Below are 144,179 nucleotides of genomic sequence, written 5' to 3'. Positions count from 1 at the left end.
AAACGTGAAGCAAATGAATTTCAAGTGCCTTTCAGGGAATATTTCCAAAATGGAACTGGTGAAAGACAGGTGGCAGAAGTTTGATCGTGATCTTGAGATACATTCCATGCGGAATTCAGATAGAGAAAAGGAACTAGGTGACCTTGAGCGGTCAAATAGTTCAGCAGAAAGTGCATTGAAGAAACCTGTAAAAGAATGTGTTGCAGTTCCATGCTTCTTCACTGATGCAGAGAGGAGGTCTATAATGGATACCACCCAGATCGCTGGGTTCAACTGTGTTGTTGCCTTTGACCCATATGATGATGGAAGGAAAGTTGATAAAGTACAGACATTTCTTGGAACAAAGCTAAGTGAAGCAGAGGTTCTCAAAGTGTTGTGGAAATCATTTGTTGATTGCAGAGAGAGGCGTCTTAAGAATGTTGAAGACTTTAAGACTAGCAAAATTGAGTTGCCTATGGATCACGGTCCTCCATGGTGGATTGGACAGACGGTTATGAGGGACAAGCTGTCTGACATTTATGAGAAATCTGTCAATGAAGATGACAGAAACGAGAAGGAGAAAAATGATGCCAAAAATGCAGTTGAAGAATGTGTATATGAGATGAGAGACAAACTGTGTGGCATTTATGAGAAATCTGTCAATGAAGATGACAGAAACAGTTTCATCCGGAAGCTTGAGGATACTAGGAGGCTTATCAGTAAGAGTCAAGAGAAGTGCCTGACACATGCGTGCCTGGAAAACTGTGTCCCAACCCTAGGGTTGAAACAAGAGGGGGGGGGGGTATGTGACAGGAAGTCAGGTAAATCTGTGAATGTAGTCACAGACAGGAGCTACACTTCCACCTGGGTTAGACAAGTCACCAATTACTATAGGGTGCCGGCTGCAGAGGTAGCCAGAACTGTCTAAGGAAGTTGAAAGGCCTTGAGCTGTTTGGAATGAGGAAGTTAAGGCCTCTATAATTTGTCCAAAGGAAGTCTATGGATTGCTGCCTCCTGTCGCCATGTGGGCTGGGAGAGGAGGACAGACGGATGTGTGCCTCCCGACGCTGAGGAAGCCTGGGAGAAGGACTGCTGCCTCCTGTCGCCGTGTGGGCTGGGAGAGGAGGACAGACAGACGTGTGCCCCCAAAAGCTGTGTGAGCATGGGGAAGACCTCCTAAAGCGATGTGAAGCTGAGGAGGGTAACAAGTGTGAACACTACTTGAAGTGAGGTCTTGGATCATTTCTAGGGGAAAAGAAACCCATGGACATTTCCTGTGTGAAGGGGAAATTAACCAGTTGTGAAGACTTCTCAAGGTAAATAAACAAACTATTTCTATATGAAGAGGAAAAGGGACATGTTCCATATGGAGAGAAAAACAAAGGGACAGCTTAAATGAACATGTGCTGTGGTGGAGAGATAAAACATGGACTATTGAGAGTCTGCTGTATGACCAGCCAAGCCTGCCCAACAGTAGGTTGGGGACAGACTTCATTAGATAGGTTCCAGTGTGTGAGAAGGTAGCCGCCCACAGTGGCAAGGATTTATTTTGTTTTATTTTATTTTGGCTGTTTTGAGGCTTGCAATTGTGTGAAGTAAATTGCATGAATAAATCAGTGTTGTTTGCAACCACTGCTCGGCTATCTCTCTGTGAAAACGCACCCCCAAAGGGGTCATCCACGCCTACCACCGAGCTAATCCCTCACAATACACACATATAGGTTTGAAAGGAGCGGAACCCCATCCCTGCAAATAATTTCATTAGCGCATGGATGGGGTTCCGCTCCTTTCACACCTATATGTGTGTATGTGTATATATATATGTGTGTGTGTGTGTGTGTGTAAATATACCCCTACACAGAAGTTAAGATGTCATGCCTGCCTCCAAAGACGTCCACAAAAAAGCCCAATAAACGCCTGCAACAAAAACGCCCAGGTGTGAAAGGAGCAGAACCCCATCCCTGCTCTACCAAAAATTTATAAGAAAAATTATCTTTTTCTTTTTGCGGTCACCCTGATATGGATGAGTTTGAGCACCCTGGCATAGCAGTCAGAGTCAGTTCACCCTAAACTACATTACGGTCACCCTGACACTTAACACTTTCCCTACAGAAACTAGATTTTTGAATCTAACTATAGTGGTATATAGTACCCTAACTACACTAGATATCCCTTTCCTCACACTAATAATTGCTAAATGACACTTTTGCAGCAGGAGTAACAGAACTGCTTCCACTCTCTTCCACGTCCCTGTATTACAATGCTAGAGATTTGGCGGGGCTATGTTATATACTGGGGGGGCGTATTCACTACTGATTGGCCTCTGGACCCCCTAGTCACTCCAATCACATTCCTAGCATCCTCCTGCCCCCTCAATTGGCTTTTACTCACGTTTCTGGTCCAATCACGGGCTTTTAAAGCCCAGTTCCTGTCCCATTGCATTTTGGGCGGTTCTGGTTGCTGAATTCAGAAACTTTTAACGCAAAAAGTTCGGAATTCGGCCGAATTTCGAACAGTCAATGTTGAGGTCGAACCGATGGTCGACCCGAACCATTCGATCATCCCTAATAAAGATGTCTGCATGAAGTATTCCTTTTTTGTGTGTGCACAAGGTGGGCATCTGCCTGCTCACCAATCTTAAAAATACGGAAGCTTAAAGGATTGTAAAGGATCTACTGACACTGAATGCCCGCATGGCAACCCAAATGCTCGGCGACACAGCGATGCAGATACCCACACAGCCAATGGGTGAAGCTGGCTGGTGGAGGGGGTCACCACCCTGTCCCAAATCATTTGGTGGAGGGGGAATTATGGTGTGGGGTTGTTTTTCAGGGATTGAGCTTTGCCCCTTAGTTCCAGTGCAGGGAACTCTTAAGGCATCAGCATACCAAAACATTTTGGACAATTTCAGGCTCCCAACATGCTCCCAACTTTGTGGAAACAGTTTGGGGATGGCCCCTTCCTATTTTAACATCACCAGTTCACAAACAAGGTCTATAAAGACATGGATGTGCAAGTTTGGGGTGAAGGAACTTGACTGACCTCAACCCAGTAGAACAACTTTTTGAATGAATTAAAGCAGAGACTACGAGCTAGGACATCTTGTCCAACATCAGTGCCTGACCTCACAAATGCACTTCTGGAAGAATGGTCGAACATTCCCATAGACACACTCTTAAAACTTGTGGACAGCCTAACCAAAAGAGTTGAAGCTGTTATAGTTGCAGAGGGTGGGCCAACTCAATTTTGAACCCTACAGACTAAGATAGGGATGCCATTAAAGTTCATGTGTGTGTAAAGACAGGTGTCCCAATACTTTTCGTAATATAGTGTATCACCAAAAGAAAGCTCTATTTGTGCTAAAAAAAATATAAAGCTCATTTCGGCAGTGTTGCACAACCGCACAATTTCCAGTTAAATTAGCACAGAACTGAATAGCTAAAAATGTCCTGGTCATGAAGGGGGTAAAGCCTTCTGGTGGTCAAGTGGTTAACATTTATTGACAGCAGAAGCAATACTGCTGGCTATGCATGACGTTCAGCTCTTGCCAAACAGGTACATGTTTTGGGGGTTCATCCAAACTCCTGGACAGCCAAAGTTCCATCTGAACCTTGAGCTCATCCGTAGTGTCCACAGCAACCTCCGCAATCCTTAATGATACAACGATAGATATGTCATATCCAGAGCCATCTTTAATATTGATTGGACGCTAGGCAAACATTTTCTTGGGTCCTCCAAAATCCACTTGTCAACAATTTTCGCCCAGTGCAGGCTCAAGGGGAAGCTGCCTTGGGCCCCACAACAAAGACTGGGCCCAGGGCAGCTGCCCCTTTTGCCCTGTGTTAAAGACATCCCTGGTCTTATTGTTATATGTACACAGATATTCTGTGTTTGAATCGCCTTCCATCCCCAGGCCCAGTAGAAACTGCATGGTCTGCTATAGCTAATGTTAGGCCAATACAAAAACATCCATCATTTTAAACTTTAAAGCTGCAAAAAACAATAAAACAGCAATTAATACAGTTCTGTGCTCATTGAAAACCATGAAAAGTATTTTAAAATGCTGGTAGTGTAAGCGCCCATGACTGACTTGTTGGCATTCATTCCTTGTGACCCCCTGTACCACACTTTCTGAACGAAGTAAGGGCAGCATTAGGAGACAATCAGGAGAGCTTGTAATGCTTGAGCTGGTGAGAAGCATGGTCACAGGAGAAGAGAGCAGAAGGGTGAGTTCATTACCTTGCTGTTGCTCCTTTATCATCTAGACCAGGTATCTTCAAACCACGGCCCTCCAGCTGTTGGAGAACTACACATCCCATGAGGCATTGTAAAACTCTGACATTCACAGGCATGACTAGGGCATGATGGAAATTGTAGTTCCTGATCAACTGGAGGGCCATAGTTTGAAGCCCCTAATCTAGACACAGGCAAGGCCTGTGCACCAGCACACCGCCTATCACTATCCAATGAGGCAAGCTGCAGGCTGGTGGTGGGTGGACAGGATCCCCACCATAGCTGTAGTGTGCAGAGTGACCAAAGTTATAGTTAACACAATGTGCCTATTGTAAGGGGTTGGCTCGGTAGCGGGTGTGGGTGACCCCTTGGGTGGGTTCATTACACAGAGAGACAGCCGAGGAGTGGTTGAAAACAACGGTCTATGGTTTATTCTACCAATTTGCTGGAAACAAGTGCAAGCATCCAAACAGCATAATTCAAGCAAACATAAAATAAACCCTGGCCACTTGGGGCGTCTACCTTCACAACACAGGAACCTACTTATGGTGTCTGTCCCAACCTACTGCTGGGCAGACACTGCTGGTCATACAGCAGAAAATCAATAGTCCATTTGTTTTCTTTTCACACAGAAAAAGTCAACACCACCTCACCTTCAGAAGTCTTTCTCAGATCACTGCTCTCCTTAACGCACAAAGCCTCAGGATGCACAAAACCAAAAGGAATTCCCCTTGAGTGGGACTTTATAGGTTAACACACAAGGAAGAATATGTAAAAAATATGAAAACTTTATTAAATTTATACAAATTGGATAAAAACAGTTAGGCAAGCTGCATGATACATCACATGTAACAGTAGAACTTAGACCACACGACCCCCGGGTTGTGACCCGACGCGTTTCGGAGTATGAAACTGAACTCCTTCTTCAGGGGTGCCCTTGGAGGGTGGTATAGTTCACTGTGTGTGATAAGTATGGCTCGCTCTCTTGCCGGACATGCAGGACTTTCCAAGCTCCAGTGTTTCCTTGGGGAAAAAATAGACCGCTGATGTTGTAGATCTGCTGTTACTTGGGGTTTCAGCTGCTCCCACCTAGCCTCCACTGAGACTAGTTAGCGCGCAAATTCTGACACCTTGTATCCAAGAATCTGTCCAAGATCTCAACACCCTCTAGGACAACCAGATGGCACCCCTGATGGACAACATTGGTATGCTGACCATTTGTTTTTAACTTCCAGGCAGGCAATTCATACTTATCACCACAGTGAACTATACCACCCTCCAAGGGCACCCCTGAAGAAGGAGTTCAGTTTCATACTCCGAAACGCATCGGGTCACAACCCGGGGGTTGTATGGTCTAAGTTCTACTGTTACATGTGATGTATCATGCAGCTTGCCTAACTGTTTTTATCCAATTTGTATAAATGTAATAAAGTTTTCATATTTTTTACATATTCTTCCTTGTGTGTTAACTCAGTGCCTATAAAGTCCCACCCAATGGGAATTCCTTTTGGTTTTGTACTTAATTTTTGGGATGTGGCACTCTTGGGATTATGCAACATGAGCAACCATTTTGACTAAAGCCTCAGGATGCAGCAATCAGTAGTCATCCTCTGGATAACTTATAGAGGCCTTAATTGCTTCATTCTGAATAGCTGAAGCTTTCCAATGTCCTTAAACCTTTCTGGCTACCTTCGCAGCCGACACCTGATAGTAATTGGTGAATTGTCTAAACAAGGCAGAAATGTATCTCCCGTCTGTGACAACACCCACAGATTTACCTGACTTCCTGTCACACTATGCATGTCATAACAAGTGTAGTTTTAATGTGCTCTCCATTATCTATAACTTTGTGAAGGACAGCTGGTTAGGTGGTAACAAAGTTTTGTAATGGTGGGCACAGACTGTGAGTTTGAGCAGAGGAAGGTGAATCCGAACAGTGAATATCAGTAAGTAAAAGTTTGTGTTTACCAATGTCCTTTTACCATGTATATCCATTAATGAGCTGCCCATGGATGAAGGTGTGACCGCCTATGAGGCCCATTCTTGTATATGAGTTTGACTTGCCTGGTTTAGAGCGTTACTGATGGTCCCTTTCTGCATTTTTTCTACAGACAGACCTGGAAACTGCCCAGTCCGGAAAAACCCTTGCAGGACACTTTTAGGTCCTCAGTGCACAATGGATTGGCACTGTCCCCGGAACCAGAAGTGCTGCCCTCAATGCGGGTTGAAGTGCGTCAGCTCAGTTCCATCAGGTACACCAGCCAAGATATATTAATGAGCCTCCACACTTTATAGAACAATGTTTGCTATGTTTGCTAAAGGTTGCTGAGGACCAATCTTACCATTCACCTGTTCAGGTTTATTATCACTAAACATTTTCTCAAGATTTTGCTGCAGATAGACAACTAACACTCACTGTTCTTTCTAAGACCTCTTCCTACCATCACTCCACCAACAGTGAATGAGGGAAAGTCCTTCAATGCCATGTTATTGTTTTCATACCCAATTCACCAGAACCAGATACTAGGAATGAATACCTTTTATGTATAATGTGTAGATTGTCACGATCATCCCCCCTCTGTCTTCTTTTCACAGACAGACCTGGAGTCTGCCCAGCCTGGAACCGACATTGCAATATAGTTAAAGGTGAATGCAGGGGTGATAGGGACTGTCCCCGGGACAAGAAGTGCTGCTATCAATGCGGACGGAAGTGAATTACCCCGATCATATAAGGTACATCAGCCCACAGCTCACAGAAAGCATCCACACTCTTTAGAACAATTATTTCTGAAGGTCTGTAACACAGAAGAACCAATGTTGCCGTTCACTTGTAGGCAGGTGCAGTCTATTTTCTCTACTGTAGGTGGCGCTGGGCCACCGTGGCATTGTGGCTGGAGGAGAAGTCATGGGGAACATAGTTCCTCTATGTTTTCCTGGGTCACTGGGGAAGCTATCTGGTTGGATGCTGCTGCCTCAAGTAACTCTGGCAGCCATCTTGGGTCAGGCAGAGTCTATTTAAATATATATATACCCAAATTAACACAGCGCTAGCAAAAAAATAGTGCACAGTGTATCCCCAAGAAATAACAAATAAGCATGTAAATAATCAATCAAACATTTTAAAAGTGTCCAAATAGGTGCTCAATAGATATTCAATAAAAACATAATTCAAAAAATGTCCAAAATGGGTGATCAATCAATGAAGTGCAAGGTGCTCCAGTGCAAACATAGAAAGATTCGTGCTCCAGGTGACTGTGACCCCTCCAGGTACCCCACTCACCAGAACGAATGGACCCTAAAAAGGGTCAAGAAAGCCTGTATGCAAATGGATGTAATAATGCACCAGAACTTCTCCTTGATGATATCAGACTATTACAGATGATTCTTGACAAAGGTGGTCCGGGATTCCTCCACAAGGCCAGTATCATAAACAAGAGACCAGGAATAGTGAAGTACGTTTGGTAAACTGTATTATTAGAAACCAAAAAAACATACTCACAAACATAGGATAGTGATTGCAAAGTAAATCAGTAGGAGCTTCCGGGAACGCCGCTATTGGCGTGCGTTCCACGGCTAGCCAGGAAGTTAACCGGAAGTGACGATTCCAAAGTGCCGTACCGGAAATACGTTGATGCTTTTCGCCCTCCCACTGAGCGTTATCATATCCTCGGTCACTGGGGAAGCAATTTGGTTGGATGCTGCTGTCTCAAGTAACTCTGGCAGCCATCTTGGGTCAGGCAGAGTCTATTTAAGGCCCTGGCTCCTCAGCTTGGCATGCATTTCACACAAGGGTAGTGTGGGGATAGGTCAACTGTCTAAAAGGGACAGTGATTTTCGGCAGGTAGAGGTTCTGCAATGGTAAGTGGTAAGAATCTGATACAGAGACTGATGTGACTGGCTCAGTGTTCTCTGTACAGCGCTGCAGTATATGTCAGAGCTATATAAATGTATAATAATAGTGTGTGACTGTTAGTGGGACATTAGAGTGTAAGCTCCTCTGGTACAGAGACTGAAGTGACTGGCTCAGTGATCTCTGTACAGCACTGTGGTATATGTCAGAGCTATATAAATGTATAATAATAGTGTGTGACTGTGGGGGGACATTAGAGTGTAAGCTCCTCTTGTACAGAGACTGATGTGACTGGCTTAGTGTTCTCTGTACAGTACCATAGTACATGTCAGAGCTATAGAAGGTCAATTTAGAGTTAAATATGTATACTCTACCCCCTCCTCCCCCAATCCCCCCCAGTAAATGTCCCTGCCTTTCTCTAGTCTCCTATGTAGATCTGTATCTCTGATGGGTGTTGCGGATTCTCCCCTCTATGAAGCAGTAATTCCCATTTCATTGTCTCTCTACAGAGGTCGCAGCAGACGGGGACGCAATGTGAGAATAAGATGATCGATAAGAGATGACAATGGTGTTAATCCTTGTTTGTCCATAGAAGATCTCTCCCTGCAGATAATCCTTTAAAAATAAAGAATCATTTATCTCTGCACGATGCCTAGTCATGTCTTCCTTGTTAACCACTTGCCGACTGCCGTATTACTATTTATGGCGGCAGTCAGCCCCTCACAGGCAAAGTGACGTAGGGGTACGTCACTAGCCTGTGAGGCTCTAGGGGGCTCCCGCCCCCGCTCGCTCCCTAACTTCCCCGCGCGTGTGAGCGGCAGACTCGATGTCCACAGGTCACTCGCGATCGTCCGTTACAGAGGGAGAAAGGCAGGCGGCTGATGTAAACAAAGCCGCCTGTCATTCTCCCCTGTGTAAGTGCAGAGATCATACGGTCCTGTTATGTAGGATCGTATATCTCTGTAGCTACACAAACAGCCACATCCCATAACAGTTAGAAGCACGCCCCTAGGGACACACTTAACCCCTCCTTCTCCAATAAAGTTAACCCCTTCCCTGCCAGTGTCATTTTTACAGTAACAGTGCATATGTATAGCACTGATTACTGTAGTAATGTCACTGGTACCCCCAAAAGTGTCAAAAATGTCAGTCAGGGGTCCGATCTGTCCGCCGCAAATGTCGCAGTACTGCAAGAAAAATCGCAGATCGCCGCCATTACTCGTTAAAAAAAAAAAAAAACAATAAAAATGACAAAAATCTTTCCCGTAGTTAGTAAACGCAATAACTTTTGCGCAAACCAATCAAAACACGTTTATTGCTATTTTTTTTACCAAACATATGTAGCAGAAAACAAATTGGCCTAAAATGTTAAAAAAATTTGATTTTTACATTCTTTTGGGGGGGAATTTCAGATAAAAAAAATGTGAAAAATGTGTTATTTTTGCAAAATTGTCGTGCTTTTTTGTTTATAGCGCATGATCAAAAAATCGCACAGTTGATCAAATACCACCAAAAGAAAGCTCTGTTTGTGGGAAAAAAGGACGTCAATTTCATTTGAGTACAGCGTCGCACAACCGCGCAATTGTCCGTTAAAGTCACGCAGTGCCAAATCGCAAAATAGGGCCTGGTCAGGACGGGGGTAAAATCTTCCGGGGCTTAAGGGGTTTTAAAGGGGAACCCCTACTTATACAAATATTCTAAACTCCCGCTTTGTGTTGTGTACATTGAGCTTTTAATTCTACATCAATCAGTGCAGCCCCCCACAGTTAGTAAGCGCCCCCTAGGGACACACTTAACCCTTTGATCACCCCTGATGTTAACTCTTTCCCTGCCAGTTTCATTAGTGCAGTGACAGTGCATTTTTTTTAGCACTGATTACTGTATTAGTGTCACTGGTCCCCAAAAAGTGCCAATTAGATGTCAAATTTGTCCGCTGCGATGTCGCAGTCCTGCTAAAAATCGCTGATTTACTACTAATGAAAAAAAAAAAATTGCATAATTTGTAGACGCTAAAACTTTTGTGCAAACCAATCACCATACGCTTATTGGGATTTTTTTTACCAAAAATATGTAGCAGAATACATATTGGCCTAAAATTATGAAAAAATTTAATTTTTACATTTTTTTTATTGGCTGTGTTTTATAGCAGAAAGTAAAAAATATAGTTTTTTTTTTTCAGAATTGTCGCTATTTTTTTGTTTATAGAGCAAAAAATAAAAAGCGGAGAGGTGATCAAATACCACCAAAAGAAGCTCTATTTGTGGGAAAAAAAGAACATCATCTTTATTTGGGTACAGCATCGCAAAACCACTCAATTGTCAGTTAAAGTAACGCAGTGCCATATCGCAAAAAATGGCCTGGTCATTAAGGGGGTAAATCCTTCCAGCCCAGAAGCGGTTAATAAAATAGGGAGACAAAAGCAAATAATTAAGGCAAGAGTTGTCCCCCAACTGTAATGTTTTTTTTTCCTCGTTTTTCTTTTGCTAGCTTAGTATTGGTTTTGTAAAGGAAAGATGGACTTTTCAGGTATCAGAACACAAAATAGTGTGTGTTATGGCCTATGGGATATAGCGGTTTGGTTGCAATGTATAATTCATGTGACTGTGTCAAGTTGTTTTTTCAATAACTAAGGTGCTGCCTTTTTTTTGCCCCCATACCTGCCCCTTGGGGTGTTTTTGCCTATTTCGGTGGCCGCATCCCCCGTTGTGGTTGTGATCCCGTTGACGGTCTGGTGAGCTTGTTATGGAAATTATTTATGAATTTGCACTTGTGTACACAGTGGTATAATATAGAATATGTGTTTCTTGAATCCAAGTGGTGTTTGCGCTCTTCACATAGGGAGGGGTAAATGGTTGGGCCCAAGTAATAATTCAGGCTGGACATTGGCTGTTCGCCCGTTTGGTGAACACCCGAATTATCGGGGCGTTCGACCATTTGTTCAGTCCGCCGAGTGCCCCACAATGCACTGCACGCCGCACAGTGCATTGGAAGTTCCGATTGGCTGAAGCAATAAAGGATTTGCCAAATCAGGGCACAGAACACTGTCAGAGCCACGATTGGAGAAATTATGACTGTGCCCAATCATGGCTCATTGCTCATAGACCCACCCCCCACTATAAAAGGTTCCTTCCCAGAGCAGCCAGTGTGATATTGGCATGGAGAGAGATAGAACAGGGATCTGTGCAGTGCTACTAGAGAGTTGGTGTGCTATTCTGATTATATTGTCAGTGTAGAGTGTAAGTGTAGTGTGAATATAGTGATAGTGCAGTATGAGTGTAGTGTAAGGTGACCAGATTTTTAAAATTACATATTTTTCTTATTTGCAAATGGCACAGGACTGCATAATACACAGAGCGCTGGGCACAGGACTGCATAATACACAGAGCGCTGGGTACAGGACTGCATAATACAGAGCACTGGGTACAGGACTGCATAATACACAGAGTGCTGGGTACAGGACTGCATAATACACAGAACACTGGGTACAGGACTGCATAATACACAAAGCGCTGGGTACAGGACTGCATAATACACAGAGCACTTGGTACAGGGCTGCATAATACACAGAGCGCTGGGTACAGGACTGCATAATACACAGAGCACTGGGTACAGGACTGCATAATACACAAAGCGCTGGGTACAGGACTGCATAATACACAGAGCACTTGGTACAGGGCTGCATAATACACAGAGCGCTGGGTACAGGACTGCATAATACACAGAGCACTGGGTACAGGACTGCATAATACACAAAGCGCTGGGTACAGGACTGCATAATACACAGAGCACTTGGTACAGGGCTGCATAATACACAGAGCGCTGGGTACAGGACTGCATAATACACAGAGCACTGGGTACAGGACTGCATAATACACAAAGCGCTGGGTACAGGACTGCATAATACACAGAGCACTTGGTACAGAGCTGCATAATACACAGATCGCTGGGTACAGGACTGCATAATACTCAGAGAGCTGGGTACGGGACTTCATAATACACAGAACGCTGGGCACAGGACTATATAATACACAGAGGGCTGGGCACAGGACTACATAATACACTGAGCGCTGTGCACAGGACTGCATAATACACAGTGCGCTGGGCAAAGGACTACATGATACACAGAGCACTGGGCACAGGACTACACAATACACAGAGCGCTGGGCACAGGACTACACAATACACAGAGCGCTGGGCACAGGACTACATAATACACAGAGCACTGGACACAGGACTACATAATATCCAGGAGGGTGTTAGGCATAGAGTGCAGGGTTCAGAGGTTTGCTATGCACAGAGGACACTTCTGCCTCCACATCCATAGTTCACCTCTGCACCCTTCTCTCACAGATTATCTCTGCAGCCACCTCTTAGCCCTTCCCCCACAACAGCTAAACTCTCCATCTCTCCATGCAGCTGCATCAGCTCTGACCCCTGCTCCCCCACTGCCCTCACCTGTGTACAAACAGACCACCCCCCCCCATCTGCTCACCTCAAGTTCTCAGCCCTCCACACAGTGTTCAGTGGAGGGGAGCTCTGCTTCCCCTCCACTGAACAGCAGCAGGAGTGGCAGCGAGATCGTCCAGCAGGGGGCGACTGCATCTGAGCCACCAGGCTGTTATCAGCCAACATGGGATGCCCTGTCTACATTAATCCAGCCCTAAATCCGGGGACAAAACCTGGGACAGACTTGGACCGGGGACAGTGTTCTCATTTTGGGGACTCTCCCCGGAAACCGGGGACGTCTGGTCACCCTAGTGTAGTGCGACCATTCATATTTACTTTTGTGTCAGTTTAGTGTTTTGGGGCAGGTTTACTGCAGTATATTAAGGTGTGCCTTTGTAGAGCATAAGGGGTCTTTTACTAAAGTATATTGAAGTGCATTAGTGCACTTTTACTGCAGTATATTGAAGTGCATTAGTGCACTTTTTTTGCAGTATATTGAAGTGCATTAGTGCATTTTTACTACAATATACTGAAATGCATTAGTGCATATTTACTGTAGTATATTGAAGTGCGTTAGTGCACTTTTACTGCAGTATATTGTAGTGCATTAGTGCACTTTTTACTGCAGTATATTGAAGTATGTTATCTCATGTTTACTGCAGTATATTGAAGTGCGTTAGTGCACATTTCCTGCAGTATATTGAAGTGCATTAGTGCACTTTTACTGCAGTATATTGAAGTATGTTATCTCATGTTTACTGCAGTATATTGAAGTGCATTAGTGCACATTTCCTGCAGTATATTGAAGTGCATTAGTGCACTTTTACTGCAGTATATTGAAGTATGTTATCTCATGTTTACTGCAGTGTATTGAAGTGCATTAGTGCATGTTTACTGCAGTTTAATTGAAGTGTGTTAGTTTACATTTAGTGCAGTAATTTGAAGTGTGTTAGTGCACGTTTCTTGCAATATGTTGGAGTGCATTAGTGCACTTTTATGTCAATAAACTCACCGGCCACTTTATTAGGTACACCTTATTAGTACTGGGTTGGACCCCCTTTTGCCTTCAGAACTGCTTTAACTCTTCATGACTAGTGATGGGCCGAACACCCCCCTGTGCGGTTCGCACCAGAACATCTCGAACAGGGAAAATGTTCTAGCGAACATGCAAACTCTATTAAAGTCTATGGGACATGAACATGAAAAAGCAAAAGTCCTAATTTTAAAGGCTTATATGCAAGTTATTGCCATAAAAAGCATATGGGGTCTGGGTACTGCCCTGGGGGACATGTATCAATGCAAAAGTTTTTTTTTTTTTTTAAAAGAGCAGTGATTTTAATAATGCTTAAAGTAAAACAATAAAAATGAAAAATTCCTTTAAATATCGTGCCTGGGGGATCCCCTAAGTCTGCCTGTAAAGTGGCACATTTGTACAATGTATGGAGCCTTCTGCAGAAATACTGACATTTCTAAAGGAGAAAATGTAATTTAAGCTTTCTCACGGCTGCCACAAGGGGACGACAGCTCCCTGTGATACAGATTCTAAAAAAAATGAAAAAAAAAACGTCAAAATTAAAAAAAAACAAAATTGGGGGGGACCCCACGTCATTCTTTTTTTTTTTCGATTTGGCGTGGGGTTCCCCTTAAAATCTATACCGGACCATAAGGGCATTTTTTTCATAAATTATTTTTTTAAATTCAGCTCTCAACAGGGAAGCCTTTACAACCTATTGTATCAGGACCTGGACTTGAAAGTGGGACCTCTGTTGTGTCTGGCAATGTCTCAGCTTGATGAGCCACCTGGAATGCTGGACAGTTCCCTGGACAAATCCTTTAACGATCCTGCCATGAATCTTAATTGCCTTGAACCTTGAACCCTTTGCTCCACTGCTATAGCAACTGGTCTTCAAGCCTGACCCCTGTCCGTGACATATTGACTGTGTGCTTGGCGGGTAAACATCCCCCTAAGTGCCCAGAAAATTCAGATGTTAGGTGAGCATCTGAATGGGCGATTTTTAGGCCAAACTTATGCTCGGCCCAAACCATTCACCCATCCCTAGTGTTGCCTGAACACTGTAACCCCTCACAGTTACTCTTGCTGGGTGCAGGAATGGGCCCTGCTATTAAAAATTAGAACCAAAAATTGAAATTAAATGTAGTTGTCATACAGATGCAGAAAAATTGGGCATTGGGTGTTGGTGGTGCCTGAACACTGTAACCCCTCACAGTTATTCTTGCTGGGCGCAGGAACAGGCCTTGCTTTTCAAAATTAGAAACCAAAATTGAAATGACATGCTCTTGTCATACAAGTGCAGAACAAATGGGCCTTGGGTGTTGGTGTTGAGTAAAACAAAAACATTGTTAGAAGCTAGCATAATCAAGATTCAGGAATAGGATAGGCAGAGTAGGCAGTCTTTAAGGCATCCCAGATCCCTAGCAAATTCAATCAGTTACATAAGCATCAGGGGCTTGATAGCTGCTGTTGATCCAGGACTGATTAATGTTGATAAATGTCAGCCGGTCAACAGAGTCTGTGGACAGACGCACTCTTTTATCGGTCACCAAACCTCCAGCAGCATTGAATATCACTTCTGAAAGCACGCTGGAAGCAGGACAGGCCCTTAGCTTGATTGCATGTTAAGCAAGTTCTGGTCACTGGGCCATCCCCAAGACCCAGTAAACCAGTGGATGCTCAGTTGGAAAGGTCTCCAAGTCTGCTCTTGCCCCTAGATAATCCTGCTCCATTTGCTGCAGACGCTGCCGATGATTGCCTAAAACAAACAGCCCTTGGTGCTGAGGACTAAAGAATTGTTTAAAGGCATCAGTGAGCCGGACGCCTTCTCCACCGCTCATCTTTTGACTGAACGAAGCCTCAGAAAAATGTCCTCAAGATGTTTTATTCTCTGTTCCCTCTGGGAAGGTAGGATGAGCTCTGCAACTTTACTCTTGTAATGTAGATCAAGAAGGGTTGCCAATCAGTAATGATCCCTCTCCCTGATACCAGGAATCCTCAGGCCCTTTTGCAGGCTTTACAGCATCAGGGAACCCATGCAGTGAAAGTTTGAGGAGGCATGAGATTCTTAATCCTCTAGGTAACTAAGGATGACTTTGTCAGAAGCAACCTCTCCCTAGCCACTAGTAATGGGCCAAACACCCCCCTGTTTGGTTCCTACCAGAACATCTCGAACAGGGAAAAAGTTCTAGCGAATATGCAAACTCTATTAAAATCTATGGGACACAAACATGAAAAATCAAACGCCCTCATTTTAAAGGCTTATATGCAAGTTTTTACCACAAAAAGTGTATGGGGACCTAGGTACTGCCCTGGGGGACATGTATCAATGCAAAAAAATGTTTTTAAAACAATCCTTTTTACAGGAGCAGTGATTTTAATAATGCCTGAAGTGAAGCAATAAAAATGAAAAATTCCTTTAAATATCGTGCCTGGGGGTCCCCCTAATGTGCTTGTAAAGTGGCGCATTTGTACGATGTATGTAGCCTGTTGCAGCGATACTGACATTTCTAAAGGAAAAAATTTAATTTAAACTTGCTCGTGGCTGTAATGTATTGTCAGCTCCCAGGAATACAGATAAAAAAATTTAAAAAACGGCATGGGGTCCCCCCCAGTCCATATCAGACCCTTAGGGTCTGGTACAGATTTTAAGGGGAACGTCACGCCAAAATGTAAAAAAAAACGGCGTGACCCATATCCTAGCAAGCAGCCTGGCTGGCCAGGATGGGGGGAGGAAGAACGAGTACCCCCCCTCCTGAACCATACCAGTCCCCTTGCCCACAACATGGGGAGAGTGCTTTGGGGTGCCCCCCAAAGCACCTTGTCCCCATGTTGATGGGAACAAGGGCCTCTCCCTGACAATCCTGGACTGTGGTTGTGGGGGTCTGTGGGTGGCGGGCTTATTGGAATCAGTGGGCCCCTTTAACAAGGGGGCCCCCAGGCCCCGCCCCCATTTGAATGGGCATCAGGTACATCATACCCCTACCTGTTCTCTTATAAAGTGTACAAAAAAATAAGCACTCTTCTTCAGAGGCCTCCCAGCGAATGAGGCGCTTGAGCCATGACAGCTCTTTTTTAAGAAAGGGGCGGGGACACCCGGTTACATCACCCGGTGGCACTTCCCCCTTCGGACGTCACATGATGTACAATGTATCCAATACCCATTCACATGGTGGGGGGCCGGGATCTGGGGACCCCCGTGTTATTTATTTTTTTTTTTATTAAAGGACTTGTCAAAAACTGGCTTTTTTGTTGATTTTTTTTGTACCCTTTTTTGGTGAATGGGTAGAGGTATGATGTACCTGATACCCATTCACATGGGGGAGCGGGATCTGGGGGCCCCCTTGTTACCCCCCACCCACAGACCCCAACAACCACAGCCCAGGGTTGTCCGGAAGAGGCTTTTTTCCCCGTCAACATGGGGACAAGGTGCTTGGTGCTTTGGGGGGCACCCCAAAGCATCCTCCCCATGTTGAGGGCAAGCTGCCTGGTATGGTTCCCCATCCTGGCCAGCCAGGCTACTTGCTAGGATAAGGGCCTGGTATGGATTCTGAGGGGGACCCCACACCGTTTTTTTTTTTTTTTCAATTTTGGCGTGGTTCCCCTTAAAATCCGTACCATACCCAGAGGGCCTAGTAAGGACTGGGGGGGGGACCCCACGCCGTTTTTTTAAATTTTTTTATCTGTATTGCCGGGAACTGTCAATACATTAAAGCTGCGAGCAAGTTTAAATGCCATTTTTTCCTTTAGAAATGTCAGTATTGCTGTAGCAGGCGACATACATCGTACAAATGCACCACTTTACAGGCACATTAAGGGGACCTCCCAGGCATGATATTTAAAGGGATTTTTCATTTTTATTGTTTCACTTTAAGCATTATTAAAATCACTTCTTCTGTAAAAACAATTGTTTTAAGAGAAAAAAATAGTATTGATACATGTCCCACAGGGCAGTAACCGGATCTCCATACACTTTTTATGGCAATAACTTGCATATAAGCCTTTAAAATGAGGACTTGATTTTTCATGTTTGTGTCCCATAGACTTTAATAGAGTTCGCATGTTCGCATGTTTTCTCTGCTCGAGATGCTCTTATGTAGATCGAACAGGGGGGTGTGCGACCCATTACTATTCACTACATTGACTGCACTAAACTAACTCAACTCACTATCCACTAACTACCTGCCTAAACTCTATTATCATACACTATACACGGCCGCTATGTAAGCAGCAGCCTTATGTAGTGTTGGTCGGGGACTTAGCCCCTGAGCCATGATTGACTAAAGGCACCCTGCCTTTGGCCAATCATGGCTCTGATAGGACACTGTGCTGTGATTGGCCAAAGCATACAGGTCATGTGCATGCTTTGCCCAATCATCAGTAATTTAATCACTGCACCAGTTCAGTGCATTATGGGGCACTCATCGGTGGGCGAACTTCCCGCTGAGCGCCCCATTTGTTCGTTGTTTAGGGAACACACAAACAGCTGATGTTCAAGTTCGATCATAAGTTCAGCTGGAACATCAAGCCCATCCCTACCAGCCACGTACAACTGGGGAATGAAAACCATCCCTTTAAGACTGCTGTATTTTATCCTCCTCCTCTTCCTCCTGTGTGCTTTGGGCCCCACAGGAATGTTATCTGCATAAAGGGGGTCTTGTGAGGAAACAAAGTCCTCCCGCTGTTCTGCCTCAAATGCCCTGTCCATGCTTCCACAAAGCGTGTGCACCAGCAGGAAGACTAGAGGGACAGTGTCACTGTTGCATGCATCGTCGGGGCTCACCATCCTTGTTGCCTCCTCAAATGGTGACAGGACAGTGCATGCATCCTTTATCAGCAGCCACTGGCAAGGGGAAAAGAAGCCAAGCTCCCCTGAGCCTATCCTTGTGCCATACTCACACAGGTACTCATTGATGACCCTCTGCTGCATGTGCAGCCACTGCAGCATTGCCAATGTTGAGTTCCACCTGGTGGGCATGTCACAAATGGGGCAGTTGGTGGGCAGGTTGAATTCCCGTTGAATGTCAGATAGCCGAGCACTGGCATTGTATGACCACCGGAAATGGCCACAGACTTTTTGGCCTGGATCTTGTAAGCCTGGGTACCTGTTCAAGAGATGCTGCACCACCAGATTCAGGACATGTGCCAAGCATGGAACATGTGTCAAGTAACCCTGTCAGAGGTCGGAGAGAAGGCTGGTTCCATTTTCGCATACAACCATTCCTGGCTCAAGCTGCCATGGCGTCAACCACCTCTGAGCCTGCCCCTGCAGAGCTGACAGAATCTCTGGCCTGCTGTGGCTATTGTCCCCTAGACAGACCAACTGAAGCACTGCATGACATATTTTAACCTGACTGCTTGTGTAGCCCCTTGAATGCTTAAAGAGCACTGCTGGTTCAGAGGATAATTCAGCAGAAGAGGCCATAGAGGAAGAAGAAGAGAAGGAAGTGGAGCAGACAGATGTGGCAGAATCACCACCCATGTTTTGGAGGTGTGGTGGCGGAACAAGCTCTAGCACTGAACCCTGTCCTGCATCCTTCCCAGCTGCCAGCAGAGTTACTCAGTGCGCTGTGAAAGAAATATATCGTCCCTGACCATGCCTGCTGTGAAACTTCCTGCTGACCACTCTGTCCAACGAGGCCACAACATTGCCTTCTACATGATGGTAGAGAGCTGGAATGGCCTTACGTGAAAATAAATTTCTTTTTGGAAACTTCCACTTGGGTACAGCACATTCCGCAAATTCACGAAAGGGGGCAGAGTCTACCAGATGAAAAGGCAGCAGTTGTAGTGCTAGCAATTTGGCCAAACTAGCATTTAGACACTGAGCATGTGGATGGCTGGGACAGTATTTTTTTTACGGTTCAGAAACTGGGGTAGCAAAATATGCCTGCTGGTGAAATCAACAGGTGATGTACTGCTAGCAGATTGGGTGAAAGTACCTGTGGCAGCCATTGCTAAACCATCATCCTTCTCAGTGCAGGTTTTTGAGAGGACTTGAGGTATAGTAGGGGTAGAGATTCAAGATGAGTAGCAAGGAGAAGTCTGCATTTTATTATGCTGTGGGTCTTTCAGGTACTGTTGCCAGTGAACTGCATGGCAGGTCGTCATATGTCTTGTCAAGCATGTGGTTCCCAAGCGGCTGGTGTTCTGGCCACACTTGATCCGCTTCAGACAGACAGAGATTGCAAACAGCAACGCTACGGTCTGCTGCACATGTGTTGAAAAAAGCCCACACCGATGAACTTTTGGAAGACAGCGGGGAGTTAGCAGCGCCTTGCACCTGTGGAGCTCTGTGGTGTGATGCAATAGGGTGGCTGCCTTTAAGCAAGCCCCTGGAAGACATCCTGCCTCTTGGAGTTGTTCTGCCTCCTCCTCCTCCTCCTCCTCCTCACGTTCCTCCTCTATTCTCTCAGGCACCCAAGTACAGTCAGTGACCTCATCATCCCCTCCCTCCTCATTACTGGAGCAAACTTGGCAGTATGTTGAGCTGGGGGAACATGACTGCTAGTTTCTTGTCCATCATTGTCACCCCCTCTCTCTAGGCTCAGGTTATTCCCTTGCTCCACCTGGAAACCAACATCGGAGCATTCATTTGCTGCGCATCCTCCAGCATCATGTAACCCACACTATGATCGAATAATTCAGGTGACTCCTCTGTTCATGATGATGAAGCTACGGAAGGAGTAGCTGTGGACAAGGAGCCTGTGTAATAGGTAACTAGTATGAGCCTGGGTGACAGAGGATGAGGACGGCTAAGTTATCCACTCCACCAACTCTTCTGCATGTTGTTGCTCAATAGCACGGCCAGCACTGGAAAAAAAGGACAAGCATGCATCGCCTGCAGAGCATGCACCATGTCCGCCACCACCACTTTTCACTGTGGACACAGAGGCTGCTTTCCCTCTTTTAGTGGCCTGTGAGCATCTGCCTCTCTTTGTTGAACTTTCAGACATGATGGGGATTTTTTTTTTTGGGGGGGGGGGGTTATAACTTTTTATTATAGAATGTGGGATTGAAATATGATGCTTGAGTGCTTGGTGCACTATAAACCGTTTTATTATTCTTTTTTATTTTTTTTTGGGGGGGGGGGGGATTCTTTAACTTTTTATTATAGAGTGTGGGAAGGGAATGTCATGCTTGGGTGCAATACTTTTGTACTTGGTGCACTATAAACCATTATTATAGTTTTGTTTTGCAGAAGGCGGGACAGCAATTATGCCCTAAATACTTTTTGTGCTGCTGTGCCACGAAGAAAATTCTAAATAATTATACCTACTGCTGACGCAGAAGGAATAGCCCCTACGACACAAAAGGGGGGTCGGCAATTATGCCCTAAATAAAATTAGTGCTGCTGCGCTACATATAAACAAATTACTGCTGGTGTAGAAGTAATATCACCTGCGATGCAGAAGGGGGGACAGCAATTATGCCCTAAATATTATTCGTGTGGCTGTGCCACGAAGAAGATTCAAAATAATTATACCCACTGCTGACGCAGAAGGAATAGTACCTACGACACAAAAGGGGGGTCGGCAATTATGCCCTAAATAAAATGAGTGCTGCTGCGCTACATATAAAACAATTACTGCTGGTGTAGAAGTAATAGCACCTGCGACGCAGAAGGGGGACAGCAATTATGCCCTAAATATTATTAGTCCTGCTGTGCATTGAAAAAATTCAAGAAAAAAAAAAACAAAACACTGCTGACGCAGAAGGAAAAGCACATACGACACAAAAGGGGGGGAAGCAATTATGCTGCGCCACAAAAAAATCACTGATGCAGAAGTAATAGCACCTGTGACACAGAAGGAGGAGTACTAATATTGCAGCAACAGAACCTGATGCTGCAAAAAAAAATATCAATGAGAAAAAAAAAGGGGTCAGTGGGGTGACACAGACGTGTTGTACACACCAACACTTCAGCGGCCCCACTAGACTGCACTAAATTGACTGCACTACACTGTGTTACACAAGAATCAGCAAAGCACTACACTGCACTGAGTGCATTAAACATCAAAGCACAATCCACTAACTACGTGCCTAATCTCTACTCCTACTACACTATATATATATATATATATATATATATATATATATATATATATATATATATATATATATATATAGTGTGGGGCGTGGACTTAGCGCCCGAGCCGTGATTGGCTAAAGGCACCCTGCCTTTGACCAATCATGGCTCTGACAGGACATTGTTGTTGTAAACACAGCTGACCGTTCTTCTCCCTGGAATGATCACAGAGTGCCTGTGATCCTTCTATATAGGATGACATGTCTCTGTGATCATTTCACAAGCCACGTCCCCCCTTCCGAAGCTGAAGTGGTTAAACACTACTAGGCAGAATAATCTACTCCATTCCATGTAAAAAAAAAAAAAGAAATCCCAAATGATAATTTGTTACAATTTAATCATTCGATTCATTACAATTTCTGAAATAACATTTTTTTTCCAATAGTTAAACCACTTCTGAACCGGAAGGATTTACCCCCTAAATGACCAGGCCATTTTTTGTATTCAAATAAAATTGATGTCCTTTTTTTCCCTACAAACAGAGCTTTCTCTTGGTGGTATTTGATCACCTCTGCGGTTTTTATTTTTTGCGTTATAAACAAGAAAAGAGCGACAATTCTGAAAAAAAAAACAATATTTTTTACTTTCTGCTATATAACATTCCCAATAAAAAAAAATTTAAAAATGAAATTTTTTCATCATTTTAGGCCAATTTGTTTTCTGCTACATATTTTTGGTTAAAAAAATTCCCAATAAGCGTATTTTTATTGGTTTGCGCAAAAGTTATCGCATCTGCAAACTAGGGGAAAGATTTACAGTATGTCATGTTTTATTTATTTTTTTACTAATAATGGCATTGATCAGCCATTTTTAGTGGGACTGCGACATTGTGGCGGACAGATCGAACCCCTAACTGACATTTTTGACACTTGGGGGGGGGCCAGTGACATTACTACAGTAATGTCCCTTCTAGTGTAATGCCCCCTCTAGTGGTCCAGTTAAGTGAGGAAAAGGTACGGTGTTTCGTGGGACAGAGCCGACCTTTTTAGAAGAGGCTTCCTTCTGGGATGACAGCCATGCAGACCAATTTGATGCAGTGTGCGGCGTATGGTCTGAGCACTGACAGGCTGACCCCCCACCCCATTCAACCTCTGCAGCAATGCTGGCAGCACTCATACGTCTATTTCCCAAAGACAACCTCTGGATATGACGCTGAGAATGTGCACTCAACCCCTTTGGTCAACCATGGCGAGGCCTGTTCTGAATGGAACCTGTCCTATTAAACCGCTGTATGGTCTTCACCACAGTGCTGCAGCTCAGTTTCAGGGTCTTGGCAATCTTTTTATAGACTAGGCCATCTTTATGTAGAGCAACAATTTTTTTTTTTTCAGATCCTCAGAGAGTTCTTTGCCATGAGGTGCCATATTGAACTTCCAGTGACCAGTAAGAGAGAGTGAGAGCGATAACACCAAATTTAACACACCTGTCCCCATTCACACCTGAGACCTTGTAACACTAATGAGTCACATGACACTGGGGAGGGAAAATGGCTAATTGGGCCTAATTTGGACATTTTCACTTAGGGTGTGTGTCTTACCTACAGTCAATCATGGTGGTGGGAGTGTCATGGTCTGGGGCTGCATGAGTGCTGCCGGCACTTGGGAGCTACAGTTCATTGGAGGATCCATGAATACCAACATGTACTGTGACATACTGAAGCAGAGCATGATCCCCTCCCATCGGAGACTGCGCCACAGGGCAATATTCCAACATGATAACGACCCCAAACACACCTCCAAGATGACCACTGCCTTGCTAAAGAAGCTGAGGGTAAAGGCGATGGACTGGCCAAGCATGTCTCCAGACCTAAACCCTATTGAGCATCTGTGGGGCATCCTCCAATGGAAGGTTGAGGAGCTCAAGGTCTCTAACATCCACCAGCTCCGTGATGTCATCATGGAGGAGTGGAGGAGGACTCCAGTGACAACCTGTGAAGCTCTGGTGAACTCCATATCCTACAGGGTTAAGGCAGTGAGGGAAAATAATGGTTTAGCTACACAAAATATTGACACTTTGTACCCAATTAGGACATTTGCACTTAGGGGTGTACTCACTTTTGTTGCCAGTGCTTTAGACATGAATGGCTTTGTGTTGAGTTATTTTGAGGGGACAGCAAATGAGCATAATACAGCTGATGCACTGTGGAAACACCACATCCCATTGAAGGCGGAGTCAAGTCCAACACGTGGTTAAGTGACAATGAAGCAAAGGACCTGAACAAAATCATGTAGAATGTGTGCTACATATATACTCAAGTTACAAAAATGTATCTACGTCCTATAATCTCAATTGTGGAGCAGAACATGGGGTTGAGGCACTTGAGACTTTCATGAAAAATGTTTTTTAAATTATACAAAATGTATTATAACAATTACAATTAAAAAGTTCCCTGTTGTATAAAGGGAATAAATCTAGACATAAAAGGAAAGTCCAAGATAGGGCAAAGCAACACAAAAAGATCACACTTTCATTATTAAGACATTGGATTCTGAGTATCCTCCAAACAGGGGGTCCCCCAATCAATAAGCTACCAATTTCTTGACAAACTCTACATGTTTCGTGGGGAAACTGCTTCTTCAGGAGTGATATTGATACAGAGGTGTGATCTGAAACATGAAAAAATGAGCATACTAATATATGAAACATGACAATACATGACATGTACCATAAGAATGTCAAGAAATTAACACAAAACTAAAGCTAATTCCCAAATCCATTGTCCCCATCCCTAATTAACCGGTTGCCGACTGCCGCAAGTACATATACTGCGGTGGTAAGCCCCGTGCAGGCAAAGTGACGTAGGGGTACGTCACTCGCCTGCGAGCCAATAGAGGGCGAGCGCGCGCCGCCGGAGGCGTGCTCCCACCCCCGCTCGCTCACTATGATTCCCGCGCGTGTGACCGGCGGACATCGGGTCACTCGCAATCGTCAGTTACAGAGGGAGAAAGGCAGGCGGCTAATGTAAACACAGCCACCTGTCATTCTCCCTTGTGTAACAGCAGAGATCATACGGTCCTGCTATGTAGGACCGTAGATCTCTGCTGTTACATGAAAAGCCACATCCCTGCACAGTAAGAAGCACGCCCCTAGGGACACACTTAACCCCTCCTTCTCTAATAAAGTTAACCCCTTCCCTGCCAGTGTAATTTTTACAGTAACAGTGCATATGTATAGCACTGATTACTGTAGTAATGTCACTGGTACCCTCAAAAGTGTCACAAATGTCAGTCAAGGGTCCGATCTGTCCGCCGCAATGTTGCAGTCCCGCAAAAAAATCGCAGATCGCCGCCATTACTCGTTAAAAAAAAAAAACAATAAAAATGACAAAAATCTTTCCCTTAGTTAGTAAACGCAATAACTTTTGTGCAAATCAATCAAAATACGCTTATTGCGATTTTTTTTTACCAAACATATGTGGCAGAAAACAAATTGGCCTAAAATGTTAAAAAATTTAGATTTTTTATTTTTTTGGGGGAATTTCATATAAAAAAATGTGAAAAATATTGTTATTTTTGCAAAATTGTCGCTCTTTTTTTGTTTATGGCGCATGATCATAAAATCGCACAGGTGATCAAATACCACCAAAAGAAAGCTCTATTTGTGGGAAAAAAAGTATGTCAAATTCGTTTAGGTACAGCGTTGCACGACCGCGCAATTGTCCGTTAAAGTCACGCAGTGCCGAATGGCAAAATACCGCCTGGTCAGGAAGGGGGTAAAATCTTCCGGGGCTTAATAAGTGGGGCCATGTCCACCATAGGCCAAAAACAGAATCAAAGTCAGGAAGACAACAATCAGGCAGTGAGGTACAGAGTCACTAGGCAGAAGTGTCGTTGATAGCCCAGGCCAAGGTCGGTAGCAAACATGAGCAGGGTAGTCCAAGAGCAAGGTCAGAGAGGAAACCAAGTAAATACCGGAATCAAGAATAGAAATCAAGATTGGAACAATGAAACAAGGCCAGATAGCAAAACAAATGAAGAGTTCAGTTTAAAATAGGCTGCTTGGTGGCAGCCGATGTTCACGCCACTGCACGGGGGATGCATGCTCATACATTTGAGCAACGATAAATGTGCAGTATGTCTTCTATGCTTATTGAAATATGCATGCCTATGCCTGTGTGGACACGTGCATTACCCAGACAGCATGTCTTAGCTTAATGGCTGGCACCATGTTCCTGACACTAAATGACAGTCAGTCTCACTTTGCTAGCAGTAATAAGTCAACAAGTCCCTCCAGTGAGCCCAGCTTCCCACAATCCTTCACGGTGTTGCATCAGAGTCTCTCTGGTACGTTGTGTCCTACAGGCTCCTTCTGGTGGATGGAATTGGAATGGCACTTGCTAGATCAGTATAGAGGTCCTGTGTGGACACCTAAAGCAGAATTAGCTTGTTGTCTCTGTATCTGTTCCCTCCTTGCCAGCTAAACACTGGGCTACATGTAGCGCCCTCCTAGATAGGTGCTAGGATTAGTTAGATTTAGAGCTGGCTCACTGTGTTTAGTGGAGCTGGGTCTGTTTTTGGAAGGTAAATTTAGCTTGTCTCAAAGTAACCAGTTTGACTGTAATTATTATGTTAGGTAACTTTAGTTCTGCTGACTGTAGCCAGTGCAGCTGATTAATTAGGTCAGTTCAGTGTTCTTAGCTGCTGCCAGTCTGATAGCTCCCTCTGCTTTCCAGAAAGCTGTGATAATTCTCTGCAACATAGGTGTAAAGCCATGCAGATGACAGCATGAATATTTATGCATAACTCCCAGTCTACTGAACAGAACCCCCACATTCAACCCATCCCCAGATAGCCTGGATCTGAGCGCTCAACATACCCAAACAGCGCTCAGATGCCACAAACACAGTCAAATTGCCATGGGGTTTATGTTTAGCATGGGCTGATGAGAGGGTCCATAGTCACCTTGCAGGAGGCAAGCAACCAGACTTCTCCAATGCCCAGTGGCGAGATTGGTCTCGTCACATGCAGGTCTGGCCAATCCAAGGGATCAGGGTCCTGAAGGCATGCTGGGAGTCTGTATAAATTATCTGAGCACACTGAGCTTGAGGTATTTTCCTGCAGAGGATCAGTCCAGCCTGGAGGGACTGGCCTTCAGGGCAACACTGTCATGTGCTTACTGTTTATAAGGCCTTCCCTGTTCCAACATGACTGCGCACCAGTGCAAAAATCAAGGTCCATAAAGACATGGATGAGCGAATTTGGGGTGGAGGAACTTGACTGGCCTGCACAGAGTCTTGACTTCAATCCAATAAAACACCTTTGGGATGAATTAGAGCAGAGACTACGAGCCAGGCCTTCTTGTCCAAGATCAGTGCCTGACCTCACAAATGCTCTTCTGGAAGAATGGTCAAACATTCCCATAGACACACTCCTAAACCTTGTGGACGGCCTTCCCAGAAGAGCTGAAGCTGTTATAGCTGCAAAGTGTGGGCCAACTCAGTATTGAACCCTACGGACTAAGACTGGGATGCCATTAAATTTCATGTGTGTGTAAGGGCAGGCGTCCCAATACTTTTGGTAATATAGTGTGCATAAACTGTACACAGTGCTTTGTTGTACACAGTTGACCTGCGAAGGAGGAATAACACATTGGACTTGATTTACTAAAGGCAAATAGTCTGTGCACTATAAGTGCACTTCAAGTGCATGACTAGGGTACCTCAGACTACCATATAACCCCTTATAAGCTCCACCCCTCCTTTTACCCCATTAAGACACAAGACACAAGGTGGAGTTAAATGGCCTTCCGGCCTTTTATTAACATAAATAATAAATAACAATAAAATAACAGTAACATAAACCAAAGCTAGATGTCCCCAGCCACAGAACACCAACTCGGGGACAATACCACTTATCCCACAGATCTTACAGGTCTAACACTACCTGGTCCCTCTCATTGGACCACACCCAACTAGAGGAGACCATACCAACGATGATTCCCCACTTGTATCACACCAACAGATTTTTAACCCCATCCAAGGGGTCCCGACACCCATCTCCTTACCTACCCCTCCAACCGACTTACCCTATCTCAGGGAGGGAGGGCGGAACATTCAGCTGATGGCACCCCACTCCGACTGTTACTGTACCACCCCTTCCTACAGTCTTTTCTTCTATGCTCCTCCCCATCACCCCATCTACTCAACCAATCACATTGGTAAGACTCCCACCTCTCTCTCTTGTACATTAACTCTATGCTGCCTGGTTCCCCTTCCACCCTGTCATGCCAGCCCTACGCTTAATTTGTTCCTCCGAGCTTCAGGCCTTCCTTTGCTGTAGATCTAAGAAGAACATGCATGGAAAAAAAATTGGAAAAAAAAAAAACGCATTTTTGCTGCACATGATTGGATGATAGAAATCAGCAGAGCTTCCCCTCATTTCAGAGATTCCCCTAAGATCTAACATAACTGCACTTGCAGTGCACAGCATATTTGCCTTTAGGGAATCAACCTCCCTCTTATAACTGCTGTTTGTTGGTTACAAAAAGAAAATCACTTAACCACTTGCCGACTGGTCACGTTGACCGTACTGCGGCAAAGTGGCTAGATTCCGTCCTACGTCGCTGGACTCCTCCCCCTGTAGGCGGCGCTGGCGCGCCGCCGGAGGCGCGCTCCCGCTGTTTTCAGTCACAGCGGGAGTCGGGCCAGGGGAGGAGCGGCGGTGATCACCGCTGCTCTTCCCCGATCGTCGGGGAATCGAGTTTGGAGATCCGCCCGCCTGTGTAAACAGAGCGGGCGGATCTCCTAAGTGACAAGGAGTGACAGATTGCAGTGTTCAGCCTAGCTGAACATCCGATCTGTCCTTGTGTCACTCAGTCACCTCCCCCCCCCCCCACACACGTTAGTAAGCACCAGGCATACATTAACCCCTCCCTCTCCAATAAAATTAACCCCTTCCCTGCCAGTGTCATTTTTACAGTAACAGTGCTTATATATAGCACTGATTACTATAGAAATGTCACTGGTACCCCAAAAGTGTCAAAAATTTCAGTCAAGGGTCCGATCTGTCCGCCGCAATGTCGCAGTCCCGCAAAAAAAATCGCAGATCGCCGCCATTACTCGTTAAAAAAAAAAAACACCAAAAATTACAGAAATCTTTCCCTTTGTTAGTAAACGCAATAACTTTTGCGCAAACCAATCAAAATACGCTTATTGTGATTTTTTTTACCAAACATAGGTAGCAGAAAACAAATTTTTTCAAAATAAACACTCTTTTTTTGTTTATAGCGCAAAAAGTAAAAATCGCACAGGTAATCAAATACCACCAAAAGAAAGCCCTGTTTGTGGGAAAAAAAGGACGTCAATTTTGTTTGGGTACAGCATCGCCCGACCGCGCAATTGTCAGTTAAATTCGCACAGCGCCGAATCGCAAAAAGTGGCCCAGACGTAAGACAGCAAAATCCTCCGGTGGTAAAATGGTTAAATACCCTTTTTCACCTGTTCCCTTTCATCTCTGTCATGCGGTCAGCTCTATCCACATATCCATTGAGCAAATATAACCAAGCACATTTAACTGTACAGTATGTTCAACAGACCAAAAGGGCACAGGAATAGACTGCTTCTATTGCAGCCTAGTCACCCAGGTGTTCTGTGACAGACTCCCTTTGGGCACATTACACTTGCACCGACTGTGACATTTACTTCAGGAATCTATGGGGTGGAAGGTTGTCAGGCCCTCAGGCCTCCTGACAGTGTGTCACTTGTACAAGGAAGAATACCTTTCTCAATGTAGTATACTGCGGGACTGCAACCACATCCACAGAACCGATGATGATCCCAGTGATTGTCCTTCTCGTTCTGCCCTCCCTGGTCTACTCCAGAGTCATTCTAGATGGTGAGTAGTTGGCCAATGGCCCCGGGTGTGTTAAGTGAGGTTGTAGCAGCAGACCCAGGACCTGCCATGGGGCCCATCAGCAGAGGAGCAGTCCGTTCTGTCTGTATGATGTTTTATCAAGGTAAAGATATCTGATGGGGGATCATTTGGGATTCAAAGAGGGCAAAAATTTCATTATTCTGTTATTGTTTTAGAATGGCGTGGGTCCCGAAGGCTGTGCAAGGGGGCCCAACAATGATTTTCCTATGGGCTCCCATTGTTATCTTAGCGATGCAGATTTCTCCATGAACTTTGAATTTCAGCACTAACACAGATTGTGTTAGAACATCCAACAGCTGTGTCCGTCATCCATCCAGGATTTATCTCTATGTAATTGTTTTACTCCCAATGACCACCAAGACTGAGGCATTGTTTACTCCCAGTAAACTCCCAGTTTGTCACAGTTTTGTTTTCCAATCTACTATTGCCCAATTTTGGTAAGCCTGTGCCAATTGTAGCCTCAGTTTCGAATGGCAGCTGGTGTGGTCTTCTACTGTTGTAGCCCATCTTCTTCAAGGTTGGATGCGTTGTACATTCAGAGATGGTATTTTGCAGACCTTGGTTGTAACGAATGGTTATTGGAGTTACTGTTGTCTTTCTATCATCATGAACCAGTTTGCCCATTCTCCTCTGACGTCTGACATCAACAAGGCATTTTCCTCCACACAACTGCCACTCACTGGATAGTTTCTCTTTTTTCCCACCATTCTCTGTAAATCTGAGAGATGGCTGTGTGTGAAAATCCCAGTAGATCAGCAGTTTCTGAAATACTCAGACCAGTCTGTCTGGCACCAACAACCATGCCACGCACAAAGTCACTTAAAGCGGAGTTCCGGGCACAAAATCTACCTTTTTTTTTGTGCCCAACCGCTTGGTCTGCTTCACCTGAAAAGGAATTGGATAGTTAGGTTTTTTTTTTTTTTTTTTACTTACCTTGTAATTGTAGAAAGAAATACTCACCTATTTTGCACTTCCTCCCTCTGTGGCCGTGGCCCACGCCGTCTCTTCCTGGCTTGCAATGATTCCTGAGAGCTGAACGTCATCGCTCCCAGGAATCAATGCGACGGCACCAGCCCCGCTCGTCACTTCCGGGGCGACGCCGCATTCCCTGCTAAACAGCTTCTGGGCATGCCCAGAAGCTGTGGAGGAATGCGGCGCCGCACCGGAAGTGACGAGAGGGGCCGGTGAAAGCGCATTCTGGGAGAAGAAGACGCGGAAGAGGACGCAGAAGAGGATCGCGCCGGCTTCAGCTGCCTACAACAGAGATGGCAACGCTGGAGAAGAAGTTTTATAAGTGAGTATTTCTTCTTGCAGGTAAGTGCGAACTGGGACAGATCAGAGGCTAGCCATTGTGGAATGTACTAGCCCTGACTGTCCCGGGGGTATGTTTATTGAAACTTTGTTTTTGAGCCCGGAATTCCGCTTTAAATCCTCTTTCTTTCCATTCTGATGCTCAGTTTGAACTTCAGCAAATCGTCTTTACCACGTCTAGATGCCTAAATGCATTGAGTTGCTGCCAAAGTGGCCAGTGGATGTATAGTATCCTGGCAATAAATACTAGATTAATAAACAAAAAGAGTGCATGAAACCTCTAACCATAAAAGTCACAATGAAAACAAACAGCAAAGTGATGCATATAATATCAACACCAATAAACAAAACCATTAATATAGTGGAAAAATAAAACTATATTCAGCATAAAACAAAAAATTATATAATAAAAATTAAAGTCCACTCCTAAAGGAATATTCAGGGCTCCATTGGGGGCCAATACAAACAATCTTGTGTGAAAATGAAAGTCCACTCCCAAAAGAATATTTCAGGGCTCCATTGGAGGGACGGTGTAGAATCTTGTGTGAAAATGCAATGCCACAGTTCCAACCCCCTCAAACATAGATATCACACCAGGGTATGGTAACAACATCCAAAAGTCCTCTGCTGGCTGTCTGAAAAGCGCAATTCTCCGCAGTAAGATCCAGAGGAATATATGAAGGGTCATAGGGAAACATTGCTAAAAACACCCATTTGTTTCAAATGCAAATATACTCACAAGCACCTCAGGGTAACAAGAGCTCAAAAACCCCATGCTGTGGTACATCAGCAGGTATAATGATGTCATAGGTCGGTAGCCCCTCCTTACTTATTTAGTCTATGCAAGGGGCATCCTCAGGGGACATAAACATAAATACTATATTATTACCCTCCTAGCCCCTCCTTACTCATTTAGTCTATGCAAGGGACATCCTCAGGGGAAGTAAACATAAATACTATATTATTGTCCACCTAGCCCCTCCTTACTCATTTAGTCTATGCAAGGGGCATCCTCAGGGAAAATAAACATAAATACCATATTATTACCAAAATAGGTGCCTAGTGGGAGTAAAAAAATGCCCCAGCTTCAGTGGCCAGTGGGAGAAATGGTTCTCATCATTGGTATTCAGTGGTCAGTTGAAGGAATATAGTGCTAATCATTAGTTTTCAGCCTTCATTGTTGAAAGGAATGGTGCCTATTATTGATGTTTGGTGAATGGTGCCTCATCATTGGTGTTCAGTGGTCAGAATATAGTGCCCATTATTGGTGTTCAGTGGTCACTGGGAAGAATGGTTCCCGATTTTTGGATTTCGTTGGTCAGTGGAAGGGTTATAGTGCCCATTATTGGTGTTCGCTGGACAGCGGGAAGAATGGTGCCCTATAATTGGTATTCGGTGGTCAGTGGAAGGGTTGTAGTGCCCATTATTGGTGCTTGGTGGTCAGCGGAAAGTAAAGTGCCCTGTCATTGGTATTCAGTGTTCAGTGAAAGGGTTATAGTGCCCATTACTGGTGTTCAGTGGTCAGTGGGAAGAATGGTGCCCAATCTTTGGATTTCATTGGTCAGAGGAAGTGTTATATTGCCCATTATTGGTGTTCACAGGTCAGCGGGAAGATTTGTGCCCTATAATTGGTATTCGGTGGTCAGTGGAAGGGTTGTAGTGCCCATTATTGGTGTTCGTGGTCAGCGGAAAGTAAAGTGCCTTGCCATTGGTATTCAGTGGTCAGTGGAAGGGTTATAGTGCCCATTATTGGTGTTTGCTGGTCAGCGGGAAGATTGGTGCCCTATCATTGGTATTCGGTGGTTAGTGGAAGGGTTATAGTGCCCATTATTGGTGTTCGTGGTCAGCGGAAAGTAAAGTGCCTTGTCATTGGTATTCAGTGGTCAGTGGAAGGGTTATAGTGCCCAATATTGGTGTTCACTGGTCAGTAGGAAGAATGGTGCCCAATCTTTGGATTTCGTTGGTCAGTGGAAGGGTTATAGTGCCCATTATTGGTGTTCGTGGTCAGCGGAAAGTAAAGTGCCTTGTCATTGGTATTCAGTGGTCAGTGGAAGGGTTATAGTGCCCAATATTGGTGTTCACTGGTCAGTAGGAAGAATGGTGCACAATCTTTGGATTTCGTTGGTCAGTGGAAGGGTTATAGTGCCCATTATTGGTGTTCGCTGGTCAGCGGTAATAATGGTGCCTATCATTGGTATTCTGTGGTCAGTGGAAGTAAAGTTCCCTGTCATTGGTATTCAGTGGTCAGTGGAAGAGTTATAGTGCCCATTTTTGATGTTTGGTGGTCAGGGGTAGGAATGGTGCCTCATTGTTGGTGTTCAGTGACCAGAATATATTTCCCATTATTACTTGCTGCAAGAGTGAGCCAGAAAGCTAATGTAATTGTTGTTTGTATGTGAAGCGATTGTGGAAACCCTGATGGGACAACCGTTTGTTTTCTAGGAACTTTACTTCTGTTTTTTTTTTAAATAGTGGGCCTTTAAGCCCTGAAACATACAGTACTTCCTGGCTAGCGTGAAGACACTGAAAATGTCTACTACCATTGAACGAATACCCTAAGCATCTCAGTGGTCATTAGTGTTCAGTGGCAATGGCTCATAGACCTCAGTTTGCAGGCTGCTGCTGTAATGCAAAAATTCAGTTTGAGAAAACTTTTTGTACATGTTTATAATACAACAAATTATCTGCACCTAAATCATCCGTTGTGGAGATTTGTGCCTCCTGTACTTGGCTGTCATGCGAAGTGTCAGATGGGATTTTCAGGCTGTTAGTTCAAGCTGCTGAAGGGCACTCTCAGGAAGGCTCATATATATTTATATCTTATAAAAATATAGTATTAATGAACAAATTATTTTACAAATGAGTAATGTGAGAAGACGCTGTAGATCCCTTTCGAATGTAGACATCTGTATATCGTCCAGAATTCTCTTCCAGATGTAGCAGGCCTGATGAGCTGTTCTGTGATTGCAGAGCCAGGATACATGGTGGTGGAGCCCCCTAAATGCCCTTTAGATGTGGATTACCCAAAATGTGGGCCCAAACAGGAGGAAGACCAGTGTAATTTGGACAAGGACTGTGAGGGGGGCAGAAAATGCTGCACTTCTGGCTGTAGAAGGCTCTGTCTCATGACACTCAAAGGTATGGAAAGAGGAGGGATGACCTTCACTAAAGAGCTTAACTCTGGCAGATGTGTAAATCCAGTACCATAGTCAATATTTCATATGGCAGGATGTAACACTGAGACCCCTCCCTTCCCCAACACACTACAATCCCCTCCCCCAACACACTACAATCCCCTCCCCCCCACTACAATCCTCTCCCTCCCCCCACGCTTCAATCCCCTCCCTCCCACATACACTTTAGAACCCCTCCCCCATACACTGTAGAACCCCTCCCCCATACACTATAATCTCCCCACCATACACTACAATCCCCTCCGTCCCCCCATACACTACAATCCCCTCCCTCCCCCATACACTACAATCCCCTCCCTCCCCCCCATACACTACAATCCCCTCCCCCCCACACTACAATCCCCTCCCTTCCCCATACACTACAATCCCCTCGCTTCCCCATACACTACAATCCCCTCCCCATACACTACAATCCCCTCTCTTCCTCAACACACTACAATCCCCTCCCCCAACACACTACAATCCCCTCCCTCCCCCCCACTACAATCCCCTCCCTCCCCCCCACGCTACAATCCTCTCCCCAAAGGGACCGTGACCTAACCACAAGGTGACCAGGTTTACCATTGGAGTCTATGGTGGGGGAGGCCTGGTTCTCGGGGTCACTGCTCCACGCCCTTTCATCCCCGAAACCCCACATTTTTCTCAGCTGTAGGGGAGCGTCTTGGCCACCTGCGATACAATTTTGGGGTCTGCAGCACCTTTGGTTCGCCCGTGACAGCAATTTTCCCACGGCGGTGTGTGCGACCCAGCAGCTGTCTGTGGGGCACATGCGCAGTAGCGCAATTCCACGGACACAGGGATGGACGCAGGGACACTTGGGTTTTATTAATATAGATAACATTTAGGAAATATTATATATAGTGTTATCTTCTTCCATAACTCACCACCAGACCGGTCCACCAAACACCCGCTGTCTGTCCTCAGTACTCCTGTCACTCCTGTGCCTGCCACGCCCAGCGCCCTAGAAAATCCAGAGGCTCTGAGGAAGAGGCGATGCCTCGAAACGCGTTAGCCAACAACAAATACTGAAACTGTGGACTCTGTAATCATGGACTTTGCTGTTTGAATCTGTTATGCTGGTTTACATCACCCGTTTGTGAGTAGACATCTTTTATTTTTAATAATAATAAAGGCCTTATTGAGAATAATGCGCTAGGCTGGTGCGCCCTTTCTTTTTTTTTTTTGCATCCCTAGAAAATCCAGCCTGTCCTGCATGAGATGGAGTGCGCCGATGTCTGATGTCATTGCACACATCACAATCACGTGAGGGACGTTCACCGGAGGAGACACTCCACACCGCAAACTGATTACACATAAAACTGCTGGAAAAAAAAATATTGGGAGTCAATTTGCTGCCCCCCCCAAGTGCTGCAATGGACCCAGTGGAACCCATGGTAGGGCCGGCCATGCAGCTACTCCCTAACTCTATAATCTGCCACAATAGCTCCTGGGGGGCCCTGAGTGCTAAATTACAGGTATTAAGTATTCCTCCCATGCAGTGGCAGGACAAGGTCATCTAGAGCCAGGGCAAACATGCCAAACTGCACCCCCCCCCCCACCCAAGATATATGAACATTATGTGTCAGCAAAAATCCCCCCACAAAAACATTGAACTTTAATCTGCATGCATACCCCCTAAGCATAGATTTCCCCTCCTCCAGGTACAAATCTGCTCCCCTGCTGAAATCCTCCCTCTCAGCACAAATCTTTGCCCCCCCCCCCCGTTCCCCAAATCCCAAAAGACCCCCCCCCCCCCGCAAAGGTAAAACAATTCACTCCTTCTAGCACAAATCCTCAACCACTAAAATTTCCCCTCCTAAGACACATCTTCTCCACTCCATATCAAATTTCTCCCCAAAAAAACATCTTCCCCCCATCCCCCTCCCAACAGAAATCCCCATGAAATTACCTCTCTAAGCACTCCCCCAAAAAATTCCCCCTCCTAGAACAACACTTACCTCCTGCCACCCCCTAAATTCCCCTTGCATACATAAATCCCCCCCCCATCTCCTTGAAGCACCCCCCCACCTCATATCTTACCACAGTCCCCAGGGCAGCTGCTCCTCCTGCCCACCCCTTGTCCCGGCCCTGCTCCCATGTGGCTACCAAAGATGGAGTGCAGCATAGCAGTTAATATCGAGGTTGTGGCTTTACAACCCCCTCAGGGGCCATAATGATGACCCTACACCTCTCCCTCTACTTTCATGACCTCTGCACTTTTTTGGGGGGTCCCTCTATATAAGAGGATGCAGTCCTGTCTGAGAGCCTAACTAGAAGAAATTGACAGCCCTCCAGAAATTATATATCTCAAATCTTTACTAAACCATCATTTCTGGAGTGGTGGCACTTCTATAGTGTCTCCATTAGCCATGCACCCTTCTTTAACCTCTTCCATACCGGGCCAGTTCCGGCACCCTCTCCTACATGTAGAAATCATATTTTTTTTGCTAGAAAATTACACAGAACCCCCAAAGATTTTATATATATATATATATATATATATATATATATATATATATATATATATATTTAGCAAAAACCCTTGGTAATAAAATGGCAGTCATTTCAATTTTTTATGCCACACAGTATTTGCGCAGCAATTTTTCAAATGCAATTTTTTGGGGAAAAATTTAATTTTATGATTAAAAAAAATAAAACAGTAAAGTTAGACCAATTTTTTTGTATTATGTGAAAGATGATGTTACACCATGTAAATAGATACCTAACATATCACGCTTTAAAATTGTGCACACTCGTGGAATGGGGCCAAACATTGGTACTTAAAAATCTCCATAGGCAACGCTATAACATTTTTTACAGGTTACCAGTTTAGAGTTACAGAGGAGGCCTTGCACTAGAAATATTGCACTCACTTTAACGTTCATGTCGATACCTCGCATGTGTAGTTTGACTGTCGTTTACATAAGCGGACGCGACCTACGTATGCGTTCACTTTTTCGTACGAGGGGACAGGTGGCGCTTTAATTTTTTTTAAGTTATTTGTTTATTTTTTTTTTTTTTTTTTTTTTTTATACTTTCCCTTTCTTTTCTTTTTTTAATCACTTTTTTTCCTCTTACAAGGAATGTAAACATCCCTTGTAATAGGAATAGGGCATGATAGGTCCTCTTTATGGAGAGATCTGGGGTCTTACATAGTTACATAGTAGGTGAGGTTGAATAAAGACAATAGTCTATCCAGTTCAACCTGTGTAGGTGTGTGTGGCCGTAATCATCTCTCATACCTCTGAATGTTCTGATTCTTGAGATGTCGTCTAAGAGTCTTTTGAAAGCCACCATACTTCCCGCAGAAACCACCTCTTGTGGTAGAGAATTCCACAATCTTGTAGCCCTAACAGTAAAGAACCCCCACGTTGCCTGAGGTTAAAATACTTCTCTATTCGCATTGTATGCCCTCTAGTCCTCTTGCAATCCTTTTGACTGAATAGTTTTTTTTCTATGCTGAGATCACCATTGAGATATTTATAAATTGCTATCATGTCCCCTCTCAGGCGTCTCTTCTCCAGGGAGAATAAATCAAGCGATTGCAGACGCTCTTCCTAAGTAAGGTCCTCCAACCCCCTAATCAGTTTAGTTGCCCTTCTCTGGACTCTCTCCAGCTTCAACACATCCCTCCTGAGGACTGGCGACCAGAACTGGACAGAATACTCCAGATGCGGTCGGACCAGAGTTTTATAAAGTGGAAGGATTATAGTCTTATCTCTGGAATACATCCCTTTCTTTATGCATGCTAATAGTCTGCCAGTTTTGGCAGCTGCCGCTTGACATTGCATGCTATTGCTTAGTCTATCCTCTACCAGGACTCCCAGTCCCAGATCTTTCTCCATGTTTGATTCCCCCAAAGGTTCCCCCCCTAAAGTGTATTGTGCTTTTATGTTTTTAGTCCCCATGTGCAAAACCTTACACTTCTTCACAATAAACCTCATTTGCCATGTCGTTGCCCACTCCATTATTTTGTCCAGGTCATTCTGTAGGATATCTGCTTCATGCTGTGCAGTTATTGCCCTGCCCAATTTTGTGTCATCTGCAAAAACTGATATCGAACTACTGATCCCGTCCTCAATGCTGTTTATGAATAAATTGAACAAGGTTGGTCCCAGGACTGAGCCTTGGGGGACCCCACTTACCACCCCTGACCAGTCTGAGTATGCGCTATTTATTGCCACCCTTTGGACACGCCCTTTTAGCCAGTTCCGTATCTAAGAGCAGACCTTGCGGTCGATGCCTGCAGACCTTATTTTATAAATTAAGCGCTTATGGGGAACTGTATCAAACGCCTTAGCGAAATCCAGGTACACCACATCCACTGGTCTGCCCCTATCTAGCTCACAGCTCACCTCCTCGTAGAATGTTAAGAGATTGGTTTGACAAGAATGTCCATTTGTAAACCCGTGCTGATTACTACTGATGATGTTGTTGTCTTTAGCAAACTCTACGATATAGTACCTTATCATCCCCTCCAGAAGTTTACATACTATCAATGTCAGACTGACAGGCCTATAATTTCCCGGGGGAAGGCCTCTGTCCTTTTTTGAATATCGGTATCACGTTCGCTTTCCTCCAATCCCCTGGTACATTTCTTGTCATAATACTGTCAGCAAAGATCAGGAAAAGTGGTCTAGATATAGTCTTACTAAGTTCTTTGAGTACTCTCGGATGTACGCCATCCGGGCCTGGTGATTTATTTGTGTTAATTTTATCCAGCCTTTCCCTAATTTCACCCTCTGTTAGCCATAGTGGCAAGTCCTATGTATTACTACTAACCATATAGTCATGGTCAGTGTACCCCTCCGTTTCCTGAGTAAAGACTGACGAGAGAAAGGCGTTCAGCACAGTTGCCTTTTCAGTGTCCTCTGTAACCATCCTCCCATCATCGTTAATTATGTGTGCAATATGCTCTGCCCTAGTTTTTTTGCTGTTGATATATTTAAAGAATTTCTTTGGGTTCTTTTTACTATCCTCCTCTATTTGTCTTTCAAAGTTGATTTTAGCCATTTTGATTTCATATTTACTTTTCTTATTTGCCTCCTTGTATTGCTTGAAAGCGGATACTCTGCCCTCTGATTTATATTTCTTGAAGGCCAATTTTTTTCCCTTAATAAGTTTTTTAACATTACAGTTTGGCCAGCCAGGTTTGGCTTTGTCTCTTCTAAATGTATTTCCCATAGGAATGCACTGTGAGATGCATTTGTTTAATATGTTCCTAAAGCAATCCCATTTTTCCTCTGTGGTCAGTGTTCCCAGGGTTTGGTCCCAGTTTACCCTTTCCATCATGGAGCACAATTTTGGAAAGTTTGCCCTTCTGAAGTATAGGGTTCTTAAGTTCCCCACTTGCCTTGTTATATTGTTATTTACGCTAAATGTGATCATCCTGTGATCGCTAGAGCCCAGGTTGTGCTGGACTCCTACCTCCGAGATTAGGTCTGGGTCATTAGTGATCAATAGATCCAGGACTGCATTTTCTCTATAAGTCCCCACATCTCTCCTCTAGGCTGGGAAGCCTGACATAAAAAAAAAAATCTCAGCCTTTCCAGCTGAACACACAGCAGTGTTCACAACTGCCGGGGCCGGCGTGACGTCATAATGTCACGCCCAGCCTCCGAGAGTCATAGAGTACATCTGGTCCTCACTCTATGGTAAACTTCAAATACTTAGATTCCTTAGATTCCTTCTCTGGAAGTTCCCCTCCCGCCGCCTGTAAAAACAATCTAAAAACAATCTAATGGCTGAACTGCCGCTATGATTGTTTTTACTGTGCAGGGAATCACCGGAAGAAAAAAAAGAGTTCTGAATAATGCCTATTGCTGTAGGCATCATTCAGATATCTCCACTGAAAGCCAAGCACGTCATACAGGGGCTGACTGACAACCTTCAGTCCAGGGGACACGTACAAACCAGAAGCCCATGGTGCAGCGGATCGACATCGCTCCCATTATCCCTCTTCCTGGCCTCCTCCTAACCCCCATTCCAGGCTAAAGCTCCGCTCCACGTACTCTCTACTGACTGGCTGAATTTGGGTTCCTGACCTGGCCAGCAGGGGGCGGTTGGGGGAGCTGGGACAACTCAATCAGGACGGGCTGGGGGTGGAGAGCAACCAGCGGTGCATGGAACTGGCCTCTGCTCAGACATAGTTTACACCATTCATGATGGGGGGAGCCCTGCGCTCTGTCCTTGTCTTTATCCCGCACTCAGTAGGTCAGCGGTGGAGACTTTTTACTTTTCTTCACCAAGAATCCTTTAGGCATGTCTGTGGCAGAAGGGGTGCAGCCTTTTTATGGGGCATCAAATCGGCCCGGGGGAAATTGCCCCCCTGGCGCAGTCCTCCCCTGACATCATATGATGTCCAACGGTATGGAAGTGGTTAAAGCATTAAAGGTGAAGGTGTGGGATGGATTTTAGTTCAGCTCTGTCTGGGAGCCTTAGCTATTGGATATCAAGCACTCGTCTTGCAGAAGTCCTGACGCAGGAGCACCGGTCTGATGTCCACCTTAATGTCTTCAGGTCATTTCTCCAGAGCTAATGACATTTTTTTCTACAGCGAAGTACGGCTCATGTCCTCTGTACGAGCCCATCCTGTGTAACAGTGAGCCGCAATCACCCCATGAATGCCACCGAGATGACCAGTGTCCCGGCTCATACAAGTGCTGCTACCAGTGCAGGCGTAGGTGCACGCTGATACTGCCATGTAAGTTATAAGGAGGGTGACACCATCTACTGTATATTGTACAGACTATCCATTCTTCAACATGCTGATTACACTCCCCACCACTCAGGTGACGCCACTATTCAATACTGCACATGTGTTACAACTACAGTTAATGGGGTTCCATAGAAATGTTTTGAAGGGGTCCCCCATGAGTTCGCTATTGTCATTCTTTTTAGCATGTAGTCACTGGGGGGGAATTTACTAAAACTGGAGCGTGCAAAATCTAGGGAAGGTATGAGAGCGTGCTTTGGCTCCTGTACAGTAAAACCTTGGATTGAGAGTAACTTGGTTTGAGAGTGTTTTGCAAGACAAGCAAAAATATTAACTTGATAAAAAAGTGATGTCTTGATATATGAGTAGCATCATGACACAACTGAGTATGAAAGAGAAGAGAGGCGCCTCTAATTGTAGCAATATGGTTACATTTAATGAAGGTTCGACATTTAGCAACTCACATGGTTTATGATTATAAGAGGCACATCTAAGTATGCAGGCATCCGGGGTAAAGTTGTCCACAAAGACCAGAGGTGTCAAACTCAATTGCATTGCGGGCCGCATCAGCATTATGGTTGCCCTCAAAGGGCCAGTTGTATCTGTAAGACTAGATGTCCAGAGCACCCCACGCCCCCCCTTACATCAGATGTCAAGAGCCCCCTCACCATTAGAAGTCAAGAGTCCATTAACCACTTCCATACCGGGCCATTTCTGGCACTCCGCTCCTACATGTAAAAATCATCATTTTATTTTATAGAAAATTACTCGGAACCCCTAACATTACATTTTTTTTTTTTAGCAGAGAACATAAGGAATAAAATGAAGGTCATTGCAAGTTTTTATGTCACACGATATTTGCGTAGAAATTTTTCAAACGCTTTTTTTTTGTGGAAATGGAGCCAAACATCGATACTTAAAAATCTCTATAGGCAGCGCTTTAAAATGTTTTGCAGGTTACCAGTTTAGAGTTACAGAGGAGGTCTTAGGCTAGAATTGTTGCTCTTGCTTTAACGATCGCGGCGATACCTCACATGTATGGATTAAACTTCATTTACATATGTGGCTGCATGCGTTTGCTTCTGCGTGCAAGCACACGGGGACGGTGGCACTTTACATTTTTTTTATTGTTTATTTTATTTTAATTTTTTTAATTTTAGACTTTCCCTTTAATTTTTTTTTGATTACTTTAATTCCTATTACAAGGAATGTAAACATCCCTTGTAATAGGAATAGTGAATGACAGGTCCTCTTTATGGAGAGATCTGGGGTCAGTAAGACCCCAGATCTCTCCTGCATGCTGGAAAGACTAAAATTAAAAATAAATAAATAAGTAAATAAATAAATAATGAATTAAAAAAAAAGATCTTGGCTATCCACAGCAGTATTGACAACTGCCAGACCCGGGCGTGACGTCATAACGTCATAGAGTCATAGAGACTGCCGGGGACCATCTGGTCCTCGACAGTCTGTATGGTGTACTTCCGCTGCTGGTGGATTCCTTCTCCGGTTCGCCAATCGCACGGGTGAGCCGGTAGAAGCACCGGAGGGCGGCCCCTCCCGCCACGAGTAAGAACGATCAAGCAGTTAAACAGCCGCTATGATTGTTCTTATGGTGCAGGGAATCGCCAGCTGAGAAAAAATGATATCTGAATGATGCCGGCAGCTGCACCCGTCATTCAGATATCCCCACTTAAAGCCCTGGACGTCATAGGACGTCCAGCGAAAAGGAAGTGGTTAATCTCCCTTACATCATGGTACACCCTCATTATCTTGTGCTGCTGTCGGGAAGGAGCTAGGGGTGAAGTTGCGAAGAAGAAATTGCAGGGACTGGAGGAGGACCAGAGGAAGACTGGAGTCTGCTGAATGCTGAGACCAGGAAAGATGGACATGAGGGGTTGCTGCACAGAGGAGTGGAGGATCCGTAGGAGGAGTTCTGTCCTCCTCTCTGCTGCCAACTGCTAAGATGAGGAGGGGGCAGAGAAAAGCTTCTCTGCACCTGCACGAAGAAGCACAGGACCTGGAGGAGGGATTCTGTCCTCCTTTCGGCTGCTGACTGCTGAGACGGAAGCCAAGGGATTAAGCAGCTGCAAGAGAGGTGCGAGGGCCACATTAAATGGCCAGGAGGGCCGGATTCAGCCTTGTGTTTGACAAATGTGATATAGACCATCCTCTGCACCACCATCGACTACATCCCTTCCACTCTGCGCTCAAAGCCTCGCTTTCAGATTGCTCTACTGCAGGATAGTCCTCCTGGTCATGACTGCAGACTGACAATGAGAGCCGGTGGTGAGGAGGATGGTCTATGTTGAACCTTCATTAAACATAACCATATTGCTACACTTAGAGGCTCCTCTCTTCTCTTTTATACTCTGTAGCTCCTGCTGGATTTTGCTTCTCATCCCCTTGTGGAGGCGCTATTTGTGGATGGACATTTTATGGTCACACAACCTATTACATTGCTATAATCCTTTTATATGGACTATAAACTGAAGGAATTTTAAATAAATGGTTGTGGAACGAATCATCTTAGTTTCCATTGTTACTTATGGGGAAATTCGCTTTAAAATAAGAGTGCTTTGGATTACAAGCATGTTTCATGAATGAATTATGCTCGAAATCCAAGCTTTTACTGTATGTGCAAATCAAGGACAGGTAGCAAGAGACCTGCAAGCATAGTCAGTACCAGGGGGGCAAGACAGGTGGCTGGGGCCACGGTGGGACTTATGACATATGGCTGGGAAACAATATAAATTCATCCAGACGATCGGAAATATGTTGCATCTAACATTTTACATTTTATATTTCCCAGTTGAACAATCAAAGAACTTTGAGTGAACAGTCATCGGAGAAGTAAATGTGGATCTTCTCGGTTGTCTTCTCCAGTGGAAGGATGGACAGAAGGATTCTCCATCTGCGATCAGGAAGATATTCAGTATTATAAGCTCAGACCTTTTAGACAACTCAGATTGTTCTGAGATCTGTCTATGATTAAATTAACAGTCTCACATCAATATTGGAATGATCTAGAGATTGGGTATATTTTTTTACTGATTATATTGTTAAATAAATATTTCTTAATATTAAAATAAAAATAAACAGTCATACTCTGCACACTCCTCTCCTGTATATACGGCTCATTGTCATACACTCTACACTCCTCTCCTGTACATACTGCCCACTGTCATACCCTCCACACTCCTCTTCTGTACATACAGCCCACTGTCATACCCTCCACACTCCTCTCCTGTACATACTGCCCACTGTCATACCCCCCACATTCTTCTCCTGTACATACTGCCCACTGTCATACCCTCCACACTCCTCTCCTGTACATACTGCCCACTGTCATACCCTCCACACTCCTCTCCTGTACATACCGCCCACTGTCATACCCTCCACACTCCTCTCCTGTACATACCGCTCACTGTCATACCCTCCACACTCCTCTTCTGTACATACTGCCCACTGTCATACCCTCCACATTCCTCTCCTGTACATACTGCCCACTGTCATACCCTCCACACTCCTCTCCTGTACATACTGCCCACTGTCATACCCTTCACACTCCTCTCCTGTACATACTGCCACTGCCATACCCTCCACACTACTCTCCTGTACATACTGCCCACTGTCATACCCTCCACACTCCTCTCATGTACATACTGCCCACTGTCATACCCTCCACACTCCTCTCCTGTACATACTACCCACTGTCATACCCTCCACACTCCTCTGCTGTACATACTGTCCACTGTCATACCCTCCACATTCCTCTCCTGTACATACTGCCCACTGTCATACCCTCCACACTACTCTCCTGTACATACTGCCCACTGTCATACCCTTCACACTCCTCTCCTGTACATACTGCCCACTGCCATACCCTCCACACTCCTCTCCTGTACATACTGCCCACTGTCATACCCTCCACTCTCCTCTCCTGTACATACTGCCCACTGTCATACCCTCCACACTCCTCTCCTGTGCATACTACACACTGTCATACCCTCCACTCTCCTCTCCTGTATATACTGTCCACTGTCATACCCTCCACACTCCTCTCCTGTACATACTTCCCACTGTCATACCCTCCACACTCCTCTCCTGTACATACTGCCCACTGTCATACCCTCCACACTCCTCTCCTGTACATACTGCCCACTGTCATACCCTCCACCCTCTTCTCCTGTGCATACTACACACTGTCATACCCTCCACTCTCCTCTCCTGTATATACTGTCCACTGTCATACCCTCCACACTCCTCTCTTGTACATACTGCTCACTGTCATACCCTTCACACTCCTCCACTGTACATACTGCCCACTGTCATACCCTTCACACTCCTCTCCTGTACATACTGCCCACTGTCATACCCTCCACCCTCTTCTCCTGTACATACTGCCCACTGTCATACCCTCCACACTCCTCTCCTATACATACTGCCCACTGTCATACCCTTCACACTCCTCTCCTGTACATACTGCCCACTGTCATACCCTCCACACTCATCTCTGTACATACTGCCCACTGTCATACCCTCCACACTCATCTCTGTATATACTGCCCACTGTCATACCCTCCACACTCATCTCTGTACATACTGCTTACTGTCATACCCTCCACACTCCTCTCCTGTAAATACGGCTCATTGTCACACCCTCCACACTCCTCTCTTGTACATACTGCCCACTGTCATACCCTCCACACTCCTCTCCTGTACATACTGCCCACTGTCATACCCTCCACACTCCTCTCCTGTACATACTGCCCACTGTCATATCCTCCACACTCCTCTCCTGTACATACTGCCCACTGTCATACCCTTCACACTCCTCTCCTGTACATACTGCCCACTGCCATACCCTCCACCCTCTTCTCCTGTACATACTGCCCACTGTCATTCCCTCCACACACCTCTCCTGTACATACTGCCCACTGTCATACCCTCTACACACCTCTCCTGTACATACTGCCCACTGTCATACCCTCCACGCTCCTCTACTGTACATATTGCCCACTGTCATACCCTCCATACTCACATACTGCTAAGACTTTTGACACCTAAGAAACTAGCAGTTCTGGAATGGGAACTTTTTTTTAGTATGATAACAATATCATCATTATACAAAACTGCAATAACTGGTTTATAATCACAGTTATACTCTAAGTACAGTTGTGCCCTAAGGCTGGGTAGTTTTCTCTCACTGTCAGTCAGGATCTGTGATCTGGGCATGTTGCCAGACCTCTGAAGCTAGTTCCACTCATTTTTGTGTTTATTAAAAGTCGGCAGCTACGAAAAATGTATCTGCTCACTTATAATAAACATACACTCACCTGTCCCATGATACATAGATGCGGCCGCCCGAACCCTCAGTTCTCCCCCTTTGCCTCTCCCCGGTGCTGTGGGCACTCGGCTATGACAGCTTGCGGCTTCACAGCCAGGTGTGCACTGCACATGCGTGAGTCGTGCTGTATCTGCTCAATGGCCGGGCAATCTTCTGGGACCTGTGACCTAGAAGATTGCAGGGAGGGAGCGGGAGAGGAGAACTTCCACTTGAGTCGCCTAGGCAGCCCGAGTAGAAGTGGGAGTGGGGTACCTGTTAAAACTTGGTACCCACTCCCCCTCCAAAAAATGACATGTCAAATGTGGAATGTAATGGGGTGAGGACTGGAGTCCTTAAAGCGGAACTTCCACTTTTGGGTGGAACTCCACTTTAAGTCATGAAGAAGACTTATAAGTGTTTTTTTGAAGATTGGAGGAAATATACATGATGTCTCCAGACTTTGGATGTTTAAGCGCTCATGCACTTCAGTTTATTTATGAAGGAATGGGATAAGGCCTTTGCTATCTGGGTTCTCACTGAAAAGATGTCCATTGGCTTTCTGCTTCAGTAACCTCTTAGGCTTGTAATAATGTCAGAAATCTCTTTGGCAGGACAGAAAGATAAAATAACACAAATTTACAGAAAAAGATGAATGAGCCTCCTTTAGGATCATACTGCTTTATGAATATGTCTGTGGCCAGGCTTCTTGCATTTCTCTATGAGTAACCAGGTGTACTAATGACATGTGGAGCAGCAATTTCTAGGGACAGTACATGTACACAACACAGTCAACTGCCCTTCCCATCATATGTATGAGAAAACAGCTCTGCCATGCTGATCCCAGGCAAGCATACCAAATCGATGGGTGAACTACTGGTGTGCATAAAGCAAACAATTACAATTCAGAACCCAAACAGAAAAGAGTCCTTAGTGACCTAAGAGCCCCGAAGGAAAGGGATCCTTAAAAGGGAAAATGTCCTTCTGTGAAAAGTTCAAACACCTGGAAACATGTGTGATTGAGCCCACCACCGGCACACAGATTGCTCGCTCACCTCCAAATTATGACCCCTGAGTAAACAGGAAAGTCAAAATACACCGATTCCCACTAGCCTGTGTGAGGGATCAGCTCGGTGGCGGGTGTGGATGACCCCTTTTGGGGTTCGTTACACAGGGAGATAGCCGAGAAGTGGTTGCAAACAACAGTGTATGGTTTTATTCTTGCAATTTTTTCTTCACACAAGTTCAAGCATCAAAAACATCAAAAATAAAATAAAACACAAAATAAATCCTTGCCACTGTGGGCGGCTACCTTCTCACGCACAGGAACCTACCTAAGGAGTCTGTCCCCAACCTACTGTTGGGCAGACTTTGCGGATCCTACAGCAGACCATCAATAGTCCATTTATTTTCTCTTCACATAGAAATAGTTCATTTTCTCTTCACATATAAACATTCCTTTGTTTTTCTCTTCACATAGAAAAACAATCCATGACCTCACCTTGAGAAGTCTTCAGTCTTTGTACCCTCCAGGAGGTATTCCTCTCCCATGCTCACACAGCTTCAGAAGGCACCCATCTGACTGCCCTCCTATACTCACACAGCGTCAGGAGGCAGCCCTCAATAGACTTCCTCTGGACAAATTATAGAGGCCTTAATTTCCTCATTCTGAATAGCTGAAGGGTTTTCAACTTCTTTACACCTTCCTGCTGGCTACCTCTGCAGCTGACACCCTATAGTAATTGGTGCATTGTCTAAACCAAGCAGAAGTGTATCTCCCATCTGTGACAACACTCACAGATTTACCTGACTTCCTGTCACACCTGGGATAGGGCATAACTGGTGTAAGGAAGTCTTGGCCACTCTGGTAATCACACAGTTGTCGCAGGATGTAAGTAAAACAATGTAAGTGTTCTGTGTATGTAAAATTGCACACTTTATTGTTAAGAACACTTACACAGTAATCATCTTGTTATCAAGACAGGTACAGACACAGCGCCAAACACCTGTGTGTTCCGCTCAAGAAATTCCGGATAGCAGCGGATGAAGTCACGGAACCTGGCTCCTCTTACCCGTACGCGTTACGTCCTACGTGACTTCATCAGCAGAGTAAATACAATGTAGCAATAATGTTAAATTGTATTTTTGAATTGCTTTTGAACAGTAATCAGAAGCTTTGTTTAAAAGCAGTGAGCTAAGCAGCTTAAGAATGGACTTTCCTCACTTTGGAGAGATTTCCACTCACTTTCAGTTATGTCTACAAGCCTGGAGGTGAATGAAAACCTGACAACAGAAAAAAAAAAAGGAAAAAGAAAAATTGAGAGAATTGGTAATAATCTCCTAATCCAGCTAAAATAATAAAAAAAAAAAATTTGGCTTTCGATACCCATTTTATTAAATTAGGGGAAATTTGATTTGTGGTAATACTGTTTTCATCTTGACATTTGAAGACATGCTCCTTCTTATTTCTGCATCCCAAAAAAATCGAATAAAACTTATATGAGTCTCTGTGGAAAAGCCATAGCTGAACAAGAACCATGTGAAGTTATAGATTTAGCTTATTAAGTGTAAATAATTATAGGTTTGAGATATATAATTAACTGCTCATGGGACCCACATGGGTGGATATACAGTAGTTCTATTATAATTACCAACAGTCACAAGGCCAATGGAGCCCTGTAGTCAGCAATTTGGTTCCTCTAGTTTCTGAATTCTCATCTTGAACAATCTTCCCATCTCCCAGGACACCAAACGCTTGGCATTATAATTATGGCACCATAGACCCTGTAATAAGGCAACGTCTCTCTATACCGCTTACCTCTGCAATTTTTATGGAGTGTCTCAGAAGAGAAAACCAAACCGGTAATTATATCAGATTGGCGTCTGCAGAGTGCCGGCTCCTCACCTGCTACCTTCCGCTGGCTCTCACCATTACTATAAATATTAGTGTGTCCGTCATTAATAGAAAAGAGCACTGTGTAATTCTTTATGTTGTTCTCTTTGAACCTATACAACATATGTATCATGTGTATACTTTGCTGGCCGGCTGGACCCTTTAGAGTCATGTATTTGAGTGATCAGTGATCACTGGATTGCACTTTTCCATCTTTTAATATATATCTAAATGGCAAAGTTTTATCTTCATGGTAAGTTACTTAAATGATGCTTGATCTGCTGTAAATAAAATATTTTAATGAGCTGGTTGGATCTTTGAATAAGATTAAGTATGACACAGTGGTGGCTGTTGTATTGAGTGCGCAGGGGCGCCGCCCCCCCATCCATGCGTCCAGCCCCCTAATCTACATGCGGGGCGCCGGACGCATGGACTTCAATGGGGCTTTTTTTTTTTAGCCATGTGATTAGAGCCAGAGGCTCTAATAGGCTAAAAAAAAGGGTGGGCTCGGGGTGCAGAGCACTGCGCCCCGAGCCCACCCAGTTGTGTGACAATAGCGAATGAAAATTTGCTATTGTCACACGGATCCTCCTCCTGGCCAATTAGGAAGCGGGTTCTGAGACATGTTGCCCGATTGGCCGAAAGGAGAAGCCATGCCATTGGCTCTGCCTTCCAGCCAGCTGTATCTGTTGGTAGAGGGGACGGGTACGGTCTGGGCGGCGCTGACAGGACAATAACAGCGAACCCTGCGGCCACCGTATCCGCTAGTGGATCCCGCCTGCCAGTAGTGGTGTCGGCCCATGTGACACTAACAGGACCGGGGGGGGGACGATCCGGCTGTGCAGGTAAAGAACGGATGGCAGAACGGACCGGGATGGAAGTAGTGTGGGCACAGTGTATGTCATCCTGGGTGATGATGGATCGGAGCCCCCTCCCCAGTGAGACGCATGTCCTGTTATACCCGGAGTAGTGCTGGCTGGCAGCAGGTCTCAGGATTATAAGCAGGATCTGGACATATCCCATACTCTGATTTCTACAGATTTCAGCAGATCAGCCCCCCTCCCCTATAATAATAACTATAACTGCTCCCCTCCTTATAAAGACAGACAATCATCTCCCTTTGTATTTGATGTTATCATTACCAGGTAATGCATTATGAGAAGGCAGACATGCTTTGTTTATAACTGTAAAATGTGTTTTACTGTAGTATGTGTACAGTGACAGCATCAAAATCTTAATTTATGGCCAGGCCCCTAACCCCCTATTATTGGGATATATACTGAGAGATACCTTAATATGGGATGTACTGAGAGTGGTAGACCCCCTATTATGGATATACTGGGAGACCCTCTATTTTATTTCATGGGTTCTCTCAGTATATCCCAAAATAGGGGTCTCTCAGTATATATATATCCCATATGTGGTGGGTTACTCTCAGTCAGTGTATCCCATAATAGGATGTCTCTCACAATATATCCCATAATATGGCCCCTGCTCCCTATTATGGGATATACTAGTACTGAGAGACCCCTAATATGTGATATATTGGGAGAATTCGTTCATGCAAGCAAAATACAGGGGACAAAATGGGTGGAGTCTGTAAGGGGTGGGGCTTCTGGGGAGTGGGATGGGTCAAAATGGAAGGGCGGGGTCTGGCGCCCCACCATCTTAAAACTTCACCAGCCACCACTGGTATGACATCTACTTGGTTTCCTGTCTGGCTAATTCCCAAAGGTCTATCAGCATACCCTCACTGAATCTAGCTGTGTTCAAATAATGTGCAATATGTTTCCAGCACAGGTGATTTATTATACACTATATTACCAAAAGTATTAGGATGCCTGGCCTTTACACACACATGAAATTTAATGGCATTGCAGTCTTACTCCAAGCTTCAACTCTTCTGGGAAGGCTGTCCACAAGGTTTAGGAGTGTGTCTATGGGAATGTTTGACCATTCTTCCAGTAGCACATTTGTGAGGTCAGGCACTGATGTTGGACAAAAAGGCCTGGCTCTAATTCATCCCAAAGGTGTTCTATCAGGTTGAGGTCAGGAGGACTCTGCAGGCCAGTCAAATTCATCCACCCCAAACTCACTCATCCATGTCTTTATGGACCTTGCTTTGTGCACTGGTCCAAATTATTTGGTGGAGGGGGGATTATGGTGTGGGGTTGTTTTTCAGGGGTTGGGCTTGGCTCCTTAGTTCCACTTAAGGGAACTCTTAAGGTGTCAGCATACCAAGACATTATGGACAATTTCATGCTCCCTACTTTGTTGGAAAAGTTTGGGGATGGCCCCTTCCTGTTCCAACATGACTGCACACCAGTGCACAAAGCAAGGTGAACTCTATTTCCTAACTAGATGACTTCTGAAGGCAATTGGTTCCACTAGATTTTAGTTAGGGGTATCAGAGTAAAGGGGGCCGAATACAAATGCACACCACACTTTTTATTTATTTGTAAAAAAAAAAAAAAATTGAAACCTTTTTATCATTTCCCTTCTAATTCACAATTATGTGTCACCCCCGTGTCGGTCTATCACATAAAATCCCAATAAAATACATTTACGTTTTTGGTTGCAACATGACAAAAGGTGGAACATTTCAAGGGGTATGAATACTTTTTCAAGGCACTGTAAATGTTTGGGAAGCACTGGAGTGAGTGTCATTCCTCCTCAGAGAGAGTTCCATTCTCCTGGAGAGCCCAGGAGAGAGTTTTTGGAGAGAGAGGAGATTGCAGTTCGAGTCTCCGCAGGAGCTGGGTTAAGGGCCTGGGGAAGACTGCTAATGGAATATTTGCTGGAGGGAATTGTTTTTACCTCCCCCACTGAGGATCTACATTTGGATGCTTGATGCAACACAGCTCCAAGGACATTGTAAGTAAAGACCTTTAGGTGTGATTGTGCTAGAAGGGATCTAAGTGACAGAGGTTGCTAAATGGACTGGGGCAGCTCTGATCGAGTCCTAGATATACTGGCCATCCCCTGTTACCTCCAGGAAAGACTGCTGTAAGAAGATTAGTGAGATGTTTGTCGTCCCATTATTGCTATATATCATTTTAGAGTATCCTACAACCCTAAACCCTTCTCTTCAAGCAATAAATACTAAAAAGACAGACCCCCTAGACTGAGCCTGTATTGTCGGTATGCACGGATCTGTGCATGTGTGACTGGTAGACTCTGTACTAGTAAGGGTGAAACTAGCCAGGTTTTCAGAGACACCTTCAGGGGTAAGCTCTACATTCATAAAAGCCAAACCACCACTTCCCTCTCCTGCGCTGGAAGGTGGGCCTCAGGCAAAGAGGTTCTCAGGGCTTGGATGCTAGTCATCCAGAATAGCGCTTTCCTTGCTGCCCTCTCAAGACTGGGGATGTCTGGATAGGCTGAGAACAAGAAAAAACAGAGGGCGCACCAACCTAGAGCATTACCTCAGATAAAACGGCTTTAAAGTTTTTAACTTACTTTAATAAAGCCGTTTTATCTGAGGTAATTTGCAAGGTCAGTGTGCCCTCTATTTTTTCTTGTTCTCATTCATAAAAGCCAGTTCCAATGTGTCCTTCCATCTCTACATTAGGGGCCATTTCAATCATATAGAGCAGGGATCTTAAAACTACGGCCCTCCAGCTGTTGCGGAACTACACACCCCATGAGGCATTGTAAAACTCTGACATTCACAGACATGACTAGGCATGATGGGAATTGTAGTTCCTGAACAACTGGAGGGCCATAGTTTGAAGACCCCTGATATAGAGGATCAAAAAGGCCCAGTAAATAAACCTTCAGAGGGACTACTCAACAAAAAATGTAGGTTGTCTGTGGGGAGGATCTGTGTCCCCCCCATTGTTCACCGAGCCATACCTGGGTGGAACCACTAGAGTTTCCTGAGAGGGTACCTAGAAGAAGCATGTCTCCTTCAGGGGACACAGATCCCCCCTACAAGCACCCTGCTTTTTACTGTCAGGTAGACTATCTTTAAGTTTATCCACTGGGTCTTTCATGTCCTCCATTTGCTTGAAATGGTCCCTAATATAGTGATGGTGGGAACTGGCTTTTATCAAAAGCAACCTTTTTGGACATGATAATTTACATATTACTCTCGCTGTATGCCATGCTCCCTGTCATAAAGAATTAATGAGGACCCCAAAACTAGTTGACAATAGGGTTTAAATATGTGGTGGTGTTAGAAGGCTGGAAATGTAGTCTGCATAACACATAATGTTGGAATATATGCCTATATACCCAAATTCCATATAGTCTCTTTTGCGATGGATTATATTTAGGCTTACATGAATAAATAAACCTTTGGAATTTGTATCTGTAGAAATAATATGAAAAAAATGTGGTTGGAGATACAAAGACCCTCAAACACACGCCCAGCGCTAGCGGTCAACAGAAAATCCTCTAATGTTTGTTAAAATAAATAAATATGTTTTATAAAATAATCTGTGATAGCAGCTACTGTAAATAAACAGGAAAAAATAAACAAATGCAATATATACTGCAACGTTTGGAATAGCAGCACCAATCAGGAGCGAGCCATTGTTCTCCTAATAGCGCCGAGCAGCAGTACACTTCCGGGAACGTGTGCACCCAATTTCGTGGCATTTCCGGTTCGCGCGAGGCGAATGCCTATTCACCATTTTGCGAGTACAACATCCCAAACCTTTTTTTAAATGGTGTTCAGAGACAAATAAGATTTACTTGACATCTTTCATGTTTTACCTAGGCCAACAAAAAAGGAATTTTGAGATATTTCAGATTGGAATGTGTGATTCCAACTGGAAGATTTGAAAGGGCTCATGCAGTCAATGCATAGAAGTCTATGACCTAGTACTATAAGTCCTATTTTAATCGACTAAAATCTGCTATATATTTTTTTCGACTAAAATCTCAGGTACATTTTAGTCAAATAAAATCTAATGGGTTTAGATAAATTGTAATGCATTATTTAAGCATTATAATTTCCAAACGAATTATATATGAATTATGATAATATACTCCTGGAGTAAAAAAAATCTAATATCATTATTATTTGTGGACGCGATTTCTCATTGATCGTAGATAATGAGATACTTACCCTGAAGTTCACTTATTGGCTTGTAGGCATTTGTTGAAACATATATTCTGGGAACATGGGGAGGCAAGGGGTGGCAAGTGCCCCCCCCGACCTTAAAATGATGCCTTCCCTGGAAAAAGTTCTGCGGACGCCCATGTCTGGGAATGAACTGATTCATACACCTTCTGGCAGTCATCTAACTCAGTGGTCCTCAACTCCGGTCCCCGGGGCCCACTAACAGGCCAGGTTTGCAAGATAACTGAATTACATCACAGGTGATCTCATTTGCTGCTCAGTGATTGCAGTATTCTAGTCTGCATCTCCCCAAGTTAATACTTAAAATCTGGCCTGTTAGTGTGCCCTGTGGACCGGAGTTGAGGACCACTGTTCTAACTGATCCTTTTTTTGGGCTTCTACTCCAGTTCTCATTCTTGGGTGGATACCATGTATGGATATCAATATACATTGGGTTAACAACAATAATATTAATTATTTTTTTTAGAGAGATATGTATATTTACAGTATATCATATATATATCATATTCTCTATTTCAATATAGTGCTTTTCTTGTCTCATTTGGACCTATATATGGATCCTCTAATTTCCCCCGAACCCGGAAGAGACGCCGAGGGAATATGTCAGCTTCCTCAGCAGTGTCCGGGTCATGGCGTGGGCACTTCGTTCTAAAGTAATTATTTCATAATGTGCTAGTATGTGGTGCATACTAGAACATTATGCCCATGTCCTGCAGGATTTTTTTTTGTTTTGTTTTTTACACAGGGGATACAACTGCTTTAACCCTTTGATTGCCCCTGGGTTAACCCCCCTCCCTGCCAGTGCCATTATTACAGCAACAGTGTACATTTTTAGCACTGATTACTTTAGTAATGTCACTGGTTCCCCCCAAAAGTGTCAAAATAGTCAGTTAGGTGTCCGCTCTGTCGCAGTCCCACTAAAAAGCACTGATCACCGCCATTACTAGTAAAAAATTATAAATAAATAAAAATGACAAAAATCTTTCCTCTACTTTGTAGACGCAGTAACTTTTGCGCAAACCAATCAAAATACGCTTATTGAGATTTTTTTTTTTTTACCAAAAATATGTAGCAGAATACAAATTAGCCTAAAATTATGAAAAAAATTGATTTTTAATTTTTTTTTTATTGGCAGAAAGTGAAAAATATTGTTTTTGTTTTTTTTTTCAGATATGTCGCTCTTTTTTTGTTTATAGCGCAAAAAAATAAGAATTGCACAGGTGATCAAAAACCACCAAAAGAAAGCTCTGTTTGTGGGGAAAAAAGGACATCAATTTTATTTGGGTACAGCGTCGCATGACCGCGCAATTGTCCATTAAATTAACGCAGTGCCGAATCTCAAAAAATGGCCTGGTCATTAAGGGGGCAAATCCTTCTGGTCCAGAAGTGGATAAAGATGCAAGCTTTTGGGATAACTTAGATCTCTTCTTCAGGCTAAGAGCGTTTTAACCACTTGCCGGCTGTCTGCCGCAGATATACTGCAGCAGGCTAGTTTGGGTGCTCAGGAGCGCTCCTGGGGGCACGCACACGCCCAAATTAGCCAGCGGGGAAGCTGATCCATGGGGCCGGTGGCTGTTATTGGCGCCAGGCATCCGCGATCTCTCCGAAGTGGTTAAAAAATCCTTTACATATTTCAACTTAACTGAAAATAGCAGAACATTTTTGTAGATACAATCCATAAAGATTTCCCTCCAGCCATTATTGTTGATTGTTATGAATAGCCCCCCCCCCCCCCCCATTGGTGTCTGTCCTACCCTGCCTATATGTCAGTAAGAATGACAAAAGTAAAAAGGTCTCTCTTTGGTCTAGACCCCGTTGTTTGGCCCACAACATTCCAACCTATTGTAACTCACTTCCTAATAGCAGCTTGTGCAACCCTAGAATGGGCTTGGAAGGACCCACTTCCATGGACACTATGCTCTCTCATGCTTTCAATCAATGACCATTGTCATATGGAATTTCTCTTCACCAATTTAATCTCCAAAGCTGCATAGATATTGGAAGGAGGTCACTGCCACCATTGCCAATGTCTTTCAGGTACATATACAGACAAAATTATTCAGTGCTATGATCAGTAGAAATAGGAAAAGCTGCTGAACACCGGAATAGGTCAAACCTATCAATACCTAAAAAAGAACAATAATAAAATATGGTGCAGCGCTAAAATCATAAACACACATATACAATATGTAAAATATCAGTGTTGAATGTGTAATAATATTAAGAGTCCATCAAAGTCCTCAAAGGTATAGTAGATATCCAGTGCAGGAAAGATGAGTACAGGCACCACTTAAACGTGAATCCTTCACCATAGTGTGTTATAGCCTCTCACCTCCATCCTTCGATCACTAGGGGTCACTACGCCTTTAGGTACAATGAAGACAGCTGGATGACCACCGGTTAGCACAAGCTCTCCAAAACCACAGATGGACTCAGATATCGATCATCCTCGCTGACGAAGTCCCGCACACTGACGTAACGCGTACGGGGAAGGAGTCTGACGTCACCCACGGCGCTCCGATGTATCCGATGTATGCTACCAGCTTGTACATGCCCGCATTGAGCACTTTGATAGTGCCATTCATGTGAGTTGAACTATTTATGCTTTTAATAAAATTTGTGTTGAAATGGAGAGCATTAGATCTCTTTATATATTTTATAGGATGATCGATATCTGAGTCCATCTGTGGTTTTGGAGATCTTGTGCTGACCAGTGGTTATCCAGCTATCTTCATTGTACCTAAAGGTGTAGTGACCCCTAGTGATCGAAGGATGGAGGTGAGAGGCTATAACACACTATGGTGAAGGATTCACGTTTAAGTGTTGCCTGTACTCATCTTTCCTGCACTGGAGATCTACTATACCTTTGAGGACTTTGATGGACTCTTAATATTATTACACATTCAACAATATTGTATATGTGTGTTTATGATTTTATCGCTGCACCATATTTTATCATTGTTTCAGGTACATATACCAGAGGATCCAAAAATCTGCGTGCTGGGAATCCTTAGTGACCTACAGGTAGAGGATGCACCCAGGCAGGCCATAGCGAAGGCATTATTTCAAGCCCAAAAGGTAATACTTCGCCATTGGATTTCTGCAGACTCTCCTACCTCGAAGGAATAGTTAGTTCAAATGCGGGATACCCTCCGATTAGAAAAATGTATATATTACAGAGGCTTCTATGATAAATTCAATAAACAAGGGGCACCTTCGTTAGATACACCTGGTCTAGCACTAGTGGACTTGATTGTGGACCGGCTAGTAATTGGTAGAGGGTAATTACGAATTGGTTTTAGAGGTTACCCTTGGGTAATGGGGTGTGGGGTTATGGGCATATTTATGCAAGTCGTGTATCTGTTAATGGTTATGATTTATTATGTTTCTATGGATGTAATTCTTTTATGCTTTTAAATCCGTATGTTGTATTGTATTTTGACTGAGCTGGAGATTGTACTGCTGGCACAATTTTTCAACAATGGATGTAGATTGCTGTGCACCATACAGATTGTAATAAACCGTGATAAAAGCAGCTACACAAAAGATTCTGAAAAATCCAATGGACAAGTATATGGTAAAAGAGTAGCGCTAATCAAACAAATAAATCCACATAAAAGATATAACAAGCGAGATATCTAGGTTACATTAGACAAATTATAGTCCATATACAGTGGGTACGGAAAGTATTCAGACCCCCTTAAATTTTTCACTCTTTGTTATATTGCAGCCATTTGCTAAAATCATTTAAGTTCATTCTTCTTCCTCATGAATGTACACATAGCACCCCATACTGACAGAAAAACACAGAATTGTTGACATTGTTGCAGATTTATTAAAAAAGAAAAACTGAAATATCACATGGTCCTAAGTAATCAGACCCTTTGCTGTGACACTCATATATTTAACTCAGGTGCTTTCCATTTCTTCTGATCATCCTTGAGATGGTTCTACACCTTCATTTGAGTCCAGCTGTGTTTGATTATACTGATTAGGAAAGCCACACACCTGTCTATATAAGACCTTCCAGATCACAATGCATGTCAGAGCAAATGAGAATCATGAGGTCAAAGGAACTGCCTGAAGAGCTCAGAGACAGAATTGTGGCAAGGCACAGATCTGGCCAAGGTTACAAAAAGATTTCTGCTGCACTTAAGGTTCCTAAGAGCACAGTGGCCTCCATAATCCTCAAATGGAAGATGTTTGGGACGACCAGAACCCTTCCTAGAGCTGGCTGTCCGGCCAAACTGAGCTATCGGGGGAGAAGAGCCTTGGTGAGAGAGGTAAAGAAGAACCCAAAGATCACTGTGGCTGAGCTCCAGAGATGCAGTCAGGAGATGGGAGAAAGTTGTAGAAAGTCAACCATCACTGCAGCCCTCCACCAGTCGGGGCTTTATGGCAGAGTGGCCCGACGGAAGCCTCTCCTCAGTGTAAAACACATGAAAGCCCGCATGGAGTTTGCTAAAAAAAACACCTGAAGGACTCCAAAATGGTGAGAAATAAGATTCTCTGGTCTGATGAGACCAAAATAGAACTTTTTGGCCTTAATTCTAAGCGGTATGTGTGGAGAAAACCAGGCACTGCACATCACCTGTCCAATACAGTCCCAACAGTGAAGCATGGTGGTGGCAGCATCATGCTGTGGGGGTGTTTTTCAGCTACAGGGACAGGACGACTGGTTGCAATCGAGGGAAAGATGAATGCGGCCAAGTACAGGGATATCCTGGACAAAAACCTTCTCCAGAGTGCTCTGGACCTCAGACTGGGCCGAAGGTTTACCTTCCAACAAGACAATGACCCTAAGCACACAGCTAAAATAACGAAGGAGTGGCTTCACAACAACTCCGTGACTGTTCTTGAATGGCCCAGCCAGAGCCCTGACTTAAACCCAATTGAGCATCTCTGGAGAGACCTAAAAATGGCTGTCCACCAACGTTTACCATCCAACCTGACAGAACTGGAGAGGATCTGCAAGGAGGAATGGCAGAGAATCCCCAAATCCAGGTGTGAAAGACTTGTTGCATCTTTCCCAAAAAGATTCCTGGCTGTATTAGATCAAAAGGGGGCTTCTACTAAATACAAAGGGTCTGAATACTTAGGACCATGTGATATTTCAGTTTTTCTTTTTTAATAAATCTGCAACAATGTCAACAATTATGTGTTTTTCTGTCAGTATGGGGTGCTATGTGTACATTCATGAGGAAGAAGAATGAACTTAAATGATTTTAGCAAATGGCTGCAATATAACAAAGAGTGAAAAATTTAAGGGGGTCTGAATACTTTCCGTACCCACTGTAAGTTGTTAGATATCCCAAATAGTGAGTCCACACAGGCAATCCTAGAAGCCAAAGAGTGCAACAGATCCACCAGCAGAGGAAAGGTCTCCCAAACGCCCTTACAGGATCGATAGACCAAAAAGGTCATACACAGCAGAAGGCATAAGTCCGTCAGACCACTATCTAAAGCATGGGTGTCCATCCTTTTGGCTTCTCTGGGCCACATTGAGTGTAGAGTAATTTTCTTGGGCCGCATATAAAATATATACTTTAGTTAAGGTATATAAGTAAAATAACGGCACCGTGCCCTTCCCATGCTGCTGCGCCCCCCCCCCCAGCACTAATTTAACACAATTAGTGGATGATCCTAATTGGCAGCCTCTGCCTACAGTTAGTTGGAAGCCGCTGGGGCCATGCCTGCGACTTGACTTCTTTCCTCCCCAGCAAAAAAAATTGTCAGGGGGCAGTGGGCCGCATTGCCTGCGGTTCCGGGCCGCAGGTTGGACATGCCTGCTCTAAAGCACCATGTCCTCGGTAGCAGATCACCGCAAACCCCTTAATCTGCATCTACAATCCCACGGGAAACACAAAAGCAAGAGAAGCCTCTCATGGTGTAGTAATTCCGCCGTCCTCCACAACTGCGCATACGTCTGACCATCCACCAATAGAATCCACCCACGGCGGCCATCTTTATGGTTGGAAACGGAACTACACCGGTATTTTCACACACAGACATGCTGCTGCCACTCTGCAAAATCTTGAGTTACTCTCTTGTATTTTAATCAACCTAATAGGAATTACTACACGATGAGAGGCTTCTCTTGCTTTTGTGTTTCCCGTGGGAGTGTATATGCAGATTAAGGGGTTTGCGGTGAGCTACTACCGAGGACAAGGTGCTTCAGATCGTGGTCTGATGGACTTATACCTTCTGCTGTGTATGACCTTTTTGGTCTATCGATCCGGTAAGGGCATTTGGGAGACCTTTCCTCTGGTGGTGGATCTGTTGCACTCTTTGGCTTCTAGGATTGCCTGTGTGGACTCACTATTTGGGATATCTAACAACTTATATGGACTATAATTTGTCTAACCTTGATATCTCGCTTGTTATATCTTTTATGTGGATTTAGTTGTTTGATTAGCGCTACTCTTTTACCATATACAATTTTTCAATTGTTCATTCAATAAAATTTTATTTGAGAAAAAAAAAGGGGGGTTTAGTCTGCACACATTTGCAAATACATGCGTATGCTACAGACCCCATAAGGCACCCCATTTTCTGTAGTCCTAACTCTAAATTTTGAGAGCCTTCACAATGCAAACACATGCATTGTAATGGATAGGTAGAAAATGGGGTGCTTTGAGGAAGCCTGTAGCTTTCGCATATATTCCCAAATGTGTGCAGACTAATCCTCTGTTTTTAAAGCATATTGTTCGACAGGATAATTCGGTTGGTTGCAGGCTGGTTGGTAAGTTGAGCTTGGAAATTTCTTTGGTTTTGTTGGCATGCGTCGCCTTTCTAGTGCTCCTTGCTGTAGAAGCCAGTTATAGGTGAGGGCAGTGGCCATTTTTTTGTTCTGTGAAAATACTGGTGAGCCAACACACTGGACACCTTTGCTGCCATAGTGCTATGTGCTGGGTGTCCAGTGCATCCCTGTGCCCTTAAGGAGGGGTGGGCTCCCTCCAGGCTCACCTGGCCTCTACCTATCCATTATAATGCATGTGCTTCCACTCAAAATTTAGAGTTAGAGCTACAGAAAATGGAGTGCCTTGACAGGGCCTGCAGCTTATGCATGTATTTGCAAATTTGTGCTAACTTAACCCCTGTTTTTAACACATATTGTTAGACAGGATAATTTGGTTGGTTACAGGCCGGTCGGTAAGTTGAGCTTTGAAATTTCTTTGGTTTTGTTAGCCGGACTATAGTGCATGGCTTTTTTCCTTCCTACCTCGGAGTGAGTGGTGTATTTAGGTTTTGCTCTGCCCTAGACCTGACTAAAATTGTGCACCCCCTAAATTAAATATGACACACCCCTTCCTGTAAAGGCCACACCCCTTCCTGTTTATGACCCACCCTGTCTTCTGTAAACCAAAGACCACAACCACAGTCTATCAGTGCCCATCAGCGTAGCTTCATCAGTTCCCATAAGTTCAGCCTCATCAGTGCAGCCTCATCAGTGCAGCCTTATCAGTGCCACCTCATTACTGCCCATCAGTGCGGCCTCATCAGTGGCCATCAGTACAGCCCCATTAGTGGCCATCAGTGCAGCCTTATCAGTGCCCATTAGTACAGCCTGATGTTACAGGATTAGTAAGATTACTCCTTTCTTTTAAGATATTTGGACTTGTGTTTGATGTCATTGATTGCAATCATAGGATTGTTTCACTTATTTGTATAATAAATAGGAAGTCCATAGTCATTATACAAATAAGTAAAATAATCAGTGGCAGCTGACATGCCTGCCAAACCTAGGGGGCGGAGGAGGGTAGGCAGAGCATTAGGCTGCAGTGCCACACTTATTAGCATTGGCGGCCATTGGGCCAGTTGTATTAAGTGTGGTCGGCGGCCTGCGGTCTGTCCACATGTCCTCACCCGCCGGTATTTTCATACAGGCAGGTAGCAGTGTGACTGCTTTATGGGGGTGCCAGACTGATTTGCCTCCTGGACCCCGCCCTCTGGCCCAATTCACCCCATAAAACTGGCACTATAAAAAAGTGTAGCGGGAGCCAGGAGGAGGCTGTTTTTTTTTTTCAAGTGGGGAGCAGCTTTTTTTTTTTTGCTGCCCCCCTGAAAAAAGTGCCACCCTAGGCCTAGGCCTTGTTGGCCTAGGCCAGGATACAGCACTGCTTGGAGTACTAGGTGTTTTCACCTAATGGTGTTTCTGTTCCTCAATATATTCCATTAAAGAAAAATCCAAAGACCTGGAAACAAAACTGCAGAGTTTTTGCAAGAAAGTACTAGACTCTTTACCTCCCAGAAGTTAGCAATTAAATATTTTAAGTAAGCTCATTGATTCATCACTTACAGCAAACAAACTCTAACCTCCAACTCTTCATCTTGCAGTTAAACAATATAAGCTCACTTCGGCTTTGAGTGTTAAGCAGATCTTGATCAACTCCATCCGTTGAACTGAATGGCCATCATGGGGAGACTCCTTCAGATCCTCCTACTACTCTTACCACTGGATCCCAGTCATTCCACTCCTGGCTGCAGCCTCCAGGGTTGGCCAATGGATACCTTTTCACAATTAGGGGACATCCTGATTGGGGCTGTGTTTGTGGTTCACTCTGGATTTGTCTTCCAAGCACCAACCTTCCTGGAGAGGCCAAAGCCAGTTTTTTGCATGGGGTAAGTTCCTGGGGCAGTAAAAAACTAGCAGACTTGGTCTACAATTGTTTTATGTTCTTGATGATCTCATGTAAAAATAGTTCAGGAAAAGTTACCAATGGCTCTGATTGCACCAAACGCTCTGCTGTAAACCCACTCTGCCAATACTAAATGTTGTAGATTGGCAGCTAATATGATTATTACGCATATCTATGGCAGATGGTCAAATTTAATTGGACTTTTTCTATAATGTTGAAGCTTTTTCATAGCTTGTCTGTCATGGTCAGGAGTCAGGCTCATAGGCTAGCAGCTATAGCAGTAGAGAGGCTCCAACGGCACTACTGTTAGAAATCACAGGGCCCCCGTACAGCCTACCTAACAGCCCCCCACCAAAAATATCAAAACAATATTTTCACTAAAATACATTACAATCATTATTAGCGGACGCAAACTTAACTTACAAAATTGCTGCAAAATATTAAAGATAAAACTGCATTGAGTTTATAAACAAAGTTCTGTGTGTAAATGACTTCTTGGAGCTCATTCATGCAGGTGTTGTGCCCTGTACAGATTTTTTTTATTTTTTTTTTACATGGCTGGAGCTGTGTGCAGGCAGCCTATGTTACACTATGGGGATGCAGCAGCTGTATGAACACAGCCACAGGTCCTAATTTGTTGTGGATGCAGGTGTGTGGCCCCAAACACTGACAGCATGCATTCGGGACCACTCACCCACACCTGCACACCTATCAAATTAGGACCTGCAACTGTGTTCATACAGTCACTGCATCCTCATAGAGTAACAGGTGGCTCTAGCCGCACAAACAAACCACTCATTCCCACTGTATGGGTCAGAGGACCCATGTGAATGAGTCCTTCATTTTTTTTATTATTTTTTACAATTTATTTGAATTATTTTATTGCAGTTTTTACATTTTGTTAACAATTTTTTTATTTTTATTACATTTTTTTAATTTTTCTAAAATTACTATTTTTATTATTAGCTTTTTTTTACAGCGCTGTTGGGGAGTAGGGGTGATCGAACTTTTGAAAAGTTCGGTTCGACCAGAACACCCGAACTTCCCGAAAGTTCAGGTCCGGATTCCAGAACCCCATTGAAATCAATGGGACCCGAACTTCGGTAATCAAAAAACACAATTTTGAAGCCCTAAAACCCCATAAATGCCCCTAAAAAGTGCCTAGGGTTGTGGGTCATGCCCCAGGGACTATTAATCACACAAAAAAAAGTTCTTAAAAATTGTCGTTTTTGATAGATAAAAATTATGAGATTTCTTTGGATTTAGTGTCTGGGGGGTCTAAAACGTGTACCTGTGAAGTTTCAGCTCTGTAGCATGTCCAGAACCAGAAAAAAAAAGATAATTTGTCTTAGAATTTTTATTAGCGCAGGGATGTGGCTCCGCTCCTATTACACCTATATGTGTGTATGTGTATATATACATATATGTGTGTGTGTATATATACCCCTATACAGAAGTTCAGATGTTATGCCTGCCTCCAAAGACGCCCAAAAAATGCCCAATAAACACCTGCAACAACACACCTGGGCATTTTTGTTGCAGGCATTTATTGGGCATTTTTTGGGCGTCTTTGGAGGCAGGCATAACATCTGAACTTCTGTATAGGGGTATATATACACACACACATACATATATGTATATATACACATACACACATATATGTGTGAAAGTAGCGGAACCCCATCCATGCGCTAATGAAATTATTTACAGGGATGTGGCTCCGCTCCTATTACACCTATATGTGTGTATGTGTATATATACATATATGTGTGTGTGTATATATACCCCTATACAGAAGTTAAGATGTTATGCCTGCCTCCAAAGACGCCCAAAAAATGCCCAATAAACGCCTGCAACAAAAACGTCCAGATGTAACAGGAGCGGAGCCACAACCTTGTTCTACTGCAATTCTAAGACAAACAATCTTTTTCTTATAGCGGTCACCCTGACATGGATGAGTTCTGTCACCCTGGCATAGCAGTCAGAGTCAGTTCACCCTAAACTACATTATGTTCACCCTGACACTTAACACTTTCCCTACAGAAACTAGATTTTTGAATCTAACTATAGTTGTATATAGTACCCTAACTACACTGCATATCCCTTTCCTCACACTAATAATTGCTAAATGACACTTTTGCAGCAGGAGTAACAGAAATGCTTCCACTCTCTTCCACAGCCCCTGTATTACAGTGCTAGCAATTTGGCGGGGCTATCTTATATACTGGGGGGCGTATTCACTACCGATTGGCCTCTGGACCCCCTAGTCACTCCAATCACATTCCTAGCATCCTCCTGCCCCCTCCATTGGCCTTTACTGATGTTTCTGGTCCAATCACGGGCTTTTAAAGCCCAGTTCCTGTCCCATTGCATTTTGGTTGGTTCTGGTTGCCGAATTCCGAACTTTTTCCGCAAAAAGTTTGGAATTCGGACTAATTCCGAACAGTCAATGTTCGGGTCGAACCGATGGTCGACCCGAACCGTTCGATCATCCCTATTGGGGAGCTTTGATGAATTATCCGGGGCCTAAACAGACCCCTGACATCTCACATTTGAGATGAGAAATGAGGAAACAGATTCTTTAATGACATATTTACTGGCCCCTTTCCCCACTCTTTATCTTGAGCATCCATCTGTGTACTCGCAGCAGCCAGCAGGAGAGGGAAGCTGGCGCACAGTGCACAGCAGGAAAAATCAGAAGTGGGTTGGACAAGGAGGGGGATTGGTGCAGCGGGGGGTGCAATTACAGAACATTGCCCTGTGTGTCTCTCCCTGCAGTAGCTGAAAGCCAGCAGGAGGGAGAGGGGGAGAAACTGCTTTTTAGCTACTGCAGAGATCCGCACAGGGCATCGTTCTTGTAATTGCCCTCCTTATCCTGTCCGGGCCCTCATGTGTGCCTGGGCCTCATACAGGAGGACCAGTGGTACCCCCTTATCAGAGGCCCTGGGCTCCCACCAACCAGCTTGATAAGTGCAGTAGTAGGTCACCTTGGCGGATGACACGGGCTAATCTGAGATGCAAAGTCTAAGCACTAACCAGTTATCACCAGAGCACCTGATGGTGGAAATAGACATTGCTGCATGTTAGTTCCAGCCAGGCCTGCCTCACCAGGAGTTGAGCAAGCCAAAGTCCAATAGCAAATATAGCAGGTAGGGATCAAGCAGAAGCATAGTCAGTGAAAAAGCCAAAGGTCAGTAACAAGTGGTAGCAGAGATAGGGATGGCAACAGGAGTGACAAGAGTGAGATATCGGCTGGAGAGAGCACAATAATCTGGCAAACAGGAAGTGCAATGGTTAAAATGCATAACCAAGGCACAAGGCAGGATTATCTAATGGACCAGCATTTCAGATGGCTTAGCAAGAAGAGACATCACCAGACACAGCAGCGATTGCAGGGTCAGACCGAGGTCCTGACATTGTCAAGCCACTTCTTCAGTTCTAATGAGTTTCAGGAAGATATTTCACCATTTAAATCCCCACGCTTAGGACACCTTAATCTAATCATCCTTTAAATGTATAAATGTTGATTGTCAATGTGCAGGTTGGGAGTTGTGAAAGATGTGTTACCATCCTGTCCTAGTTTATTAACCCTATTGTTGGTGTCAGCGAGCTTGCTTAGTAGGCGGTTCCTCAATTTATGTAGCTAAAGGTGTAATTGTTGACAAATTGCTTTGGTAAAGACATTAAAACAGCATTATATGTGGAAGAAAGATGGTGATGAAGGACCCCACCCCTGTTCACAGATGGGTTATTCCATTTTGATATACAGTAGATGTGCTCTTTCATAGCTCTTACATTTCAGTTGCCCTCTTTGTCCAAAATGTATTGTAAACTCCACTGTCCTAAACAGGATGTCTATTTTCTTTTAGGTGTAGGAATACTGCCGAGCCTGGGCCTGTAGAATTTTTTTTTCAGTTAAGACTCAGCAGTCTTCCTAAATCTCGGTTCACACTAGGTCGCTCCGATTTAGGGGGCGACCTGTGAAGTCGCGTGTAGCGCGACTTCGGCGCGACTTGTACGGACTTCATAAAATGAATGTCTATGCAAGTCGCCTCCAGGTCGCCTCGAAGTAGTACAGGCGTTTTAAATGCTTTTCAGTATCGAGGAGGGGTTTGGGGTCTTTTAGACCCCCAGATCCCTCATCAAGGAGTACCTTTTGAAAAAAAAAAAATAAAAAATATATATATTTTTTTTACATGTCCGAAAATATCGGCCGATACCGATATCCGATGACCAAAATATCGGTATCGGAAAAAAACGATATTGGTCGATCACTAATTTTTAATATCCACATTTTGATATGGGTTTAATCTTGATTGATTCCAATAACGACTTACCATACCTTGGATACCAAAGAAGCTCAAACAATTATTTATTCATTAACAAACCTGACAAGTGAATGGCCGGAGAACACTGACCATGTTCTCTCATCTTGTATAGGTTCCATATTCGTTACTATAGGGACGTTCTTGGCCTCATGTTTGCAGTGGATGAAATTAACAATTCTCCAGAGCTCCTGCCTAATATCACTCTTGGCTTCAGTCTCCTGGATTCCTGTATGTCAGAGCTGCGGGCTGTTGGAGGAGTTCTGTCTCTGCTGTCAGGACTTGGAAACCCCTTTCCGGGATATGGTTGTCATAAGCCATCAGTCATGATCGGGATTATAGCTGAACGGTTTTCCGCCTTATCTCTTCCTATTGCCCAAATACTTGGTGCCCTTCACTATCCACAGGTATTCAAATATTATACATTTCGTGAAAATTAAAAAATTATGTTTCAAGAGATCCTGTCTAGAACCTGGAATGTTAAAACTGAGCACTTAGTGAAAAAGATCCCTAAGTAGAAAATATTAGATCCAGAGATGTAAGAAGCAAAAGTTAGAGGCAAATCTTAACATTTGTGTATATAGTAACTAAGATGGTCAGTATATCAAGCAAGCAGTCACCACATACTGAATAGATATATTAAAGAAACAAAAAAGGCACTGTGGACTTTAACCACTTTACCACCGGAGGATTTTGCTGTCTTACGTCCAGGCCACTTTTTGCGATTCGGCACTGTGCAACTTTAACTGACTGATGCCGTACCCAAACTAAATTTACGTCCTTTTTTCCCACAAACAGAGCTTTATTTTGATGGTATTTGATCACCTGTGCGATTTTTACTTTTTGCGCTATAAACAAAAAAAGAGCGTAAATTTTGAAAAAATAACAATATTTTTCACATTTTTTTATATGAAATTTCCCCCCCCAAAAAAATGTAAAAATCAAAATTTTTTTACATTTTTGGCCAATTTGTTATCTGCTACCTATGTTTGGTAAAAAAAAATCACAATAAGCGTATTTTGATAGGTTTGCGCAAAAGTTATTGCGTTTACTAACTAAGGGAAAGATTTCTGTCATTTTTGGTGTTTTTTTTTTTAACGAGTAATGGCGGCGATCTGCGATTTTTTTTTGCGGGACTTCGACATTGCGGCGGGCATATTGGACCCTTGACTGACATTTTTGACACTTTTGGGGGTACCAGTGACATTACTGCAGTAATCAGTGCTATACATATGCACTGTTACTGTAAAAATGACACTGGCAGGGAAGGGGTTAATTTTATTGGAGAGGGAGGGGTTAATATATGCCTGGTGCTTACTAACGTGTGTGGGGGGAGGTGACTATGCTGAACCCTGCAATCTGTCACTGTCTGTCACTTAGGAGATCCGCCCGCTTTGTTTACACAAGCGGGAGGATCTCCAAACTCGATTCCCCGACGATCGGGGAAGATCAGAGGCGATCGCCGCCGCTCCTCCTCTGGCCTGACTCCCGCTGTGACTGAATACAGCGGGAGCGAGCCTTTGGCGGCGCGCGAGCACCGCCCACAAGGGGAGGAATCGAGCGACGTAGGTCTACGTCGCTGGACGGGAACGAGCCACTGTGCCGCAGTAGAGGCACAGTGAGCGGGGCTAAAGTGGTTAAAGAAGCTGGAAGGACTAACAAGCTAAAAATACTTAATTTACATTGACACTACCCAGCCACTTTATTAGGTCCACCTTGGTAGAACCAGATTGGACTCCCTTTTGCTTCAAATCTGCTTAATTCTTTGTGGCATAGATTCAGCAAGGTGTTGGAAGCATTTCTCACAGATTTTGGTCCATAGTGACATGATAGCATCACGCAGTCGCTGCAGATTTGTCGGCTGCACATTCATGATGGGAATCTCCACCACATCCCAAAGGTTCTCTATTGGATTGAGATCTGGTGACTGTGGAGGTCATTGGAGTACAGTGACCTCATTGTCATGTTCAAGAAACCAGTGGTGAGATGATTGGAGCTTTGTGACATGGTGTATTATCCTGCTGGAAGGAGCCATCAGAAGATGGGTACACTGTAGTCATAAAGGGATGGACATGGTCAGCAACAATACTATGGTAGGCCGTGGCATTTAAACGATGCTCAATTGGTACTAAGGGGCCAAAAGTGTGCCAAGTAAATATCCCCCACCCCATTATACTACCACCACCAGCCTGAACCGTTGATACAAGGCAGGATGGATCCATGACTTTATGTTGTTTATGCCAAATTCTGACCCTACCATCTGAATGTTGCAGCTGAAATCAAGACTCATCAGACCAGGCAACGTTTTGTCCAATCTTCTATTGTCCAATTTTGGTGAGCCTTTGTGAATTGTAGCCTCAGTTTCCTGTTCTTAGCTGACAGGAGTGGCACTCGGTGTGGTCTTCTGCTGCTATAGCCCATCTGCTTCAAGTTTCGATGTCTTGTACATTCAGAGATGGTATTCTGCATACCTTGGTTGTAACAAGTGGTTATTTGAGTTACTGTTGCCTTTCTATCATCTCAATTCAGTCTGCCCATTCTCCTCTGACCTCTGACATCAACAAGGCATTTTCCTCCTCACAACTGCCGCTCACTGGATATTTTCTCTTTTTCGGACCATTCTCAGTAAACCCGAGAGATGGTTGTGTGTGAAAATCCCAGTAGATCAGCAGTTTTTGAAATACTCAGATCAGCCTGTCTGCCACCAACAACCATGCCACGCTCAAAGTCACTTAAATCCCCTTCCTTACCTGTTCTAATGCTCGGTTTAAACTTCATCAAGTCATCTTCATCATGTTTAGATACCTAAATGCATGGAGTTGCTGACATGTGATTGGCCGATTAGCAATTTGAGTTACCAAGCATCAGAACAGGTGTACCTAATAAAGTGGCCGGTGAGTGTAGTTATCCAATAAAACCCTGTATACATCATTAAAAATGAACATTGGACCCATTGCGGGATTTCTATTTGCTATATTGCACGCTACTCAAGGTGCGTAGAGGCACAGAAAGAGCCGTAGGAGGACCCCCTACCTACATTGGGAGAACTTATATCATATGTTTTATGAGTAACCTTGGGTGGGGTTCAATATAGCAAATGTTGATGGTAAGCTCCTTATATCCTGCAGGCGTTCTGTTAATTTTTAAAGTCTAACAACAATGTATCTATTATTTCTTTCCTAGATCAGTCATGGGGCAACCCTATCAGCCCTTAGCAATAAAATACATTTTCCTTCTTTCTTCCGTACCATGCCCAGCAACATCTATCAGAATATTGCTCTCACTCATCTGGTTGGTCAGTTTGGTTGGACTTGGGTTGGAATGTTGGTGGTGGACAATGATGTTGGACAGCAGGGTGCCCAGGTTATACGAGCTGGGATAGAGAGAAATGGAGGCTGTATTGCTTTTCTGGAGAAGATCCATCTAAGTTATTCAGCCCAGCAGATCAAGAGGGTGGTGAATGTTATAAAAGGAAGTTCCATCAATGTTATTGTTCTCCACAGCCCAGAGGTCCATATGATCGCCCTGCTAGATGCCATGTTTGATACTGGAGAGACTGGGAAAGTTTTCATCTCTTCCGCTTCCTTTGGACTCACACCAGGACTCTTTTCCAAAAAAGCCTGGAAGGTTCTAAATGGGACTATTGGCCTTATTCCTCGTACCGGCACCATGCCAGGGTTTGATCAATTTCTCTTAAACCTTCACCCAAATGGTAGCTCAATGTATCCATTTATTAGGCTTCTCTGGGAAAAGGCTTTTAATTGCTCATGGCATGATGGCACTGCCAAGGTTGAAAGGTCCTCTACAATGCAGGAAGACAAGACCTGCACTGGGAAAGAAGAGTTTGGAAACCAAACTGTCCAGTTGTTTGAGACAAATGACCTTAGCTTTACTTATCACACCTATCTGGCTGTTTATGCCTATGCACATGCTCTGCATTCACTTCTTGGCTACCAAGTTGGGTCAAATGGTTTGATTAATAACAGAACCTATGCAAATATTAATTATGCTCAACCACAAAAGGTGAGTTAAGGATGTTTTGGTTGTACCACCTAGAACTTTTCCTTTTTCTGTAGGTCTGCCCAGTAAGAATGTGTTGGAGATACAACAACTTTAAAGCTTAGCCTATTACAGATTAACTGCAGTTCACAAATAGGACACTAGATGTCACTAATGCTCAGTGATATGCTATGCATTTCTATGATGTGTTGTAATTTCCTGTACACTGTACTGAACTTGTTGGTTATCTCTTCCTTTCTGTTGTTCTTATTACAATGAGGTGACATCTTTGATTTCTGTGTTATGTTCCAATAAAGAAGCCAGTTCCTGTTACTCCACAATGTCTGATCTGAATGGACTCCGCTGCACCCAGTGATCACACTCTGCAACAGAATGCTCTTCTTTTTTCTTTTGAAGTGTGTAGTGTTAAATCTGATGTTCCCATGGTATGCCAGCAATTTATGCCCAGAAATGATTAATTATCTAATCAAGCTTAAATGAAGAACAAAATTCAAATTCGCCCCCAACACCTGTGTAGTACCCTTTTAGGTAGGTGCTAAAAGAGAGAATATAGTTTCCGGATGTTTTCTGCTTATCAGAGAGATTTCCAGGTAAATATATTTTGCTCTCTGCCTACCAGAGAGCAGGATCTGCTAGTGAGGTCTCCTCGTGATGCCCAGGGGCATCTCAGTTTGTCTGAAATGTTTCATACTGGTCCAATAGGGAGGCATATTGGACAGTGGGAGGAAACCTGACAAATGAGTTCACAGGCATTTAGTACAGCCCTGGTGATTGGCAGAGGAAAGTGACTTGGTGCATGCTGGGATACTGTATAAATGGCAAGGGCATATGTTCTTGGGGGTCTTTCAGCTGGAGAACGGGTTCCCAGAGGAAAGGGCGAATGCCTCTCCTCTGCAGAAGCTGCCATGCGGCCTCAGGTTGTCAACCTGAGGGCCGGAGAGTTAGTGAGGAGCTGAACTCAGATGTCCTTCAGAGCTGACGGGAAGGGAGACACTGGAGAGGATCTGATTCTGCCGATGGTGGCAGAGCAGACAGCAGTGACTGACAGGCACTAGCTTTCAGCTCAGGGAGCTCTGGGAACCGAGCAAATCGCAGTCTTAGAGCCAGTGGAGGAAAGATGTTCATATGACATCCTGCAGAACAAGACGCCTGTGTGCGCCCCATCCCCTGGGGCACGCAGCGTGGTGATCTGTGGTGCGGTGAATTTCTCAGACACACCGCAACTTCAATCAAAGTAGAGAGCCTTTGACATAGGCTCTTTACCATGTTATCAGCTGTGTTCAATCACAGATGATCACAGTGTAAATAGGAAATGCCGGTTATCAGCATTCCTCTACTCACACTGACAGCGTGTGAGTAGAGCAGAGCTGAGAGGGGGCTTTCCTCACAGGGGGGATCTGCACTGATCATCAATGCAATGATTATCAGTACAGCTCCATTAGTGATGCCTGCCAGTGCCCACCAGTGATGCCAATCAGTCCCAATCAGTGCTGCCTTTAAGTGCCCATCAGCGATGCCTGTCAGTGCCCATCACAGCCACCCATCAGTTCTCATAAGTGCCGCCTATCAGGGCCCACCATTGCTGCCTTTCAGTGCCCATCAAGGATTGTCGATCGGTGCTGGCTATCAGTGCCTATCAGTACCCATGAGTTCTGCCTATCAGTGCCACCTATCAGTGCCCATCAGTGCTACATATCAGTGCCACCTATCAGTGCCCATCAGTGCTGCATATCAGTGCCATCTATCAGTTCCCATCAGTGCCACCCATCAGTGCCCATCAGTGCCACCTATCAGTGCCCATCAATGCCATCTTTCAGTGTCCATAAAGGCTGCCCATAAATGCTGCCTATCAGTGCCCATCAGTTCTGCCTATCAGTGCCACCTATCAGTGCCCATCAGTGCTGCATATCAGTACCGTCTATTAGTGCCAATCAGTGCTGCATATTAGTGCCTCCTCATCAGTGCCACCTCATTAGTGCCCATCATTTCAGCCTATCATTTCCCGTCAGGGCAGCCTCAACAGCCCATATCAGTGAAGGAGAAAACCAAAATGTTATAACAGAAACAGAAAAACTTTTTATTTTTGTTTACCAAAAAATAAAAAACCCAGTGGTGATTAAATACCACCAAAAGAAACCTTTATCTGTCTTAAAGACAATGATAAAAATGTTGTTTGGGTACAGCGTTGCATGACCACACAATTGTCATTCCAAGCATGACATTGCCGAAAGCTGAAAACTGACCTAGGCAGGAAGGGGGTGAAAGTGCCCGGTACTGAAGTCAGGGCTGCTGTTAGAAATCGCGGGGCCCCGTACAGACTACCTGGCAGGGCCCCCCCAAGAAAATATTAAAGATATATTTAGCTAAAATTACAACAAAATCACTATTATCAGACACAAATATAACATAACTCGCATAATTCCTGCTAAATCTAAAAAAAAACTATGTTAAATAAAAAGATGAGATGAGAAAAATATACAGGCTGGGCAGTTGGAGCTCAGTGATCAGAGAGACAGAGAGAGAGAAACAAAGTTACAAATAAACTCCTGAGCAGAGATAAGTGCTGGGAGAGGGGCACACACAAGGGAGGGGGATTAGTGAGGGACGACTGTCTCTTTCTCTACAGATAAAAGCTGATAGCAGGGAGAGGGACAAATCAGATTCAGGTGCTGGAGGAAAATTTGAATCTTGAATTTGTTGTCCATCACTAATCCCCCTCTCTGTGTGGGCCCCCCTGTGTGCTCTGGGCCCCTACAAGAGGGCTGGTGGTCCCCCCCCCCTATCAGCGGCCCTGACTGAAGTGATTAACCACTTTACCACTAGAGGATTTTGCTGTCTTACATCTGGGCCACTTTTTGCGATTCGGCGCTGTGCGAATTTAACTGACAATTGCGCGGTCGTGCGACGCCGTACCCAAACAAAATTTACGTCCTTTTTTTCCCACAAACAGAGCTTTCTTTTGGTGGTATTTGATCACCTGTGCGATTTTTACTTTTTGCACTATAAACAAAAAAAGAGCGTAAATTTTGAAAAAAACAACAATATTTTTCACATTTTTTTATATGAAATTCCCCCCAAAAAAATGTAAAAATCAAAATTTTTTAACATTTTCAGCCAATTTGTTTTATGCTACATATGTTTGGTAAAAAAAAATCGCAAAAAGCGTATTTTGATTGGTTTGCGCAAAAGTTATCGCGTTTACTAACAAAGGGAAAGATTTTTGTCATTTTTGTTGGTTTTTTTTAAACGCGTAATGGCGGCGATCTGCCATTTTTTTTGTGGTACTGCGACATTGCGGGGGACAGATCGGACCCTTGACTGACATTTTTGACACTTTTGGGGTTACCAGTGACATTTCTACAGTAATCAGTGCTATATATATGCACTGTTACTGTAAAATTACACTGGTAGTGAAGGGGTTAACTTTTTTTGAGAGGGAGGGGCTATGTGTGTCCCTAGGGGCGTGATTCTAACTGTGATTGGCTGTGGCTTGAGATGTATGAACAGTGATCAACGGTTCTACATAGTAGAACCGTATGATCATCATTCATACACCGGGGAGAATGACAGGCGGCTTGTTTACATTAGCCGCCTGCCTTTCTCCCTCTCCCCCGCCGATCGCCATCGGGTCCGCCAGTCACACGCACGGGGGGGGTCCGTGACCACTCGGGAGTGGGAGCGTACCTCCGGGCTCGCTCCCTAGACCCTCACAGGCTAGCGACGTAGACCTACATCACTCTGCCTGTGAGGGGCTGACCGCCGCAGTAAATAGTCGTGCGGCGGTCGGCAAGTGGCTAGGGAGTGCCTACTGGGCATATACCCAGATGCTGATATGAATAAATTCCCTACCATATTTTTGCAGGAGACATTGTTTATGGCTAGGAAGCTAATCGCCAGAAACTGGATGAGGAATCACCCCCCCCCCCCCTACTTTTGGGAATTGGCTGATAGAGGTCAATAATGTCCTTCCCTTTTACAGACTTTTGTACAAGCACAGAGGCTGTCCCCTCAAATTTGGCAAGATCTGGGATAGATGGGTGCAATGTCCCGACAAGAACTTATAGTACTGCAGTCACCTACCTCGTTGTTTATCTGTTGTTCCCTTGGGAAACTGGTATAGCCGTTCTTGCATACACATTGTTGATCTCTGTATTGCTGTTCACTCTTTTGTTCTTATACAGTTTTTATTTCTATTATTACCTTTTTGCAATTTTTGTATTGTACCGAAAATTTAATAAAACTGTTTTCAAAAAAAGAAAGAAAGAGGAAGTGATTAGAGGAGTCAAGGGAAAGGGCATGGGCAGAGAATAAGGTGGTAACTATGGTGGAACTAGCAGAGTTGTATAAAGTACTCGAAACCCCTACTTGAGTAAAAGTACAAGTGCTCGATCAAAAAGTGACTTGAGTAGAAGTGGAAGTGCTCGATCAAAAAGTGACTTGAGTAGAAGTACTAAAGTATTCAACATTTTTTGTACTTAAAGAGGTTGTACACCGAGAATTTTTTTTTTCTCTTCTTTAAATCCTGAAAGAGAAACCCATAATGAGCTAGTATGCATCGCATACTAGCTCATTATGAAATACTTACCTTAGAACGAGCCCCCGCCGTGCCGTCCGCTTACCTGTATGACGGGCGACATGTATAGTCGCCCGTCTTCCGGGATCGCGGCATCCGGCCATCTGATTGGCCGGAGCCGCGGTGACGTCACTCCCGCGCACGCGCGCGGGAGCCGACGGTCACGGCACGGGGCTCTGAAGGAACGGCACGATCTGCCATTCCTTCAGAGCGCATGCGCCAGTGACATCACTGGCTGCATTAAAGGTAAATATCTCCTAAACGGTGCATGTTTAGGAGATATTTACAGTACCTATAGGTAAGCCTTAATATAGGCTTACCTATAGGTACAACTTCCTGAGGAGGGTTTACTTCCTCTTTAAGCATTGCAAGTAGTTTTTTTAAAAATTTTGCTACTCAAGTACTGAAAGTAAAAGTACCAGTAGTTTTGAAAAAAAAATTTTGCTACTCAAGTACTGAAAGTAAAAGTACAAGTACTGTGTTATGTAGTTATTAAAGAAAGAAGTCAAAAGTTTGAACATCATATTGTTTTTTATTATTTCAAATGCAGCTTTTATTTATACATACAGTAGAATTTAGGCCCCGTTCACACTGGGGCGATCCGACTTCCCGGGGCGACCTCCGAGGTTGCGGTGCGAGCAGCGTGCCGCGACCTCGGAGCGGCCGGCAAGGACTTCATAACATTGAAGTCTATGACGGTCGCTCCGGGTCGCCCCAAAGAAGCTCTGGACCCTTTTTCTAAGTCGGAGCAACTTGTGTCGCTCTTATTAGAACGGGTTCGCAGCTTCCCTATGGAAGGCGACCTACGGCGACCTGTGAGGCGACCAGGTCGCCTCACAGGTCGCCCCAGTGTGAACGGGGACTTATTTTCGTATGCGCTGATAATACACATGTTTTGAGCTTCATGAAACCTGCCATCTACTGTTCTGGCATGTGGTGATTTTTATAATTGTAACGAGTAACTATGCAGCACAAAAAAAAAATATCGGAGTAGAAGTATTGAAATCATTGAAAAAATGTAGTGAAGTAAAAGTGGAAGTAGGAGAAAAAAATTCTACTCTAGGAAAGTACAGATACCGCCTTTCCGTACTTAAGTACAGTAGTGAAGTAGTTCTACTTTTTACTATACATCTCTGGGAACTAGGCTACTTCATTCTTTCACTCATGGGGGCACTTAGGGTGGCCTAGTATGTGGTAGAACCAGAAAACACATTTTAACCAATTTTTGCACTGTTGTTACAAAATACCTTAGGTGTTCCGTTACCTGAAGAAAACCGATTTCTACACCAAGTCTGGGGAGGTGATGAAGTTTAATTCTGAGGGGGACCTTCCTAATTCTTATGAAATAATGAATATCCAGATCCTTAGCAATAGCTTTAACTTGGTGAAAGTGGGGAGGATTGACCCACGGGCCAAACCAGAAGAGATGGTCAGCCTGAATATTAGCACCATCCTGTGGAATGACCACTTCTTACAGGTAACTGATTCTGACATTACACAAGTGAGCTTGTTGGATTTTGCAATCCTAACTCTTACAAAGAAAATGATAGAATTTTTTAATTGTTTTTGTGTATTTTTACTCTACATCTTCCTAGAAATTCAAGCAGACCTTGAATTTCAGGCATAGGTCGATGTATTCAATATGGCCCATCTTCTCCTTTCTTAAATGTTGCATGAAAGTGTGAAAAAAAGTTAGATAGCATTTTACAAGAAATGTCATTTGATATAAAAACTGAAGTGACCTTTTCCCCTCCTTGATTTAGAATAATGAAGAAGATTTAAGGTGTGTTTTCAGGCAAAAGCCAAGAACTCTATTTTGCAAAGTTCCCAAAAATATGGTCCATCACAATAAACTCTTTTTGATTACACCAGGGGAGGACTGGGCCAGAAGGCAGGGGGGCAATTGCCCCCTGGGCCGCTCTGATGCCACCATAAAAAGGCTGCATCACTTCTGCCACAGACATGCCTAAAGGATTCCTGGTGAAGAGAAGCAAAAAGTCCCTGCCGTTAACCTACTGAGTGCAATTTGAAAACAAGGACAAAGAGCAGGCCTCCTCCCCCCAGCATGGATGGTGTAAACTGTGTCTGAGCAGAGGCTGGTTCCATGCCCCACTGGAGACTCTTCTGCCCCAGCCAGCCTCAACCAAGCTGTCCCAGCTCCCCCCAACCTCCCCCTGCACAATAAAACTCGGATTCAGCCGTTAAGTAGAGAGTATCTGTGGCCAGAGAAGGGCAACAAAAATAATTAGAGGAATGGAGGGCATCAGCTATGAAGAAAGACTACAAGCACTGAACTTATTCTCTCTGGAGAAGAGACGATTGAGGGGGGATATGATATCAATGTACAAATACTGTACTGGGGACCCGAGCATAAGGAAAAAACTATTCAGAGAAAGGAAATACAATAAGACACGTGGCCACTCACTAAAACTAGAGGAAAGGCGGTTTAACCTTAAAATACGCAGGGGGTTCTTCACTGTCAGAGCGGTAAGGATGTGGAATTCTCTTCTGCAAGCAGTGGTATCAGCAGGGAGCATTGATAGTTTCAAAAAACTATTAGATGGGCACCTTAGAGACCACAACATACAGGGGTATACAATGTACGGTTAACAGCAAACACACACACACATCATAGGTTGAACTGGATGGACTGATGTCTTTTTTCAACCTCACTAACTATGTAACTATGTAGGGCTTCAGCTTGGAATGGGGGTCAGGAAGAGGATTGGGAGAGGTGGGGGGGTGTGGGAGAGTGGGAGGGCGGCCGCGTCGCTGCACCATGGGCCTTCGGTTTGTACTTGCCCCCTGGGCTGAAAGTTGCCAGTCAGCCCCTGGATTACACTGTTACAATAAAGATATTATCTGGTATTTCTGCATGATTACTACATGACATCTTGTGTAAGGTCAACAATGCTATTCAGCTAAAATTGAAATGGCTGATTCCCCAAGCGTTGCTTGTACCCGAAAGCTATGCCACTTCATGGCATTGTTGGCTTCTTTCAGTAAGCATACACTGTTTTTCTCCTGTACTAAAGTGGCAGGCGAGAAGGTGAGTGGTCTTAAGTGGTCTTTGTTAACACCACCTAAGGTCATGCTGCCCCCTCAAGGCCAAGGGTATCCAAATACACTGAAAAACAACAATAAGAGAAGGGCACACCAACCTCTTGAATTGCCACTAAATAGGTTTTTTGAAATCCAAAAAAGCAAAGTGGGCTACTATACCCTTTGAATTGCTAAAAGCAAAATTGTCTTGGTTGATGATCAATGAGCGCCTATCGGCCATACTCAATGACAAGGTGCAACTCTTTAAAAAGGTCTGGAACCCGTGGCTTAGATACCTGGAGGGGGACCCCGAGCTGAGTAGTTGTAGTTCTCCATAGACAGATGAAGCTCTCATCAGACGGTATGGAATGCCCAATATAACTTGTATCGGAACTCCTGCATATTTGGTACCACGAGCTTGCCTTTAGCAGTCCTGTGGTGCTTTTCCTCTTTCTTTCTACCTTCGTCTTTTCTTGTTGTTCCCTTCTATGTGCTGTCTCTCCTTTCCTCTTTTCTCTTGAAAAAAGGAAGGGTATAGTGGTTTGCCATATCAAATTGTACAGTTGCCTCCATCCATAAGTGTAAATATATGGACAAAAAAGGAAGGTATGGGACTTTAATTGAGGTACAACTGAACATGAAAATTATAAGTAATTTATTAAATAAATAAATATAATGTAAAAACACTGCAACATAAGTCTACAGAGATAAAACACACAGTAGATACAGTAATGCATGATAAATCCATAATAAATACAATATTTCTAGGACCAAAAATGGATCACTCAAGAATACAATGGATATGCTATGACATGAATTCACTGTGTGCTTACAATCTTTACAAACATCATAATTTAATAAAATAAAATATAACATCAATATTGAGTAGTTTGTAGGCTTGACGCGTTTCATGGACCTCCGTCCATTCATCAGGAGCTTAGATATATGTCTAAAAAATTAGAATATGGATTGTATTAATGTACTAATGTAGATTATGAAATAATTTAGAAAATATGTAAGAATAGACACTACCTTATGCAGTGTCATAATTCACGAGCAATCCAGTCTGGAAAGGAGGGACCGAAGCAGATACAGGGAAAGCCTCGTGAATTATGACACTGCATAAGGTAGTGTCTATTCTTACATATTTTCTAAATTATTTCATAATCTACATTAGTACATTAATACAATCCATATTCTCATTTTTTAGACATATATCTAAGCTCCTGATGAATGGACGGAGGTCCATGAAACGTGTCAAGCCTACAAACTACTCAATATTGATGTTAAATTTTATTTGATTAAATTATGATGTTTGTAAAGATTGTAAGCACACAGTGAATTCATGTCATAGCATATCCATTGTATTCTTGAGTGATCCATTTTTGGTCCTAGAAATATTGTATTTATTATGGATTTATCATGTATTACTGTATCTACTGTGTGTTTTATCTCTGTAGACTTATGTTGCAGTGTTTTTACATTATATTTATTTATTTAATAAATTACTTATAATTTTCATTTTTTTGTCCTCTTTTCTCTTCTTTTTTGTTTCCTCTTCTTCTGGGAAGGTGACTGTCAGCTGTCCCTTTATGCCTTCTTGGGGATCCGATCACCCACATGGACCCCACATTTGACAGAGCCCTGTGATGAGTGGGGTGGGACTCCGAGGGGGTCCACATTGTGATGTTTGTGGACTTCAGTTATGGTTACACCCACCCCACCTTTGTATGCCCCTTCAATGTCTTTTGAAGGTAATTGGTTTTACTAATGTTATGGTTCATATGCCTTTCTTTGTTTGGTTCATATTGCCTACATGTATGCTATGTTTTAATGAAAACTTTAATAAAAACATTGAAACACAAAATCCAAAAAAGCAGTATACGTTGTACTCACAAACGCATGATAATTGCATACTTGTAAGGAAAATGGAACTAACTGCCTCCAGGATTGCCAGGATAATCCTATGGTGCTGGATGACATGATGGCATCCGCATATGACTGGCTGATGCGTTTTCAAGGGAGAACCCTCATTTTCAGAGCCAAAAGTACTATTGACCCACCATAAATTCACAAGATGTTATATAGTTGGTCCGTACCACCCACAACATTCCACAGCACCCCACAAGGAGTAAAGGTCAAGGGTGCAGGTAACTGGGATGGGGTTTGTTTACTGTAAGTCTAAAACGCCCGTAAATAAAAGGGGGACCACACAGTGCAAACTGCCATCCCTATGTGTACAAATCAGCCATAGACATACACCAATTGCAAATAATGATGGTAACAATAACAAAGATAAAATGTTAAAATGATGTTAAAAACTAAGAGCAAAAATAAAAAGAGTGAATATTATGAATCGTTAACTGGCAGACAAACATAGTAAGCAGGATTATGCACAGCCTTAACTTTGACTTTAAAATCGCAAACATAGACTAAAATGCAAAAAAACAGCAATATGTGTAACCATATATATACAGTATCTCACAAAAGTGAGTACTCCCCTCACATTTTTGTAAATATTTTATTATATTTTTTCATGTGACAACACTGAAGAAATGACACTTTGCTGCAATGTAAAGTAGTGAGTGTACAGCTTGTATAACAGTGTAAATTTGCTGTCCCCTCAAAATAACTCAACACACAGCCATTAATGTCTACAGCGCTGGCAACAAAAGTGAGTACACCCCCTAAGTGAAAATGTCCAAATTGGGCCCAATTAGCCATTTTCTCTCCCTGGTGTCATGTGACTTGTTAGTGTAACAAGGTCTCAGGTGTGAATGGGGAGCAGGTGTGATAAATGTGGTGTTATCGCTCTCACTCTCTCATACTGGTCACTGGAAGTTCAACATGGCACCTCATGGCAAAGAACTCTCTGAGGATCTGAAAAAAAAATAATTATTGCTCTACATAAAGATGGCCTAGGCTATAAAAAGATTGCCAAGACCCTGAAAGTGAGCTGCAGCACAGTGACCAAGACCATACAGAGGTTTAACAGGACAGGTTCCACCCAGAACAGGCCTCGCCATGTTCGAACAAAGAAACTGAGTGCACATGCTCAGCGTTATATCCAGAGGTTGTCTTTCAGAAAAAGATGTATGAGTGCTGCCAGCATTGCAGCAGAGATTGAAGGGGGTAGGAGGGGGGTCAGCCTGACAGTGCTCAGACCATACACCGCACACTGCATCAAATTGGTCTGCATGGCTGTCATCCAAGAAGGAAGCCTCTTCTAAAGATGATGCACAAGAAAGCCCACAAACAGTTTGCTGAAGACAAGCAGACTAAGGACATGGATTACTGGAACCATGTCCTGTGGTCTAATGAGACCAAGATAAACTTATTTGGTTCAGATGGTGTCAAGCGTGTGTGGCGACAACCAGGTGAGGAGTACAAAGACAAGTGTGTCTTGCCTACAGTCAAGCATGGTGGTGGGAGTGTCATGGTCTGGGGCTGCATGAGTGCTGCCAGCACTGGGAAGCTACAGTTCATTGAGGGAACCATGAATGCCAACATGTACTGTGACATACTGAAGCAGAGCATGATCCCCTTTCTTCGGAGACTGGGCCGCAGGACAGTATTCCAACATGATAATGACCCAAAACACATCTCCAAGATGACCACTGCCTTGATAAAGAAGCTGAGGGTAAAGGTGATGGACTGGCCAAGCATGTCTCCAGACCTAAACCCTATTGAGCATCTGTGGGGCATCCTCAAACGGAAGGTGGAGGAGCGCAAGGTCTCTAACTTCCACCAGCTCCATGATGTCGTCGTTGACTCCAGCAGAGATGTATAGTAACGAAGTAGAACTACTTAAGTACTGTACTTAAGTACCGAAATGCGGTATCTATACTTTCCTAGAGTATAATTTTTTTCTACTACTTCTACTTTTACTTCACTACATTTTTTCGATGATTTCGATACTTCTACTCAAGTATTTTTTTTTTGTGCTGCATAGTTACTCGTTACTTTTAAAAAAATGACCACTGCCAGAACAGTAGATGGCAGGTTGCATAAAGCTCAAAAAAATGAGTATAATGTCATTTGTAAATCAGCGCATACGAAAATAAAGGCTGTGTATAATAAAAGCTGCTATACCAAATCTTTCTAATAAAAAGAAAATATGAAACAAACAAATAAATGGTGCTACAGCGCTTAAAGTGCATCAAGAAACTACTAACAAACACAGGTTAATCATTTGAATAAATCATTTGAAATAATAAAAACAATATGATGTTCATACTTTTGACTTCTTTCTTTAATAACTACATAACACAGTACTTGTACTTCTACTTTCAGTACTTGAGTAGAAATTTTTTTTCAAAACTACTGGTACTTTTTACTTTTAGTACTTAAGTAGCAAATTTTTTGAAAAAACTACTTGCAATACTTAAGTAAAAAAAATGTTGAATACTTTAGTACTTCTACTTAAGTAACTTTTTCTGCGAGCACTTCCACTTCTACTCAAGTAATTTTTTGATCGAGCACTTGTACTTTTACTCAAGTAGAAATTTCGAGTACTTTATACAAGTCTGGACTCCAGTGGCAAACTGTGAAGCTCTGGTGAACTCCATGCCCAAGAAGGTTAAGGTTAAGGCAGTGCTGGAAAATAATGGTGACCACACAAAATATTGACACTTTGGGCACAATTTGTTCATTTAGGGGTGTACTCTCTTTTGTTGCCAGTGGTTTAGACATTAATGGCTGTGTGTAGAGTTATTTTGAGGGGGACAGAAAATTTACACTGTTATACAAGCTGTACACTCACTACTTTACATTGTAGCAAAGTGTCATTTCTTCAGTGTTGTCACATGAAAAGATACAGTATAATAAAGTATTTACAAAAATGTGAGGGGTGTACTGAGATACTGTGTATATACTGTATATATGGATTTACAGTACATGTAGCTGTTTTGCATTTTAGTCTATGTTTGCGATTTTAAAGCCAAAGTTAGGGCCGTGCGTAACCCTGGTTACTATGTTTGTTTGACCACTGTGTGGTCCCTCATTTTATGGGCATTATAGACTTTCTGTAATCAAACCCCATCCCATTTACCCACGCCCTTGACCTTTGCTCCTTGTGGGGCGGGGAGGAATGTTGTGGGTGGTACAGACCAACTATATAACACCTTGTGAATTTATGGTGGATCAGTAGTACTTTTGGCTCTGAAGAAGAGGGTCTCCCTCAAAACGTGTCAGCCAGGCATAAGCGGACGCCATCACGTCATCCAGCACCATAGGAGTATCCTGGCAGTCCTGGAGGCGATTGGTTCCATTTTCCATACATGTGTGCAATTATCATGCCTTTGTGAGTACAATGTATGCTACTCTTTTGGATTTTAATAAATCTTTTTAGTGGTAATGCACAAGATTGGTGTGCCCTTCTCTTGTTGTTGTTTTACTGAGCTCTGGCTGTTCCGTAGTTTGGGTACTCACATTCAATACACCCATTCCTCCTTTCTTCAAGGTGGCTATGTCTCTTTCGGTCTTGTCATCAGTCCTCTGGGAAATCTCAAATCTAAAGCTGACCTTCACCCTCCTTGGGAAGTTCCTCCTTCTCGACCCCTCCTCCCCAACTCTACACAAAAGGGGCAGTGTTTTTTTCTTTGTTACCTTTCTCTTTCTTCATAAAAGCACGGCCCTGCCCCTTCATGCACGTCGAATGACATGCATAGCGCTCGCTGGGCCACCTATGACATGCATGTCACATATCCCAGGAGGCATTGAGTCTTCCATTTAGCTAGCAGGAGGGGAGCAGGCCTAGCGGTGTCTCATCACAAGGCCTTGTGAGGCCTGACTGAGCTGTGTGTGGTCACAGGAGGATGACAGCAGGACAACACTGGATCTGGTGGCTGGGTGAGTATCAATACCGTGCCTACAACACCACAAGGTAAGCAGGGGTATAGAAAAAAAAAAGAAGGGGGGGAGTAAGCTGAAGTTTATCTGTAATGGTGGTTTTTATTACACAAACGCCAGACAGTGATAACGCAATGATATTCTTAACCACTTGCCGACTGCCGCACGACTATATACGGCGGCAATCAGCCCCTCACAGGCAAAGTGACGTATGGGTATGTCACTAGCCTGTGAGGCTCTAGGGAGTGAGCGCGCGCCACCGGAGGTGCGCTCCCGCTCGTTAATGGACCCCCCCGCGCGAGTGAGCAGCGGACCCGATGTCCGCCGCTCACTCGCGATCCTCCGGTACAGTGGGAGAAAGGCAGGCGGCTAATGTAAACAAAGCCGCCTGTCATTCTCCCCTGTGTAACAGCACAGGTCATACGGTCCTGCTATGTAGGACCATTGATCTCTGCTGTTACACACACAGCCACATCCAATCACAGTTAGAAGCACGCCCCTAGGGACACACTTAACCCCCTCCTACTCAAATAAAGTTAACCCCTTCCCTGCCAGTGTCATTTTTTACAGTAACAGTGCATATGTATAGCACTGATTACTGTAGTAATGACACTGGTACCCCCAAAAGTGTCAAAAATGTCAGTCAAGGGTCCGATCTGTCTGCCGCAATGTCGCAGTCCCGCAAAAAAAATTGCAGCTCGACGCCATTACTCGTTAAAAAAAAAAACAATAAAAATGACAAAAATCTTTCCCTTAGTTAGTAAACGCAATAACTTTTGCGCAAACTAATCAAAATACACTAATTGTGATTTTTTTTACCAAATATATGTAGCAGAAAACAAATTGGCCTAAAATGTTAAAAAATTTTGATTTTTACATTTTTTGGGGGGGAATTTCATATAAAAAAATGCGAAAAATATTGTTATTTTTGCAAAATTGTCGCTCTTTTTTTGTTTATAGCGCATGATCAAAAAATCGCACAGGTGATCAAATACCACCAAAAGAAAGCTCTGTTTGTGGGAAAAAAAGATCGTCAATTTCATTTGGGTACAGTGTTGCACGACCGCGCAATTGTCTGTTAAAGTCACGCAGTGCCGAATCGCAAAATAGGCCCTGGTCAGGAAGGGGGTAAAATCTTCCGGGGCTTAAGTGGTTAAGGTACCATTTGGGCTGTTGAATAAATGTTGGCCCTTTAAGGAGACAGGGAAGGACCAGAAATAGAGGAAGACAGAGAGAAAAAAGGAGAACAATGGCCTGCCAAAACGTGGGTTGCAAAAAAACTTAGAATTAAAATTGTACCTGGGATACTTGTGGAAACATTCCTAGATATACACTATACACATTTCTTCGTATGCAAAAAGGCACCATTTCCTTTGGGAATCTAATTCCAGAAGTGATCGTGTAATTTTAAAACTCTTTTTCAAGATTTTCCTAAATACAAATAATTTTTTTCTTTATAATTAGTATTTTTGTTTACTTGAAGATGTAGTATTAACCACTTAAGCCCCGGAGGATTTTCCTGCTAAACGACCAGGGGGTATTTTGCGATTCGGCACTGCGTGACTTTAACGGACAATTGCGCGGTCGTGCGACGCTGTACCTAAACGAATTTGACGTCCTTTTTTTCCCACAAACAGAGCTTTCTTTTGGTGGTATTTGATCACCCGTGCGATTTTTATTTTTTGCGCTATAAACAAAAAAAGAGCGTACATTTTGCAAAAATAACAATATTTTTCACATTTTTTTTATATGAAATTCCCCCCCAAAAAAAATGTAAAAATCTAAATTTTTTAACATTTTCGGCCAATTTGTTTTATGCTACCTATGTTTGGTAAAAAAAATTGCAAAAAGCGTATTTTGATTGGTTTGCGCAAAAGTTATCGCGTTTACTAACAAAGGGAAAGATTTTTGTCATTTTTGTTGTTTTTTTTTTTAACGTGTAATGGCGGCGATCTGCGATTTTTTTTGCTGTACTGCGACATTGCGGCGGACAGATCGGACCCTTGACTGACATTTTTGACACTTTTGGGGTTACCAGTGACATTTCTACAGTAATCAGTGCTATACATATGCACTGTTACTGTAAAAATACACTGGTAGTGAAGGGGTTAACTTTATTTGGGAGGGAGGGGCTGTGTGTATCCCTAGGGGCGTGCTTTCTACTGTGATTGGCTGTGGCTTGAGCTGTAAGGACACTGATCAATGGATCTACATAGTAGATCCGTGTGATCAGTGTCTTTACACCGAGGAGAATGACAGGTGGCTTGTTTACACAAGCTGCCTGACATTCTCCCTCTCCCCCGCCGATCGCCGAGAGACCGGCGGACATCGGGTCCGCTGGTCACACGCGCGGGGGGGTCCGTGACCGCGCGGGAGCGTGCCTCCGCGGGCGCGCGCTCGCTCCCCAGAGCCTCACAGGCGAGCGACGTAGACCTACGTCACTCTGCCTGGCAGGGGCTGACTGCCGCAGTAAATATACTGTGAGCAGTCGGCAAGCGGTTAAAATCATTGTTTTTGTATTTGATACATATAGAATATTGTAACTCGTTTAAGTAATAATTGTAGTCATGTTTGACTTTTTAAGTCAATAGGCTCATTATTACATATGACATGCTGATACTTGTACTTTCACATTGGCATACTGTATATCTGTTATGGTGCCCCCTGGTAGGGGACATGGTCTTACTCAAGGTACAGAGCCTAAGTACCAGTTGGCCTTCACCAGAGCTCCTGATGGTGGAGCTGGGCAGGAAACCCTAGTGGTCCCCAGTTTTCTTTGCTGCAAACTAGCACCAGGTCCCAGCCCTCAGGATCACCCTACCGAATGCTTCTGGAACAGAAGGCTTTGGTGTGGAGACTGTTCAGAATACAGTAAACCAGTTAGTAGTCAGGCTAGAGTCAAGGCAGGTGTTAATCTGAAGAGTAATAAGGTCCAGGCAAGGGTTTTAACTGGCAAGAGAGTAGTCAATCTGGGTTGGCAATGGGCAACTGGAATGTAAGTTACATAGTTACTTAATTATTAAGGTTGAAGAAAGGCACTAGTCCATCTAGTTCAACCAACAATAAAAATATATTGAAAACCCCCATATACACAATCCTATACCCACAATTGATTCAGAGGATCTTCCTTCATAGCTGAGCTCCTCCATGCCTTTTATCAGTGTAGCACTACTCCCTTGGGATCTGCTGGTGACGGGTTCCCCTGGGTTACCCATAGCAACAGTACAATAGTTCAGCAACTACAAAGTGCCTGGCTCAGTCAAGAAACAGTCTTTTTTTTTTGTGGTTTTATTGAGAACTTGGATAGGAGAAGGGAATGAGTGGGATACTCCAACTTGAATAAACTATGCACAATTTGCTGGGACGTTAGATATAATTGACTGCGACAAGGCCGCTGCTTCACCTAGCGATGAAGTAGTAGTTAATGATAGTTAGATAAGCTGTACTGTACTGCAGAACACTCTTCAGGGCCCTTCCTGGCATCCCCTTTGTTCCTACCCTTCAGGGCTTTCTACATGGCTCCTTGATCCCCTGACTTCACTGGAGTGGTCCCCCTTCCTGGGCCAGACCCTTTGGCAGGTCCCTCAGTACTCACGGACACTGTTTTTCTCAAGGGACTCTGCCAGCAGGTCCACCTTCAGTTACACCCGATCCTCTGCAGCTTAGCTTCAAACCTGGTTCACTAAGCCGACCGCCTAAGACCACTTTCCTAACATACTGCAGGAAGAGAGGACAGGCGCCACTCAGTGAGACAATCAAGGTGTATTGCACAATAGTTATTACACACTTACATTAAGGCAAGGTGAAGGCTTCTCCTACTGGCTCCTATACCCTTTCTTTGGCATGGCGCTTCCTCCTTTCGGCTGAACCAGCAGCCGGGAGATGACGCAACCACGATCGTCTGAGGAAGGAGCGCTGTACGCATGCTCCGAAATGCGTTACGTCATCATTAGTCGACAAGCGGCTCATCGCCGCCCCTGCTTGATCCTGCCCCCCCGTTGGACTCCCCTGAGATTGCGTCATCTCCCGGCTGCTGGTTCGGCCAAAAGGAGGAAGTGCCATGCCAAAGAAAGGGTATAGGAGCCAGTAGGAGAAGCCTTCACCTTGCCTTAATGTAAGTGTGTAATAACTATTGTGCAATAAACCTTGATTGTCTCACTAAGTGGCGCCTGTCCTCTGTTCCTTTATGTGTCAGTGGGATTTTTGGCTTTTGCCTGCCTACAGCGCTGCCCTCCGAGTCAACATTGGAATTTTGCACAATTTGGATTTCTCTCCATCCCATTTCTTCCTCACCCATACCTCAGTGCGGGCCCTACTTGTCGGCACAAGCGCCCAACACACCCCCTCACATACTGCAGGAGGAGAGACAGCCGTCCACCTCCTCCTGGGACTCTGCTTCCCGCCAAAGACACCCTGTCACATGTCCCCCCGGCTTTTATGAGCAATACCAGGAGGCATTGCAAGAATGCCCTCCCACTGGGACTCCCACAAAAGCCAATGTGCCACTGGCTTGGTTTCCTCCACTACCCAAACAAGCTCCCTCATTGGATACAGTGGGGACACTCCCTCAGACCCAGTGAATCACACCTGGAGACATGCAACAGGCAACCTAACAGATCAGGCTTCCCTGATAAGCAGAAGGAGCAATTAGATGTGTTTTTCTAGCACCTACCTAGGAGGGTGCTACATCAGTTTGGTTGCCCTTCTCTGCACTTTCTCCAGTTCTCGGATATCCTTTTTGTGAACTGGTGCCCAAAGCTGAACTGCATATTACAGATGAGGTCTTACTAAGTAAGTATTGTAGCTCTTTAGATAACCTTCTGGTCGGAGGACATGTCCAGCCTCATTACTGGGAACTCTGGATGTCCTTGGGGTAGTGAAGGTCTTAGGAATGCTGGAAATCCCAGCAGGCATCCTGTGGGGAATCCAGAAAGACAAGGCAGGCATCCTGGTTGTACTAAAACGATACCATTAAGTTTGAATGTAGGCATACATTTCAGCAAAGTTTGGCTGGTTGAAAGTGATATTCCCAACCCAGTTCAGCATACTCTTTATTGGCTGGCTATGTATTCACTATATTTTAAAAAAATTCAAAAGCAGTAAGTGAATACTGACCCTTTCTTTGTGCCTGCATCCACTGTCTGTTTATAAACACGTCTTTGTCTAGCTTCCTTCTTCTACATCCTCCATGTCCAGTGATGTCCAGATAATGTCTCCTCAACAGGTGCCGATCTCTGTCTGCAGTAACAGCTGTTATCCTGGGTACAGGAAAGCCTCTCTGCAAGGAAGACCCATCTGCTGCTATGACTGTGTCCCCTGCTCTGAAGGAGAGATGACCAATCACACAGGTATAGTATGGTAGAGCTTGTAAACCTATTGATAAAGAGCTAGGAGGGGTTTGAGCATTTTCAAATTGAGGCAATGTTGCCAACCATCAGTATTTTTACTGGCAGCCAGTAAAAACGGGCACTTTCTCTTGCCAGTAAATGCCAGTGACAGGATAAGGTTGCCAGAAAAAATGACGGCTTTGATACTTGACTCAGAACTTCGCAGTTCTGAAACCGGCCTAGACCATCAGAGTGCCTGCTACAGTGCCGGCAGGGGGCGGGTCTGGTGGAGGCATTGCCTGGGCGTGTGTCATGTGATGTCATTGTGCAAGGGAGCTGAGCAGAGTGCCAGAGCCTCTTGTGCTGATCGACGGGAGCAAGGCAAGCAAGGAGCGGGACTGTCAGTGCTGTTTGGAGTGGAGTGGACTAAAGGGGAGACAGACTCAGGGCTGGTGCTAGACTATTTTAAGCCCTAGGCAAGACCAGCTACTTGCACCCCCCCCCCCCAAAAAAAAAGGGAAGGGGTTAAAAACTCCTCCATGTCATACCCAGTGACCCTGATTTGATGGTTCCTCCATGTAATGCTTTCATACCCAGTGACTCCCCATATTTCTCCATGTCACACCCAGGGACTTTGATGTTTTTCCATCTCTCACCCTTGGACCCCAATATTCCTCCATGTTATGCTGTCATACCCACTGACCCCAATGTTCCTCCATGTCACACCCAGGGACCCCGTGTTCCTCCATGTCATGCTGTCATACTCAGTGACCCCAATGTTTCTCTATGTTAGACCCTGATGTTTTTCCATGTCACACCTGGGGACCCTGATGTTCCTCCGTGTCACACTTGGGGACCCCAATCCCCCATGGCACACCCAGGGACCCCAATTCCTCATGGCACACCTGGTGACCCCGAACTCCTGTTACACCCGGTGACCCCTATCCTCCATGTCACATCTGGTGACTCTGATTCTCCATGGCACACCTGGTGACCCCGATTCCCTTTCATACCATGGATACTCCATATAACACCCAGGGACCCCGATCCCCTGTTCTGGGGACACTAGCTAGGCGGTATGAAGAGAGTGGCCCCCACTCTGCCCTCCTTCACAGTGATCCTGCTGATTCCTTCTCCCAGGACGCTCCTCTCCTGGACCACAGTGCTCACCACAGCTCCAACCGGCTCCTGGTGGAGGGAAAAGCAGCAGTCAGAGAGCTCCGCATGTCCTTCATCACCAACCTCCTCAGACCATTCCAGTGCCTCATCGCTTCTGCCCCAGTAAAGGTTCCGCCCTCCAGTGCCGAGCTCCAGCTCAGGTTCAGCTCTCCTCCGCTCCCTGCTTAATACCAACCCAGGGAAATGAATGGCTGCCTACCAGCTCAGTGCAGAGAGTCACTTCCTGCCTGGGGTTAAGGCTGTTCAGCCCCAGCTGAAGAGGATCATCATGCAGGCAGCACTATGGTGGGCTCCATTCCTGCCTCTTGGGGCTCCCCCAACAGTGGTGGAAAGCCAGGGCCTGATAGTTCCGCCACTGCCCAAGACACCTGGCATCTTTCTCTGTCCCTTCTTCCTCCCCTACCGCCACCTCTCCCCTCAGCTCACAATAATCATTCATGATGGAGAGAGTGCTGACTCCTGGCTGCGCCCCTAGGTGGCAATGCGCCCTAGGCGGCTGCCTAGTTTGCCTAGTGGAAGCACCGGCCCTGGACAGACTGGTACTGTGACTCAGGAGGAAACGTGTTGTGTCGGTGATCTGTGCTACTGCACACTGCTATCAGTGTCACTGTGAGAGTTAACTTCGTGTGTGCACCGCCCATTCTAATTTCTTGCCCTCCTGCATCCTGTCCCAGAGCTACTTACTTACTAGTTTGAAAATAAAATATGAAATATGTTTGCCTTAATCACTTAATCACAGCCGCCGCAGTTATACAGCGGCATGTTCCCGCGAATCACCGTACCTGTATGCCGGTTCCCCGGAGCGATCCTGGGGGGCGCTCGCCCACTCACCAGCGGTGAAGCCGATCCACTGGGCTGGCGGCTATGATTGCCACCAGGCACCCGCAATTGCTCCCCGTAAAGAGAGAACGACGGTCTGCTGTTGTAAACACAGCAGACCATTGTTCTCTCTGCTATCAACACAGAGCTCCTGTGTTCCTCCCATTTAGGAACACAGGTCTCTGTGTTGATTTAACAAGCCCACCCCCCTACAGTTAGAAAACACCCCTCTAGGCTCACATTTAAGCCTTTGACCGTCCCTGGGTTAAACCCTCCCTGCCAGTGTCATTAGTATAGTAACAGTGCATATTTTTAGCACTGATTACTGTAGTAATGTCACTGGTCCCCCCAAAAGTGTCAAAAATGTCAGTTAGGGGTCCGATCTTTGCAGTTCCGCTAAAAATCGCAGATCGCCGCCATTACTAGTAAGAAAATAATAAATAAATAAAAATTACTTAAAGCTTTCCCCTAGTTTGTAGATGCGATAATGTTTGCGCAAAGCAATCAAAGTACGCTTATTGGGATTTTTTTTACCAAAAATACAGTGCTTTGCGAAAGTATTCGGCCCCCTTGAACTTTTCGACCTTTTGCCACATTTCAGGCTTCAAACATAAAGATATAACACTGTATTTTTTTGTGAACAATCAACAAGTGGGACACAATCATGAAGTGGAACGAAATTTATTGGATATTTCAAACTTTTTTAACAAATAAAAAACTGAAAAATTGGGCGTGCAAAATCATTCAGCCCCCTTAAGTTAATACTTTGTAGCGCCACCTTTTGCTGCGATTACAGCTGTAAGTCGCTTGGGGTATGTCTCTACTACTTTTGCACATCGAGAGACTGAAATTTTTGCCCATTCCTCCTTGCAAAACAGCTCGAGCTCAGTGAGGTTGGATGGAGAGTGTTTGTGAACAGCAGTTTTCAGTTCTTTTCACAGATTCTCGATTGGATTCAGGTCTGGACTTTGACTTGGCCATTCTAACACCTGGATATGTTTATTTGTGAACCATTCCATTGTAGATTTTGCTTTATGTTTTGGATCATTGTCTTGTTGGAAGACAAATCTCCGTCCCAGTCTCAGGTCTTTTGCAGACTCCATCAGGTTTTCTTCCAGAATGGTCCTGTATTTGGCTCCATCCATCTTCCCATCAATTTTAACCATCTTCCCTGTCCCTGCTGAAGAAAAGCAGGCCCAAACCATGATGCTGCCACCACCATGTTTGACAGTGGGGATGGTGTGTTCAGGGTGATGAGCTGTGTTGCTTTTACACCAAACATAACGTTTTGTATTGTTGCCAAAAAGTTTGATTTTGGTTTCATCTGACCAGAGCACCTTCTTCCACATGTTTGGTGTCTCCCAGGTGGCTTGTCGCAAACTTTAAACGACACTTTTTATGGATATCTTTAAGAAATGGCTTTCTTCTTGCCACTCTTCCATAAAGGCCAGATTTGTGCAGTATACGACTGATTGTTGTCCTATGGACAGAGTCTCCCACCTCAGCTGTAGATCTCTGCAGTTCATTCAGAGTGATCATGGGCCTCTTGGCTGCATCTCTGATCAGTCTTCTCCTTGTATGAGCTGAAAGTTTAGAGGGACGGCCAGGTCTTCGTAGATTTGCAGTGGTCTGATACTCCTTCCATTTCAATATTATCGCTTGCACAGTGCTCCTTGGGATGTTTAAAGCTTGGGAAATCTTTTTGTATCCAAATCCGGCTTTAAACTTCTCCACAACATTATCTCGGACCTGCCTGGTGTGTTCCTTGTTCTTCATGATGCTCTCTGCGCTTTAAACGGACCTCTGAGACTATCACAGTGCAGGTGCATTTATACGGAGACTTGATTACACACAGGTGGATTCTATTTATCATCATTAGTCATTTAGGTCAACATTGGATCATTCAGAGATCCTCACTGAACTTCTGGAGAGAGTTTGCTCCACTGAAAGTAAAGGGGCTGAATAATTTTGCACGCCCAATTTTTCAGTTTTTTTATTTGTTAACAAAGTTTGAAATATCCAATAAATTTCGTTCCACTTCATGATTGTGTCCCACTTGTTGATTCTTCACAAAAAAATACAGTTTTATATCTTTATGTTTGAAGCCTGAAATGTGGCAAAAGTTCGCTAAGTTCAAGGGGGCCGAATACTTTTGAAAGGCACTGTATGTAGCAGAATACAAATTGGCCTAAAATTATGAAAAAATTTGATTTTTACATTTTTTTTTTATTGAGAATGTTATATAGCAGAAAGTGAAAAATATTGTTTTTTTTTTTTTCAGAATTGTCGCTCTTTTTTTGTTCATAGCGCAAAAAATTAAAATCGCACAGGTGATCAAATACCACCAAAAGAAAGTTCTATTTGTGGGGGAAAAAAAGGACATCAATTTTATTTGAGTGCAGCGTCGCACAACCGTGGAATTGTCAGTATAATAACGCAGTGTTGAATCGCAAAAAATGGCCTGGTCATTAAGGGGGCAAATCTTCAGGTTTAGAAGTGTTTAATATCTACCTTAAATGACATTGCCAATTTCACATTGGATTTGGTTGTAGCTGATATAGCCGGGAGCGGACTACTATTATCTGACACTGCAGACTTACTCTCTGCTCTCTCAGACTGTCTCTGTACTTCCCTAGTGTTGGTCTCAGATTGCATGCATCATACTCTGAAGACTGGAAGAAAGGCATTGTGGGAACTGTAGTCTTCTAAAAGGATAGGAGAGGAGAGATTGGCGCAATCAGATGATCAGAACTGTAAACAGTTTCTATGCATATAGCTAGGTATGGCAAGGTGGGCTTCAGTGTACAAAGTCCGGTGTGGCTTGCTGAACACTTCGATGGCCGCCTCCAGTAAAGGGTGAAGTAACCCTGTGTGAGCCAAAACAAGAAGAGAAAAGACCGGGCGCCGATCTAAGTGTAGCAATAAAAACTTTTAATAGCAATAGCAAGAGTACTACTCACAGGAGTATGTTAAAAACAGGCATCTCAATAGTGGGTGTGCAGAGTTCGTCCGGGGGGTCCTCCAAAAGTCCTGTTGGAACTGGTGCTGCGAGGGATATGCAGCGGCTTCCTGGTGCGGGACGCGCTGATCTCTCTGTGTTGATCCGGCAGCGTGGGTCCGTAGGATGGAGGGCCGTGGTGTCACTTCCTGGTCGACTCTGCGTGCTTGAACGGCGACGCGTTTGCGGAGCATGCGCTCCTTCTTCAGGCCGTGCAGGGGCCATATTGGATGTGGGCTTTTATGCCAGTAGTGTGGGGAGCTCGGGTACGGTGGCTCGATATGGCAAAAAGGTACTAGCACTGCAGCGGAGCGCCTCGGGGATGTGTGACAGGCAGGGAACAGTGTAGAGAAATCAGGATGAAGAAAAGTGTATGTAGCTTAAAACTTTGATTGGCAACATATGTTGTGAAGTGTCCCGATAGTGTGTGGCATAAGTGTCGGTCTGTATTAGATTTGGGAAAAGGGGATGCCAATTGCCGATGGGACTGGGGGTGATGGTGATGGTCAGGATTGCTTGTGGAAGTTAGAAATTTGGATTAAAAAAAAAAAAAAATATATAAATAATTAAAGGTTGGAACTTAAAAGATGAAGATAAATGGAAAATGAGATATAAAATGTCACAGGTGTGAGAGAATGTACGGACCTGTAAAGCCACATACACATGCACTAGCTGCATATATATGCGCATATATATTTACGCGTAAAAGATGTATGTATGGAAAATGTATATATAAAAAAATGAGTGTATATAAAAAAATTCTCTACATATAAAAAATCTGTATATATAAAAAATCTGTGTATATAAAAAATCTGTATTTATAAAAAATCCTGTATATACTGAAAATTCCTATGTGGAATGTACATAAGGATATGAACATGGTGTAAATGAAGAGTATGTATAAGGAATATGCATATATATATATATATACATACATACATATATATATACAAATACACACATATGTTTAAAAAATGGTGTAACATATACACATACATATCATATATTCTATTAGTAAATATGCGAGGTGTCAAGAGAGGGGGGGGGGGGGGGGGTTTGCGAGAAGTGTGAGAAAGTGTTATGAGATTGTAATGCATTGTATGTGGGACAAAAAGGTGGTGACCATAGTTGTCGGGTGTGGTGGCAATTATTGTCGGGAACCATGACAGTAATTGAGGATATTGGCGAATTACCATGGTGAAGCGTAGACAGCAAGGAGTTGGATGTTAAGGTATGGGAAGTGGTCACGTACGAGCGATAAACACTTGGGACGTCTCAGGTGGTACATACATATATATATATGCATGTATATATACACATATATACATATATATACACAACCATATATATACATATATGTGTGTGTATTCTTAGCTCTAAAGACCTATATATGGGTACTTACTTTGGACGTTGCGCTGGGAAGGGAGTTGTAGTCGGTGGAGATGGTTGGATGATGGGATGAGAGAAACCGCTGGAAGAAGAGATGATGAACCTGGGCAGAAAATATTCACATTAATATGAGAAGACCAATTGGGGGTAAATGCACTGTAGGGGGAGGGGGATGGGCTACAGCAGCACATTGATCTCAATCTCCTCATTGAGGCCCCCAGGAGAGAGCGTTTCAAGGGAATAAATCCAGTATGTCTCTCTTTGGCAGAGACGCTTGAAACGCTCGGTCCTGGGTAGTGTGCTGGGGATGGACTCGATCACCCATACCTTGAGACCTGTGGGGGACTTGTCATGGGCTTCTGCGAAGTGTCTGGGGACACTGTGTTTGTCCTTCCCTTTTTCAACCAGGCGGCGATGTTCGCCAAACCTTTTCCTTAGTGGTCTGATTGTGCGTCCCACGTACAGTAGCCCACAGGGGCAGGAAAGGCAATAGACGACATATTCTGATGAGCAGTTGTGGAACTGTTTTAGTGGGTATGTTTTGCCTTTGTTGGTGAATTCTTTTTGGCCATGCTGGATGTGTGAACAGGTGAGGCACAGAGCTTTCCGGCATTGGAACATCCCTACCAGAGGGATGAGGCAGAGGGTATTGGCTGGGCGGGTGGAAACGGATTTGAGTTTACTGGGGGCTATCAAGTTCTTTATGTTGGTGGTTTTGCGGTAGGAAACTTTTGGCGTGGGGGTGATGGTGGTTTTGAGGTGTGGGTCCTCCATTAGGATGGACCAATGTTTTTGGAAGATTTTTTCCATTTTCCTGAATTTTGTGTGGAATTGAGTGGTAAACCGTAGGGGTTGGGGCGGTGGGCTGCGTGGGCTGGACGAGTTTTGGGGGGTAGTGGTGTCATACTGTTGGAGGTAATGTGTATGTGCTTGCTGGACCAGGGGTGGGGGGTAGCCTTTGTCCAGAAATTTTTGGGATAGTAGAGCGCTCTGCTCGCGGTAATCTGATTGTGTGGTGCAGTTTCGCTTGAGGCGACAGAACTGGCTTTTCGGGATGTTGGATACCCACCTCGGGTGGTGGCAGCTCTCATAGTGTAGAAAGGAGTTTCCTGCAGTGGGTTTTGTGTAGTTTTTGGCTAAGATATTGCCTTCATGGTGGAATAGTGTGAGATCTAGGAATGCTAATTCAGCCGAATCGCATACTGAGGTGAATGACAGATTGTAGGGATTTAGGTTACAATGTTCAACAAACTGCATGAATGTGGATTGGGGTCCGTCCCAGATCACGATAATATCATCTATGTAACGGGCATAGAATATGATGTTGGGGGAGAAGGGGTTGTTCTGCCAGATGTGGTTGGCTTCCCAGTACCCCATGGTGAGGTTGGCATAGCTAGGGGCAAAATTTGCCCCCATAGCTGTGCCAGTGGTTTGGAGATAGAATTCCTCATTGAATTCGAAATAATTTCGGGTGAGGCAGAATTCGGTGGCATCTAAGATGAATTGTGCTTGTGTGGGGTTGATGTTAAGATCAGCAGACAGAAAGTGTGAAACGGCCCTGAGTCCGACCTGATGGGGGATGGAGGTGTAGAGTGAATTGACGTCTAGGGATGCCCACATGTAGGTGGGTTCCCACGTGTAATGGCTGAGGAGGTCCAACAGGTACACCCCATCTCTGATGTAGGAGGGGAGACTTTGCGCTAAGGGTTGAAGAAATTGATCAATGTATTGAGAGAATGTGCTTGTGATGCTGTCCATGGCGGCTACGATGGGGCGACCTGGGGGGTTACCAGGTTGGACCTCCTCAGCCATTACACGTGGGAACCCACCTACATGTGGGCATCCCTAGACGTCAATTCACTCTACACCTCCATCCCCCATCAGGTCGGACTCAGGGCCGTTTCACACTTTCTGTCTGCTGATCTTAACATCAACCCCACACAAGCACAATTCATCTTAGATGCCACCGAATTCTGCCTCACCCAAAATTATTTCGAATTCAATGAGGAATTCTATCTCCAAACCACTGGCACAGCTATGGGGGCAAATTTTGCCCCTAGCTATGCCAACCTCACCATGGGGTACTGGGAAGCCAACCACATCTGGCAGAACAACCCCTTCTCCCCCAACATCATATTCTATGCCCGTTACATAGATGATATTATCGTGATCTGGGACGGACCCCAATCCACATTCATGCAGTTTGTTGAACATTGTAACCTAAATCCCTACAATCTGTCATTCACCTCAGTATGCGATTCGGCTGAATTAGCATTCCTAGATCTCACACTATTCCACCATGAAGGCAATATCTTAGCCAAAAACTACACAAAACCCACTGCAGGAAACTCCTTTCTACACTATGAGAGCTGCCACCACCCGAGGTGGGTATCCAACATCCCGAAAAGCCAGTTCTGTCGCCTCAAGCGAAACTGCACCACACAATCAGATTACCGCGAGCAGAGCGCTCTACTATCCCAAAAATTTCTGGACAAAGGCTACCCCCCACCCCTGGTCCAGCAAGCACATACACATTACCTCCAACAGTATGACACCACTACCCCCCAAAACTCGTCCAGCCCACGCAGCCCACCGCCCCAACCCCTACGGTTTACCACTCAATTCCACACAAAATTCAGGAAAATGGAAAAAATCTTCCAAAAACATTGGTCCATCCTAATGGAGGACCCGCACCTCAAAACCACCATCACCCCCACGCCAAAAGTTTCCTACCGCAAAACCACCAACATAAAGAACTTGATAGCCCCCAGTAAACTCAAATCCGTTTCCACCCGCCCAGCCAATACCCTCTGCCTCATCCCTCTGGTAGGGATGTTCCAATGCCGGAAAGCTCTGTGCCTCACCTGTTCACACATCCAGCATGGCCAAAAAGAATTCACCAACAAAGGCAAAACATACCCACTAAAACAGTTCCACAACTGCTCATCAGAATATGTCGTCTATTGCCTTTCCTGCCCCTGTGGGCTACTGTACGTGGGACGCACAATCAGACCACTAAGGAAAAGGTTTGGCGAACATCGCCGCCTGGTTGAAAAAGGGAAGGACAAACACAGTGTCCCCAGACACTTCGCAGAAGCCCATGACAAGTCCCCCACAGGTCTCAAGGTATGGGTGATCGAGTCCATCCCCAGCACACTACCCAGGACCGAGCGTTTCAAGCGTCTCTGCCAAAGAGAGACATACTGGATTTATTCCCTTGAAACGCTCTCTCCTGGGGGCCTCAATGAGGAGATTGAGATCAATGTGCTGCTGTAGCCCATCCCCCTCCCCCTACAGTGCATTTACCCCCAATTGGTCTTCTCATATTAATGTGAATATTTTCTGCCCAGGTTCATCATCTCTTCTTCCAGCGGTTTCTCTCATCCCATCATCCAACCATCTCCACCGACTACAACTCCCTTCCCAGCGCAACGTCCAAAGTAAGTACCCATATATAGGTCTTTAGAGCTAAGAATACACACACATATATGTATATATATGGTTGTGTATATATATGTATATATGTGTATATATACATGCATATATATATATATGTATGTACCACCTGAGACGTCCCAAGTGTTTATCGCTCGTACGTGACCACTTCCCATACCTTAACATCCAACTCCTTGCTGTCTACGCTTCACCATGGTAATTCGCCAGTATCCTCAATTACTGTCATGGTTCCCGACAATAATTGCCACCACACCCGACAACTATGGTCACCACCTTTTTGTCCCACATACAATGCATTACAATCTCATAACACTTTCTCACACTTCTCGCAAACCCCCCCCCCCCAAACCCCCCCCCCCTCTCTTGACACCTCGCATATTTACTAATAGAATATATGATATGTATGTGTATATGTTACACCATTTTTTAAACATGTGTGTGTATTTGTATATATATATGTATGTATGTATATATATATATATATATATATATATATATGCATATTCCTTATACATACTCTTCATTTACACCATGTTCATATCCTTATGTACATTCCACATAGGAATTTTCAGTATATACAGGATTTTTTATAAATACAGATTTTTTATATACACAGATTTTTTATATATACAGATTTTTTATATGTAGAGAATTTTTTTATATACACTCATTTTTTTATATATACATTTTCCATACATACATCTTTTACGCGTAAATATATATGCGCATATATATGCAGCTAGTGCATGTGTATGTGGCTTTACAGGTCCGTACATTCTCTCACACCTGTGACATTTTATATCTCATTTTCCATTTATCTTCATCTTTTAAGTTCCAACCTTTAATTATTTATATATTTTTTTTTTTTTTTAATCCAAATTTCTAACTTCCACAAGCAATCCTGACCATCACCATCACCCCCAGTCCCATCGGCAATTGGCATCCCCTTTTCCCAAATCTAATACAGACCGACACTTATGCCACACACTATCGGGACACTTCACAACATATGTTGCCAATCAAAGTTTTAAGCTACATACACTTTTCTTCATCCTGATTTCTCTACACTGTTCCCTGCCTGTCACACATCCCTGAGGCGCTCCGCTGCAGTGCTAGTACCTTTTTGCCATATCGAGCCACCGTACCCGAGCTCCCCACACTACTGGCATAAAAGCCCACATCCAATATGGCCCCTGCACGGCCTGAAGAAGGAGCGCATGCTCCGCAAACGCGTCGCCGTTCAAGCACGCAGAGTCGACCAGGAAGTGACACCACGGCCCTCCATCCTACGGACCCACGCTGCCGGATCAACACAGAGAGATCAGCGCGTCCCGCACCAGGAAGCCGCTGCATATCCCTCGCAGCACCAGTTCCAACAGGACTTTTGGAGGACCCCCCGGACGAACTCTGCACACCCACTATTGAGATGCCTGTTTTTAACATACTCCTGTGAGTAGTACTCTTGCTATTGCTATTAAAAGTTTTTATTGCTACACTTAGATCGGCGCCCGGTCTTTTCTCTTCTTGTTCTAAAAGGATAGTACTGCACTGCTGAACTGTTTAAGAACTATACTTCCCAACAGGCCATGGAGCTAATTGTGGGGGAATTTAAAGGGATCCATTGTGTGTGCATCGGTATACTGCAGAGAGACAGGACTGCGGCCTACTACACACCATGCAGCTGTCTGCAGACTCAGCCCAGGTGGGACTGTTGACAATCGCTACATCGCGGACATCCCTGTAGTTGATCAATACTCTTTTCAAGCCTTTTTCTTGAGTACAGCCAAGCTAAAGTGTTATCATCTATCTGCACTGTGTCAGTGTGTCATTTAAAGGTATACACAAGATGTCTGAACCTAGAGTGTCAGCAGGGCTGGACAGTTCACAGGGTCAAAGCAGCACAGAAGAACATACAAACAAAAGCAACCCTCAAGGCGGCAGTGCTACACTTAAAAGAGAAGTTCGGGAAAAAAATGTAGAATCCTACTTATCTAGGTGGATGCAGCATTGATCCAATGCTGTGTCTGTCCCCAGCCAGCTCTAAGACTGAGAACCTCCGCTGATCACTATTTACAGTGCGGACCCTGATATAAAAGGGAACACCGTGAACTGTAAAGGAGAACTCTGAGGACCCTGATGTTAGGGGAGATGCTGTAGAATCTGGTGTAAAAGGGAAACTCTGATGTAAGGGAAACTCTGGTCACCAGAGCCCCCCTCCTTACACAAGAGTCCACAGAGCTCCACTTTACATCACAGTCCACAGAGCTCCCCTTACATCAGACTCCACAAATTTATCCTTTTACAGTGTAAGGGGAAATTATGTGGACCTTGATGTAAAGGGGAACACGGTGGACCTGATGTAAAGAGGAATACTGCAGACTGTACTGTAAAGGGGAACTCTGATGTAAGGGGTTTTCACCAGTGACACCCCCCTCCCTTACACAAGAATCCACAGAGTTACGCCTTACATCAGAGTCTGCAGGATTCCTCTTACAGTGCAAGGGGGAACTCTAAGGACCCTATTGTAAAGAGGAACTGTGATATAAGGGGTCTCTGGTCACCAGAGACCCCCCTTACACAAATGTCCACAGAGTTCCCCCTTACATCAGAGTCTGCAGGATTGCCGTTTACAGTGCAGGCCCTAATGTAGAAGAAGGCCCTGATGTAAAAGGGACCACTGATGAAAAGAAGAACTCTGAGGACTCTGATGTTAGGGGGGATGCTGCACACTCTGGTGTAAAGGGAAACCCTAATGTAAAGGGGAATGCTGCAGACCATTATGTAAAGGGAAACTCTTATGTAAGGGGTCTCTGGTCACCAAAGAATCCCCCCTTCCTTACACAAGAGTCCACAGAGTTCCCCCTTACATCAGAGTCTGCAGGAATCCCCTTACATTGCAAGGATGAACTCTTCGGACCCTGCTGTGAAGGGGAATTCTGATGTAAAGGGGGACGCTGCAGACCATGATGTAAGGGGGAATGCTGCAAACTCTGATGTAAAGAGGAACTCTGATGTAAGGTGGTCTCTGGTCACCAGAGTCCCTCCCCCCCCCTACATCAGATTGCGCAGCATTGCTCTTTACATCAGAGTTCCCATTTACATTAGGGTTCACAAAGTTCTCCCTTACACTGTAAGGGGAATCCTAACATAAAACAGAGTAATCCCAGTGCAAACACAAAATATAGATGGAAACAGTCTGGGTTGGAGATGGTAATTCCACTAGAGGGGTAACACTTGGGCCCCATAAACCAGCCACATATCTGGGATAGAATGGCTAAAATGTCCCAGCAGTGGCATATATAGGAATAATGACATATAGCAACATTCTTGTTCAGTGTCTGGATACAAACAATGCTGAAACCCACCAATTAAGATCAATGATAAAGGGCCAGTGAGTCCTGCTTAGGATGCAAACGGTCTTCTTTATTATAAAACAAAAAAAAAGTAACTTACATGAATTAAACAACCAGCTGCTCTGTGTACAATAAGCTGTGCCAAGTATAGCTGAACATCCGTACCACCCGTGGCCAGGAGGCACATAGGTGGTACTGCCGAGAGGGATGATGACGCTGGTGATGGTGTGGACAGAAGATCTTCAACTGCATGAAGGAACAGAGCCCAAGCCACCAATCCTCTTCAGCCATGGCAGCCTGGAAGTGACAGTCATCTGAGCCCACCCAAGCCCAGCTGGCTTTGGAACTGTGCTTGTGCAGTTCTAAAGCAGGCCTACGGCCATATTTTTTACGGGCAGCCACTGTCCGTAACAGACATTTATTGACAGTTTGAAAATCTGACAATTTTTACAAACTGTCTATAAATTTACGAGTGGTTGGCAACCCTGCTCCCAAGATGACTGTCTTTCAAATCTTCTTCTTCCCAGATTCTTTACAGAACATTTCCATCCTTGATTCCCATCCTTGATTTCACATACTTTAGAAGCTTGCCCATAAGACTGGGATAGTCTGAAGTCAGTTGAATTCTACTGGTGGCAAGCCAATTAAAAAAAGATTGTCTTCTAGTAGCAGAGGATGTAAAACAGTTCGGCTATGTCAACATAACAGGTAACATACCAAATGTCTCTGAGGTGGCTACACGAAAGGAAGGAGCTGCAAAAGAGCAGCCAGAAGAAGAAGAAGAATCCAACACACTAGAAAAATGTAAATTTATTCAAATTTTTTCCCCGCAGCTAACACTACAATACATTAATAATGTATGACCCAAAGAGGCCAATCTCCTCTTCTTCTTCAACCACCTCAAGTCTAGACACTTTTACTCCCTTCCAGTCCATGCCAGTTTTCAGCTTTTAGCACTGTCACATTTTGAATGACAACTACTCAGGCATGCAACACTGTACCCAAATTAAATTTTATAATTTTTATGAGACAGATGGAGATTTATTTTAGTGGTATTTAATCACCACAGGTTTTTTTTTTTTTTTTTGCTTTATAAAACAAACAAAAAATATTGAAAATTAAAAAAAAACACCCTTTTCTTAGTTTTTGCTTTAAACTTTATCAAAAAAAAAAAAACAAAAACCTTTTTTTCATAAATTTAGGCCAGCATGTATTCTGTTGCATTGTTTTGGTAAAAATAACTCAAAACAGTGTATATTATTTATTTTATAATTTATTATACAAGCAAAAAATTTGGGGGAGCATACCCATGTATTTCTAAAGCTGGTGCAGCTATGAACCAAAAGACATGTATATTAAAAAAGAATAGCGCACACATGCAAAAGAAATTACTACCAAATTTGAAGACAATCTATAAATAAAAATGGTGATTTAGTCCCACCATATGGCCATATAGTGCTCAAGCCCACCACTGCGTCAAAGTACCCCATTATCAGTGGGTCCTACACTATCCATGAAAAAGAGATGAATCCAGCCTCTCTAACCCTTGGAGATAATACTCCTTGCTGGGAAAGGTGTGCTAATGCACTACAGGGGACTCCTCATATATCCACTTGATAGTGGACACTGATAGAGCACAGGTGTGTGTGGGGGTGGGGTGCTCAACCTCGGTAGTCTGGTCAGACCGAATACATAATAAACAAGCAAAAAATTTGGGGGAGCATACCCATGTATTTCTAAAGCTGGTGCAGCTATGAACCAAAAGACATGTATATTAAAAAAGAATAGCGAACACATGCAAAAGAAATTATTACCAAATTTGAAGACAATCCATAAATAAAAAAGGGGATTTGGTCCCACCATATGGCCATATAGTGCTCAAGCCCACCACTGCGTCAAAGTACTCACATCTTTCCCAGCAAGGAGTATTATCTCCAAGGGTTAGAGAGGCTGGATTCATCTCTTTTTCATGGATAGTGTAGGACCCACTGATAATGGGGTACTTTGACGTAGTGGTGGGCTTGAGCACTATATGGCCATATGGTGGGACCAAATCCCCATTTTTATTTATGGATTGTCTTCAAATTTGGTATCTTTTGCATGTGTGCGCTATTCTTTTTTAACATACATGTCTTTTGGTTCATAGCTGCACCAGCTTTAGAAATACATGGGTATGCTCCCCCAAATTTTTTGCTTGTTTATTATGTATTCGGTCTGACCAGACTACCGAGGTTGAGCAACCCATCCCACCTCCCACACACACCTGTACTCTATCAGTGTCCACTATCAAGTGGATATAGGAGGAGTCCCCTGTAGTGCATTTGCACATCTTTCCCAGCAAGGAGTATTATCTCCAAGGGTTAGAAAGGCTGGATTCATCTCTTTTTTATGGATAGTGTAGGACCCACTGATAATGGGGTACTTTGACGTAGTGGTGGGCTTGAGCACGATATGGCCATATGGTGGGACCAAATCCCCATTTTTATTTATGGATTGTCTTCAAATTTGGTAGCAATTTCTTTTGCATGTGTGCGCTATTCTTTTTTAATATAATTTATTATTGTATATTATTTAGTGTATATTATTTAGACAGCCTCAATTCTTGAGACCCTAAAATGCCAGGAAAGTACAAATGACCCCTTTTTTGGAAGTAGACAGTCCAAGACATTTAGTAAGAGGTATGGCAAGTTTTTTGAAGGTGTAATTTTTGCCACAGTTTTTTGGAAAAAAAATAAATTAAATATATATATATATATATATATATATATATATATATATATATATATATATTATTTTTTTTAATTTGTTATTTTAACTAGAAATTTCTCACACACACACAGCATGGGCATATTTGCAATTGCATCCCAAAACACTTTCTGTTATGCCTCCTGCATATGAGGATACCATATGTGTGAGACTTTTTCACAGCTAGATGCATAAAAGGGTCCGAAATCCAAGAAGCACAGGGGCATAAATTAAGCATCTAATTTCATGACTATGTATCACAATTTTGGAGGCCCTGGAGCAACAGGACAGTGAAAACAATAGGGGACACTGTCTCTGTTGACACTGGTATTGATATGACAGGGATCAGGAAACTAGTATGAGGTATGGCAGTGATCAGGATGCTGATTTGGGGTATGATAGTGATCAGGACGCTGATATGGGATATAAAGGGGATCAGGATGTTGGTATGGCCTATAGCCATAATGAGGATGCTGGTTTGGGGTATGGAGGTGATCAAGATGCTGGTATGGAATATGGTGGTAATCAGGACGATTGTATGGTATATGGTGGTGATCAGGATGTTGGTTTGAGGTATGGCGGTAATCAGTATGCTGGTGTGGTGTATGGCAGTGATCAGGACACTGGCATAAGGTGGCGGTGGTAAGGACATTTATATGGTGTATGGCAGTGATCAGGGCACTGTTATGGTAAATGGCAGTGATCATGGTGCTGGTATGGTGTATAGTAGTGATCAGGATGCTGGTATGAGGTATGGTGGTGATCAGAGCACTGGTATGGGGTATCACGTTAATCAAAACCCTGGTATAGCATATGGCAGGGATCAGGGCACTGGTATGGCAAATGGCCTTGATTATGGCACTCGTACAGGGTATGGTGGTGATCAGGATGCTGGTATAAGGTATGGTGGTGATCAGGGCACTGGTATGGGGTATGACGGTAATCAGGGCACTGGTATGGTGTATGGGATCAGGGCAATGGTATGGCAACAGTAATCATGGCACTGGTATAGGGTATGGTGGTGATCAGGATGCTGGTATAAGGTATGGTGGGGAACAGGGCACTGGTATGGGGTATGTCGGTAATCAGGACGCAGGTATGGTATATGACCAGGATCAGGGCACTGGTATGGCAAACGGCAGTGATCATGGCACTGGTATAGGGTATGGTGGTGATCAGGATGCTGGTATGGCATATAGCGGTGATCAGGATGTTGGTATGGTGTATGGTAGTTTTACTGTGAGCGCTTTTAAAACAAGGACAGGTGACAGGGGGTGACTGCACTATTTTTTGGTATTACACTGGGGACAGTGATCAGGGACATTGGGGCAGGCTGGCACTGCAGTCTGTCAGTGTACATGCAGTGTGACAGGCTGCTGTACACTCTCAGGCTGCAGAAATGGTTCTCTCTGCTCTCCCAGTTTATCTCTGTGAGAGCAAAGAGAACCGATGTTTACATTTGGTTTCCTATGTTTACCATGTGATTTCTGTGATTGGACACATAGCAATCACGTGGTACAAGACCATTTGATCACCTGGACACAGCGGTAATGTGATCCACAGTGTCAGGGGGACACACTGATAACCGGGCCCCCCAGGTGCCTGAGCAGTGCCGGGGGCTATGATGCGGGATGACGTACAGGTACATCAACCCGCATTGCCACTGCTCCCGTCCTGACGTTTATGTTCAGTGGACAGATAGGAAGCAGTTAATCCTTACCTGGTGACTGGAGAGCATCTATAGGTATCACTGGATACTGTTTCTACCTTTTGACATCAGTAGCAATATTTCTGGCCATATCAATGGTTAGTCACTGGATCCTTGGGTCTTCCTCAATGTGTTTACACTTTTTGGTGCTTTTTGGTGCTGCTCATTGACTCCTCCAGTGGACATGTTGCTCTCACTAAAGGAGTTTATATGTTAGGTGTTCATTCAGCAAACATGGCCAAACAATAGCAGCTTGCATTTTAGACTTGTTCTTCAGCTGAAGATGGATGGTGGCAACATGTCACAATTGTCTCGTTCTGATGGTGATCATGTAGAATGACACCCAAAATCTTTTTCAGCCATTGTATTTGGAAGACATCAAGCTTATTTATGGAAGGTTGGAGTAAAGTCCATGTTTCCAATATGTACAGGAGAATTGACAGGATCAGTGTTTTAAGCCCCGTACACACGATAAGAAAATCTGAAAGGAAAATTCGTCCGACGACCGATCTGCCGATTTGTATTCGGATTGTTAGTATGGTGCTTTCGACAGCCGACTCCGACTTTTCGGCTGACAAAATCCTGATGTGCAGGCTATAAAATTTTTGTTGTCCGTAATACAACATCCGATTTTCGTCTCATTAGTATAGATTTTGACGGACAAAAATCTTAAGAGCAAGACTAGGCATGCTCAGAGACGAAAGAACACATCCAACACATGACATCACTTCTGAAGTAGAATTCTGTCGTACGGGAAAATTCGTATGAAAAACACCTCTGCACTTTCCACATCAGACTAGCATGCCACAAAAAATGGACGACAGGTCGGTGGAAATTCGTAGCGTGTGTACGGGGCTTAAGAGAGGTGAAGTTTGATCTTGGTGAGATGTTAGCCAAAGACTCCATTTTAGCTAAACAAACTCTAATGTTGCCTGGGCAATTTTGCTGTGGGCTTCAGTGGTGGATTGCCCCTTAATTTCCTGTACCAGGTATTTATGTTGCACCCTCAGTGTACAAAGTAGGAAAAGTTAGCTGGGCTCCTCTGTAGGCAAATTAGCTGGGGTTAATTTGTTTAGTGTTAGCTGGCAGAGCTCCAAGAGCTGGATCTCTGTTACCTCCCTCTGGCTTCTGGAACTTGCTAGATAGTTCTAGAATTTAGAAGGAGGAGGAACAGAGACTAAGCCTGAATATTTATGGAGTCTCCTCAAATCCCTGGGTAGGTAAGGCCCAGAAGGCAGGGAGGCAGCCATAAATATTCTAGAGCCTGGCCATTTGAGAGCCCAGGGTCCAGTTGGCTGGAGGGGACCCCCTGTGCTGGGCAGGGAGGGGGGGGCTCTGCCCCTAAGCAGAAGATAGAGCAGGAGAACAAAAGGGAGATCAGATGCAGCTGTAGACTCACATCCCTTTTCAACCCCAGCTAGGCTTAGCTGAAACCATCCTGGAAGCCAAGATGAGGTTCTGTTCAGCAGGAGGTCTGTGCAGCAGCCACTTGAGCTTCAGGATTCACCTAAGGCCCTGAGTGAGGAACTCCAACCACTCAGTAAAGCCAAATTAATGCCGCTCTAGGTGAGTGACTGACTCTCACATGTTGTGAACTGGAACACAGGGTGCTGCACAGCTTGTCTGTGAATTTCAGTAACATGCACACATCTGGAATATTGCTGCACTCCTTGATATGACAGGAACATAAAAGGCAACGCGTTTCACGCTAAAGTCAGCGCTTGATCAAAACTCATATGAGGTTTGAGTAAGCATTAACTTTAGCATGAAGCACGTTACCGTTTATGTTCCTGTCATACCTGTGATATGATTTTAATGCTTCAAAAAGATACTAAGGAGTGCAGCAATATTCTGGATTTGTGCATGTTACTAACTTCAACCACTATACCCCAGAGCCTGATAGAGGAGAAGCAGCAAGGTGCAATACCCTGATTTCCAATTACCAAGGAACAGCTTAATGCCAAATAAAGCCTGTAAAACCAACCTACACTTCTTGCATGGGGATTTGAGAAACAACCAGGTGCACTAGCATTTTCTACAGGAAGAACATCCAGTGATTGGAACCTTTTGGCTATCAGGTGAGCTGATCTGGTAATCCTTTGGGAAGACAGCAAAGGGACTTTCGGCATCCACAAAGTTAGCAAGTCCTCAGTTTGCATTCAAGTTACAGTTCTGGGCGTCCCATGTTTTCCCTTACCCATCCAAGTGCATCCCCTAATAAACCAAAAAAAACAAACAAAACACCCTGGACTGGTTCTTGAAGTCTGAGTAAGTGCTGAAAATCCCTTTTGCCTGGCTATGCATGTGAAGGATGACCCACAAAATCCAGCAGCCCATATGAGAGTAGCTCTACATTTGAATGCTTGGACCTGCTTGATTTGGATTCCATTGAGGTGAACATTGGCCTGTGATCCATCTGTAGTCATTACTTTGGTTGCATTTGTAGGATTGGGTGATGCAGGCAAAGGATGATAAAGGATACGGTGACTTCTTCATTAGCAGATTTGACATTGTTGTCTGTGAACATCTAGTTGGTCAGGAAGTTGTTCATATTGAATTGGACCCCATATCTGTCCTTAAATGCTTTCCTTATAATGGTGTTGGAAGGTGAACTGACATCTCCCTGGCAGACCTCTGTTTGATTGAATATTCCTTTGATAGTTTCTTTGGGATCTACACATTGCTGGTGAGCCTATATATGATTCTTGGGAAGATGGAAAATCTTGCTAATTCAATGCCTTTCACAGGGCAGGCCAGGGAACACATTCCAATGAGAATTTGAAGTCTATGGAGACAATGGTGGTTCACTTTCCACACCTACAGTAAACATTTCCAACACTAGTTGAAAAATGGTAAACATTTGATCAATGCAGTGCAATGTGGCCTAAATCCTGCTTGCTCTTCTTAGCTAGTCTGTTTACAATATTTTGGTCGTTATGACTGTATGATCTTCCTGAACAGCTTGCCAATGGTTCAGTAAATGCTGATAGGTTTAACATTCCTGGTCTTCCCCTTGCTTCAGGTTTGACCTAATAATGGCTTTCTTCTATGCTGACGGAACTAGTTCCATGGTGCCAGATGAGTGTCAGGATAACATAAAGCCATTGCAGCAGGATGCCTTCCCTAGCTTTGATCCTTTCCCCAGTGCCTTGGTCCACTCCTGGGTCTTTTCCATTATTCAATGATCTTACTGTATCCAAGTGATGAGTAACAGACTCTGCATCAGACCCTTAGGAGATTAAGTACTTCATTAACAGTTGGCTTACCATAGAAGAATAGATGCTCCAGGAGGTCGATAGGTGGTAGCTTAATTGGTGGTACCTGTGTCCGTTGGTTGTTTAGCTGTTCAAAAAACCCTTTCCACTGTTGCAGACATTTTCCAGGGGAACTCATAAACGTGCCATCTGCTTTCTTGATTTTGTCACTGGCCAACTTTTTTTAAATACTTAATCTCCTAAGGGTCTGATGCAGAGTCTGTTACTCATCACTTGGATACTGTTAGCAGTATAAAGGGCAATATGTGAAAAAAAACAGCTTTACCACCATAGTGACCAGACCCTCAGGACTTCTTAAAGCTAATAGATTGCAAATCTGATGAACACCAAAGCCTAGACCTCTCCCTGGTGGTCTAGTGGCTAGGATTTGGCGCTCTCACCGCCGCGGCCTGGGTTCGATTCCCGGTCAGGGAAATCTTCTTTCTCCACCCAAAGCCAGCGTGTCCCTTAAGAACACTGGTAGTAGCTGGACTCTGTAAGGGTCGTCACACCCCGGAGTCCAGAGGAGCCCTTACCAGCCCACAGGAACCCATCTGGCCCAGGAGGCCACTAAGGCTTGAATGGTCTTAATGTCATACGACATATAAGACCCACAATATCTGGTAAGTGACCCAATTTACTCATTCGCTCGGGACAAGGAATCAATATCTTAGCCAACCAAGCCAGAGCACTTGCACCTTCCAATCGTGAAGAATCACTTTCACTAAGGACATTATCTTGAGCACAAAGTCACCGCTTATTATTGGACTGTCTTTTATTTTTGAATTTTATTACAATAATTTATATTGCTGATATAAAATATGAAATTGTTTACTGTTTGATATGTTTACCTGGATTTTTTATGTCACAGTCACTTATGCACAAAGGACTATAATTTGAGCACACAATCACTGTTCACCTTTCATTGCTCTTTTATTGTGGATTTTATATATTTACATGTAATATATTAAGTCATTTATGCACTTTATAACACAGGTCTAAATCTCTACATACATAATTTTATTCATCTTAATTTAAAGATTGGCATTTGATAATGCTATCCAATTAGCTATCAAACTAGCAAGTGCTGTATTTGGCCTTTATAAAGGGCAATAGTTTATAATGTGTACAAATAAAAATGCTAATATGTTTATATATAAAAACCTTGTGGCAGGTTCTCTTTAGGCTCCATTCACATCTAGGCGTTTTGGGGCGTTTTTGGGGAGTTTTTCTGCTCTAGGATCAGCTCTCAAAATGCCCAACAAGACAAATCCTATTCATTTCAATGGCCCCTGTTCACATCTGAGCGTTTTGACGCTGTAAGCAAAACGCCCAACGCTCAAAAAAGTACATGAGCTTCTTTTTGGGCAGATTACAGGCGTTTTCCATTGGTTTCTATTCAATCTAAAAACGCCTGCACAACGAACGCCTGTAAAATCGCGGTAAAATCGCTGTAAAAAAATGCGTGAAAACGCTACGCTCAGGTGTGAATGTAGCCTTAAGGCCTGTTGGGGCAGTTTATAATACCTCCATCCGCTTGTCATAAAGTAACATGGACCCTCTTTTCACATTTTGGAACACTTTCTCCTCTATGCATTTCCATGCATCCTGAGTACTACCAGACAGTCCACTATATGGTATATTAAAAGGTTTTAGGTCTTTACAGTCAGTGGAGACAAAAGATAAGAACATGCATGGACATGTTTAGAGAAAATAGGTAAAGAAGGTGCCACCTAAATACTGGATAGGTATCAGGATAGAGAAAGAGAACAGAAAGGCAGGCAACTAAACAAGGTGCAGCACACACGATGCCTGTATCTAAAGAGAGGAAACCCAATACATGATACACGCCCAAACTCAGCCATCAGATCAAAGGACACACATTTACAGAGATAAAAGGAGTAGACTGGAAAACACAGAAAACCATTCAATGCATCAGCAATCCCTACAAGAGGGTTCTTTGTATACTTCATTAAACCAGACATACAGTAGGTGATGAGAGGGTAGAAAAACAGACTGATAAATCGTCCCTTTCATTTGAGCTGTGATTTTTACCCTAAGATTAACTAACATATTCAAAATTCTTGTTTAGATGCTGGCGAGTGTACCAAATGTCCCTTCGATCAGTGGTCCTATGGGGAAAGGGACAGGTGTGTCCCAAAGGCCCTAGAGTTCCTCTCCTACGATGAACCATTGGGAATCATGCTGGCGATAACCGCTGTTATGTTGTCAACTCTCACTGTATGCATCTTAACCATCTTCATTAAATATCAGCACACACCCATCATCAAAGCCACCAATAGAGAGCTGAGCTACATACTGCTGGTGTCTCTCATTTTATGCTTCCTCTGCAGCCTGGTCTTCATTGGTCAACCATCTGCATACAGTTGTCTCTTTAGACAAACCTTCTTCAGCATGGCCATTTCTATCAGTATCTCTTCAGTCTTGGCCAAGACCATCATGGTGATCCTTGCCTTTAAAGCCACCAGACTGAACAGTCCCTTGAGGAAATGGCTGGGTCCTGCCATCCCTCGTAACATTGTAGGAATTTGTTTAGTTTTTCAGATGAGCATTTGTTCTTTATGGCTTCACATGTCCCCTCCTTTTTTAATGTTTCACATACTAAACCATAAGATAATATACGAGTGTAACGAAGGACAGAAAATATTTTTCTATGCGATTCTGGGGTTCATGGGCTTTCTGGCCATGGTAAGTTTCTTAGCGGCCTTCCTAGCAAGGAACCTTCCAGGAAGCTTCAACGAGGCCAAATTGATCACTTTCAGCATGCTGGTCTTCTGCTCTGTCTGGATCTCCTTCATCCCAGCCTATTTGAGCACCAGTGGAAAATACATTGTGGCTGTTCAGATATTTGCCATCTTGGCCTCCAGTGCAGGACTCCTAAGCTGTATATTCCTACCAAAATGTTATATTATCCTGCTGAGACCAGAGGAGAACAGACGGGAATTCTTATCAAGTCGTAAAAAAAAGAATGGATCTGTTTAAATTATCTCAACTGGAATCTCAGCTAAAAAAATGATGCAAAGTTGTATATTGGGTATTCTATAAAACAAAGTGATCAATCTCATTGATTTTTAGTACATCTACAAATTGCTGGAAAAAAAAATGTAGTGCAAGTAAAGGTTGGTTAGTCTGCAAAAACATTTTCTTGTGCCTTGTTAACATTCAAATCAATGCTAATTTAAAAATTGACAATCACCAATTACAAACAATGGAATTAAATATAAGGGCACAGAATTAAGCATAGTATACCTAGCTGGAAATTTTAAACATCAGCAAGAGGATTGGAAGGCTGTCTACCAGAAATTGAGGTTCCTTATTTAGCTAGTAGTAGTTAGTTAGATACATTTAACTAGACTTGTTCTGTAATACTGTATTGAAGATGTTTTGCTGGTTATTCAACTAGCTTCGTCGGGCTGGAGAAGTTGCTTGGATATTCACTAAAAGGTCTTCAACCTTACAGAAGAGGTCTGGTAGACAGTGACCAAGTACAACTAACTAACTAAAGAACAACCACTATGACTTGGGTAAATGAGAACATTCACAGACCTCCATTATATCATTTTCTACTTGGTATCCCTTTTTTTTCCCCTCAGTGTCCTCTAAATTGATAATACAGCTGATCTGGAGTCTGAAATAGTGGCAGTGTATCCACTTGAAGACCACCTAATGTACATATACGTTCTTTCAAGTGGGATACCGGGATGATGCCTGCAGCTAAAGGCATCATCCCGTTATTGTTTTTTTCAGGAGACAATCAGCTTTTTTGTAAAAGTTATCTGACAGGCCAATTAGCTGCTGGATTGCTTTTACAGGTGGTGCTTCTCTGGGATCACCATCCCACCAGATAACCCAGAAGTGAAGCTGGCAGTTCCGCTGGCTCATCACAGAACCCATGGAGGACCGGAAGGTCTCCAAAGGAGCTCTATGGTATAGGAAATGGAAGAGATGAGTACTGTCATCACTTCCAGTTTCCCCGGAGGTAAGCAGCAACATTTTTAAATCTTGAAAGCATTTAATTACACCAAACTTAGTGTGATCAGATGCTTTTAGGCCAGAGGAGACATCTGGGGTCTGAAAGATAACAATAAAACCCCAGATCTCTCCATAAAGAGTACCTGTCACTGCTTATTGCTGTCCCAAGTGGTGTTTACATTCCTGGTGACAGCAATGTAAGTGATCAAACATTTTTTTAAAGAAAGAGTGTAAAAATAAAATAAATAATAACATGTAATAAATTGGTCCCGCATGCATATATAAACAGCGTGTGCACCACTCATGTGAGGTATTGTCGCAAACGTGAGAGCGAGAGCATTAAATCTAGCACCAGATCTTCTCTGTGACTCTAAACTGGTAACCTGTGAATCATCGCCTAAGGAGATTTTTTAAAAAGTAGTTTGGCTCCATTCCACATGCGTGTGCAATATTAAAGCGTGACCTGTTTGGTATCTATTTACATCATATTTTATATTTTACCAAAATTGGGTATTATATTGTGATTGTGTGCAATAATATTTATTAAAATTAATTTTTTCCAAAAAAATTGTGTTTGAAAAACCACTGTGCAAATACCATGTGACATAAACAATTGCAAAACCCACCATTTTATTATTTAGGGCCTCTGCTAAAATATATATAAATATATATGTCACAGTACATGTTGGCATTCATGGTTCCCTCAATGAACTGTAGCTCCCCAGTGCCGGCAGCACTCATGCAGTCCCAGACCATGACACTCCCGCCACCACGCTGGACTGTAGGCAAGACACACTTGTCTTTGTACCCCTCACCTGGTTGCCGCCACACACGCTTCACACCATCTGAACCAAATACATTTATCTTGGTCTCATCAGACCACAGGATATGGTTCCAGTAATCCATGTCCTTAGTCTGCTTGTCTTCAGCAAACTGTCTGCGGGCTTTCTTGTGCATCGTCTTTAGAAGAGGTTCCTTCTGGGATGACAGCCATGCAGACAAATTTGATGCAGTGTATGGCATATGGTTTGAGCACTGACAGGCTGACCCCCCACCCCTTCAACCTCTGCAGCAATGCTAGAAGCACTCATAGGTCTATTTTCCAAAGACAACCTCTGGATATGATGCTGAGCATGTGCACTCAGCTTCTTTGGTTGACCAGGGCGAGCCCTGTTCTGAGGCGAACCTGTCCTGTTAAACCGCTGTATGGTCTTGGCCATCATGCTGCAGCTCAGTTTCAGAGTCTTGGCAATCTTCTTATAGCCTAGGGCATCTTTATGTAGAGCAACAATTCTTTTTTTGTCGATCCTGAGAGAGTTCTTTTCCATGAGGTGCCATGTTGAACTTCCAGTGACCAGTATGAGAGAGTGAGAGCGATAACACCAAATTTAACACACCTGCTCCCCATACATACCTGAGACGATGTAACACTAAAGAATCACATGACACCAGGGAGGAAAAATGGCTAATTGGGCCCATTTTGGTCATATTCACTTAGGGGTGTACTCACTTTTGTTGCAAGCGGTTTAGACATTAATGGCTGTGTGTTGAGTTATTTTGCGGGCAGCGCAAATTTACACTGTTATACAAGCTGTACACTCACTACTTTACATTGTAGCAAAGTGTCATTTATTCAGTGTTGTCACATGGAAAGATATAATAAAGTATTTACAAAAATGTGAGGGGTGTACTCACTTTTGTGAGATACTGTGTATGCAGTGTATATATATATATATATATATATATATATATATATATATACAGTATATCTATATATATATATAATATATATGTCAGGGCTGGGCTCCTGCTATTTACTATCATCCTTTTCTTTCAGTGCACAGAGGCTGCTCAGCTGTCAGTTAACTACCAGCCACTCGTTGTTTCCACAGTGACTCATGTGGTTACCATTACCTACCTGCCTCATTAGTCCACTTTTTGCTATTGAATTAGCTTTCTAAATTCCCCTGTGCCCTTGTGTGCTCTATGATCTCCAATGTCTTCCTGTGTATGACTTGGCCTGGCTGACTTCTCTTCCGATATCTGTTCCTGTTTTTGCTCCTTACTACTCTGGCTTCCTGATCCCGGCTCATCTGAATACCGGCTCTAGCATCCAAACACTGGCTGCAATTTTGGCTACTTTCCTGTATTGTGTTATTTTTTGCTATTTTATTAAAGGTGTGATTTTAACTGTATTTTCTGTCTCCGCCTGGTTTATGGTTCTTGACATGACAATATACACTATATTACCAAAAGTATTGGGACACCCACCTTTACACACACATGAACTTTATTGGCATCCCTGTCATAGTCTGTAGGGTTAAATATTGAGTTGGCCCACCCTTTTCAGCTATATCAGCTTCAACACTTTTGGAAAGTTTGTCCACAAGGTTTAGGAGTGTGTCTATGGGAATGTTTGACCATTCTTCCAGAAGCACATTTGTGAGGTCAGGCACTGATGTTGGGGAGAAGGCCTAGCTCTAAGTCTCCGTTCTAATTAATCCCAAAGATGTTCTATCGGTTTGAGGTCAGGACTCTGCGCAGAGGTCAGGACTCTGTGCAGGCCAGTCAAGTTCCTCCACCCCAAATTCTGTCATCCATGTCTTTCTGGACCTTGCTGGGCGCTCGCTCCTCCCCTCTCTTTCCTGACCTGCCAGGCTGCATACTCCAATAAGGGTCTAATATGGGTTTTGGGGGGGACCTCACGCCATTTAAAAAAATAAAAATTTGGTGTGGGGCTCCCCTCCAGATCCATACCAGACCTGAAGGGCCTGGTATGTATTGGGGGGGGGGAGGACCCTACGGCATTTTTTTTTGCCAACAATTCTTTTCTATTCAGCTATCAGCGGGGAATAGCTGATGACTCATCAGTTGTTAGGAATGTGGTGGCTGGCTTCCCAGCCTGCTTCTTAGAAACCAGCTATACTGTACAAAAAAACATCAAAAACACAAACACTTGGTTCTTAAAGGTATACACATGCAATAAACATAATGCATATGCGAAGGACAATATACAGTGGCTGTGTTTGCCACAACTTGCATTTCTGGTGCAGCTCCATTGAAGTCTATTACAGACAAAAAGCAATCTGCTGAGGGTAAAAAAAATGTTCCTGACCCTTTTGAAAAATGCACCAGCAAAAAAACGCATAGATGCTAACGTATACCATAGGAAACCATGTTACATGGACTGTAGTGCCTTTCTGAAAACTGCAAAATGCACTAAAAAATGCATAGGTGTGAACATAGGGATATGGGGTAATGGTGAGGCAGCAAATACGCCTCCTTGTGGATGTCTGTGGTGTTGACTACTTAGGAGAAAGCACAGCTTGTTTGACAATAAAACGAAGAGCATATGTGACATAACTGGGAACGGGGCTCTACATTTTGGGTAAATCCTGATCTGAACAGGTAGAATTTCATAAAAATATAAAAGAAAGCGGGGCAGAGGAGACAGGCATCTGATCTCTTTAGCAACTGTACAGAGGGGAAATACACAACAGTACATGTACAACACAATTGAATAAATGGACACATTTGTAAAAAAGGTAAAGTTTGTACTGCCACGCCCTAATTTTCATCTCTACATCGTCTGTGGTTTTTCCAGCTGGTAAGAACAGCCCTTGGCCAAGATTTTCCAAAAATATTCTTTGAGTTTGACGTACCTGCAGTACGTAGTGAACATAATGCCATCTTAAAATAATCCTTTGTAATATAATAAGTACAGTACATATTGCCTGCAGGGCATGATTGGGTCATCTATCTTTTCATTCTTCACCTCGACTACAGAACAAGAATATCCACCCTTACCAGAAAAACATTTGTGTGTTCTCATTTAGCATATTTTGAGTTTATTTAATCGAAGAAACCTAAGTGCAATCACTAGAAGATAGGGGAAAGCGCTATACCGAACTAAATCAATCAAATGTTCAAAAAATATTAATAATCTCCCTAATTTTCAAAGCCTAAATATACACTGCCTGGCCAAAACCAAAGTCGCCACCTGAAATTAACTAAGCAACTAACTAAACTAAGCATGCAGTAACTCTCCTATTGGAGAGTTACTGCATGTGCCCAAAGAATAAGGTCAGCTGATTATCTGAATATATTGAATCACCAGGTTATTCCATCAATGGATTTTTTCTTCCCTGATGGCACGGGCATATTCAAAGATGACAATCCCAGGATTAATTTGGCTCAAATTGTGAAAGAGAGGTTCAGGGAGCATGAGACTAGTAGGGATGATCGAACGGTTTGGGTCCACCATCGGTTCAGCCCGAACATTGGGTGTTCGAGATTCGGCCGAATTTAGAACTTTTTGCCCAAAAAGTTCGGAATTCGGCAACCAGAACCGACCAAAATGCAATGCTTCAGGAAATGGGCTTTAAAAGCCCGTGATTGGACCAGAACCATTAGCAAAAGCCAATTGAGGGGGCAGGAGAATGCTAGGAATGTGATTGGAGTGACTAGGGGGTCCCTAGACCAATCATTAGTGAATACGCCCCCCAGTATATAAGATCGCCCCCGCCATATTCCTAGCATTGTTATACTGGACATGGAAGAGAGTGGAAGCAGTTCTGTTAATTTTACTTTAAAAGTGTCATTTAGCATTTATTAGTGTGCGGAAAGGGATATCTAGTGTAGTTAGAGTGCTCCTTTACACTTAAGTTAGCTTCAAAAATTTAGTTTCTGTAGGGAAAGTGTTAAGTGTAAAGGGACCGTAGTGTAGTGTAGGGTTAACTGACAGTGACTGCTATGGAAGGGTGACAAAACCCTTCCATGTCAGGGTGACCGCTATAGAGAAATGATCATTTCTCTGAGTTGCTTCGGGACAGGCATATGGCTTCTCACCAGCCAAGCATTTTTTATGCTGCAGGGGCTGCCACTGCCAGTGCTTTTTTGAGGACATGTTTGATGTCAGACATGACATCTGAACATGTGTATAGGGGGTATATATACACATATATGTCTGTATATATACCCCTAGACATATATAGGTGTGATAGTAGCAGAAATATATGCTTGCGCTAATGAAATCATTTACAGTAATATATTTCTGCTACTATCACACCTATATATGGCTAGGTGTCTATATACATATAATTATGTGTGTATATATACCACTATACACAAGTTCAGATGTGTTTGCCTGCCTCAAAAGAACCCCAAAAAATGCCAAAAAAAACGCTAGCGTCAAAAAAAAAATGCCCAGGTGTGTTTTTGCTGGCATGTTTTTGGAGGCAGGCAAAACATCAGAACTTGTGCACGGTACCACTATACACAAGTTCAGATTTAAGAAGTGTTTTTCCTGACTGCAAAGAACCCAAAAAAATGCCTTCTATTAAACCGGCAAGGTGTTACAGCAGCGAAGCCATACTCCTGTGCTGAAAGTTTTCTAATACAAGCGATCTTTTTTTTTAATGGTTCTGGACATGCTACAGAGCTGAAACTTCACAGAACAAAATCAAAAAATCTCTCTTTTTTTTTTTTTCAATAATTGGCTTTTTTATCAAAAATGACAATTTTTAAGAACTTTTTTTGTGTTATTAATAGTTAATGGGGCATGACCCAGAACCCTAGGGACTTTTTAGGGGCATTTATTGGGTTTTAGGGCTTAAAAATTGTGTTTTTTGATTACCGAAGTTCGGGTCCCATTGATTTCAATGGGGTTCTGAAATCCGGGCCGAACTTTCGGGAAGTTCGGATGTTCTGGCCGAACCGAACTTTTCAAAAGTTCGATCATCCTTAGAGACTAGTGATGAGCTTCGTGTTCAAGACTAAGCTAAGTTCAACTCAAACACTGCGTGTTCGCCCGTTCCCCGAATGGCAAACAAATGGGCTTCTTTGCCGAAACTTCGAGTTCCCGCATCCATAATAAATAAGTGGACTATTAATCACCCGCTGGCCAAGGGATTCGCACCCATAACCTCTCAATTGCAAGCCCAGCATTCTACCACCTATGCCACCGTCAATCCTACTGATTAACCTAACACTCTCCCTACCTAACTAACTTCTATCTTGCCCTACACACAATTCCACATTCCTTCAGGGAGAGTGTAGTGAGTTACACAGTTTATCAGATAGTGTAGTATAGTATAGTTAATACATTGCTTAGCAGGGAGAGAGATTTGTGCTTTTTACAGTTTGTTGTCAGCTTGACAGTTCTGTATATAGCACCAGGGCAGTATACACCATAAACTTATATAGATATAAAAAAGGGTGTGGGGTTCCCCCCACCCAGTCCATACCAGGCCCCAAGGGTCTGGTAAGGATTTTAAGGGGAACCTCTTGTCAAAATTAAAAAACGGTATGGGGTTCCCCCTAAAATCCATACCAGGCCCTTAGTCTGGTCCACAGCCCGGCTTGACAGGATGGGGCTGAGGACGAGGGAGCGCCCCCCTCTGGAACCATACCAGGCCACATGCCCTCAATATGAGGGGGTGCTCTGCCCCCCGCCTCAAAGCACCTTGCCCCCATGTTGATGGGGACAGGGGTCTCTCCCTGACAACCGTGGACTTTGGTTTTGGGGGTCTTCGGGGGGAGGCTTATCGGAATCTGGAAGCCCTCTTTAACCAGGGGGCCCCAGATCCCACCCCCCTCTATGTGAATGGATATCGGGTACATTGTACCCCTACCTATTCACCAAAAAAGTGTACAAAGAAATAAAGACAAAAGCCAGTTTTGGACAAGTCCCTTTTTAAAAAATAAGAATAGAAAAATAGTGTCCCCAGATGATCATGTCACCCGCCCGCCCGCAACCGAAAAATAGAAAAAAAAAAAGAAGCTCCTGCTTCTCAAGACGCCTCCCGCGCTAATGAGCTGTTTGAGTTTGACAACTCTTTTATAAGGACCTGACGTCACGAGCGCCCCATAATGCACTGCTCAGGTGCAGTGAATAAATAACATGATGTCAGTAATTTATTCACTGTACCTGAGCAGTGAATTGTGGGGCGGCCCGTGACCTCAAATCCCTATAAAAGAGCTGTCAAACTCAAACAGCTCATTAGCGTGGGAGGCGTCTTGAGAAGAAGGAGCTTCTTTTTTTTTATATTTTTCGGTTGCGGGCGGGCGACGTGATCATCGGGGGACACTATTTTTTTATTTTTAAATAAAGGACTTGTCCAAAACTGGCTCTTGTCTTTATTCTTTTTGTACACTTTTTTGGTGAATGGGTAGGGGTACGATGTACCCAATATCCATTCACATGGGGGGGGCGGGATCTGGGGGGCCCCCTTGTTGAAGGGGGCCTCCAGATTCTGATAAGCCTCCCCCCCACAGAACCCCACAACCACAGCCCACGGTTGTCAGGAAGAGACTCCTCATCAACATGGGGGCAAGGTGCTTTGGGCCCCCCTGCCCCAAAGCACCCACCCCCCCATGTTGAGGGCATGTGGCCTGGTATGGTTCGGGAGGGGGGGCACTCACTCGCCCCACCCCCATCTTGGCTGTGTGCATGGATAAGGGTCTGGTATGGATTTAAGGGGGGACCCCATGCTGTTTTTTTAAATTTTTTTATCTGTATTGCCGGGTGCCGACAATACATTACAGCCACGAGCAAGTTGAAATGCCATTTTTTCCTTTAGAAATGTCAGTATTGCTGCAGCAGGCTACATACATCGTACAGATGCGCCACGTTACAGGCACATTCAGGGGACCCCACAGGCACGATATTTGAAGGAATTTTTCTTTTTTATTGTTTCACTTTAAGCATTATTAAAATCATTGCTCCTGTTAAAACAATAATTTAAAACATTTTTTTTGCTTTGATTCATGTCCCCCAGGGCAGTACTCAGGTCCCCATACACATTTTTGGGCCTATAACTTGCATTTAAGCCTTTAAAATTAGGACTTTTGATTTTTCATGTTCGTGTCCTATAGACTTTAATGGAGTTTGAATGTTCGCTAGAACATTTCCATTGTTTGCGAACAGAACAGGGGGGTGTTTGGCTCATCACTACATGAGATTGGCCACACAGAGTCCAGAACTTAACCCCATTGAGAATTTTTGAGATGTGCTGGAGAAGGCTTTGTGCAGTGGTCCGACTCTCCTATCATCAATACAAGATCTTGGTGAAAAATGAATGCAACACTGAATGGAAATAAATCTTGCAGAAGCTTATCAATAAAATGCCACAACGAATGCATGCCATAATCAAAGCTAAAGGCGGTCCAACGTGTTTGACGTTTTTTTTTTGTTTTTTTTTGGGGTGGCGGATTTTTTTTTGGCCAGGCAGTGTATAATAGTGAATGTCAGTACTGCTACCCACACCTCCTGTGTTCCCAAAAGTATCAGCGAAAATCATACTGTATATATTAAAGCAGAGCCGAGCAGAGAATAAAACTATGTCTTGTGATAGAAACAATAGTTTATCAATAAAAAAGCGAAAAATTAAAATTAAAACAACAGTCCAATGTGTTCATATTATATTCTTAATAAATGTTATCTTAAAATATGAATGTTCATAATAATGTTATTTCTAAACATGACAAATATTTTTTCAAAATTCCTCTGTATAAAATAAATCCCTGGGATGTTCTTTCATCCCTTGTGCAAAAGTCCTTCACCAACACTCCAATGATCTCACCTTATATTTTGACCTAACATACACTACATTGTCAAAAGTGTTGGGATACAACAATAAAGCAACAAAGAGCGCCATATTGTATGACATCATAATACTGTAGAGTATCCAATTAAAAGACTTGAGCCAGTAGACTTTCCGAGAGAAATCAGAGACTGGATAGAGTCAGCAATGGTGGACACCTCTGAATATGATGATCCATGGCTAAAGGTTGCTTGCCATTGTAGCAATATTTCCAGGCATTGGGCCTGACGTGGGTCTGCCATGGTCACCGGTAACATTAACAGTCCATTTAAGCTGAATGCCCAAATGTGAGATCTGAGACAATGAGCAGTCCGGCCTCTTTGTTTGGTTTTGTTTATTTTATATGGGGATGGGAGAAGGGAATGAGTGGGATACTCCTCTGGCTCAACTAGGTACTAGTGCAGCTGCAACAGGACATGCATGGATGATACATTTTTCCTGAAAGAGGGTGTATCAGCACAGGAGATATATATTTCTTTGGTTGCATCTCTGTATCCCTTTGGATGGGATGCTTAGATGAGCGCCTATGGAAGGTTGACCCCAATACAGGTGGTCCCTAGATTGCAATATATTTTTTTGACCTCATACACACCCATCTAGCAGCCCCCCCTTCTTGTTGAACACAGAAAATTCAGGGTGGTGGTTGCAAAAATATGTTATCCAGGAAATTATCTGGTTGATATCCATGATGACAATGACTCCCCCGTTGGGTCTGTGAAATTTTCCCCATGCACGTGTTCTCAAATGACAAATTTAAACAAAGACTGATCTACAGCCTTGACTTGATAAAGCTAAGGTCTGCGAAACGCGTTGACCCATTGGCTGTATCAACTTTCTGTTACTGGAACGGGGTCACCTCATGGTAATCAAGTGGGGGATATAGGATCATCCCTGTCTCCCCACCAGGAGCAAGTGTCCTTTGTTTCAGTTCTTTTTCACATGTCCTGTTTCACTGGTTTTATATTCTGTATATTGTGATGTTCTTGTCATATGTTCATTGTGGAAATATTTTCTATATGTTGATATATGTGTTTTGTCCTTTTTTTAAAATTAAGTATTGAATAATAAAATTTACACATATTTTTTTATTATTTGGTCTCTTGGTCGTGCCAGTAAAGTCCACCTTACGAAAGGCAGAGCTGGGGTTCTGCCAATTTTTTGCATAGGTACAAATCGGGACACTTTGTGAAAATGCCTTTCAGCGCTGACTTGACGCCGGCTGAATGCCGACCAACGCTTGCTGCCGCTTGAAATCACTGACTTGCTCATACTGTACTGAAGACTGACTTCTGACACTCTGGTTAGCTCAAAAGTCCTTGACACTGCTCCCTCCAGTCCTTCCTGACTGAGGTAGCCTTTAGTAATGCTGCTGCTGCTCTCAGCACTGTACACTTCCACTATACACTTCCACTGTACACTTCCACTGTATACTGAATACTTCAGGGCCCAACCACTGGCACACCCTTTACTCTTCAGAGTCAACACTGGCACCCCCTTTTTCTTTTCCTGCACTGGCTAGCTAGCTCCCGAATACTTCTGACCTTCTCTGGAGTGGTCCCCTCTCACTAGGCAGACCCCCAGGAGCAGTTTGCAGTACTCACGACTGGGAATGCTTTCCTGAAACTCGACCCCTCTCAGCCTCGCTGGTCCTCAACACACCGGATCCTCTCTGCAGCTCAGCTCAGCCCTCTGTCCCCTCAGGCAAGCTGCCTGGGACACCCGATTCCTCTTAAAAAGGAGGAGAGACAGCCGTACTCTCCCTCCTGGGACTCTGCTTCCCACCAACGATGCTGCGTCCTGTGCTCCCCTCAAACTTATACCCCCTCCCAGAATGCTGTGCGACATAATCTGCCCACCTGGGATAGATACAAGCCTGGGTGAGCCATTGGCTGGGTTTCCTCTACTGCCCAATGAGAGCCCTCATTGAGTACAGTGGGGAGACTCCCCAGTCTCAACAGCCACACCTGGGAACCATGACAACCTAGCTAAAAATCATGGCCCCGCTGATAAGCAGTCAAGGCCTACTACACTTTACCTAGCACCTACCTTGTAGGGTGCTACACCATTTTATTATAAACTATATTGTCAAAAGTATTGGGACGCCTGCCTTTACTGCCGCACATTAACTTTAATGGCATCCCAGTCTTAGTCTGCAGGGTTCAATATTGAGTTGGCCCACCCTTTGCAGCTATAACAGCTTCAACTCTTCTGGGAAGGATGTCCAAAAGGTTTAGGAGTGTGTCTATGGGAGTGTTTGACCATTCTTCCAGAAGTGCATTTGTGAGGTCAGGCACTGATGTTGGGCGAGAAGGCCTGGCTCGCAGTCTCCGCTCAAATTCATCCCAAAGGTTTTATGGACCTTGCTTTGTGCACTGGTGCGCAGTCATGTTGGAACAGGAAGGGGCCATCCTCAAACTGTTCCCACAAAGTTGGGAGCATGAAATTGTCCAAAATGTCTTGGTATGCAGATGCCTTAAGAGTTCCCCCTCACTGGAACTAAGGGGCCAAGCCCAACCCCCGAAAAAGAACCCCACACCATAACCCCTCCTCCACCAAATGATTTGGACTAGTGCACAAAGCAAGGTCCATAAAGACATGGATGAGCGAGTTTGGAGTGGAGGAACTTGACTGGCCTGCACAAAGTCCTGACGTCAACCCAAAAGAACACCTTTGGGATGAATTAGAGTGGAGACTGCGAGCCAGACCTTCTCGTTCAACATCAGTGCCTGACCTCACAAATGCCCTTCTGGAAGAATGGTCAAACATTCCCAGAGACACATTCCTAAACCTTCTGGACAGCCTTCCCAGAAGAGTTGAAGCTGTTACAGCGGCAAAGGATGGGCCAACTCAATATTGAACCCTACGGGCTAAGACTGGGATGCCATTAACCACTTAAGCCCCGGAAGATTTTACCCCCTTCCTGACCAGGGTTTTTTTTGCGATTTTTTACTGCGTGAATTTAACGGACAATTGCGTGGTCGTGCGACGCTGTACCTAAACGAATTTCACTTCCTTTTTTTCCCACAAACAGAGCTTTCTTTTGGTGGTATTTGATCACCTGTGCGATTTTTTGATCATGCGCTATAAACAAAAAAAGAGCGTAATTTTTGCAAAAATAACAATATTTTTCACTTTTTTTTATATGAAATTCCCCCCCAAAAAAATGTAAAAATCAAAATTTTTTAACATTTTCGGCCAAATTGTTTTATGCTACCTATGTTTGGTAAAAAAAATCGCTAAAAGCGTATTTTGATTGGTTTACGCAAAAGTTATCGTGTTTACTAACAAAGGGAAAGATTTTTGTCATTTTTGGTGTTTTTTTTTTTAACTAGTAATGGCGGTGATCTGTTTTTTTTTTTTGCGGTACTGCGACATTGCGGCGGACAGATCGGACCCTTGACTGACATTTTTGCCACTTTTGGGGGTACCAGTGACATTACTGCAGTAATCAGTGCTATACATATGCACTGTTACTGTAAAAATGACACTGGCAGGGAAGGGGTTAACTGTATTGGACAGGGAGGGGTTAAGTGTGTCCTAGGGGCGTGATTCTTACTGTGCAGGGACATGGCTACTAGTGTAAAAACAGAGATCAACGGTTCTACATAGTAAAACCGTCTGATCTCCATTTTTACACAGGAGAGAATGACATGATATGTTTGCATAAGCCGCTCCGCCTTTCTCTACCGACGATCGTAGTGTGACCAGCGGACATCGGGTCCACCGGTCACACGCTCGCACTCCTCCCTGAACGAGCCGAGGCGGGCGCGCGCCTCATCAGGGGCGCGCTCGCCCGCTTTTGGCTCAAATCCCAGTGACAGGCGAGCGACGTAGATCTACGTCACTCTGCCTGGCCGGGGCTGACTGCCGCAGTAAATATACTGTGCGCAGTCGGCAACCGGTTAAAATGAATGTGGGTATAAAGGCAGGTGTCCCAAAACTTTTGACAATATAGTGTATATCAGTTGTCATGCACTTTCCCCATTAAGTGGGATCTCATAAGGCCATAAATGTTGGTTCTCTCTCCGTCATCCAGCTGTTCCTCAATCCACCTCCTATCCTCTGCAATCCTTTAGTCAATGTATACTTGAAGCTCAAAGAAGAAGAGGATAAATAGTGCTCTCTGTATAAACTATATTATTTTTAATTTAACAAATGTGGAGCACTGGTGGTGTCATTCCCCTTCTTTTCATCCTGGAACACAGAACTTCTCCCTTCATATGGATATTCATATCCAGATTTAGACACTATGAGTAGGGTTGAGCGGACACCTAGATGTCCGTGTTCGACGGGTTCGGCCGAACTTTAAAAAAAAGTCCGGGTCCGTGTCCCGGACATTACCGAACTTTTCCCGGACACCGAACCCCATTGAAGTCAATGGGGACCCGAACTTTAAGGCACTAAAATGGCTCTAAAACACCAATGGAAAGGGCTAGAGTGCTGCAAATGGCAGCAAAACGTAGTTAAGAGCATGGCAAGTGCTCTGCAAACAAATGTGGATAGGGAAATAACTTAAAACAACAAAAAAAAACAGAAAAATAAAACAATGTTCTTCATCTCTGAAGGACGAGGCCCATAAGGAGTAGGAGGGAGGTTGAGGTGGTGGTGGATGTGGCGGTGTCATAGGCGTGCGCACAGGGTGTGCCTGGTGTACCTGGGCACACCCTAATCACCTAGGGCACATAGCATTATCGCTCTGTTTGCCAGTGAGGAGATGGGAAAGATCTCCCTCGCACCTGCTCTGCTCTATTTCTCTTTGCCAGCAGGGAGAGTAATGTATCGGGGCCATGTACATGTAGGCAAACACATGCATGTGTATTTCAACTTTGGGGTGCACACCCTAATGCAATAGGCTGCGCACACCTATGGGCGGTGTAGGTGGAAGCAGCGGTGGAGGAGGACCAGGGCCGGATTAAGAGCATCATGGTCTTGGTGCTGAGGATTTTGAAGGGCCTTAAGGGTCGTGCCTTGGCATGCACCCAGAGGAGGAAGGGTGCAGCCATGCATGCCTAATTCAACATGGGATGCTGTCTCTGAAGCCCATAAACACATCCATGCATCGGCAACTGTCCCTCCTTGTCAGGCCTTCGTGCTGTGTGGGGAGGTTCTGAGGGTGCTGCCTGGGGAAGCGAGCATAGAAGCCAGACTTCTGTATTTACAAGTGACAGAAGAGCGGTCACAGTGAATATGGCCAACCCGGGGCCTATATAAAAGGTAGGGGCCTGGAGCTGCAGCTCCAATAGCCCCTACGTTAATCTGGCCCTGAGGAGGAGGACGAGGTAGCCAACACTGCTTCTTTTCACAAATTTTAAATGAGGGTACACCCCAAAAGAGTGAGAAAGAGCAAAAATGGAACAATGGCTGGGTAAGGTCGGTATCCATTGCTATTCTGCACAAGGTACGGAAAAGTCCCGTGGGATCCATGCCTGGTTCATTTTAATGAACGTGAGCTTGTCCACATTGTCTCTGGACAGGCGGCTGCGCTTGTCTGTTATAACACCCCCAGTCGTGCTAAATACCCGTTCAGATAATACACTGGCTGCAGGGCACGCCAGCATCTCCAAGGCGTAAAGGGCAAGCTCAGGCCATGTGCCCAATTTGGAGACCCAGAAGTTGAAGGGGGCAGACCCCTCATTCACTACATGTAGGCGTGTGCACACATACTGCTCCACCATGTTGGTAAAATGCTGCCTCCTGCTAAGACGTTCCATCTGAGCTGCTGGTGCTGCTGTTTGTTGTGGCGTGCTGACAAAGCTTTTCCACATTTCGGCCATGCTAACCCTGCCTTCTGAGGTGCTGGCGGTGCCCTGGTTGAGTTGGCGACCTCCTCCTCCTCCTCCTCTGCCTTGTGCTTCCACTGTGGCCCCGCTGTCAGATGGGAATGCCAGCAGCATCGCGTCTACCAGCGTGCGCTTGTACTCGCGCATCTTGCGATCGCGCTCCAGTGAGTGAATTAAGGACGGTACGTTGTCCTTGTAACGGGGATCCAGCAGCGTGGCCACCCAGTAATTAGCACAAGTTAGAATGTGGGCAACTCGGCGGTCGTTGTGGAGACACTGCAGCATGTAATCGCTCATGTGTGCCAGGCTGCCCAGAGGCGACGAAAGGCTGTCCTCTGTGGGAGGTGTATCGTCCGTGTCCTCTGTATCCCCCCAGCCATGCACCAGTGATGGCCATGAGCTGGCCTGGGTGCCACCCTGCTGTGAACATGGTTCCATCTCCTCCTCCAGCTCCTCCTCCTCCTCATCCTCCTCATCCTCCAGAACTGTGCCCCTGCTGGACAATTGTGTCCCTGGCGTTTGTGTGTGCAGGAACCCACCCTCGGAGCCCCTTGCGAATGAATGCCCTGAAAGCCTTTGAAATGTTACCTCTTCATCCTCCTCCTCCTCCTCCTCCTCATCCTGTGCCACATCCTCTTCCATCATCGCCCGAATTGTTTTTTCAAGGAGGCATAGAAGTGGGATAGTTAAGCTGAGAACGGCGTCATTGCCACTGGCCATGTTGGTGGAGTACTCAAAACAGCGCAACAAGGCACACAGGTCTCGCATGGAGGCCCAGTTATTGGTGGTGAAGTGGTGCTGTTCCGCAGAGCGACTCACGCGTGCGTGCTGCAGCTGAAACTCCACTATGGCCTGCTGCTGCTCGCACAGTCTTTCCAGCATGTGCAAGGTGGAGTTCCACCTTGTGGGCACGTCACATATGAGGCGGTGAGGGGGAAGGCCGAAGTTACGCTGCAGCGCTGCCAGGCGAGCAGCAGCAGGGTGAGAACGCCGAAAGTGCGCACAAACGGCCCGCACTTTCTGCAGCAGCTCTGACATATCGGGGTAGTTTTTAATGAACCTCTGCACCACCAAATTCAGCACATGCGCCAGGCAAGGGATGTGCGTCAAACCGGCTAGGCCCAGAGCTGCTATGAGATTTCTCCCGTTATCGCACACCACCAGGCCGGGCTTGAGGCTCGCTGGCAGCAACCACTCATTTGTTTGCTGTTCCATGCTCCTCCACAACTCCTGCGCGGTGTGTGGTTTGTCCCCCAAACAGGCAAGTTGTAAAACTGCCTGCTGTCGTTTACCCCTGGCCGTGCTGAAGTTGGTGGTGAAGGTGTTACGCTGTCCGGATGAGGAGGCGGTAGAGGATGAGGAAGCGGAGTAGGAGGAGTTAGGAACAGGAGGCAAACTGAAGCGCCCTGCAATCCTCGGTGGTGGAAGGACATGCGCCAAATTGCTATCCGCCTCAGGCCCATCCGCCACTGCATTTACCCAGTGTGCCGTTAGGGAGATATAACGCCCCTGACCGTGCTTACTGGTCCACGTATCGGTAGTTAGGTGGACCTTGGCACAGATGGGATGAACCCCAAAAACTTGGAAAGGTGGATCTCACACTTACCGACACAGACTATTCCGCAATTTAATTGAGCCCCAAAGGTTTTTATTGAATAGCGGAATAGGAAATATGATAAAAAAAATGTGTATGTTTTTCACACGTACAGAAGCACACTAGGCCCCAATTACTATTGTTTGTACACCTAAAAGGATGGATGAGGAGGAGGAGGAGGAGGAGGAGTATAGAACAGGCAGCACCCTCAAAGCTTCAGAAGTATGAGATGAACCCCAAAAACTTGGAAAGGTGGATCTCACACGTACCGACACAGACTATTCCGCAATTTAATTGAGCCCCAAAGGTTTTTATTGAATAGCGGAATAGGAAATATGATCAAAAAAAAGTGTATGTTTTTCACACGTACAGAAGCACACTAGGCCCCAATTACTATTGTTTGTACACCTAAAAGGATGGAGGAGGAGGAGGAGGAGTATGGAACAGGCAGCACCCTCAAATCTTCAGAAGTATGAGATGAACCCCAAAAACTTGGAAAGGTGGATCTCACACGTACCGACACAGACTATTCCGCAATTTAATTGAGCCCCAAAGGTTTTTATTGAATAGCGGAATAGGAAATATGATAAAAAAAAAGTGTATGTTTTTCACACGTACAGAAGCACACTAGGCCCCAATTACTATTGTTTGTACACCTAAAAGGATGGATGAGGAGGAGGAGGAGGAGTATAGAACAGGCAGCACCCTCAAAGCTTCAGAAGTATGAGATTGTGTTCACTGTACCCCACAAAGATTGTGTTCACTGTACCCCACAAAGATTGTCTTCACTGCACCCCACAAGGATTGTCTTCACTGCACCCCACAAGGATTGTCTTCACTGCACCCCACAAAGATTGTGTTCACTGTACCCCACAAAGATTTTGTTCACTGCACCCCACAAAGATTGTGTTCACTGTACCCCACAAAGATTTTGTTCACTGCACTCCAAAAGGATTGTCTTCACTGCACCCCACAAAGATTGTGTTCACTGTACCCCACAAAGGTTTTGTTCACTGCACCCCACAAAGATTGTGTTCACTGTACCCCACAAAGGTTTTGTTCACTGCACCCCACAAAGATTGTGTTCACTGTACCCCACAAAGATTGTGTTCACTGTACCCCACAAAGGTTTTGTTCACTGCACCCCACAAAGATTGTGTTCACTGTACCCCACAAAGGTTGTGTTCACTGCACCCCACAAAGGTTTTGTTCACTGCACCCCACAAAGATTGTGTTCACTGCACCCCACAAAGATTGTGTTCACTGTACCCCACAAAGATTGTGTTCACTGCACCCCACAAAGGTTTTGTTCACTGCACCCCACAAGGATTGTCTTCACTGCACCCCACAAGGATTGTCTTCACTGCACCCCACAAAGATTGTGTTCACTGTACCCCACAAAGATTTTGTTCAATGCACCCCACAAAGATTGTGTTCACTGTACCCCACAAAGATTTTGTTCACTGCACTCCAAAAGGATTGTCTTCACTGCACCCCACAAAGATTGTGTTCACTGTACCCCACAAAGGTTTTGTTCACTGCACCCCACAAAGATTGTGTTCACTGTACCCCACAAAGGTTTTGTTCACTGCACCCCACAAAGATTGTGTTCACTGTACCCCACAAAGGTTTTGTTCACTGCACCCCACAAAGATTGTGTTCACTGTACCCCACAAAGATTGTGTTCACTGTACCCCACAAAGGTTTTGTTCACTGCACCCCACAAAGATTGTGTTCACTGTACCCCACAAAGGTTGTGTTCACTGCACCCCACAAAGGTTTTGTTCACTGCACCCCACAAAGATTGTGTTCACTGCACCCCACAAAGATTGTGTTCACTGCACCCCACAAGGATTGTCTTCACTGCACCCCACAAAGATTGTGTTCACTGTACCCCACAAAGATTTTGTTCACTGCACCCCACAAAGATTGTGTTCACTGTACCCCACAAAGATTTTGTTCACTGCACTCCAAAAGGATTGTCTTCACTGCACCCCACAAAGATTGTGTTCACTGTACCCCACAAAGGTTTTGTTCACTGCACCCCACAAAGATTGTGTTCACTGTACCCCACAAAGGTTTTGTTCACTGCACCCCACAAAGATTGTGTTCACTGTACCCCACAAAGATTGTGTTCACTGTACCCCACAAAGGTTTTGTTCACTGCACCCCACAAAGATTGTGTTCACTGTACCCCACAAAGGTTTTGTTCACTGCACCCCACAAAGATTGTGTTCACTGTACCCCACAAAGGTTTTGTTCACTGCACCCCACAAAGATTGTGTTCACTGTACCCCACAAAGGTTGTGTTCACTGCACCCCACAAAGGTTTTGTTCACTGCACCCCACAAAGATTGTGTTCACTGCACCCCACAAAGATTGTGTTCACTGTACCCCACAAAGGTTTTGTTCACTGCACCCCACAAAGATTGTGTTCACTGTACCCCACAAAGGTTTTGTTCACTGCACCCCACAAAGATTGTGTTCACTGTACCCCACAAAGGTTGTGTTCACTGCACCCCACAAAGGTTTTGTTCACTGCACCCCACAAAGATTGTGTTCACTGCACCCCACAAAGATTGTGTTCACTGTACCCCACAAAGGTTTTGTTCACTGCACCCCACAAAGATTGTGTTCACTGTACCCCACAAAGATTGTGTTCACTGCACCCCACAAAGGTTTTGTTCACTGCACCCCACAAGGATTGTCTTCACTGCACCCCACAAGGATTGTCTTCACTGCACCCCACAAAGATTGTGTTCACTGTACCCCACAAAGGTTTTGTTCACTGCACCCCACAAAGATTGTGTTCACTGTACCCCACAAAGGTTTTGTTCACTGCACCCCACAAAGATTGTGTTCACTGTACCCCACAAAGGTTTTGTTCACTGCACCCCACAAAGATTGTGTTCACTGTACCCCACAAAGATTGTGTTCACTGTACCCCACAAAGGTTTTGTTCACTGCACCCCACAAAGATTGTGTTCACTGTACCCCACAAAGGTTGTGTTCACTGCACCCCACAAAGGTTTTGTTCACTGCACCCCACAAAGATTGTGTTCACTGCACCCCACAAAGATTGTGTTCACTGTACCCCACAAAGGTTTTGTTCACTGCACCCCACAAAGATTGTGTTCACTGTACCCCACAAAGGTTGTGTTCACTGCACCCCACAAAGGTTTTGTTCACTGCACCCCACAAAGATTGTGTTCACTGCACCCCACAAAGATTATGTTCACTGTACCCCACAAAGGTTTTGTTCACTGCACCCCACAAGGATTGTCTTCACTGCACCCCACAAGGATTGTCTTCACTGCACCCCACAAAGATTGTGTTCACTGTACCCCACAAAGATTTTGTTCACTGCACCCCACAAAGATTGTGTTCACTGTACCCCACAAAGATTTTGTTCACTGCACTCCAAAAGGATTGTCTTCACTGCACCCCACAAAGATTGTGTTCACTGTACCCCACAAAGGTTTTGTTCACTGCACCCCACAAAGATTGTGTTCACTGTACCCCACAAAGGTTTTGTTCACTGCACCCCACAAAGATTGTGTTCACTGTACCCCACAAAGATTGTGTTCACTGTACCCCACAAAGGTTTTGTTCACTGCACCCCACAAAGATTGTGTTCACTGTACCCCACAAAGGTTGTGTTCACTGCACCCCACAAAGGTTTTGTTCACTGCACCCCACAAAGATTGTGTTCACTGCACCCCACAAAGATTGTGTTCACTGCACCCCACAAAGGTTTTGTTCACTGCACCCCACAAGGATTGTCTTCACTGCACCCCACAAGGATTGTCTTCACTGCACCCCACAAAGATTGTGTTCACTGTACCCCACAAAGATTTTGTTCAATGCACCCCACAAAGATTGTGTTCACTGTACCCCACAAAGATTGTGTTCACTGTACCCCACAAAGGTTTTGTTCACTGCACCCCACAAAGATTGTGTTCACTGTACCCCACAAAGGTTGTGTTCACTGCACCCCACAAAGATTGTGTTCACTGTACCCCACAAAGGTTTTGTTCACTGCACCCCACAAAGATTGTGTTCACTGTACCCCACAAAGGTTTTGTTCACTGCACCCCACAAAGATTGTGTTCACTGTACCCCACAAAGATTGTGTTCACTGTACCCCACAAAGGTTTTGTTCACTGCACCCCACAAAGATTGTGTTCACTGTACCCCACAAAGGTTGTGTTCACTGCACCCCACAAAGGTTTTGTTCACTGCACCCCACAAAGATTGTGTTCACTGCACCCCACAAAGATTGTGTTCACTGCACCCCACAAGGATTGTCTTCACTGCACCCCACAAAGATTGTGTTCACTGTACCCCACAAAGATTTTGTTCACTGCACCCCACAAAGATTGTGTTCACTGTACCCCACAAAGATTTTGTTCACTGCACTCCAAAAGGATTGTCTTCACTGCACCCCACAAAGATTGTGTTCACTGTACCCCACAAAGGTTTTGTTCACTGCACCCCACAAAGATTGTGTTCACTGTACCCCACAAAGGTTTTGTTCACTGCACCCCACAAAGATTGTGTTCACTGTACCCCACAAAGATTGTGTTCACTGTACCCCACAAAGGTTTTGTTCACTGCACCCCACAAAGATTGTGTTCACTGTACCCCACAAAGGTTTTGTTCACTGCACCCCACAAAGATTGTGTTCACTGTACCCCACAAAGGTTTTGTTCACTGCACCCCACAAAGATTGTGTTCACTGTACCCCACAAAGGTTGTGTTCACTGCATCCCACAAAGGTTTTGTTCACTGCACCCCACAAAGATTGTGTTCACTGCACCCCACAAAGATTGTGTTCACTGTACCCCACAAAGGTTTTGTTCACTGCACCCCACAAAGATTGTGTTCACTGTACCCCACAAAGATTGTGTTCACTGCACCCCACAAAGGTTTTGTTCACTGCACCCCACAAGGATTGTCTTCACTGCACCCCACAAGGATTGTCTTCACTGCACCCCACAAAGATTGTGTTCACTGTACCCCACAAAGATTTTGTTCACTGCACCCCACAAAGATTGTGTTCACTGTACCCCACAAAGATTTTGTTCACTGCACTCCAAAAGGATTGTCTTCACTGCACCCCACAAAGATTGTGTTCACTGTACCCCACAAAGGTTTTGTTCACTGCACCCCACAAAGATTGTGTTCACTGTACCCCACAAAGGTTTTGTTCACTGCACCCCACAAAGATTGTGTTCACTGTACCCCACAAAGGTTTTGTTCACTGCACCCCACAAAGATTGTGTTCACTGTACCCCACAAAGATTGTGTTCACTGTACCCCACAAAGGTTTTGTTCACTGCACCCCACAAAGATTGTGTTCACTGTACCCCACAAAGGTTGTGTTCACTGCACCCCACAAAGGTTTTGTTCACTGCACCCCACAAAGATTGTGTTCACTGCACCCCACAAAGATTGTGTTCACTGTACCCCACAAAGGTTTTGTTCACTGCACCCCACAAAGATTGTGTTCACTGTACCCCACAAAGGTTGTGTTCACTGCACCCCACAAAGGTTTTGTTCACTGCACCCCACAAAGATTGTGTTCACTGCACCCCACAAAGATTATGTTCACTGTACCCCACAAAGGTTTTGTTCACTGCACCCCACAAGGATTGTCTTCACTGCACCCCACAAGGATTGTCTTCACTGCACCCCACAAAGATTGTGTTCACTGTACCCCACAAAGATTTTGTTCACTGCACCCCACAAAGATTGTGTTCACTGTACCCCACAAAGATTTTGTTCACTGCACTCCAAAAGGATTGTCTTCACTGCACCCCACAAAGATTGTGTTCACTGTACCCCACAAAGGTTTTGTTCACTGCACCCCACAAAGATTGTGTTCACTGTACCCCACAAAGGTTTTGTTCACTGCACCCCACAAAGATTGTGTTCACTGTACCCCACAAAGATTGTGTTCACTGTACCCCACAAAGGTTTTGTTCACTGCACCCCACAAAGATTGTGTTCACTGTACCCCACAAAGGTTGTGTTCACTGCACCCCACAAAGGTTTTGTTCACTGCACCCCACAAAGATTGTGTTCACTGCACCCCACAAAGATTGTGTTCACTGTACCCCACAAAGGTTTTGTTCACTGCACCCCACAAAGATTGTGTTCACTGTACCCCACAAAGATTGTGTTCACTGTACCCCAAAAAGGTTTTGTTCACTGCACCCCACAAAGATTGTGTTCACTGTACCCCACAAAGGTTGTGTTCACTGCACCCCACAAAGGTTTTGTTCACTGCACCCCACAAAGATTGTGTTCACTGCTCCCCACAAAGATTGTGTTCACTGTACCCCACAAAGGTTTTGTTCACTGCACCCCACAAAGATTGTGTTCACTGTACCCCACAAAGGTTTTGTTCACTGCACCCCACAAAGATTGTGTTCACTGTACCCCCCAAAGATTTTGTTCACTGCACCCCACAAGGATTGTCTTCACTGCACCCCACAAGGATTGTCTTCACTGCACCCCACAAAGATTGTGTTCACTGCACCCCACAAAGGTTTTGTTCACTGCACCCCACAAAGATTGTGTTCACTGTACCCCCCCAAAGATTTTGTTCACTGCACCCCACAAGGATTGTCTTCTCTGCACCCCACAAAGATTGTGTTCACTGTACCCCCCAAAGATTTTGTTCACTACACCCCACAAGGATTGTCTTCACTGCACCCCACAAGGATTGTCTTCACTGCACCCCACAAAGATTGTCTTCACTGTACCCCCACAAAGGTTTTGTTCACTGCACCCCACAAAGATTTTGTTCACTGCACTCCAAAAGGATTGTGTTCACTGCACCCCAAAAAGATTGTGTTCACTGCAGCCCACACACAGAAAAATGGATGTGGATCACTGACACCTGCCTATCTCCTATCCCACACCACACAGCAATATCGATTGTAGTTTGTAGAACACAGTTTCCCTAAAATTCAGCAGACTCTGTCCCTAACAGGATTGAGAAGAGATCGTAGATCAGGAGAACTAAGTGCAGACCCCACACAGCAATATCGATTGTAGTTTGTAGAACACTCTGACCCTAAAATTCAGCAGCAGCCTCTCCCTAACAGGATTGAGAAGAGATCGTAGATCAGGATTGAGTGCAGACCCCACCCCCCACACAGCAATATCGATTGTAGTTTGCAGAAGACACTGACCCTATAATTCAGCAGACTCTATCCCTAAAATGCCTACAACTCGCCCTGCCTAAACACTCCGACCTGTCCCTCAATTCTATCCGGACACAAATGGTTTTTTCCTGCCTATCTTTCCCTAATCAGCAGCCAGCACATTGATGTGTGCTCTGTCCCTGATCTAAGCAGCAGAATGAAGACGCTGCGGCTGCCTCGAACTTATAAAGACTTGGTCACATGCTTCAGACGGCCAATCACAGCTACTGAGACATTTGCAGGCATGGCTGGGATGGCTTAAGGCACACCAGTTAAACGATTGTTGATTGGCTGTTGAAAGCCCGCCATGAAAAGAGCGCCAAAGCATGCAAAACCCGGGTAACAAAAATCCAATTATTGGGTACGAACACGAATAATACAGTCCGTGTTCGCTCAACACTAACTATGAGTTTTTAAATTAGTTTTTAAAGTTTTACTTTCTTCTGACCTCTACTGGAAGGTGGAAGTATTTTTTGGACTCTTCTGTAACCTCCTTTGCACACTTTATTGCACAGTTTTTTGTCATTTGATATTCTCATTTACACTGCATTTATTATGAATGTACTATGTGTTATAACACATGTTTAGTTTTTTTTAACAGTTTTAGTGTGGCATTTTGTATATATAGTATTCATTTTCAAATAAATTCCAAATTTTGGAACGATTTGAATTCGGATTGGTCGAAAAATTATCGACCAATTTGAATTCTGTCTGAAGAATAGCTGGCTATTAAAGCGAACATTTACCCAAAACAACTTGCTGAAGCCCAGTGCCCCCAAGCAGCAGTAAATCATAAACTGGAACTAAACACATTGATTTACCGGTGCATGAACGCCGCTTCCAGGTTACTACATCGGAGACCCGATCAGAGCCGAATCCAGCTTTGTTCAGGACTCCAACCAGCCGGTGGACATGCCGGCTGGTTGCTTAGGTCTCCTGGTGGGACGGAAGACCCAGGCAGAGCCGCGGAAGATGGCGGGAGAGGGGGGGCGGGGCGTCCCATCCCGCTCACTGGAATAACAACCGAGTGACTCCCGAGCCTCATCGGTTTTTATCTTCTGAAAGCCGACCGCAGGCTCTAAAGAACGGTATCGGGGTGATGCCTGCAGCTGCGGATCATCCCGCTACAACCACTTCTCCGAGCCGACATACAGGTAAATAGATTTGTGGGAAGTGGTTAAGCCTGTCAGCAGATTGGCCTCTACAATCTCAGCTAAAAATGCCTAAAATGGGAGAGCAACTGAGCATGTGCAGAGCAGGGTGAGACGGTGTATTATTGGATTTTAACTACTTCTGGACCGGAAGGATTTGCCCCCTTAATGACCAGGCAATTTTTTGCGATTCAGCACTGCGTTACTTTAATGGACAATTGCACGGTTGTTCAACACTGTAGCTAAATAAAATTGATGTCCTTTTTTTCCCATAAATAGAGCTTTCTTTTGGTGGTATTTGATCACCTGTGCAATTTTTATTTTTTGTGCTAGAAACAAAAAAAGAGCGACAGTTTTGAAAAAAAAAACAAAAAAAAAAAAAATTATTTTTCAAATTCTGCTATATAACATTCTCCAAAAAAAAATGTAAAAATCTATTTTTTTTTTTAACATTTTAGGCCAGTTGTTTTCTGCTACATATTTTTGGTAAAAAAAATTAGCAAAAAGCGTATTTTTAATTTTTTGCGCAAAAAGTTACCACATCTACTAACTACGGGAAAGATTTATGTCATTTTTATTGTTTTTTTTTTTTACTAGTAATGGCGGCGATCTGCGATTTTTAGCAGGACTGCAACATTGCGGCGGACAGATCGGACCCCTAACGGACATTTATTACACTTTTGGGGGGACCAGTGACATTACTACAGTAATCAGTGCTAAAAATATGCACTGTTACTGTAGTAATGACACTGGCAGGGAAGGGGTTAACACAGAGGGTTAAATGGAAGCCTAGGGGAGTGATTCTAACTGTGTGGGGGTGTGGCTTTTGAAATGATCATAGAGACCTGTGATCCTATATAGAAGGATCACAGGCACTCTGTGATCATTCCAGAGAGAAGAACGGTCAGCTGTGTTTACAACAGCCGACCGTCCTTCTCTCTCAGCGGGGAGCGATCGCGGGTGTCAGGTGGCAATCAGAGCCTCTGGCCGCATGCATCGGAGTCCCCGCTGCTGAGTGGAGGCGGGAGCGCACCGGCGGCGACACATGCTCACCCCCTAGCTGCAGGTGCACCACCGACATACAGCTACGTCGGTTCGCGCAGGAGGGGCCACCTGCCGCAGTATATCTGCGGCGGCCGGTCCTTAAGTGGTTAACAGTATAGATATATTTGTTTTACATTGCGATACCTGCAAAAGGAGCCGGCCTGAAGTGAGCTGAAATGTAAACAAAAAAATGCCAGCAAAAGAAAAGTCAGTAAAAAACCAGCGTGGAGTCCCCCCCTAACCTATACCAGGCCCTTCAGATATGCTATGAATTCTAAAGAGACCCCATGCCAAAATAAAAATAAAAAATGGCATGGGGTCCCTCCCCCCCAAATCTACATCAGCCCCTTTTCTGAGCATGCAGCCCAGGAGGCTAAGAAAGGGAGGAGAGGCCAAGCCAAGCCACAAGCCCTCAACATGGGGGGTGCCCCGCCCCTTACCTATTTAAGAAATGTCAGGCGGAGAAGCAGGCAGTCGGCGGGGAACCTCCGATGAGACCGTATGTTTTTTTTTCTTCTTTTTTTTTGGGTCCAGGGGTCAACGTGATTGACTATACATCTACATTGGGAGACAATGTTTTTGATTTTTTTTAAGAAAGGAATTGTCAAAAACTTGTATGCTGTTTTTATTAACTTTTTACACTTTTTTGGTGAATATATAGGGGTACTATGTACCCCATACTCAAGTTACATGGGGGGGTGGAATTTGGGAGCCCCCTTGTTAAATTGTGGAATCTGGGAGCCCCCTTGTCCAGATTCCAATAAGCCCCCCACCTGCAGACCACCAAAGCCACAGCCCAGGGTTGTGGGGAAGAGGCCCTTGTCTCCATCAACATGGGGACAAGGTGCTGTGGGGTGGGGCAGGCAAAGCCCCCCTTCCACAAAGCACCCCCATGTTGAGGGAATGTGGTCTGGTATGAATCAGGGGGGTTGGGGGCACTCGCTTATCTCCCCTCCCTTTCCTGCCCTGTCAGGCTGCATGCTCAGCTAAGGGTCTGGTATGGGAGTTTGTGGGGAGCCCCACGCCATTTTTTTTATCATGGTGTGGAGTTTCACTTAAAGTCATTACCAGACCAGAAGGGCCTGGTATAAATTAGGGGGGACCCCACACTGTTTTTTTTCTGACTTTTCGATTGCAGACTTTCTTTTGTTTATGTTTCGGCTCTCATCAGGAAGCACCCCCCATGTTGAGGGAATGTGGCCTGGTATGGTTCAGGGGGGTTGGGGGCACTCGCTTATCCCCTCCCTTTCCTGGCCTGCTGCGTTGCATACTCGGATAAGGGTCTGGTATGGATCTTTTGGGGGACCCCACACCGTTTTTTTTTTTTTTATGGCGTAGAGGTCCACTTCATCACTGACTGTTACACTGACTGACAGTGTGAGGAGAAAAAAAAAACAGCTGATCGCCGGCTGCTGTTTACTTCACATGATCAACTGTCATTGGCGGGACCGCCCCCTTAGTCCGATTTGTGATCAGGCGAGTCTAATGGACTCGCTGATCACAGAGCGAGCAGGGCCGCTCCGCAGGGAGAGCACAGGCCGCCCGTACAGGAGGACATCAATGTAGGTATACGCTGCAGCCGTCATTCGGCTATAGCGTGGATGGGGGGGTGGTTAAAATCCACATTAGATAAATTAAATGCTAAAAAGCATGAGAGCCATATGTAAGTATATTATGCAAGCTGACATTTATCACCATACGTAGTGGCTGGGGTGGTGACTTTGGCGCAAGTCTCTAACATCACTTCTGGTGCACCCCCCTGGTGTAAACGGTTTTGGGGCTCCATTAGAAGGGTGTCTACACAGCCACTGGCTATCCCCTAGCTTACTGGGAGAGTATATTGTTTTCCACCACAGCCACTACGTATGGTAATGGATGTCAGCTTGCATTATATACTTACATATGAAATTAGTAATGAAGTATGGAGGTGGCACACTATTCCCAGGTATGTAAATTAAAGAAAATGTAGCCCCCTCATAGTACAGAATAAGCCTGCTGTTTTGTTACTTCCCCCTGTCTTCTAGAGGCTTATAGAAGTATACTGAGAGGATAAACAGAGCAGGCATCCTGAATATTTATAGGACCCCAGCCAGTTTAGGGGGAGGTGCTCCCAGAAGGTGGGGAGAGAGCTCACTAATAGTCTGAGGCCTGGGAAGCAGGGTTCATTGTTCCTGGGTCCAGTCCCACAGGAGGAGACCCCTGTGCAGGCACTTTGCCCCCTTGTACAGGATTCTTAAGAAAGGTCCCAGGGCTCCTACAGTCCATCAGCAGGGCGTCTACACAGCCACTGGCCTTCCCCTAGCTTACTAAGAGAGTATTTTTTCTCCACCACAGCCACTATGTATGGTAATGGATGTCAACTTGCATTATATACTTACATATGAAATTAGTAATGAAGTATGGAGGTGGCACACTATTCCCAGGTATGTAAATTAAAGAGAATGTTTAGTACAGGATAAACATGGTGTTCTGGTACTTCCCCCTGTCTTCTAGAGGTTTCTAGAAGTATACTGGGTGGAAGAACAGAGCAGGCAGCCTGAATATTTATGGGACCCTAGCCAGTCTCTGGGGAGTTGTTCCCAGAAGGTGGGGAGAGAGCTTGTTAATAGTCTGAGGCCTGGGAAGCAGGGTTCATTGTTCCTGGGTCCAGGCCTGCAGAAGGAGACCCCTGTGCAGTGGCTTTGCCCCCTGGTACAGGATCCTTAAGAAAGGTTTGAAGAAGACACAGAGGTCCCAGGTAGGCTTAGCTGGGGGCCTTTCGCAGGTCCATGTCCATGAATAAGGTTGGGTCAGGAGGAAGCTCACTGGAGAGAGCCAATAGGATGTTGGTGGGAAAGAGTCCAACTGTCCTGTCATGGTGTGAGCCTACATCTCCCTCACTGGAAAGAGCATGGTGTTTTCGACAGGAGGCAACCAGTGATCCTGTGGCTAAGTGAGTAGATGATCCCAGTGCTAAAAAGGAAGTGACTGTGTGTAGCTTTTGACTCCTGAAGGAGTACAAGTCACCAGCAGCATTAGGAATCCTGTGAGATATTCAGTTTGTGAAGTGCAGCCAGAAGCTGTGGAGTCCTCAAATTGTTCAGCTTTCAGTTTATCTGGGTATCCCATATCCCTATCCAGGTTCATTGTTCCCTAAAAATCCTAAAACAAACCCCTAGACTGCTTTCTGAGCAATGGAAGAATTAGGAAAACCTCTGCACCTGGCTGTGTGTGCTTGGAACAGGGAAATAGGACCGAATTCACCAGAGGATCCTGAAGTGCCCTACACAAGGAAGAGAATCTCTGCATTCAATATTATCTTTTGTATTTGGTAGATAACATTCCGTAGTAATATCTATGATTTGTGTTTTGTTAGATTTATGAAATGAATATTAAAATGCATAGCAAGAAAGAACTTGTTATTTTTTTTATTATTTATTTTATTCTTCTAGGGCATTTTAAATATCCAGGATTAATTTTTAGACATTTCTGTATGTTGGGCATGCCAAGGTTGCTAGTTGCACTGCAAGGGAGGGTTTTGGTGAGTGGAGCTACAGGGTCAGTAGCTGAGGGAACAGTGATGTGTAGGGTCTCAGGATCAGTGAAAATGGACATATCAAGTAGAATCAGCAGAGATGAGGGTAGACAGGTTGATTTTTGGGAAAAGAGGAAAGATAATAGCAGGTTATTATCAGAGAATTGGAAAGGAGGGTTAGAACATATGAATTAGGAATCATGAAGATCAAGTCCAGAGTGTGACCTTTAGGGATGAATTTGGGTTTGGTCTGAATCTGCAATTTAGCTGTCATTGCTGGGTTAGAGATTCTCTGCCTTTCGGCTGCATGTATACAAAGGTATGGGGATGCTTGGGATATCATTGCCCTAAGATGGTCATCTGGCCATCTTAGGGCAATGCGGCAAAAAGTGGTCACCGCCTCCACCTATAACTGGTCTTAGTGGTAAGGAGCACTGGAAGGGCGGACGCAGATCAAAAAAACGAAGAGATTTCCAGTCACAACTTACCAACCAGCCAGCGACCAACCGAATTGACCTGTCTAACAGTATGCATTAAAAACAGGGGTTTGGTTGCACACATTTGCAAATACATGCGTAAGCTGCAGGCCCCAACAAGGCAC

The 144,179-nt window shown here is 44.3% G+C and overlaps 2 protein-coding genes across 2 annotated transcripts; both read left to right on the top strand.

Annotated features, from left to right (window-relative positions):
• Window positions 1–29,374: 29,374 nt before the first annotated feature.
• Window positions 29,375–43,655, top strand: LOC309551793 (uncharacterized protein; the record flags this gene model as incomplete). Its single annotated transcript, XM_082252484.1, has 4 exons — window positions 29,375–29,441; window positions 33,762–33,929; window positions 40,542–40,688; window positions 43,513–43,655. 4 exons carry the CDS (start codon window positions 29,375–29,377, stop codon window positions 43,536–43,538), a joined length of 408 nt encoding a protein of 135 aa, XP_082108610.1. The 3' UTR covers window positions 43,539–43,655.
• An 8,199-nt stretch (window positions 43,656–51,854) lies between these two features.
• Window positions 51,855–113,688, top strand: LOC309550068 (extracellular calcium-sensing receptor-like; the record flags this gene model as incomplete). The annotated part of the gene is made up of 8 exons (XM_082250534.1): window positions 51,855–51,925; window positions 67,088–67,379; window positions 70,156–70,995; window positions 76,818–77,042; window positions 99,520–99,609; window positions 109,878–110,038; window positions 110,454–110,575; window positions 112,778–113,688. 8 exons carry the CDS (start codon window positions 51,855–51,857, stop codon window positions 113,686–113,688), a joined length of 2,712 nt encoding a protein of 903 aa, XP_082106660.1.
• Between the last annotated feature and the right edge of the window lie 30,491 nt (window positions 113,689–144,179).

This window comes from Pelophylax lessonae, assembly GCF_965119305.1.
Source record: "Pelophylax lessonae genome assembly, chromosome: 3".
Classification (NCBI taxonomy): domain Eukaryota; kingdom Metazoa; phylum Chordata; class Amphibia; order Anura; family Ranidae; genus Pelophylax; species Pelophylax lessonae.
The sequence above is the reverse complement of the archived record's forward strand: the minus strand, read 5'-3'. Positions and strand labels throughout refer to the sequence as shown.